We start from the raw sequence: 118,789 nt of genomic DNA, 5'->3' as shown, positions 1-118,789 counted from the left end.
GTCCCTATTGGATAGTGGTGTCAGCGAAGTACAGACACCATTAATGTGCAGATAACACATTGGCCTATATATTTATGTTTTTATGTTAATATACTTTAGTTATTACACAACCTTGTTAAATACATGATTCTGGTTGGTCAATCATGGCATTTTACAGTCCGCTATTTGTGTATATGACGGTAACAAGCCGTTTTGGGATTAAAAATCATAGGTGCTTATGTGGTAATATACAGCATTATATGATATAAATATAAACATAATGCTATAAATAAAACTGTGCAAAGAAAGAAGCTTTCAATATATCTTTTAAAGTGCGTGAATAATCTCCAATAATCTCCAAAACGGCTCCATGACAGATTTAAGTTTCACTTTCCATGATCTGTGACCGGCAGGGAAATTTTTTACATATATATATTCTGTGTGTGTGTGTGTATATACATTTTTATATATTAATATAGATATATATTATATGCACACTGCAGAGGGAAGACATGCAGGAAATTGTCTCAGGTCGGACTTGAATCCTGGATCTCTGTGTCGAGGCATAAGCCTCTCAGTATATGTGTGCCTGCTCTACCCACGTGCAGCAAAGGGCTGCGACCATATTTGAAAACAGGTCGCTGCCAAGCTGCTGGGTGAGCTAGAAGTTGCCCCAATAAAATGATTTTTAAATCAACATTTGTGCTCAGTAGATCACAAATGGAGAGAGAGGGTCGAGAATTGGGATCGCTAACATCACTAATGGCAACAGTGCAAGCAAAGCATTAGTTAGCTCCATCATGGTAAGTTTTCTCAGAGGGGTGAGCTGATTTTCGCCCAAGAGCATTGTTCATAAGTGCTAACGGTCACCAGGCTGATCCAAGACCTTTCTCTTTGTGTTGGGGTCTTGCATTGCCCTGATGGGGTTCTGATTCAAAGTAATGACTGCTCTACATTATCCCTTATATTTTGCTGCCAGAATGTTATTAATGTCATTCAAATGCCCCTACCTGCTAAAAGTCTGCTACCTATATTGCTCTTTGCAAAAAGAATAGTGAGAGGTAAAAGATTCTGTAAGAGAATTGTAAGCCTCAGAGCATAGAAAATCTAGGTTATGGACCCAAATCCGGAATTTAGGACTCTGGCCATATTTTCTTTACAAATTAACTTGCTATTGGAACCCCCCTCAGCCTTTAGTCTGTTATTAAATCACTTACAGAATGGATGTTAATTAGCTCTAGCTGATATAATCTGCTGCTGGAGCATAGAGCCTGGGAGCATTGCGAATCCAGATATTCTGCCAATGGAACCCAACCCTCAACCAGACACAAACACATTAAAAGACCAGAGGAGGTAGTTCTGTGCCATTTTGCCTCTGATAAACAAACACAGAAACATAAGCAGACAATGTTTGGAATAATAGTTGAAGTGGTTCCAGATGCCTCTCCATGCTGATGTTGGAGTATAATCCATTTAACAGCTGTTTGTTGAATAGACTGGTAATGCTTGGCCTTAAACTCCCCCTGCTGAGTGGACTTGGACTCATTCTTGATTTAACCTTTTCCATTGTGGCTCTTGTGCTCATTGACCAGAGTAAAGCCCTTTGCTGATGCCTTCACTTGTGGTAATGGGATTTCAGCACTATGAAGACAATAGCTTGTGACATTACACTGAAACTCTTTCAAGGCTAATGCTTTAAAACACTCTTTCTACTCTCCTCCTCCATTCTCTGTCTCTCCATCTTTGATTCTCTATTTCTGTCTCTCTGTCAGAATAATGAACCAGCTGTTTCTCTTCTCCTACCCATCTCTAAGCATTCACTCCTTGTTCTCCTAGCACGGCATAGGCAGAGACATACAGCAGTCTTTGCTTTACCATCAAATCGTACACAGTGACAATAGCCCACACACCTATTAACAATTCAAACACCAGTGTAAACAAGCCTCACTGCTGCACTTGACATTGTTTTCAAGATTCATATTTTGCTATATTTTGCTGTTTGAGCATGTCTGACCTAAAAATGAGCAGCCAGGACTTGTTGGATTCCAGTCTCTTCAAAGAGGAAATGTCTTGGGAACCAATTTGCCAGCTCTACGGGACAGCATTGTTTAAACTTTTTTTCTGTAATAAAACAAAATATTTTTAGACAGATTTTTATAGCTTGTCCTATCGTGTATTTTTGGGGTGTTAGAAATATAGTGCACACTGCAATGAACTATCTCAGAACATGTACTCTAGTCTGAAGTGACTGAAGGGCTCTCATCAGTGTCAAGATTGGTCTTGATCCCGACTTTTTGAAGGTCTTGGTCTTGTCTTGGAATTGACTGCATTTTTACTGTCTCAGTCTCACAAAAGAGGACTCAGGATCTTATTTCAAGACTAGGGATATCACTAAGTTGCCTCTGTCTGATTATGCGTTATTGACATTAAATGCTGTAAATGTACAACATACAGTCCCTGACAAAAGTCTTGTCGCTTATCTATTTTGTAGAAACACCTGCTATTAACCTGACTTTTAATTAATCAATTGGTGTAAGAAATAGCTCAAATGAAAAGCTAAAACCCTCCCAAACGATGTTCAATGCACTGAAATAAATTAATTTCACTAAAAAAAGATTTATTATTTAAACAAGACAGAAAAGTCAAATTTTGGCAAGACAAAAGTTTTGTCGCCTATACAGAAATTGAACAAATTTACTACAAATACTAAAATATGTCAACAAATTAAACAGTGGTGCTGTGAGATTCAAATTTAATATCTTGTATGACTTCCATGAGCTTAAAGGACTGCATCCATGCGGTTTGGCAAGGATTCATACAATGTATTGATGAAGTCATCAGGAATAGCTAGGAAAGCAGTCTTGCATACCTCCCAGAGTTCATCAATATTCTTGTTTGGTCTTCCATGCTTCCTCTTTCATCCTACCCCACATATGCTCAATGATGTTCATGTCTGGTGACTGGGCAGGCCAATCCTGGAGCATCTTGATCTTCTTCGCCTTGAGGAACTTTGAAGTGGAGATGGAAGTATGCGATGGAGCACCATCCTGATGGAGAATTTGGCCTCTTTTATGGTTGGGAATATAAGAGGTAGCTAAGATTTCTTGGTATTTGAGACTATTGATGTTGCCTTCCACCCTGCAGATCTCTCGCACACCCCCATACTGGATGTAACCCCAGACCATGATTTTTCCGCCACCAAACTTCCATGTTTTCTGGGTGAATTCTGGATCCATGCTGTTTCCATTAGGTCTCCTGCAATATTTGCGGCGACTGTGGTGTAATTCAACAGAAGATTCATCTGAAAAATCCACTTTCTTCCACTTCTCCAGCATCCATCCTTTTAGCAGGCTGTGGGCCTTGGCAAATGCCACACGGTTTTTCAATTGTCTTTTGTTTAGTGCTGGCTTCTGGGCACTGATTCGACCATGGAGGCCCTTTTGAGACAGAATCCGACAAACCGTTCTGGTTGACACAGGGACTTCAGGGGACCAGGTCTGGTGGAGCTCTGCTGCAGTGGAAAATGGGCTGGCCTTAGATTTTCGAGCCAACAAACGGTCCTCTCGAGCAGTTGTCTTGCGGGGTCTGCCTGACCTGGGCTTGTCAAAAACATCTCCAGTGTCTTCAAATGTTTTTTTAATCCTCTGTACTTGACGCTGAGACACATTGAAGGTGTCTGCCACATCAGCAGTGGATCTGGTCTTCAGCCTCTTGATAATCAAAACTTTAGTCTCAGGTGGTGAATCTTAGGCATGTTTGCAGAGGTCTAGTTGCAGTTGATGTGAAGGTCTAGTGTACTGGGGTTGTTTTTATACACACCTGAGACCTAATTGATCCATTATTAGTCATAGGTGAAGCTCATATGACAAGGCGACAACACTTATGTCTTTGCAAAAATTGACTCAATGGGCTTTACCAAGCTGTGAATATTAGAATACTTTTTGACAGTTTCTTTTTGCACTGAAACATTATTACAAAAGCTGTTGGGATTAAAATGAGCCATTTCTTGTAAATAAATCTTGATTAGAAATATATTTTAGCGGCACTTCAGGTCAATTTGTACACAAGCAACAAGACTTTTGTCAGGGACTGTATAATGATCTAAAATGCTGGGAGTCCATGCTTAAAGTTTTAATCTTACTGTATCTCAGGTTCTGTTTCTTAGCCCATGTGCTCTGGCAGATGGATGTTCGGATTTTCTCTTCATCACCACTCTCTGAAGATAGCTCTGTAGGGGCGGCTGTGGCTCAGTGGTAGACTGGTTGCCTGCCAATCGGAAGGTTGGTGGTTTGATCCCTGGCCTTGCAGTCCCACGTCGAAGTGTCCTTGGGCAAGACACTGAACCCCGAGTTGCCCCCGGTGCTGTGTGTGAATGGTGAATGTATCCTGTATGATGTAAAAGTGCTGTGAGTAGTTGTTAAGACTAGAAAAGTGCTATATAAATACAGCACATTTACATTTAAAGGATACGTCATGGCTACTGGGTACTTGAGATTAACACAGTAAATTATACCCATAAGAATGGCATCGCTTCATGCCACATCGTTAATGTTGTGAAGTACAATTGTCTCCTGTGGAAAGACATCCCGTGCTTCATCTTCATAGCCTATTAGCAGACCAAGCTTCACCCCTTTCATGGCTTCATCCAGAATCTCTCCATGAGCCTGCATTTTTTTCAAATGCAGTGCCGCCTTCCCGGAATGCTTTGCATGCATGTTGGAGTTGCTTGACGTCACCCATAGGAATAGAGTGGAGCAAGCCTTGCATGGATTTATGGATTACCACAGTCAGTCCCGTCTTGTCGGCTTCACAGCATGCTAGCTATCAACAGTCCTCCAGATGTGGCTGACAAAAACATAGTCATCCGCTGCTTCTCTATTGACCACTGTCATTAATTCTGCTCAGTTGGTTAGTTTTCTCGTTTGGAAATTACAATAATAATAATTGTTAAATAAAACAATTATAGTTATTAGTCATATTAGATCAAGACACCATTTCTGGGACTATTTGCACCGTGCATTAATATTGCCGCCACACCAGGGGCCATGGTCACTTTCTGAGATATCTGGTTTTCATACAACAAATCACACTCTTAAGCTAAGTTGACACATTGAAATTTACATTTCACTGAACTGGCTTACAAACTTGAGTTGGAATAGTAATAACTCATGAAATTAAGTGGAGGTCAATTATAGAAAAGAGTTACTATAACTTATCCATCCAATCCTTTTTTTAAAGTGTTAAGCCAATGATTTATTACATTACCAGTATTGTCTAACAAGTCGATGGATTTTACGCTGTCATTTCCTGTCTCCCATGGAAACAGCATAGAGATGAGATATGGTCTCTGTGTGACTAACAGATCTTACCATGGTGGTCCTTAAGTACATGTGATGTGAATGATATTTCAATTACAGTGTAAGCTTATCTTCCCTTTTGCAATTGCATCTCATAATAGTCTATTATCCACTGCTTTTCATGCTTGATTATTAAATAGGATTTCAAGGCTCTGCCGGAGTTTGCCAGCAGCAACAAATGAGGCAGAGAATTGAGAATTGATTTCTTATTGAGCAGAGAAAACACCCTCCCTCCTCACGCCCACTGAGCTAGACTACTCTCTCGGATAAACATGACAACTTCATCCAAGGCTGTCATACTTCATTGGGGTTGTTTTCTCATTAGAAACAGTGAAATGGTGATGCAGACTTCCCTTCTGTGGGTTCTGTGACGCAGCAGTGAATGCTGGTCTCTGTGGGGAAAAGAGCAAACCGCAGAGGTGAAAGCAGAGAGCTTTACTGCTGAATTATGAGTCCCTTAGCCCCAGAGCTTTTATTGTTACCTACGACACGCGGTATATATTGGCACTTTCACAAGCATATGCACATTTGTACACACACACACCCACATACACAATCCGTTGGAGGTGTAGACGTATACTCTACACACTGACACATATCCAGGGTGGGAAATTAACTTTTTTGCACACCAGCCACAGTGGCTGGTAGATGCCCAATTTTACCAGCCGCTGTACCAGTGCTTTACCTGTTCAGAGGTAGAGGCTGCATTTACAGTGTATTGAAATGTTAAGAATTTATTATGGGCTATGTATACTGTGATATTTTGCTATTTTTCCAAGACATAGGTTTTAGGCCATGGTGCCTAATGTTTCACATTTCATAGTAAGTTACGTCAGAGACTATTGGCCACATCACGGAACAACATGTTTTGTGTGTTTGTCTGTATTTTCACTCACAGAAAATGCATGGGGTTGCCAATTGGAAGGTTGGTGGTTCGATCCCTGCCCCTGCAGTCATTGTCGAAGTGTCCTTGGGCAAGACACTGAACCCCGAGTTGCCCCCGGTGCTGCGCATCGGAGTGTGAATGTGTATGAATGTGTATCTGATGAGCAGGTGGCACCTTGTCCAGCAGCCCCGGCCACAGTGTATGAATGTGTGTGAATGGTGAATGTTTCCTGTAGATGTAAATGCGCTTTGAGCAGTTGTTAAGACTGGAAAAGCGCTATATAAATACAGCACATTTACATTTACATTTGCATGGCATTCATATGGAGAGATACAGAAAGCTCACTGCAGCTGTTCAGAAAAGAAAGTCAACCCGGGATGCAGGCCCATCACTAAAAAAAACAAAGTTATGGGAAGCCAGGTCAGTGTATATAAAGGAGTCATTGAGTTTGTCATTCAAGGGCTACACCCACTCAGTGTAGTTTAGCAGCAGGGATTCAGAGACCTTCTGCTTCTCCTCCAGCCCAATCTAGCAGTGATGTCTTGTGACACTCTTAACTACAAAATGGAGAAAGCAACACAATAAATAAAAAATAACCTGAAATTGGCATTGAAGAAAGTTGAGGTTATTGCAACACCACAGATTGCTGGACCGCACACCGACGGGGTTTTATAGGTGTCACTGCGCATCTGATACAGCAACTATGCAGAGGTGCTGTGCTGCCCTAGCGTGCAAACAGCTAAAAGGATCAAACACTTTTTCTGCCCTTGCTAGTGCTCTCAACGATATACATGTGGAGTACAACATCTGCAAAAAATTGTTTGCACAACAATTGACTATGTTCAAATTTCATAAAGGCCTTTAGAGTCTATGGTGAGCTGGATGAAAATAACAATCCAGATACTGTACTTCAGAGTGCGAGGGAAAGTATGGGAGGAGAGATTGATGAAGAAGAGGGGGAAAATAACACAAGTGTTGAGTTTGTTGAAGCCGGGACAATATCTGATGAAGATAATGGAATACCAGCTGCCAAAGCACTAACGTTGTGCATGCCACCTTCTCAACCTGATCTCCACCGCTGATGCATTGAAAGCAAATGGAAATCCAGTGTACAAGCGGCTGTTTCGTTCAGCATTCTCCAAGTGTTCAAGTCTGTGGAGCAAAAGCTCAAGATCTACCACAGCTGCTGAAATCATAGAGGATAACTGCAAACATTTTGCTCCTCAGGCCAAATGAGACACGGTGGAACTCCCTCTCCTTTGGAGATGATTTTGAGAATCCTAAAGGAACAAGGAGAAGGAGCAATTACAGCTGTGTGCAGCTCGCTACATATACTTATGTATGTACTTGCCTTTTTATTTTGTAGATTTATTGACTGCAGTATGAGGTAGCTTCATATAATTTAGTTAATGTCTTGCGGGTAAGTATGAGTTTAAATTGGCTTAATGAATACTTTGATTCCCACTATGAATGAAATATTACATTCATTAATCACTTTTTGTTTTTGTTGTCAGGTTCACTCCTGTTGAGCTTGGTTTTCTGGCACAGTATACAAAGACTATGAGCCCATTTGCAAAGGCACTTGATGTTCTCCAGGGAGAGGCCAATGGAAACTGGATGATGGTTGGTACCTACAATAACACTACTCCAGGCAAAGCTCCAGCACCTCTGCATTTCCTCCAAGTCCTGTAGGCCTTTGATTGAAGCACTTCTAGCAGGCCTTGAAAAACGTTTGACTGATGCTCACAGATCCAGAGCTAACTGCCATGCTCGTTCCCAAATTCAAGACCTGATGAATTGAAGTGAGGAATGTATCCTAAAACTGGGTATGTCTTGCACTGTTTGCTTTACTACTACTACTACTACAACTAATTCTACTACTACTACTACTACTACATAAAATAATAATAATAATATAATAATAATAATAACAATAATAATAACAATAATAATATATCCTTTATTAATCCCACAAGGGGAAATTACAATTTACACTCTGTTGTTATTACACACATTACACACACAGGCCTGAATTACACACACATGCTCAGTACCTATACATGCAGTAAATAGAGAGATGCCAGAGTGAGGGGGCTGCCCATGGAAAGGCGCCCCGACCAGTGTATATATATATATATATATATATATATATATATAGTGGTCAAGTCTACTGAAGATGAAAGCATGGACAAGATTTCCAAATCCTGCTGAGACATAAGTCTTATATATATATTCTTTAAGTGATAATAGACAGACTTTCAAATTGTCTGAATGTGGCTGTTAAAATTCAGGTCAGAGTCCATGACTACACCAAGAGTTCTGGCTTTGTCTGTTGTTTTTAACATTGTTGTTTGATACTGAGCTCAGACTTTTTATCGTTCCTTTTTTGCTCCAAAAACAACCACCTCAGTTTTTCCTTCATTTAATTTTCAGAAAGTTCTGGCACATCCAGCCGTTAATTTGTTCGATGCACTTATTCAGTTTTTGTGTTGGACTATAGTCTCCTGGCGATAAGGTTATGTAAATTTGTGTGTTGTCCGCATAACTATGGTAACTTATTTTGTTGTTTTCCAAAATCTGAGCCAGTGGAAGCATGTAGATGTTAAACAGAAGAGGCCTCAGAATGTAGCCTTGGGGAACTCCGCATGTCATATTTGTATACCCAGATGCATAATTACCTATTGACACAAAGTAGTCCCTATTCTTTAAGCAGGATTCAAACCAGTTTAGTACTGAGGCAGAAAGGCCAACCCATTTTTCCAATCGGTCTAGTAATATGTCATGGTTGACCGTGTCAAATGCAGCACTGAGATCAAGTATTACTAAGACAGAAATGTTGCCATTATCTGTGTTAAGGTGGATGTCATTGAAGACTTTGACGAGAGCCATCTCAGTACTGTGGTGTGGTTGGAAATCCGACTGAAAGGTATCAAAACTGTTGTTTAATGACAAGAAATGGTTGAGTTGTTGAAAAAACGCTTTTCTAATGATTTCACTTAAAAACGGAAGGTTTGACATCGGCCTATAATTGCTCATTAGAGACGTGTCTAGATTGTTCTTTTTAAGAGCGGTTTGATTATTGCAGTTTTTAGGGCCTGTGGAAAGATACCTGAAAGAGGAGACATGTTCACAATCTGTAGATGATCAGAAGCCAAACAATTCAAAACATTTTTTAAAACACCCATTGTAAACTGTCCTCCAGGTTTTTAAGGTTGATAGTGTGAAATTCTGTCATGTTGGAATTAGTTTTGCGTAACACTGTGACAACACATATCCTGTACTTGATAAGGAGGCACTGACTGTTTGACTAATCTTCAGAATTTTGTATTTGAAGAAGAAGGCAATTGCAGGCTTTGGTAGATAAAAGTTCAGATGCTACTGGTACTGGAGGGTTTGTTAACTTATCGACAGTGGCGAACAAAGCACGTGAATCATTATTGTTTCTAGCGATAATGTCAGAGAAGAAGGACCTCCTTGCATTCCTTCGTTCCAAACTATAAATGCGAAGTCTCTCTTTATAGGTGTTATAATGGGCCAAGAGATCCGTTTTTCACCACCTTTGTTCAGCTTTCTGACACTCTCTTTTTTCTGTTCTTACCAGTAGGACCTTTCACCATGGAGATCTTTTCTTACCAGAGACAACTTTGACCTTAGTGGGAGCAATGGCTTCAATAACATTTGTAATTTTACAGTTGAAATTATCTACAAGCTCAGTTACTGAGAGCCCAGAGAGGGTGGGTGTGGAGGAGAAAAGCTGAATAAATGTTACTGTTCTTTGTTTGGACACTTCTGGGCACAGAGATAGTGCCATCAAAGAAAACACAGGAATGATCAGAGAGAGCAACTTCAGTCACCACAACCTTGGAAATATTCAGACCCTTGTTCCATAGGCCTCGACTACATCAAAAGTCACCAGAAGGAACAAGTTGTGGTCAATGAAGGTGATACCTCCCATTCTTCTTCTTCTTCTTTTTCGGAAGAGGACTTATTTTCAGCAAGCAAGCACTCCAGTTACCAAGAAAATACCAAACAGCTGGAGACCTTCCTGGGGTGCCCAGGTGATACAATGGATGTACTGAAGTCTTTCCCAGCAGCCACCTGTCAGTGAGGCTTAGCACTACCTGCCACCGCTACCTGCGAGAGACTGTTCAGCACTGCAGGCCTGATTTTTACACCAAAAAGAGCCTGTGTTGAAAACCAGCTTCATTTGAAGCTAAACAAAGGTTTCTGGTAGTTTTGGATTCTCTCTATCAATAAAAAAGTAATGTAATGCACAGTGAATTTGTAATTTCTTCAACTTTTATAGCACTTCAATCATAAAAATGGACATTACACTTTATTATTAGCACTCTATGTTCAAAGCTTTACTAATTGTCACTTCATTTCTAATACGCTGCTGCCATCCATAAGTTGTAATTAAAGGTATGGGGAACTTAGTTAATGTCTGTTTATATTTTGTAGTCATAGGACAAACCCATCTGTAAAACTCTGTTTATAATAGTATTCTTTTCTATATTTATTCATTACATATCCATGTCTTGCACTTATAGGACCATTGTATATATCCTGCACTTACTGCCATTGCACTTCTGGTTAGACCAAAACTGCATTTCGTTGCCTTGTACCTGTACATGTGTAATGACAATAAAGTTGAATCTAATCTAATCTAATCTTTAGTAATTTGTATTTTATCCTTTATTTTCTTTTTCCAGAAACCATATTTGATCACACACACATACATGTAGATTCCTTTAAATGTTAAGGGGAAGATTAAAAAACTTGCACTCTAGTAACATCTTTGGGGTCAAGGTAGCTTTGCTTAAAAAATGGTTCGCAAGGCTACTTTTACTTTATTTCCAAGTTACTTCCAATTTCCAAGTCTGTACTTTGTTACTTTTACTTGAGTAAATAAGTTAAATCAGTAATTCTACTTTTACCAGAATATTTTTAACACAAGTATCTGTACTTCTACTTAAGTACGAGAAGTGAGTACTTTTCCCATCTCTGTGGACGGGAAATTGAAAACTGCGTCGGTCTTAAAACTAGCAAAGACTCTTTGCGCTGTGCTGCCCCTTATGTGCAACCTATTTGTAGTGATAGTCTCTCTCTCTCTCCCTGTCAATACAGTAGTTCACTCTACCTGGACTAGTAACATATCAGCACGTGGCGAGGTCATGCTCTGCGCCTCGGCTTGGACACAGTGGTCTCCAGCGAGAGAGAAAAGGCGTTAACGTGGAACGCTATCACACTTTCCTTTATCTCCTCATTAGACTAACTTTGTGGCTAGACTTAGGCTGAATCCCATTTCTCCATCTTACCCCTACCCCTTGGCCCTTGAAACCAAGGGGTAAGTGGTAGGGGTGAAAACATACCCCTATGAAATGGGACACCACTTGGTGACATCACCATGCAGTATTGATCACAAACCTCAGATGCCGTCTCTGTCTGTTGATTGTGTGGGTTTGGACAACAGTGTCATATGGTTTTAATAATATTATACAGTAATTTTAGGTTTACTTTGGTGGTGCAGAGGCAGATGTTCTTATCGTGTTGTACTTAGTCTGTTTGCAATACAATTGTGTACACATGTATCATGTATACTACATATACACCTGTAACAGGTGAATCATACATATACCCATGTATACATGGTGTGTGTCAAAAATTGAAAAATAAACCATTAAATTGCACTTTCTGGAGAGTTTTTTTGCAAAAAAATGGAGAAATGTAGTCTTACATGATATGTGCAAAACTGTAGGGTTAAGAGCCTTTGTGTTGTTGTAGTATCAACAGGTTTTACGGCATTCAGCATTTACATTATATACATTATTAACTTCTTATGATATAAGAACTGACCCAGACAACGTGCCAAACATAATGAACCACATGAAGAGACAGTAGCAAATCTCATCAACAGCTGAGAAGATTTGGGTCTGTGGTGAACAGGTCCAGGGGTCCCTGGTGTAGGGACAAGGGACCCAAAGTTAAATTAATGTTGAGGGATCAACTAAGACCACTGAAATTCAAAGAATGAGAACCACTGTTTTGCATAAGTTCTAATCCTTTAACCTTTGTGCCTAGGTTCAGTAATGTTTGGCCCTCATCCTCTGGGCCCCACTTACTGGATTTACTTTTTGGGAAAAAAAAGACTATTTGTTCATTTCATAAAACATCAAATTAATTATTTACAGTTACATTTAGAGATGCACCGAGGTTAAAGAAGCACAATAGTGGCCCAACATTGCAGTATAGTATATATAGTATAGTGTATATATGTAGTATATAAAGTATAGTATATATAGTATAGCTCAGATGTGTTTCATCAGATTTCTGCTCATGTTTACAACTTTGTGCACATTTAAAATATAACTCCTCCCATCTCTGTTGTCTGAGATTTGGAGAGTTGTAATATAGTATATATAGTATAATATAGTATATGGTGTAATATAGTCTGCTGTGCAAGTCATTGCTCCGCTGATATGGTGGATCTCATTCAGACCGTCTGACAGACACCGAGGCCCATTCGGGTCTCTGGTCTCTGACAAAGTTTAGAAGCGGCTGTACGCTGCTCATTATCGGAGGACTACACGGATGCAACGCGTCACTGTCCACAGCAGAGCAGGTCCACTAACATGAACTGAAGTTGCTACGCTACCAGCCGCGCTGCTCACCTTGGTTACAGAGAGAGTGGACACGAAGCGACGGACGGGTCTGTGATACTCAGAGCTCATACCTAAAGCCGGGGAAATGGGATGGATCGTAAAAAAAATTCTCATTTTGCGACAATTCGAAACTTCACAGACAGGAGCGCTCTTGAACCCCTCACAGTTCTGAAAGACAACTAGTCGATCATAAGTGCTCAACAGCTAAATCCATAGATAAACTCATCTTCAGAAAATTGAAACCGACCGGGTTGACACTTCAGCGTGAGAAATCGGGGTGTGGCGTGTGAGCCAAATGGGTCTCACGGCCAATGCGTGAGGAGTTGGCAGCCCTGTATATAGCGTATACAATATATGCGATGTATACAGTCCATTCAAGGCAGAAATATGTGGGACTGTTCAACGTTGTAGCGTTAGCGTACGTTAGCGTTGGGCCATTGCAAGCTAGCGATTTTTAAAAAGTTTCAGTTAGGAACATGGTTGCAAGATACATGTACAGGACTGCATAGACCCAAAACAGACTGTCGTAACTTTTTAATCAATTATTTAGCCGAAAGTACTTACATTATGTGTCTCCTCTGGTCGACGGGTAGCCATTGATGCCTGTGTTTTCAAGTGAGGTCGCATCCACACTAGGTTTCAAGGGCTATACAGCCCTTGGTCTATCCTTCCCCTCGTCCTCCGTGTGAACGCGCAAAAGCTAGGGGAAGGGGTAAGGGGTAGGGGTAAGGGAATAAGGGGATCAGCCTTAGACTTCTCTTTATTAATCCTTTTGGGATGACTCCCGCGAGGAAATTGAAAATTCCAGCAGCAGTTTTAGCAAGAAAAAAGAAATAAAAAATAGATTAAAAAGACATAGTATAAAAACAACAAAATAACAATAATAATAATAACAACAATAAGAACATTCGTTAAATAAACAAAGAAAAGACCATAAATTATTATTAAAGTGTCAGTGTTGAGACCAGTGTTAAAGTGATAGGGTGACCAGTGTGAATTTAAGTCCAGGTGTGTATGTATTACACACCTGGATGTCTGTATGCGTACTGTATGTATGAATGAATGAATGTATGTATTTATGTATGTATGTATTGTCCTCTCTGCCCTATTTCCTCCTCTTCCCCACTAGTAAGGAGTTGTTTAGTCTGATTGCATGCATGAGGGACAAATGAGTCCTCGAGTCTGTTGGTCCGACACTTGGGAAGGAGCAGCCTTCCACTGAACCGGCTCCTCTGGGTGCTGATGACGTTGTGCAGGGGGTGGCTGGCATTTTCAGTAATGTCCAGCAGTGTGTCCAATGTCCTCCTCTCTGCCAACGTCACCAGTGAGTCCAGCTTCATGCCGACCACAGAGCCGGCCCGCCTGATCAGTTTATCCAGCCTATGGGTGTCCTTCTTCGATATGCTGCCCCCCCCCAGCACACCACAGTGTAGAAGAGGACACTGGTTACCACAGACTGGTAAAACATCCACAGCAGTTTGCTGCAGATGTTAAAGGACCGCAGTCTCCTCAGGAAGTACAGCTGGCTCTGTGCTTCCTGTACAGGTGGCTGGTGTGTGTTGTCCAGTCAGTTTGCTGTCCAGCCACAGCCCAAGGTATTTGTATGATTCAACGGCCTCCACCTCAACTCCCTCTAACAGGACCGGTCGTGGTCTTGGTCTGGACCTCCCAAAGTCAACAACCAGCTCCTTTGTCTTAGAGGTGTTGAGCTGTAGAAAGTTAGTGCGACACCAGAGAGCAAAGTCCCCCACCAGACTCCGATACTCCTCCTCCCTGTCACCCCTGATACACCCAACGATGGCTGTGCCATCTGCATACTTCTGTATGTGACACAGCTCTGAGTTGTAACAGAAGTCCAAGGTGTACAGGGTGAAGAGAAGAGGGGCCAGCACTGTGCCCTGGGGGGCTCCAGTGCTGCTGACCACAGCGTCAGACATGATGTCCTTCAGCCTGACGTACTGTGGCCTGTCGGTGAGGTAGTCTCTGATCCAGTCTACCCGATAGGGGTCCACTTCCATCCTGATCAATTTGTCCTGGAGTATAGGGGGCCGGATGATATTGAAAGCACTGGAGAAGTCCAAGAAGAGGACCCTCACTGCGCCGTTTCCCTTATCCAGATGGGAGTGGACCCGGTGTAGCAGGTAGAGGATGGCGTCCTCCACACCAACATCTGGCTGGTACGCAAACTGCAGGCAGTCCTGGGCGTGCTGTACCTGGGGTCTGAGGAGGCTGAGGAAGAGCCGCTCCAACGTCTTCATCAGGTGTGAAGTGAGTGCCACCGGTCGGAAGTCATCCAGCTCGCTGGGCCTGTTCTTCTTGGGAACTGGAACGATGCAGGACGTCTTCCAAAGGGTGGGCACTCTCCCTAGCTGCAGGCTAAGGTTGAAGATCCGTTGGAGCGGCTCCCCCAGTTCTGCAGCGCAGGTCTTCAGTAGTCTTGGACACACTTTATCCGGGCCTGCTGCTTTCCTGGGCCGGAGCCTCCTCAGCTGTTCTCTGACCTGGTCTGTGGTGATGTGGGGTGGGGATTGTATTGAGGAGGAGAAGGGGGGTATTGTGGTGTTGGGGGGGGGGGGTGTAGAGGGGGGTATGTGGTGTCGAGGGGGAGGTGTAGACTGGGGTATGGTGGTGTCAGGGGAGAGGTGTGTGGAGGGAAGGAAGCATTGCTGCGGTGTGGTGGGGGTTGGGGGGCAAGGGCTGGTTAAACCACTACTGTGTCGTGCATCAATAAGTAAGTCTGATGTCGCTGTTATGTAGGATTTATGAATTAGCAACAGTAAGCTAATTCACGAGGGTGCTATTTTATGAGCTGATATTGCGCATCTGTTCATGTGCGCTGCAAGAGTTATGTTTCTGTTTATTGAATGCGTTATTCAGTGCAAATATACACAGTATCGTCGTCCTGAAAGCAGCAGTACAAATGAGGAGGAAAGAGGGTGCTTCTGATTGCGCACAATGCTGTTTACCTTTCTTAGTGTTCTGTTTATGTGTATACTATCTATACTTGGGAATGGAATACCTGATAATTTACTGGAAGTTGTTATTATTTTTCTAATGTACTTTTTCTGTGCTTCAGTGGCATTGCCAAACCAACAGATGATGCCAAAGGAGAGAACACTTTCAACAAAGCACAATAAAACGTTTGAAGTTTACTGCTGCTGACATTAAAGGACAACAGTTTCCTTAGAAAGAACATTCTTTGTTGGGACTTATTTAATTTAATCTGTCAGTCCAAATGTTCCATTTACGTTTGTGGTTGAGCACCATGCCGAGGTACTTATACTTTGTGACAGTATCTAAAGGATCCCCATGTATAAAAGTGGGTTTAGGGGACTGTGCTTTCCTAAAATCAATTGACATCTCCTTTGTTTTAGAGGTATTTAAATAAGGTTTGACTTGTCACACCAGTCAATCAAAAAGTCAAGAACTGACCCATGCTCCTCTTCCTGGTCATATACTGTAGGAGACTAACCAGGGCAGTGCCATCCGCATATGACTCGCCATTGGCTGGTGGCGGGTGCCAATTTCCCACCTTGCACATATCTATTTGTATATAGGCCAGGTCTCTATATTCACGCACACACATGCACACGCACACCACACACACACACACACACACACACACACATTTACCAGCAGACACAGGCCTTGCTGTGTCTATGCAGTACAATTCAGCTCACTGACCTTCTGTGTACTGTATATGGCCTTGTCAGGAATCATGAGCATTGCAGAGAAAACACCAATTCCCAAAGTTTCAAACTATTCATTTAAGCAATGATTAGTACTTGTATTAGCAGCTTGGTTACATTATATATTTAAAAAGTCAACAAGACAATAATCTCAAATCATCTTTCCCTAACCTAAACCAAAGTGTTTAGTAGCCTAGCATTCTAGCAATTACTTGACAGGGGCGATTCTAGGATCAGACCTTTAGGGGGTCTCTGCCCCTAAAGAGATTGTGAAACGGATACAGTGCCTTGCTTTTTTGTTGATTTAAAAATGATATATATAACTTTTGAGGGGGGTTTGAGACCGCTAAAAAGGGTCTAAAATCACCAAAGGTCCTAAGTAACCCTTTTCATCCTTCCCAACATTTAGTGCAGTAGCACTTTATTGACTAGAAGCATTTTTTTCCAGTCAGCTAAATCCGTGCAGCAATTACATTTCCTCCAAACCTTATCAAGGATGGAACATGTTTCTCCACATGACATGAAGGAAAATGTGTTTCCTTTATACTTGCATGTTGTATAACTTGTATAACATTCATGTTTTTTCTTCTCCTCCATTTCTCACCTCCCCACAGGAGTTGGATCAACCAATCAGCATGCTTAATGCACAGGGTCACACGTAAAAATTTGGCAGGTTTTGCAACGGCCATAACACCCGTCTTTACCCTACGCCCGACAGTTCTATCTTTGCAGTAGCACATTTCCAGCATAATTATAGATCATAGGTAGATAGACGGATGGACGGATAGTCATTTCATCCTTTTTCTTATCCCAACTCAGCCCACAAATTGCGGTCACGTTCCTATTGATCGGAAGACAACCAGTAATTGGATGGATGTCCAGTCTAATTACAACAATTAGCACACATTGGAAAGCTTTCTGTTCACATTGTTTACGGAGACAAAATGGTACTGAAACACCTCAGTAATATGTGTTGTCCTTCTTCTGCACAAAACTGCACAAAACCTTTGTAACCAGGTGGAGATTGAATGTTTATCTTTAAAGGCACGATGGGAAAGAAACATATCCAGAGCTTTCATCATAGAAAACTAATGCTGACAGGTGTTATGATTTGCAGCCTGCAGAATTTATATAATCAATATTGAGGTAAAATATTTAAGTTAACAAATATTACATCCTTCTCTTTGACAGGAAACCCCAGGCAGACTGGCATCAGCGTTGGGTAGCATTGTGTATGGAAACAGGACTAAAGGTCTAAAACCTGAGCTGAGGACTCAAAACTGTAAACTGTCAGTGACAGAAAGTGCTTTCTAAGCCATGTTTTTGAGTTTGGTTAGTTAAGATTCTTTTCAGCCAGTCCTCCTCTTGACCTTTACATATTACATGTGCTGCTAACAAATCTCACACCGTTTATCGCAAGCATGGATGTTGGCTCAGGTTTGCAACTGGTATTTGGTAAAGTGTTGGTATTGTTTTTTATGTACCAGGTAGTAATACTAATCCTCTATTTAAATAGAAGTTTTGTGAAACAAAGAAATCGCACTCAAACATAACAACTCTACATTTCCACCAGCATTTAAAGTGCCCATATTATGAAAAAAACACTTTTTCTGGGATTTGGGGTGTTATTTTGTGTCTCTGGTGCTTTCAGACGCATAAAAACTTGGAAAAAAAACTATCCATGCGGTTTTCAGTGAGATACAGTTTCTGAATGTCCTCTGCCTTCAATCTCCGGATGAGCTGTTCAAAATCCGCACGGCTTACTACGTCACTAACCGAGACAAGGTGGCTAACCGTAGCACATGCTGGCGCTAGCATGTTAGCTTTTGTCAATGGCAAAACATTGCTATAACAGACACTAGTTGACTATAATCTAAAAAATAACTATTTCCATCTCCCTGTTGTGCAGGTATTCCACAAGTGGCCCTCGTCTAGAAAAAGTCTCCCAGCTAATCCTGCCTTGGACTGACCAAAGTTGGAGAAAGAGTTATCTAGCTGATGTGATCTTCCCTAGCTACTGAGCATGTGCGACCCCCAACAAAGATAGTATAGAAGTGAGATGTCTCACTCTGCAGCTAAAACAGAGACCTAAACACAAGGGTGAAAAGAGGATCTGCAGAAATGTGCGGTAGAACAAAAATATGGTGATTTTTGAAAACGAAACCATGTAAACCTATTCTGGTACAACCTCAAAATACAATTAGCACCTGAAAATGAGCAGAATATTCAATTCAATTCAATTTTTGGCCGATTTAAGGTTCAGTAATATTTTACAGCAGAGTTATGTGAAACTAAAACATTTTAAGACATTACACAGGCATGAAATGTCTTTAATCACTTCACAAAAGGTTGTCTTTTTAGATTTAAATTGGAGAGAACAAATATCCTCTCAGAGGTATAAAACAGATTAGTAATGAAATCCCCTCACAACAAACGGACAATGAGCTGAAGGATGCTGCAAAATGATTGATCATGCAACACTTCATGTTGATATCTTGATATCTCCACTAATTGTTCTTTCTTTGCTCACCTAACAATGGTACAAAACGTTTGAAAAACAGCTTGAAGCAATAATGCTTTGTACCATTGTGTGTGCATATGTTTGTGTGTGTGTGTGTGTGTGTGTGTGTGTGTGTGTGTGTGTGTATGTGGAGCAGGTGCCAGCTGCATGTGTTGCAGCACCATTGTTGTTCCATATCTTATTCCCCTCTCAACAATGGAATCTTCCCTACACATTTTTCCACAGCGGTTGGAGAAGCAACTTATCGCTCTTCATCCACCTGACCAACCACAAATGCAAAAACCCTTTTAGCTTTATTCTGTTTTGCTCCTTTGTGAAAATTAATAACAGAAAGCATAATGTTCTCTCAGCAATGCTTCACCTCGGAACAACTTGGCATGCATATGTCTCCCTTTCCCTCCTCGTTTCTGTGCTCTCCCCTTCCTCCCTCCTTACCTCCCTCATGGGGCCTGGACTTAGTGTTTGTACAATGCAAAGGGCTTGAACTTAGAGCCTTGGTAAATGCTCCATGTGAAAACATCAATTTTTCATGAATGAGTCTCTGGTGTTTTAGGAGGCAGACAGGAGCCGACGGGGGAGTCTGCTTTCACCAGACGATTACCAAAAGAAACACTAAAGTCCCACAAGACAGCACAATGCAAATCCATGCGGATTTTGTTTCTGGTGAATCTGAAATAAAATTTCTTTTTAAAGTTTCAGAAAGTGTTTTTTAGGATAAACAGGTTGGTAAATAATTTTAGCTCTGCATCTTTGCTGGATGTTACGTTCTGTACCAAGGCTTTGAAGTGTGTGTGTCAGGGAAGCGTAAATAAAAGCTTGTATTGTTTTAGATAAATGACGTCATTGATGACATCCGAACCCTTGCTGCCCGTCCATACCACGTTAAGTATTTAGGAGGTGGTGAGAAGGTTTTATTATACATCCATGATCTACACAAGCACATTCACTGCCCTCTTCCCGGTTAAACCATTGCCACTTTACAGTTTTAGAATGCTAATATTGCCGTAATCTGCTATTATTATATTATATTATGACCAATATGTTTGATAGCCGCATTCCTCACAAGGAAATTGTTTTTTTTATACAGTTGTGCTGGTTATATTATACCACCAGAAAATAAACACCATATTGATATAAACGGATTACGTGGAAACTGATTCTTTTCTTCATCTTTATTTCTAAGTCTTAACTGGCGCAAAATTCAAAAACCATCTCTGATACAGTGTATCACAGATCACGAGAACAGAGATCTTCAGGGGTTCTTTGAGTCACTTCAACAAGGGCACCAAGTTGTTATTTTGTTCATTTTTCCCTCCAAAATTAAAATATGTAGGAAATGTATATTAAATCTATAAATTGGCCTTTTTGTAGACAACAACGACCTCAACAACCCGATGAGGATTATACTCGAGAGTATAAGCCTATCGAGAATGTTTTTAAGATTGTTTTTAAGAGCATTTCCACATTTATTGAAAGGACAGCTCAAACATGGAAGGGGCAGACTTTCAGGTCAGATTCAAACCCTGAACCTTCTTAAATGTAATGAGGTTTCATTTAATGTAATTAAATGAAACCTCTATAAATGTGTCTGTGCCTGCTCTACCAACTGAGCTAACCAGCCACACTGGAAAGAAGCAAGAGTGACCGCTCGCCTCCATCCATGTATTATCAAAACTCTCAGGCTCTGCACTCTCCTTGCACACATTTTACCTTGCAGACCGCATCTACCAGTTAACTTGAAGAGGATCTATCTCAGAAACTTGCTTACTCACAACAGGGGTCCCTCAGGGATCAGTCCTCTTTTCTCTGTACACCAATTCACTTGGGTCTCTCATTCATTTGCATGGCTTCTCCTACCACAGCTACCCAGATGACACTACCAACTAATTCTCTACTTTTCCCGTCTGGAACGGAAGTAGCAGCATGTATCTTGGCCTGTCTTACTGACATTTATTCTTGGATGTCCACACACCATCAGCAACTCAACCTTGACAAGACTGAGTTCCTTTTCTTTGACCTGACTATAACAATTGACCACTCTGTGGTAGTCCCCACCCAGACTGCTAGAAACCTGAGTGTGACACTTGAGGACCAACTCTCCTTTACTGTCAACATTGCTGCAACCACCCGATCATGTAGATACATGCTGCATAACATCAGAAGGACACAGCCTCTTCTAATGGTTCAGGCTCTATTCATCTCACGTCTAGACTACTGCAACGCCCTCCTGGCTGGCCAGTGTTAGATCACGGTTCACCCCTGGTCAGGACGTACTGGACCAGCTCTTTGTCTTAAATGGTCCAATCCTCTAGGCCTATGGGTCTCACCCTATTAGGTACTACAGAGGACTGTTTAAGCTGGTGTCGAAAATGTTCGCCTAGCTTCTAACTGTCGTCTTCTAAACGCCTACCCTGCTTACTCTGAAACGGCACCTGACTGAAGAGCCCGTTAACGACAGCTCTCTTCTTCGGGGCACTTGGTATGGTTGCTAGGATATTATTTAGTGGGAAAATAGGCCCCAAGGATAAGTTAACTTCAGTGGCCAGAGCAACCTATAAGAGTCTTTAAAGATGTTAAACACACTCTACCTAATTGATTACCACCTTAGTAAAGAAATACATTCAATGTCTACTACTTATAGTTTAAATGCAGTGATTACATATTGTATTGCAAATTTAAGCAAGGGCAAGCATAAAACTTAAAATGAATACACTTAAAATCATCAATTAAATGAGTCCTTAGGATCCCTTGGAAACTTTAAGGCTTTTTTCAAAGCCCTCGCCAGTGCCGTTAGGAATCCTCAGAGATGAATGCAGTTAAAGAAGAGAATACATTCAAAGTCCAATGAATTTGGGTGAATGGTTATCCTCCATGGCTTTTCGGCCAATGAGCCACGGTGTGCACAGTTGATAAGCACCCTTCAGCCCTGATGAGCTCTGTGTTTACAATTGTCCCTTGAGACCTTGTAGTCAGAGCACAGCGATCTCAACTCACTTAACACTCCTTCTTGAGATCACTCGCTGCCCCGGTTAATTATCCGTGAGCATGAGGTCATCGTTGTTGGATTCAGCTTTTAGGGTGAGCATGTTGCGATGTGAAGAGTCGGAGGGTCTTCTGACGAGGTATCCACATTGGAAACATTCTCCGGGTGCGTTGTCAGTAATTCCACTGCTATTGTTGATGGGACGACCTGCTCCTCAGTAGTCCCACTGGGTCAGGACGATCAGTCACAGCAACCATGACACTTAACATACTCCATAAACAAATGCATCCATTACTTTAGCTGGTTTGTAATACATGCCTTTAAACTCATTCTTCGCCCCATCAGGCTGATGGGCCTAATGCTCCCGGGTCCTTCCCACTGGATCGTTATTGTTGTTGGTTTCCTTGTTGATTTTATTCCACTCCAATATTTCCTTTTTTTCAGACAGGAATCCTTGCTTACCGCAAATCAGCTTCTTCAGTCCTCTGCCTGCCCAAGTCGTTCTTCTTAAGGTGACCACCCCATAGACAGTGGCCAATCTGATGTAGGGTGGTAGGTTCTTTGTTGTTGGTCATTCTTGGTTCCTGGTTCGCCTTTAGTTTGGAGTTGGCTTAAGCTGCTCCACTCTTTGGACTCCTGCCTTCCACCTTCTGCCTTTGTGACCTGCGTTGTACTAACCACATACGTCACAGTCTTTGAGGACTTGGCGAATCTGGCTCCCTGGATCCCAAAGTTGCAGCTTCTCCAATTCCGCCTGCATGGCCCAGCGCTTCATGTATGGCCTGCACCTCTTCCACCACAGATTCTTTTTGGACTTCCCTTCCTTTGGGTGTCTCGTCCCATTTCTCGATCCAAACAAAGACTATTTTCCTTTGCTGCACATTGCAACACACTTCGTTGTTTCCCTGCCAGTGAGCCCCTTCCTTTCCATGGGCCTTCTGATGTACCACATCTAGTTCCATGTTCATCCATAGTTTGGCTATTTTCTTCGTCTTTGCTGTCTCAAGTCATCTGTTCATCAAACTCCCTATGCCTAGCGCCGCTCCAGGATGCAGCTTGACTTCTCTTTTCGGTCGCTCTCTCCCTTACTTCTCCCTCTGGATATCGGTGGGTCGGTGACGTTGGCTCTCTCTGTAGCAAGTCCCCAGGCGCTCCGCTTCTCCGTCAGGGCTGCCCTCACGAGGGTTCAGTCTGATGTCTTCCATACACCTCTCTCCAGCGCTGGGCAGAGGTCCTTTCTGCTCCACGCCTCTTTTCCTCAGGTTAAACCACACAAACGGCGGTTGGACTCTCCGCCGGGGTTCTATTTGGACTCAACGATTAATTTGTCTCCCCTGCATCTCATTCAGACCACGGCAGCTCGATTGGTCTTCAACCGTCCCAAGTTCTCTCACACTTCACCGCTCCTCCGCTCTCTTCACTGGTTACTGGTTGAAGCCCACATCCAGTTCAAGACACTAGCACTAGCATACAGGGCCACGGACAGATCAGCCCTGGCTTACATCCAGGACATGGTCTAACCTCTCTTTACCTTGTCTCTCTTGGTTTTGCTGTAATAATAGTTTTAGACAGCTGGGGACTTATTTTGATACACTGAGCTCCTCTCTCCTCTATCTTTCCATCTTTTCATGTGCATCCATGTCCCAGAAATGCTTGTTACTAACCTAGCTCTGGGGAGTCATTCCCCAGAGTCCTTATGTTCTTTTTTCCCCAGCATGTTCCCTCGGATCAGAAAGGCTACAAAATCAGGGTAGCAGCTGTCGCCTTGGTCCCGCTCCATGTTCTGTGATGCCATGTTCAACTGCTACACTGCAGTGCCCTGCTACGTCCTGCTACGTCCTGCTGTGCCTTGTAATGCCGCACAGCGTCCTGCTATGCCATGAAAAACCACAAAGAACTGCTACAAACTACTAATTTTTTCTATTTTTGTTATTGCCACTCTTCATTCTAACCCCAACTGGCCCGTCAGACACCGCCTACCAAGAGCCTGGGTCTGACCGAGGTTTCTGCCTTAAAGGAAGTTTTTCCTCGCCACTGTCGCACTGTTGCTTGCTCTGGAGGAGACTACTAGAACTGTTGGGTCCTTGTAAATTCTGGAGTGTGGTCTATCTGTATAGTGTCTTGAGATAACTCTTGGTATGAATTGATACTATAAATAAAATTGAATTGAATTGAATTAACCCTACACCCCAACCCGCCCACTCTGCTCTGCATCAGCCAACCTGCTTTCTGCCCCCTCACATCAAAGGACAACCAATCACTCAATGAAATCCTGACTGTTTGCCTTCCTGCCTTCCTAAATGGTGGAATGAGCTCCCCATTGACATCAGGACAGCTGAAATTCTCCGCATCTTCCACCGAAGGCTAAAAACACATATCTTTCGTCTGCACCTTGGTTAAAAATACAGCAGCACTTTCATATAGCTCTTTGTAGTTTGGCTTATTTGAAGCTAATGTACTTGCACTTACTGCTTGTCTGAAGTTTGTACCTTCAAGGCTTGAAACACTTAAATGGAATGAAAGCGTCAGCTAAATGACATGTAATGTAAGAGAGAATATTAAAATGCTTATAATGTAAAGACTAATTCCAACTAGATCCAAAATTTACAGCAAAAGTGTGATTTTCTCCTTTTTGGTCACACTCATTTTCCCTTTTAAACAGAAGGATAAACAATTCACAGATACCTGTATGACCGAACATTTCATGCAATTCCAGTTTCAATTTACTAACTGTACTTTTTCGATTCAGCTTTCTTTGTGAGTGGCAAACAAAGGCAAGTGACACATTCACATGCACTGATGTTTTGACCTTAATAACAGCAAGTATATATTGAATTCTTAAGTATTTACCTACAGTGGTAGCACTGGTAGCAAAACAAAAGTCTCAACATCACTTTTTTCAGTGAGTGAACTCTGTAAAGTATTGCCATGGACACTTTAATAGACTTTTCAAGAGGGTCTTATTAGTATGAATTTCACAGTTGCATAGCTACAAGAGGATTTAATTTGCTCGGGCCAAACATGGTCTGTGTGACTCTTTGACTCGCATTGTGAGAATGGAGAAAGTCCAGTTAGGTGGCTACACAGCTAATTGTCTGTGAAATACAGCATGCCTATTTCAAGCCAAATGATATTTCTCCCTTTTCATCAGCTGCAATTCCAAAGCAATGAGGTCGCTGAGTAGCACTGAAACTAATGAGGCATTAAAAACCAATACATTTTTGTATTGTTAAACACATGCCCTTATACTTGATGTTCAAAGTGTCCTGCAACAATACATAAGCCTACTTAGCATGTAATATGCAAGGTTATGGGTGGCACATCCGCAGCAAAGCTTCTTTGAAAACCCAAAGCACGCTTTGTCTTGGGGGGGTTGGCTGCTACTGCTTAGTCTTTTTCTAAATATCACTCAGTGGGAACAGGGAGAAAGAGCAATTGCCCAGTTGATTAGATTAGCGGACATGGGACAGATAAAGTGTCGGTCGGCTGATTGAGAGATAACGGAATGCGGGCCAGGACCTGCTACTGCCGATCACATTAATTGTGCTTTAAGTCTACGGGCCTGCGGCTTAGCTAACACTTCTTCCCAGGAACGCAATTAATATGGAATGTCTACTTGTTGCCCACCACATACCCCCCCCCCACACACACACACACACACACACACGTACACACATGCCTCAGCTCTGTGGGTAATTAGTGACTACGTTAGCTGCCTCTCAATGAGTTTTACCACAGTCAACATCTACTGCAGCATTGAGTCCTGAGGGCATAGCATTAATCAAATGCTCATTGCTGCTAGCCATCTTGTTAAAGTCTCTTATATTGTTACAGCATCATGGTAAGGCTTGTTGTGGCGTTGCAGGTTAGCTCACCATCCCTCATCAGTGAAGCTGTTTGCATTGGAGTGACTTGCATTGACCTTCACCCAGTCCAGATGCAAATGGCTGCCAGATAATATAAGATATGATTCCACTATTTTCATTACATGTACATAGACTATGATTCAGGTGCACTACCTGAAAAGGTGAAAGGGCTCAAAAATATACTTTAAAACATACATTGGATTTGCATTAAGTAAACCAAATATCAACATCTCACATACACACTTGTCAACGTAAGCAGTTAAAAATTTCAAAGTAAAAGAGTAAAGAGTAAAAAGGTTTTATTTATTGCCCCATTTGTAACAATTAATAATAGATAATTGTAAGAAAAATTCATTTTGCGCAGTCACTGGACAGAGAGATGTTCCAAACCAAATGAAAATGGAGGCTTTAAGTTGGATGATTTGTTTTTCTTTGTGATTACAGTAGGAGTGTGTTGCAATGGTAATACACCTCTGTGTATGTGACAGACTCAGAGCAGAGTGCCGAAGAGGGATCAGTATCTCCCCGACAAGACTCCCACCTGAGCTGCACAGCGGTGGTGGACAGCACAGAGAGCATGAGTAGCTCAAATTGGGCACTAGGGACTTCTCAACCAATTAAGGGTGTGGTTGGTCAAGAAACATTCTTTAAATAGCTATAGTTGTCCAAGGGATTGATTAAAAAGATGAGATGACTATTTCAGTCTTTTCTCCCTCACACTCTGGATTTCCAACATTTCAGATTTTCACCAAACTGTAAAATAATTTCCATTTTACCTTAAACATAAAGTTTGTTCATAACTCTATAGTAGATGGTATATCTCCTTTAAGCAGGGAAGGCTGGATCCCTGGATTTTGGGGCTTTTTTTTTTAGTTGTGCTTGGGTTTGTTTTTCATGTTGCTAATCAAGGGTCTAACTGTGTTTTCAAATTGGCACAAAGATGTGTCTGCAAAAGTTTTACGATGTATTACCTTGAATGAAAAATTTGCTTTATGAATCTGCTTCATAAACGTGGATAGACCAGAGGACAAAGTTTGGGAAATAACAGAAAAAAGTGTCTGATGATTTCTGAGGTTAGTCAGTGGCTAATGACGTGAAAGGCACACAAACCCTCACTGCAGCCATTTCTAACTAGCTCACAGCTAATGTATGTATACAGTTAGTAAATTGGTTCCTGCTTTAAGTATTTATGCTAAGCTTAACTAGCCATCTATTGGCTGTATTATAGTTAAAGAACAATGAGAGTTGAATCCCTCTTCTTGCTAACTGAAAGCAATAAAGCAAGAAAGCTCTGGTGATGAATCACGGCCGTTTCTGTTGCATTTTCAGGCATGAGAATGAGAATGAAAAAAAAACAAAGACATTGGTGGGTTTTCAAAAAATTGTGGTTTATTTGAACCAGCGGCCACGGGTTTGTTTCCAACCTGTGGCCCTTTGCTCTCTCCTTTCATGTCCAAGCTCCAAATGATACCCAAATAATAATCTTGAAATCTTCAAAATCTTCAAAAATAATTATAAAAGGAGAAACTCACTAGAGAGAATTATTAATAGTAAATTATAGAAAACTAAAGTGTGTGTAGGAGGGTTACAGATATTTAGCTCAGCTGTGTGGCGGCCATCCCGATAGCTTTACATATCTATCATGTTCCCCTTTCCCCCATCTACTTCACCTTATCTCTCCCTCGCCTCATTCTGGCTTATTAAAACCTTGCCCATCACACCGGTTCCTCCCTATTAGTTCTCATGCTGGCCTGGAACCTTGTCAACTCAAACTCCAGTTCTTCTTCCCTATCATCTTGTCACTACATATATTTTTTTATCACATTTTCTCCCTAACTTTCTTCTGTGTAACCCTCTCACAGAAGAATTACACATCCTCCTGTACCCGTCTTAATTCACAGACGTTGACTCACACTGAAGCTGAATTCTGTCAACTTTTTGGATCTTGTCATATAATATTTGTGTTGCAATGCTTCCTTGTTCTCTCCAGCAGCCTCTGTGCAACTAACAATAAGTCTATTACTAAATAAAAATGGGAAGTGTCCCAAAATATTGGGGTGTTTTCGTTATATTGTGTCATAGAACAGTGCTGTTATTTAAAGCGGCTATTGTAACTTCAGTCCATGTTGATCTAGCGGCCCCTTTGGACAACAGTGGTAGTGTTTCTACCACACCTGCTGGCGTAAAGGTCTGGGAGATAGCGTTTCAGGGAGGTCATATTGTCGAGATAAATGGTTTGCTCAAACAGAAAATAATTCATTTACTATAAGAGAAAAACTTACAGATGCATCGTTGCATTTCAAGTGTTGCATCGGTGACTTAGTCTATTTTGGATGGATCGTGAGATAAAGCAGGTATCACTGTCGCTGTGTCACGAGGCAAAGCATTAAGAGAATGTAGTAGCAACCAATGCAATAATAAATCAGATTAATATAACGCATTTTATGAAACCCAAGGATGCTTTCCGCAAGTACAGGGGTACAAGGGAAAAGACAATAGGCCAACACAAACACGGACTAAATGGAACACAAAATTTGCGCAAAATGGAAGGGGGACGTAATTTAATCTAGGCTACAGACACACAACCACATCACACATTGTAAATTTATTTTATGAATGAAATCTGCATATTATATACATCAGGGCCAATTCAGGGACATGTAGGAATCATTTACAATCCCGTAATTGCCTCCATCTGTTGAAAGACTGACCGAGTGTGACTCGGTTTTGCCCGTTGTCTTTCACTTTCCCTTTTAGCTTTTAGTTCTTCATTTAATTTCCTTTGTTCCTGTGATGGTCCTGCCCCAGTATCATCCACAATTACAGCAGATAACTTTGAAAATTACATTAAAATATTATTAGGCCTATATAAAGAAATCTCCTGCTACCTTTTACATGGCGGGATACAATAACACAGGCTTTTCCGGTGTTACAGTGAAATCTGTTGACCCTAGAATGTATTACCGTGGCGCCGTCTACCTGCACTAAATCATTCTGTGACTTCACAGGAAAAATCAGACCTGGCCATAAAATCTATAATAAAATTACATTCTTTTCCCCGTTGGTCTCTTTTGCTGTTACAGGCCATCAGACAGAATATTACACAGATTGAGAAACATTCAAAATTTACATATAGTCACTTTAAATGAAAGAACACAGCAATATAAAGCCATATAGAACCATTCACAATGTTTGTTGACAGTAACTTCCGGGTAAAAAAACTCCTGCATCCCGTACAAACAATGTAACAGTACAGAGCAATATACTCTTTACTTACTCATCTAAAACACATGTTTGATGCTTTCAATTCAATTTTATTAATAGTATCAATTCATAACAAGAGTTATCTCAAGACACTTTACAGATAGAGTAGGTCTAGACCACACTCCAGAATTTACAAGGACCCAACAGTTCTAGTAGTTCCTCCAGAGCAAGCAACAGTGTGACAGTGGCGAGGAAAAACTTCCTTTTAGGCAGAAACCTCGGTCAGACCCAGGCTCTTGGTAGGCGGTGTCTGACGGGCCGGTTGGGGTTAGAATGAAGAGTGGCAATAACAGTCATACAAAAATAGTAGTTTGTAGTAGTTCTTTGTAGTAGTTCATGGCATAGCAGGGCACTGTGCGGCATTACAAGGCACAGCAGGACGTAGCAGGGCACAGCAGAGTGTAGCAAGATGAACATGGCATCGCAGAACGTGTAGCGGGATCATGGCGACAGCTGCTACCATGATTTTGGAGCCTCCCTGATCCGAGAGAACATGCTGGGGAAAAAAGAACGTAAGGACTCCGGGGAATGACTCCCCAGAGCTAGGTTAGTAACAAGCATTTGTGGGACATGGATGCATATAAATGGAAAGATAGAAAGATAGAGGAGAGAGGAGCTTAGTGTGTCGAAGGAAGTCCCCCAGCTGTCTAAAACTATTACAGCATAACTAGGAGAGACAGGGTAAAGAGAGGAGCCTGGTCAGGCTAGAACTCTCCCCAACCGGATCGGGCTGTATCGCCCTGCCTCCCTCTAGTTTTATTATATTATTGATTATATGATAGATAGATCTGACAACTATGACGAGAAGCAGGTGGGCCGGGTTAGGCGGACGCTGTGACTCCTCACTCCCTAACAATATTCAATTCTATGCCCTAACTTTAAGCTTTATCAAAAAGGAAAGTCTTAAGCCTACTCTTAAATGTGGGGACGGTGTCTCATGAACCCAAACTGGAACCTGGTTCCGCAGGAGAAGAGCCTGATAGCTGAACGCTCTGGCTCCCGTTCTACTTTTAGAGACTCTAGGAACCACAAGTAACCCTGCATTCTGGGAGCGTGGTGCTCTTGTAGGGTTGTAAGGTACTATGAGCTCTTTAAGATAAGATGGTGCCTGACAATGAAGAGCTTTGTAGGTGAGAAGAAGGATTTCCAATTATGTTCTAGATTTTACAGGAAGCCAATGCATAGAAGCTAAAACAGGAGAGATGTGATCTCTTTTCCTGGTTCCTGTCAGACCACGTGCTGCAGCATTCCGGATCAGCTGAAGAGTCTTTATGGACTTTTTCGAGCAGCCTGATAATAGAGAATTGCAGTAATCCAGCCTAGAAGTAACAAATGCATGGACTAGTTTTTCTGCATCATTTATAGACAGGATATTCCTGATTTTTGCAATATTAAGTAGGTGAAAAAAGGCGGTCCGTGAAATTTGCTTTATGTGAGAATTAAAGGACATGTCCTGATCAAAGACAACTCCAAGATTCTTCACAGTGGTGCTGGAGGCCAGGGGGATGCCATCCAGAGTGACTCTTTGGATAATGCGTCACGGAGATGCTTGGGCCCCAGAACAATAACTTCAGTTTTTTCTGAGTTCAACATTAGAAAAGTACAGGTCATCCAGGTTTTAATATCCTGAAGACACATTTGAAGTTTAGCTAACTGATTAGTTTCATCCGGCTTGATTGATAGATACAATTGAGTATCATCTGCATAACAATGAAAGTTTATGAAGTGTTTCCTGATAATATTGCCTAAAGGAAGCATATATAAAGTGAACAAGATTGGACCGAGCACAGATCCTTGTGGGACTCCATAACTAACTTTGGCGTGCATGGAGGATTCATCGTTAACATGAACAAACTGAGATCGATCTGATAAATAAGACTTAAACCAGCTTAGAGCAGTCCCTTTGATGCCAATTAAATGTTCCAATCTCTGTAATAAGATATGATGGTCAATGGTATCAAATGCAGCACTAAGATCTAATAACACAAGTACAGAGATAAGTCCTTTGTCTGATGCAATTAGGAGGTCATTAGTACTTTTCACAAGTGCTGTCTCTGTACTATGATGAACTCTAAATCCTAACTGAAAATCCTCAAACAAGCTGTTGCTATGCAGAAAGTCACACAGCTGTTTGGCGACTGCTTTCTCAAGAATCTTAGAGAGAAATGGAAGGTTGGATATAGGTCTATAGTTGGCTAAAACCTCTGGATCAAGGTTGGGCTTTTTCAGAAGAGGTTTAATTACAGCTACTTTAAAGTGCTGTGGTACATAGCCTGTTAATAAAGATAGATTGGTCATATCTAGTAGAGAAGTGTTGACTAAGGGAAAAACTTCTTTGAGTAGCCTAGTTGGGATGGGGTTTAAGAGGCAGGTTGATGGTTTAGATGAAGAAATAATTTGATTAAATTGCTAAAGATCAAGTGAAGCAAAGCAGTCTAAACATATATCTGGTTTTACAGCTGTTTCTAAGGTTCCTGAGTTTAGAGATAAGTCAGTGCCAGTTAAAGGCAGGTCTTGGTGAATTTTGCTTCAAATAGTTATAATTTTATCATTGAAGAATCTCAAAAAGTTGTTACTACTAAGAGCTATGAGAATACTTGGCTCAGTAGAGCTGTAACCTTCCCGTTAGCCTGGCTACAGTGCTGAAAAGAAACCTGGGGTTGTTCCTATTTTCCTCTATTAATGACGAGTAGTACGCTGCTCTGGCATTACGGAGGGCCTTCCTATACGTTTTAAGACTGTCTTGGCAAATTAAACGAGAATTTTCTAGTTTGGTGGAACGCCAAATCTTCTCAAGTTTCCACGGTATTTGCTTTAATTTGCGAGTTTCAGTGTTATACCATGGAGCTAACCATCTTTGTTTTATTATCTTCTTTTTTAGAGGGGCAACAGCGTAGAGTGTAATTTGCAGCCAGCCTGCTGCACTATCAACAAAATGATCGATTTGGGAGGGACTGAAATTAGCACAGGAGTCCTCCGTTACTTTGGGACTTGGTAATGAATTAAATGCTAACGGAATCACATCCTTAAATTTAGCTACAGCACTATCAGATAGACATCTTGTATCAAAGGTTTTGCCTAATGGCGTGTAGTTCCGCAGTATAAACTCAAAAGTTATCAAACAGTGGTCAGATAAAAAGGGATTCTGTGGGAACACTATTAAATGTTCAATTTCAACACCATATACCAGAACAAGATCGAGGGTGTGGTTAAAACGGTGAGTCGGTTTATGAACACTATGAGAGAAGATAATAGAATCTAAAAGAGAGATGAATGCAGTACTAAGGCTATCATTCTCATCGTCCACGTGAATATTAAAATCCCCTACAATAATAACTTTGTCAGTTTTTAGCACTACATTTGACAAAAGCTCTGCAAATTCAGATAAGAATTCAGAATATGGACCAGGTGCTCGGTACACTATGACAAATAGACTACTAGCAGTCAGTCCGACGTTGCTGTTCCTAACCCTAGATTTGGTTTATCAAAGACGCTAGCAAAGCAACACAGGACAGAAAATGGTCCGATGGATTTCAAACTTGATAGGGATCTTGCTACGGGCACGTGTAAGTGTGGGGGTTTGGATTAATAATGCTTAAGATGTCAGCATGTCTGAAAAGTTAAATATATAGGTAAAAGAAGCACACATTGGCTTTAGCTACTCTAGCTGCTGGGCACACCCCCTCTCACCCTAAAGACCAGACACAGAGAGCAGCCAAGAGGGTAAGCCTCTCCTCTCTTACTGTCGCTCCTATGGCGCTATTTTGATGCTAATAAGCCATCACCCGCCATTAGCATTCCATTGACTGACATTCATTTTGACATTACTTTGATAGCGTATAACTTTACATCTGAAGTGTTGAAAGACTCTACTTGTCCATTATTTATTTCTAAAGAAACACAACAACGTAGAAAAGGCACCAATACCTTGTACCTCACATCATCTTTTTTTTATTGCTAGCAACGGGAACGCTGGCGAGATTGACGCCGCTCCGTCTGGCTTGTTTGTTTTCGGTAATTTTGCTTTTTATTTTGCTTTTCCCTCACGTAAACGACGATGGTTTGGTTTGATGTTCATCCTTAGCTGAAGTTACATGTGGCGACGCATTTTTGTCTTTTCTCCACCATGATTGTTCTCATATGGGCCTGAGTCTGACATGACGGACCGTTGATGGAACGCTGGCACAACTTGCTGCTGCTGTTGCTCGCCGCTCTCCTGGCCGTTGACGCTGCCCAAAGTTTTGATCCCAAATTTGGGCGGTAGACATCGTGTTTGTCTGTACCTGGATTTTTTTTTCTTCTTTTTTTTTTTCTGCTGCCTGTTCGCCTGCTGTTGATGGGTCTGCGGGCAATACTCGGCTATTGACCTGCTCCGGTTGCGCTATCACCTGCCTGGACCTACGCGGCGGCTCAAACACCTTCCCCGGACATCGCCTTTCAGCCCCGCGGAGATACATCCACCGAGGGTCCCGCAGGAATTTCCACTACAAACAGCTCAAACCGGAATAAAGTCCATCTGGTCCAGCTCTCGTCGCCTCCACGCTCTACCAACCGGGCGGTTGACCACAGCGTGTTAGCCTGCCTAGCCCGGTCGGCTAGCACCGCCACCAGCTGTGACACCTCACTCAACTTCGCTCTGCTCAACATCCGCTCACTGACAGGCAAAGGGACAACTCATCCAGGACTTCATCTCCGATCGTTAAGCTAGATTTTTCTGTTTAACTGAGACATGGCAGCAGCCCAGCATCTTTCTGAACTTAATGAATCCACTCCTAGTGGATTTGTTTACATCTGTCAACCCCGTGGCTCTGGCAGGGGAGGAGGTCTCGCGATAATCTACCGCGAGAAGTGGAAGGTCTCGCCGGTGCTGAGTCTGTCTTCAGCTCCTTTGAATCTGCTGTCTGCAAATTGTCTGGTCCCACTCCAACCATCATTGCTACTGTCTACCGCCCCCCTAAACCAAATAGTGATTTTTAAATGACTTTGCTGCTTCCTTACCCACTTATCCTCTCTCTCACCAATATAATACTGCTGGGCGATTTCAATATCCACATGGACAATATAAACCTCCCTCTCACCAAAGACTTCACCTCCTGCTTAGACAGTTTGGATGTCAGCAACATACCACTTTTCCGACACACCCCAAAGGACATATTCTGGACTTAATCTGCTGCTCGGGTCCCCCCATCTGACCTTACAGCAGATGAACTCTCCATAACTGACCATTTTCTCCTCACATTTACAGTGAAACTCAGTCTCTCCATCTCAAAAATACCACGCCTTATTCATTTCGGAACATAAAGAATATCACCCCGCCACCCTCACTTCAACTATCCACTCCTCCCGCCTTCCTGACACTCACAATCTCTCCACCCCCGATGATCTGGTCTTCATTACAACACTGGACTCCATAATATTCTCAATTCTCTTGCACCGTTGAAAAGCAGATCTGTTTCTTTCTCCGTCTCCGCCCTTGGTTCACCCCGATCTGCGTTCATGAAAGCCAAAGGTCGGCAACTTGAACGTCTCCATAGAAAAACTGGTCTCACTATTCACAAAGAAATGTACAACAGCCACATCCTACGTTACAAGGACTCTATTGCCAGCACCAAATCCCACAAACTCCACAATATCACGGCCAACAAAGGAAACTCCAAGTCACTGTTCTCCTTACTTAAAAATGCCCCCAACCCCTGGACTCTCTCCCTCCCCATTTGTACACTACCTCCTTCTGCAACTCGGTAATGTCCTTTTTCACAGAAAAATCAAGAACATCCACCAGCATCTTGGATCAATCCCTCACCTCAGCATCTCAGATAACCTTCATTCATCCACACACTGATTCTCCTCCTTCCGTCTCCCCACTATTTCAGAAATCACAGAGCTCACCCGGAATTTTCCCAAACCATCTACTTGTAAACTTGATCCCCTCCCACCCAACTTGTTAAAGCCCGTCTTCCCCCTTGTCCCCTCATCTCTGCTATCATCCACTCTCCCTTCCACTGGAACCCTCCCCACATCCTTCAAAACTGCTGCCATCACCCTATTTTGAAAAAACCTGGTGCCGACCCATCCAACTTCAACAACTTCCGTCCTATTCCAATCTTCCCTTCCTCTCCAAAATTCTTGAAAAAACAGTTGCCTCTCAACTCCATTATCACCTATCCCACATTTCCTGTATGAACAGTTCCAGTCCGGTTTCCGCCCCTCCATAGCACTGAAACAGCAATCATCAAAATCACCAACGACCCCCTCATGGCAGCTGATTCTGGACTCCTCACCATCCTCATCCTCCTCGACCTGAGTGCAGCATTTGACACCATCTGTCACACCACCCCCCTCAATAGGCTATCTTCCATTGGCACACCACAAATCCGTTAGACTGGTTCACCTCTTACCTCTCTGGTCGCACCACAGTTCATTCAACTCAAGTCCTGTGAATCCATTCCCTCCTCCGTCACTTCAGGGTGCCCCAGGGCTCTGTTTTGGGGCCCCTACTCTTCATCATTTACCTGCTTCCCCTCGGCAATATCTCCGCAAATTTAACATTCACTTTCCCCTGTTACGCGATGACACCCAGCTCTACCTCTCCACCAAACCCTCGTCCACTCTCCCGCCCACCTCCCTTACGGATTGCATCTCTGAAATAAAAATCTGGCTCCCCAAAACTTCCTCAAATTAAACAGTAATAAAACCGAGGTTCTCCTCATTGGCACAAAGCCACTCTTTCCAAAACAGACGTTTTTTCTCTCACAATTGAAAAACTGCCGTCTCACCCTCCCCCAAGGTTAAGAGTCCGGGTGTCATCCTTGACAGCACATTATCCTTTCAACCCCATATCATAACATTACCCGGTCTGCTACTTCCACCTACGTAACATCAAGTCGCCTCGCCCCTCCCTTACCCCCCACACTGCTGCAATTCTTGTCAACAGTCTGTCACTTCCCGTCTCGATTTTTGCAACTCTCTCCTTCGGTCTCGCTCACAAATCCCTCCACAAACTTCAATTGGTCCAGAATTCAGCTGCCCGCATCATAACTCGAACCCCCTCCATCCACCAATCACTCCTGTCCTCCAACAGCTCCACTGGCTCCCGGTCCAGTCCGTATCAAATTCAAAATCCTCTACTAGCATTCAAGGCCATACACAACCTCGCCCCCCATATTTGTCTGATCTCCTCCAGCGTCCCACTCCCTCCCGCTCCCTCAGATCTCTTCCTCCATAAACCTGTCTGTCCCCCCGCCCGTCTCACCACCATGGGGGGCAGAGCATTTAGCCGCTCTGCTCCCCGTCTCTGGAACTCACTACCCCCCAACTCAGAAACATTGATTCATTCCCCCATTTCAAATCACAATTAAAAACACATCTGTTTATAACTGCCTATTCCATGTAAAGTCTGTGCTCCGCCTTTTCTGTTGTATAGTATTTGTTTTTCTTTTGTATAGTTTGTTTGCTTTTGTATAGTATTGTTTTGCTGTATAGTATTTGTTGCTGTTGTATAGTATTTGTTGCTGTTGTATAGTATTTGTTTAGCTGTTGTATAGTATTTGTTTTGCTGTTCTTAATTTATGAATTCCCTGTGCGGCGTCCTTGAGTGCCTAGAAAGGCGTCTTTAAATAAAATGTATTATTATTATTATTATTATCATGGCTTTGTAGCAGACGTTTTTTTTAAAACAGGCTAACGATTGTGTCATAACCATGCAACTTACTGTCGCACAGTAGAGGAATCACCGTATAGCACAAGATAAGCTCGCAGACAGTTTGGACTAACTGTTTAGGTTTAATTACTAATGTTATGTAAGGTGCGGCCGATGCAGGTGTGGTTACGCGCATGGTAGCTGCTGATGACGGCATAAAGAAGCGCCAAGCTCAGCGGGAGGGAAATTGTTTGTTTCATCATATTGGTTGTATCCTTAAATGTGCCACTGTTTTGAGGTATTTAACATTGGAATAAAACCCTTGCCTACTGTTGAAATGGTATTGGACATTCTTCTTTACATCATAGCCTGCATTCCCATTACAGTTAACTAGCATTTTAGTTAGCAATAATTAGCCTGTGCCTACGTTATCTCCTAACATGTACCTATGCTCTCCATCTCTGCTGATTGGGAATGATTGAGATTTCTCTTGGCACAGTTACCAGAAGACTTACAACTTTCAGACAGGTTGCACACGTCACATCTACGTCTTCAAGCTCAGTTGGAGGCTGCGCAGTAACGCTCAGCCACCACCGGAAAAGTGCTTCTAAAAGGATCTGTTGGTCCATTTCTATTGGTGGTTTTCCACTGCGTGGTATCTACTCGACTCGCCTCGGCTCTACTCGCTTTTTTGGGTTTTCCATTACGAAAAAAAGTCCCTGGGACCTGCTACCAGGTACTTTTTTTAGTACTACCTCAGTCGAGGTTCCAAGCGAGCCGAGGCGATACCAAAAGGTGACGTGCAAACCTGCAGACTGCTGGTTGGTCGGAGAGAATCGTCACTTATGACTGCGTTGTTAGCAAACAAGAGTGCGGAGTGTGTGTCCAGAACAAACGGGACATTTAAAACAAATCTAGCCGGACACACACAGATCATCCACTCTCTGCACTATTCTCACTACTAGCTACTAGCGGCTTCATGTCGTTTCCAATATTGCACACTGTTACTTTAAAAAAACAAGACAATATATATAACAAAAGATTTTATTTAGCTTTTCAAGTAGCGCATCAAACCCTCCCAAACTTCCCGGTCTTCTTCCTCTGCACCCTGTGACAGTGTCCCCCCCGGCTCTGCCGTCCCAGATACATCCCAGTCGTTGTCATAAGACTGTCCGTGACTCTCATAAATACGAAGTCCAGTAGGTCAGAACCAGAGATTTCACCGGTCGGACATCGCCCACCAGACGGTCTGCGGCGGCGATTTTGCAAAGCGTGAATGCTCTGAAACACAAACAGTACACAGCACACATGTTGGTGTGTAATCATGGTTGCTAAAGTTCATGTACTTTATATAGCGTATAGCAAATACTGACTGCGACGCTGAACACATGCAGATGTTAGCTAACGTTGCCAGAAAACTTAACTTACCCTTTTGTGTCGGCGAACAACCGTCATGTCGACGTCTGAACTCCGTCAGAATTCCCAAACTCCCGTTTTTTTAGCGGTGATTTTTGTTGCTTCCTTCAGCTTCTTTTGAAACAAAACATTTCTTCTGGCTGCGGCGAGTATGCGACGTGCTGTTGTGAGTCGCTCTGAAAATTACATCATCACGCGTTGCTATAGTGACCAGCCACGCTGAGGCTTTACTCAATCTGCAATGGAAAACGGACGCAGAATGGGCCGAGGCGAGCCGAGCCGAGCTGTTACCAGCAGTGGAAAAACGCCATATGAGAGAGTTTTGGCAGCTAAAATGGGACATACACCTCAGATCCACAAAGATGTGCAAAGTAGAACTACTTTTGACTGTCTTTGACTTTGAATAAATTAGAATTTCAAAATTAATTCCCAAATTACAGGACGTTTCAGAATCCCACACATCCAAAGCACAACCAGACAACCAGCACAGACAGAGCGTGATGCCACTTACAGGTAGGCTAATTATCTTATAAAGCGAGATTGTTATGTTAAAATGTTAAATTGTTTAACGATCATACGACACAAGACAACACCGTCTTCTCTCTCTCTCTCTCTCTCTCTCTCTCTCACTCACAAACACACACAGTCCAGTTCTGGTGGTTGATTAACGCAGATATATACCGATTAGCTTTCATACCGGGCCAGATGGGTAGTCCACTGCCATGAGTCCATGAGGCAAATGTCTGATTACTTAACATTTTCAATGTGACATTTTATGATTACATTTTGAATCTGCAACGTTCTCTGCCAGGTAAATACAGTAGTACAATAATGTAGAAGTAAAAGGCTATACAGTGGAGTGGAATATGAAGTGGTTTGGGGTCCTTCTGTAAGTCATTTTTGGGTACAATTTGGTTTTGATAAATTCTACAAGCAGCAATACCACAGGCCAAGTAAGTGCCTGTTCAAAACAGGCACATAACTAGTCTCAATTCAAATGAATGGCCATTATTCTACCCGGAAATAATTTTTGTCTTTGATCTATTTGCTCAATTTACAATGTTTTTTAAACTTTTAAAATAGAAGTCAAGCAAAATTGAGATTCTTTCTTGTGTCATGATGACGTCAAGAAGGAGATCTGCCTATCTTCCTTAGGTAGACATCAAGTTTAAAGCAAAGGTTTTTAAAGTGAGGATGGAGAATAGGTTGGTGGTTTTCCACCATTTTAAACCAAGTAAAAAGATCCAGATCTGTTATAGTGAGAGAAATGTTACATATTCTGTTTCATAGCTATGTTTAATAACGAAGTGAAGACTGCTGTTTTTTTTTCGTTAAAGTGCAGCAGGAGAAAAGGATTTAAGGAGAAAAATCTGTGTTTCGTTATAACAAAGGGTTGTTTTTAGCTTTACCAGGGGGACAGTCCCGCTCTGTCACTCTTCTAGTGGTTGAATCTTGCTTCTGCTGCCCTAACACACTGGTCATCCTGACACAAACAGCTACTGAAAGCTCCCTCACAAGTGCAGAAAGCCCATCAGACAGTCTCAAGTGAGACAATTATAAGTTCCTTCTAAAATTTGCTGCCTGTCCGATAGCATACCACGTCAACCCTCGGAAAGCCTATGATTGTGCATCACACCCATAAACACAACCTGACACAAGAAAAAATCTCAATTTTGCTTGACTTCTATATCAAAAGTTTAAAAACACACCGTGCGTTGCAGAATAACTAACCATCTGATGAAAGATGACACTTTTTTAGATAAGAACAAATGGGGTCCTGCCCCCTTTTCTTCCATTTGCAGCCCTCTCACTACACAGTTTAAAAGTGCTAAAGGGTTATTTCCAATTGCTGCTTTGTGCCTTCAGTGGGAGTGGCGAAAAGGTTAATGAATTCAACACTGTAAGCCATGACTCCCCTTACAGTGGGCACAGGGATAGGTGGCGGGTGCACAGGGCTTCAGCAGCATGCTGATGAAGCACAGCAGTAAAGGAGAGTGTTGCTGCCCCCTAAAGGCAGAGATCAGCTGGTGCAAGGCTTGTGCAAGGCAGGGAAACAACATTCATTTAACACAAATGTCTGTAATTACGTTGTCTGTCGAAATTAAATGTACAATTTTCCTTTACTTCCTTGGATAGGTATCACAATTTTAACATTTTACAATTCTGGACACCAGGTCCAGGTTTTTTTTATAAAGTTCCTTTACTTGTCTCCAGCTAGTGCAAAAAAAAAACAATTAGTCAATGATTTGAATAGACCCCTCTATATATATATCTGAATAGAAAGAGATATGTGCCAATTTTATAGTTTATTTTGCCTGACTTTTGCACTATTTAGAATGTATTACTGTTTTGCACATATTACTTATCTTTTTTTAATTGTACTAAATGATCTTATGTTATTTGTATATATATTTCTTATAATTTTTTTATACCTGTTTTAAGTGGCCTTATTGCATCGGAGAGAATTTTTCATTTGCTCTGTATGTCTGGCAACTGCAGAATTGACAATAAAGTTGCTTTGACGTGACTTGACTTGACTATTCATATATTTTTGTACAAAAGCAGATTTATTGCTTTTCTTCACTTCCATCAGGTCAGAATAAATCCAATACCTGAGAATCTTGAGTCTATAGGTGAAACAAAATAGGCCATTTGAAAACTTTACTTTTGGCTCCAGAAACTTGATAAGTGATGTGATGAGTGATTGGCATTGGTCATTGGTTTTGCGTTATTTTGAAATCTAAAAAAACAATCATTAATCACAGCTGTCTTTGTTACATTGCAGTGTGGTAGCAGTCGGGTAGGATTAGAAAACAGGCAAAGTGCGCGTTGCACTTACCCTCTGTCTAGTAATCTTGCCAGTAAGCAGCAGCACATGCAAATGCAAAAACAAGCCAAGGCCGATAAAGGGAAAAGGAGAGGCTGAGAGAGAGAGAGAGAGAGAGAGAGAGAAATGCAGGAACAATTTGTGTATATCCTCTGCATCTGAGCTGCATCTCACACTGCATTTCAACAACTTGACAGAGGACGTCAGCAGCAAGGGACCTGAACCAGTGACCAGAAACAATCCCCAGGCAGGCTGTGTATTTCTGCTTTCCTTCCACACATCCCTCCATCCATGTCCCAGCCCTCCCTCCCTTGTAAATCAAAGCCACATGCAGCACAGCTCCAGAGGTAGCCAGTGGTACATCAGGTGGAAGAAAATCCAATCTATTTGATTGAGATATTATTTGCATAGTGTACACTGTGGCTATTATGACTATGATTAAAACAATCATTCCCAAATCCGCTCTTATGGAAAGCCGGCAGAGCAGAAAGCACATTTTTGCTGTGATTGGCTGCAGATAACTTTAGCCATGCGTAACACTGCGGGAATAAATCCTTTGGAGACGTTTGCTCCGCGTCCTAGGAGGCCACATCATTCATTTTGCAGTGTGGCGTAAGGTTCAGCATACAGAGTTATGGGCCAGCAGCTTTTGTGTTTACTCAGTAGTTATGAAGTCCATGGAATAGGCGCAGGGCCAGCTCTGTGTTTTTCTACTCCCCGTGCAGTTACTCCCTTCTGCTCTTAAAATGACAAGCGGCGCCGTGGCCGTGCAACTCTGAGCAGGAGAGAGAGAGAGAAAAAGAGAGAGAGAGCAGTTGGGGTGGATGCACCATCCTTTATTTATGGAGCTGGAAGCAGCCATGACTGACAACCTGGGATGGCAGAGAGGTCTATCTTCCTCAACCCCCCCAAGACCCTCAGGCTGTTTCACACCCAGGACGCTGTCACAAACACAATCATCAGCGCTGTCGGGTGAAAACCTCCTATCTTCAAAATGTCACCTTGTCAGGCTTGCTTTTTGCTTGACAACCTTTCGGAGTTTATCTGCAGAAGGGTAACATTTTGCCAACCTGTAGATGACCAGGTAAACTGGATGTATGATAATAACTGGATACAGCGTTTGAGGCGGAGACCCATTCATTTCTATGAAAGTAGCTCAGTGGTTCATGAAGCCGTCATGAAGCCAAAACGTACCTGGAAGATTGGCCTAGAGACCTGCGCTGGCCAAGCTGGCTACTTCCAGTTTTGCGCTCCACTAACTTGAAAAGGGATTGAATGATTTAATTGTGAAGCTCTTCTAGACTTTCCAAATGTCATCGGGCCGAATGGATGAATTTCTGAGTGAATTGAGTCATTTAGTGGGAGTTGTGCTCAAAAAAATGTCAGCAGGTGATTTACAGACATCAATTTTGCCATGTGCAGTAATGGCTCCTGCACATTGCCTGCATGGTGTGAGCGTGCCAGTTGTGTGGCGTTTTTATTTTGGCTCCCATGTTAACAGGTTGCGCTTGCACACCGCCTGCATGACATGCACGTCCGAAGCTCGAGGCAAAATAGAATAGGAAAATATGTTTATTTGTCATTTTGACTCAAATACATTTATAAATGAAATTTTCTGTTGAACTCCTTTTTAAATTGCATTTCAATTGGATTCTGATAAAGCAATAACATTTAGTATCTCAGGAAAGGGAATTGAAATATAAAAATTTATACATCAAAATATGTGCAAACAAATGTGCAAACACAAAATATTGACAAAATATAGAAGAACACGCTATTGTTTTATTTTATCAATGGGAAACATACATATGTACCTATAAGGCTAGCAGCAGCAGCGCCACATCAGACACGTTTCTGGTGTGCAAAGACATATGGAAAACACGCAACAGACACACAACAGAAATGCCACGCTCACGCCACGCAGGCAGTGTGCAGGAGGCCTACGTCTATGGTAACGACTTCTTAGCAACCTCCATAAGCCGCGAGAGGCTGACGTGCCGTTGGAATAAGTCAGATACACTCCTTGATATGCTTTCGAAGATTTATTTAAAGAAAAAATCATTAAGAAACATAATCCAGTTGCCTGAAAAATACTACGTAAAGGTGAACGTGGATGTGGTGAAACCTTTCCGTAGCTGCTCCTTTTGCTCTTCTAAATCATGTTTATCCTTTAATAAATGTAGCAATGAGTGCAGCCATCTCTGCCTCAGCTTTTGATGCACCTTGAAGAGGTGTTTGAATGCCTGGACTTTGACAGCAGTGATGCGAGTTTCATCCTTGACCAGATATACTGTGTAGTGCTGTATTCACAATCATGTTGTCAGGAAAAGGTCTCCTCAGTTCAGATAGCCATCTCTTCGCATCCTGAATAAATCCAGTGGTGCGTTCACTGATGCGTGTAAACCTTTTCCTCTGTTTTTCCTTTCCTTCTTCAGGAAGTAAGAGAATCACTGCTTCATGTTGTAGAAATACGTCTTCAAACAATTTTGTTTTATTTCCCAGCTGTAATTGTACAATAGCAGCATTTTCATCCGTTTGCATCAAATCCTCTGCAGAGTGAATGACAGCTTTGATTTTGTTAACACTTGCTTGCTGTTCTTTATGAAGTTTTGTAGTTTTTCTGCCATAGCCTTGACAGTGGGTTTTATATATACAATATGTGTGGTGTGTACAATTAATGCATCCAAGCATCCAGCCAAGAAACAACATTTGATTCCACTTCGACCACGACATCATAAAGCACATCCATCCATCGCCCCGGCGGACCACAGCGCCAAAACAATTAAACGGAGATCCGAGCCACTGACAATGCACGTGCACGTACCAACAAACCAATTTTCTGTTGACTAATTGTAGCAACTTGTCTACATCCTCCATAAGCCGCCTAGAGGCTGAGTGAGGCAAAAAATCACCGCTCCATGACGCTCCATGATATGCTTTCAAAGACGTATTGTTCATTTGAAAGTCAGAAAACACATTAAATAACAAAATCCAGAAAAACACTGAAAATGGATGTGTTAAAACTATGATAAAACTTGCGGTCAACAGAAAGTGTAAAAACCCAAACTCCCCCCTCTTTAGCCTTAGCCATGCAGATGCACAGATGTATAAATTTACTATATATAATGATTATTGTCAGACCAACCCCCATGACGACCTACATTGTGTAATAGGTGAAAACTATAAACCATAAACAAAGATAATATACATGGCTCCTATACCTATGGGGAGAGTCTTTTTGGGTCTGAGGTCTTCAGTCACTTTGTTGAATTTGCCTCAAAGTCTGGTCATTATAGCCAAAAATCAACATATGTGGAGATATTTTGTGGAGATGTTTTCCTCGCCACTGTCGCACTGTTGCTTGCTCTGGAGGAGACTACTAGAACTGTTGGGTCCTTGTAAATTCTGGAGTGTGGTCTATCTGTATAGTGTCTTGAGATAACTCTTGTTATGAATTGATACTATAAATAAAATTGAATTGAATTGAATTGAATAGATACAAGGTTTTGATATGACTATGGCTTGTTGACCTGAGTGTGGAGAAGCACCAGCGGGTTCACTGACATGCACACACACTGAATAAGAGAGAATTGGATATGGAAGTGACAGATACAGGAACAGATTTGATCCTGACGCACTTTCATCCTGAAAGCCTTTTTTCACACATTCCTTTCATATAAGTCCTGCTTTTCATTTTTTGTACTGACTACTGTCCATGCTCGTGGCCTGTGCTCAAGCAATGAAAGAGCACATGAAAGCTTTAGCTCCAATAGCGCTGCATAAATATTGCACCACACAAACATGTTTGGCCATTTTACACTTTTTTGCATTTGTCTGACAGCTCCATCAACAAGCATTTGGAAGGTTTCCATTCACATGAATAAAATATCAGGAGAAACAATGTCTGTGTTTGAAAAAAAAGTTTCTCTCCATCTGATGCACGGCGTGGACTACAGAGAAGCAAGTGACAGCTCTCACATAACTTTGATTTTTATCTGTTGCAGCATACACAAGTGCATTTTAGTCCATGGGACACAGTGGGACTGGTCTTCTCCCCCTCACAAAGCTATATATAAACTTCAAAGAAATAGAAAACGACACATAATATCATGGAAATAAAATGCAGTCTCCTTTCAGGACTCACGCTTGCCGCAGAATGTTTAAAATTTAAACATGCTTGTCGAAGAATTTACAAAGTGCCTGACAAATTAATAGCGGCAACTGGGAGAGCATGAAATGCCTCCCCAGATCGGATGCTTCTAATACCATGGCGATGCTACATCAGTGAAGTGTTTGCTTTGTTGGCGAGGGATCACATCACACAGCTGCCATTGGCCTGACAGCCAGGGAGAGCCCTGTAATAAGTGCCTTAACAGCTGAAACACCTAGCCACGGGATGACAGGGCTTTCATACATCATGTTCACCGATCGATAAAGGAAGAAAGCCGACTCCTTCTCAAGAGCATCTCTTTGAAAGTAGTCTGAGACACATTAAGGGTTTGAGCCTGTGGCTGGAGGTCCAACAATATGATTAAAAGCACTGTTCTTTGAGGTCAAAGACGAACTTACAAACACTCAGGACACGCTGCAACATGCTAGGGATCAGTAGCTTTGGGAGCAATTTGATTCAGAGACGCACGAGTGCCGTCTTTGCCTGGAGCAAAGATGTGTCTTTTTTAGCATGCAGTAACCCTCCTTTCATCTGCTGGCTTGCAGCTTGCAGTGCGATGTGGGTTTTACACTGAGCACAGGCTCGGAGCTGGTGAGAGAGAGACAGAGAGCGGGCCAAGGCTCGCATGGCAATTACACCGATACATGCAGGAGCTGTAGGCCCTATTTCAACATGGCTCAGTAGTCAAGTTGATGGGAAAGTGTTAACGCTGGTATATGAACGCTTGATATACAATATGTGTGTTTGCCTTAGGGAGAGAGCCACGGCACAGAAACTCAGCTCTTTGTAGATCTTTTTTTCCAAGCCAGTTTTATTTCTGTAACCCAAAATCGCTAATTTGTGCCAGAGGTATTTACATTCTATGCAACATATGACACCCTCTATCCCTGGACCCTTGAATTAGTCTCAGGAAATATTTTCAGTAAGAGCAACAAAGGAGGGATAATTCTTACAGAACAGACATACATACTGTATATATATATATATAGTAGGGGTAGAACGGTACTAGAGAATTCTGCCTTTTCTAGCTGTCTTATTTTGATTACAAGTTCCAGATGAAGTCTGGAGATGATGTGGGATACTTTACACTCTTCAGGCTGTTGCAGCTAGCCCAGGGGAGAGATTGTATAACACTAGGTGGTACAGCCTGAGACAAAAATTGCCTTTTCCCTTTTGCATTTTTGTTTTTCTTTTCCCTCCATTGTACCGAACCGTGATGTCTGAACCAACGCATGAACCGAACCGTGACTTGTGTACCACCAGTAATATACAGCATATTTTTACAGAGCAGACAGGAGCAGTAGAATAACAATATGAAGAAACAGCGTTACAATGTTAAGTAACTACATTACAAAAATATGCAAAGGAGAAATAAAGTGCAAAAAAGTAAAGATTTCATGCAAAGTTAACCTGTCAGTGGCTGTTTCAATACCAGTTTAACAGCTGAAGGGTTTCCATGTGTGTAACTCTCAAGACTGATTTTTATACTTCTGTATTTGGGCTGAAAATGTTGCATAGATGTATTGTAATATTCATTTCCTACACTCAGTTGTGCACTGGTGTTATTATGACTCTTGTTAATAAGCAAGAGCACAGTGTGTTGATTGTTAAAGAAAACATACTGAAGACAAAAAATTATGAAAATAATTGTTGCAACCCCAAACCAAACCATTAGATATTTAGATTGTGTGAAATGTAATTACCTGATTCCAATTTCCAAGTAAACAAGAAGAAACTAGTACAACAATGTTGATGCTCACTGGGCTCATTCAGAAAGCTGTATTATCTATTATATCCTATTATGTAAATATGGTTATTCATTTATTTTTGCTTAGTTTCATTCATTATATTTCATAATCATATACAGTATGTGTTAAAATAGCATGCCAATAAAGCCTATGGGATTGAATTTGAATTACAAAATACTGTATGACAATAAAGTGGTGTGCCTTCTGGCATCTTGGATTACTGTAATAAATAAATGAATCTGACTGGCAGTTTAATACAGCAGTGTTTCATTCTGCAGCGGTGCACCGCTGTGAGGGTGAGAACGAGGTGACTGTGGTTAGTTCACATATCTACAATAACAGCAGGACAGTTGAGTATCTCAACCTGTGGCGTCGTTAGGCCTTGGTGTCTGTTGCTACCGAATAGCCCCAAATATATGTGTGAATATACAGTGTATACTGTATATGCATGGTGTGTGAGCGTGGGAGAGTGATGAAAAAAAAACGTAATGTGTGTGAATGTGTCTCTAAATTGTGTGTGTGTGTGTGTGTGGTGTGTGTGTGTGTGTGTGTGTGTGTGTGTGTGTGTGTGTGTGTGGTGTGTGTGTGTGTTGTGTGTGTGGTCTGAGTTACACTTGGTCCACCAGGAGGAGGAAAAAAAATCAAACATTTAAAAAGTGCATTTTCTTTCATTTTTTAACGTTTTATTTCATTTTAAAAACTTCAGGTTGCAAAATGTTAAAAAATAACTTTTTAAATAATAATAATTTATTAATCCTGAAATGGAATTCACAAAGTTTTCAGAAAACACATTACACACAGGCCTGAAATACACACTCATGCTCAGTACCTATACATGCACTAATGGAGAGATGTCAGAGTGAGCTACCCATGGAAAGGCGCCCTGAGCAGTTGGGGGTCCGGTGCCTTGCTTAAGAGCACCTTGGCACTGCCTAAGAGGTGAACTGACAGCCCTCCAGCTACTAGTCCACCACCATACTTTGGTCCGTATGAGGACTTGAACCCCTCAGTTCCCAACCCAACTCCCTACAGACTGAGTTACAAATGCTACATTGTTTGTCAACAGCTGGTCATACGGCACGGTTCACCTCATGTGCTCCGAATAATTTGGCATGCAGTGAACACACTAGTCATTTATTTAAAAATGTGCTCCTGCTATTCTTCACCACTGTTTTGGAAGAAGGAAATAACAGGAGTAAAAGCAGACCAGCTTCAAAAGAGACATATTTTCTTTTTAAATTAGTGAACGTGCTGGAGGATGTGAGGGGGTTTATGTGATTTCCAAAAGTTACCGAGAAATACAGTAAAGAAACTTAGAATTAAGAATGAAATGTGTGGTAGAATGACACATCTGCCAAATCCCACTTTACAGCATAGTATCATATTATACAGTATAAAGCAGCACAAAAGTGTAGGGTAGTCACAAAATGGAAAGCCCTGTTACACAACCGTGTATTTCACAATAACCATGTGCCTGAGTAGTGTAGGCTTGAAGCATTTGTGCTAACCTTGGCACTGTGTGTGTGTGTGTGTGTGTGTGTGTGTGTGTGTGTGTGTGTTGTGGTGTTGTGTGTTTTAAGAAGGGAGCTTTCCGTTTTCAGAGTTGAGCAACAATACAACATTGTAAGCTCAGCTCAACACTTTGGCGCCTCCAAATGGCACCAAATGGCAACTACTTGACTTAGAACCCAGAGATCATATACTGTAAACACACACACACACCACACACACACACACACACCACAATCCTCTGCTCAAAATTTCTTTACAAGAATTTCATGAAAGTAAACAGAACAAATCCACTGTATCTCAGGTAGTGAGGAAGTTATTATACAGTGCTGCTCAGTATTGGAACCCATGCAAGTTGATTAAAAAGAGGAAGAAAAAATCATCATTTGGAAATGAATCTTTATGCCTTAATTAAAAAAATTAGGAAGAATCCAATTTTAAGGACACCAAATTGGAAAGTACCCCATGCCAATCTCTATGTATGGTGCAGGGTATTTGATGATATGGGGTTATTTTAATTCCAAAAGCCAAGGGAACGTTATCAGGATACATAGTATCCTGATCCATGAAATAACTGGCTTTTAATAATAAAAATGTACCTGCTTCTATGGGAATTTAACATAGGGGTGTGTATACTCATGCCCCTTGTATTTTAAGGAAGAACATTTATTTATTCACGATACATTATTTATTCACAAAGAAAACAAGTTTCCTTAAAGGTGGATCCTCCTTTTTTAATTAAGACATTAAGCTCAATTTCCAAAAGATGATTTTTTATTTATTTCCTCTTTTTAGTCAACTTAAGCAGGGGTTTCTATACTCATGAGCAGCACTGGAAGTCCCTCATGATGTATAACAGCCCTGTTATCACATGATCTAAAAATAGAACTTTGGTCACATGGTAACTGGTGTGTGTATGGGGAAGGGACGGTGACCTCTGGCTCGGTTTAAGAATGAACGGTTCTGGTTCCAATTCAGATTCTGAAACCTTAACTCACCAGTACTAGCGTCAAGTTCACATGTCTGTGGGCTATGTTATCACAAAACCATATTTGGTCATCTTGAGGATATCTGAACCATCCCCATGACAACTGAGCAGAGCAAACTCCATCGGCTGACTTGGACTTGGATGATGTTGCCAGTCACAGTTATTGTCACTGTAATTTTCTCATCTAGGTTTCTCAGGTTTTAATCACATCTCACTGCAGGGGCCAGGCGCTGTAAACATTCGAAGGGGGGGCACCAGGGGACATGCTCCATTTATGGCAGCTATGTTTTTCAAGCCATTGGAGATAATAGGATACTGTCATCTGTACATAATTTGGGGAAAATGTGATAGTTGCAGTGGAAAGGAAGCATCCTGTCGTGCCTACATCCTATTTTGTATCTATTGTTTTATCGTCTTCATCATTCTGAAACCAAAACACAACACATGTTGAGGATGACTCATTTTCACTCTTGCTACCTAAAAAGGGGCACAAATTGCTTGATGTTACTTTTTTTAAGTAGAGCAGAGTTAACAGAATAAAAGGCAATATTTCTCCCCAGTAATACAACTTTTGCTCCATTGATTTGCAGCTCCAGCCAGATAGACTGAGGGGACAAAGTTGTTTTTTTAAAGTTATTTAAAAAACCCTTAGGTCTTTACTCAGCAAATGGAGCTAGCTCAGATGTCATCACCTTTTGTTGTTATCAAACTCTCAAGAGCTAATGGATAGGCCTTTGACTATAAATATGCTTGATTTTACTAGACCTTGGTAAAGGATTTTCTCATGAGGTTGGAGAAGTGTCCGCAGTTGGCTCAGGCTCATGTGTTGTTTAGCCTTGATCTGGTGCTGAGGCAGAGCCATGAACAAGTACTGCTCAATGTCTGTGAACACACATGCAGTGCCTTAGTGTTGGAGGAGGCCCTGCTGTTGGCACCAAAGAGACTTTGGTACCATGTAGCTTATATTTTAGCACTTGTTTGTTATGTTTACACGTGTGTGTGTTTGTGAGTGCGAACGGCCAGACAGGGTGAGCACAGCCACAGGACCCAGAGAAGGAGTGGGCTTATCGAGGATCTATCCTTTCCCACACTCTTGTGCTCTGACCCAGACTAGGCCTGCTCTGATTTCCCTGGAGTGAAACTGCCGCGGCTTTGATATTCTCCAGCAAACTTTATCTCTCCAGCAAAGTTAATGGTCAAAAATCAAGACGTGTTGGCTCAGCTGATCATTCAGAGGAAGCTGGCGTGGTTGAGAGGCAGATTGGGCCCCAGGAAATCAATAACCCACTCTGCTCTAACACGTTAGCATTCACAGACAGACAGGCTGGAGATAAATGTTCTGCCTTTATTTGGGATGAGCAAAGAATGTTGTAGTCATCACTGCTTCATTCTTTTTCAGCCTGAAACATGATGTATGCCAGATATCTGATATCTTTGTGTACAGTTGGTTAGAGTTTAAAGCTAAACTGAAGTTGAAATATCTTTTGCAGTGACATCAGTATATACATTTTTGGTGTTTTTTGTTTGGTCAAAATTGTGATTACAAAAAAGAAAAGAAGTTTCTATTTATTTCTTCAGGGCAGTGCCAATATATTAGTTTTCTCTGCCACAATACATAACCCAAGAAAGAACTCAGGAACCTAAAGAACTAGCTAATTTAGGCTTTTGATCTGGTGTGACTACAAAGCCACCAATGGATGTAATAATATGTGCACACACTCCCATGTCAGAATAACAAACGTTTTTTCTGTTCTATGTTGTTCTGCCTATTCCGAGAATTCATTATTGGCGTCGCACAAAATAGTAAAATTTCAATTCATCAAATCTTTAGGGCCCCCCTGGTCCATGCCGTAATATGCTGCCAACATTCGTGATTGTAGTAGGGGATAGTTAGCCTCTTCCCAAGTGGAATACAATGGTTCCTCTTAAATCGTAAATGTTGTAAAGTGACAGTCTGCAGTAACAACAAAATGATGTGAGCACCTTGAAACTAACTCTGCCTCTAAAAACAGTTTCATACTCTTCTGAAAAATGTTATATAATACTACAAAATGCATTTCCTACAGAAAATGCATATGAATGCTGAATAGCTAAATTGCTGTCGCACTGTTGCTTGCTCTGGAGGAAACTACTAGAACTGTTGGGTCCTTGTAAATTCTGTAGTGTGGTCTATCTGTAAAGTGTCTTGAGATAACTCTTGTTATGAATTGATACTATAAATAAAATTGAATTGAATTGAAATTAAACTGGATTAATACCTTAAATCTGTGAGAAGAATTTGAAGTAGTGAGAAAAGTGGGAATGAGTATGAATTTCATTGGCAAGTTGAATAACACCACTAATGTATGAAAGATGTGGAATAATTAAATGTTTTTTGAAAAGCAAATGCCAAAGCTAAACTGGACTGCTGTTTAAAATGTGTAAGAAAAAGGTGAAGTTGTAAGAAATGTGGAAAAGTGATCATTGTTTAAATTAATATTTATTAAGTTGAATAATAGCCATATTGTATGAAAGTTGTAGGTGCAATTACAGTGGCACAGCAGTGGCAAGCAAACGACGTATGTCAAAAATACACCATGAGCATAATGTATAAGTCCTATTGCTTATTGAGCACATTGGCTGAAAATAGACAAGCATACCTACGTTTTGATGTATAAATGTTGTACGACAAGGACAAATTGTGGGCATGAGAGCAAGTTATAGAGATGATGATTTTCATCCAAAGTGCTTTACATCAGGAAAGTACAAAACAACACATGACACACCAAAAAGAATGAAGCATATAACACAGTAAAATCAGAAAAGGTTACAAAGAAACAGGAGAGTGAAATTGTCACACCACTACTAGGTATTAAAAGCCAGCCTAAGATTCAGAGATGGAGGTCTTAAACTAATGAAGGCATGAATAGCCTTTTCTAAGTCGTGCCTGTTCAGAAAGGCTTAACATTAGCCAGGAGACAAAGCTGGAAAAACTCGTTCTAAAAACGTTGCTGATCTGTTTTGAAGCCATAATTTTGGCAAATTGGCTGTTGTTGCTTTGGTTGATTTTTGGATGAGTGTGGGGGGGGGATCAAGCAGCCAAGCAAGCGTTGTTTATTGTTGCTTTGGACCTGACCCAGACCTCCGGGTACTGGCGCCATCTCTGTCTCTCTCTCTCTGGGAAGCATGCAAAAGTGTGGCAGGCCTGCCCAAACATCCCCTTATCCTGCAGCTGTCTAGACTCCCTGAAGTACTCCTCTGCCTGGAAAGGTTATGTTGGACACTGACCTGAACAAGATTATTAAGATTATCACTATGCATATCTTTTTGGTTTTGTCTTAATATGATATTATGAGTAAGGGGCAGGATTTGTATGAGCATTATGCTTCCGCCTGCTCCTTCTCAAACTTCAACCTTTTTTCTTCTCTGTTAAATTCTGATTGATTTGTAAAATAAACTTACATAGCGTGTGTTCGTAAGCAGAAAATTCCACCACATAATTCAAATTATTTTCTCGTTGCACTATTGACCAAAGTATTAAGGACTTTAGCAGTCATAACTCTTCACTTTTCACCTCAGTCAACAGGCATGAGATGCTTCAGAAATCCATCTCTCCTCTGTCATCCAGCCTGCAGCTGCTGCAAACAGCTGTGGTCACAGTTTCTTATGGGCATCATTTAATTGTTATCATGCAAAGCCCCTTTCTCCCCGAGGAGAGAGCGGTTTTCTATGATAACAATTAATTTGTCACTCCCTGCAACAAAGTCACTTCGGTGTACTCAAGTGCCAGCTGCGTCTTTGCTGTATAATAATGGCTGTTTTTGTTTTGATGCTGTGTGACTGCTCAGCTGCAGAAATGCTGGTGGTAAGCCACAGGTTTTATTATGAGCCATAAGAAGTAGCACTTGGAGACAGATGGTTCGCAGGATTCCTATGGGTTATTTTCTTACAAATGATTTTAAATTTGTTTGTTTTTTTTGGCAGAAAAATGGAATAAAAACAAAAAGAAATCACAGAGTTATATCAAAATCTGCTTTATTTGCTTGGACTCCGACATTTGTAAAAAAAAAAAGAATTAAACATAGATACAGAAATAAAAAAACTTTTAAATAAATAATCTACTTAAATAAAACACACGTCAAGCAAAAAAATAAAGGTGAGTGCATTTCAACAGTGGCCTTCTTACACAGACTTGCTGCAAAAGTACTGTACATGTATTTACATTATCTATCCCTTAACATCCATACCTTATCTTGCTCTCCATTCTCTCCCCTTCCTGCCTCCCAGCTGTTAATCCCCCCCCCCCCCCCCACACACACACACTGTAATTTCCCAATCCTCTCCAGTGCAGGAGTTCAGTGAAAGCTCTGCATTCACCATTCTCAGTCTTCATGTGAGCTCTGGGACTCTGGTCCAGATAACTTTCCTCCCCCAGGCCGGCCTCCCCCTCTTGCACTTTTACTCTGACTTTCTTTTTCTGTCAATGCACTCCATCTTACGGCTCTCATCTTTGTTTATCCTGAAAAGAGGGAGGGCGAAAACTGGGATTAGGACAAAGGACTAATAGAAAACATCTGGAGGTTTGTGCAACGAGTCACATGTTGAGCAACGTTTTGTAATAAAACCCTTCTTATTTGCAGAAAGTTTTCTGTCTCATTGACTTTGTTTTTTTCAGAGTAAACTGGGAGATTTTCTCTGGGGGAGCTTTTGGCTCTGCTAAATATGTTCTTTTGCTACATATTGGGGCCAAATTAAGCATTCTTGTGGTGTCATTTTCTGCCCCGACTTTAATGAAAGCAGTGTGAAATCCAACTGTTGCTGGAGGATTCAGCCAGTAAGTGTAGCTCAGATGCCGTTCTTTGAAAAAGACTTGAATTTGAGTGCAGATGTAAGCTCAGATGGTATAAAGTAAATAACATTCAATGCCAACAACTTCATTCAAAAGTCAGATTTAAAACTAAAATCTAGTTCCAAGGTCAGTCGAGTTGAAGTGATGTTATCATTGTGACAGCTAAGCAGTGATTGTGTGGATTATTTGCGTGGTGCAACTTACCTTTCCCAGCATTTCAAAAAGGCCTTGGCCATCTTTCCCTGAGTGTTAATACAGAATTTCTCGGTGGAGTTTTCATTGGTCATAGTTACACTAAAAAACACAAAACAAGAAATACAATTTTGGATCAAAATCAACACAACGCTGATGGGATTCTACATGAAATGAAGGTGCAGGTTTTCACATTTGTATTTAAACTTACATCAATTCAGTGTTATCACATCCAGGATGCCTTTCAAGGACTTGGAAATCTGACATGTTGCCTTTGATGAACTTGATTGTGTTGAGACATGAGCAGCGTCCAATAGAGACTTGAGCTGCAGGGAAAAGTTTTTTAGAAAGCAGTTAGGTGTGCACCCACATGAACTAGACACACAGTTTAAACACATACACAACATCTGTAAGAATGAGAGTAGTACAGTCTCTTATTACAGCATTTTGAATTGTTTCTGTATCACCATCCTGTATTATTCCACTTTAATCATTACAAAATTTGCTTTAACTTACCTTGATAGAGCTGAATCCAAACTGCAGCTACAACAACCAGCAGGAGAGTGCATCGTTTCTGTGACAAAGCCATTTTTCTTTGGAGAGACAAGCAAGTCCAGAGAGCCTTCGAAAAAGAGCAGGTTGAAGTGCTTCTGCGAGACTCTTCCCTTCCTTTTATAGAGCAACGCAGAGTGGGTTTTCCCAGAGTCCATGATTTTTCCCGTCAGGCCAAACCTGAAGCATGCACTGGAATTTTCACACTCACTCTAGGGACACACTGGAATGTGCTCAGCACTCCTTTCACAGACAACGTAGGAAAAGGGAAAGGGAAAGGGAAAACAATCAAGAACAAAGAATCTCCACTACTTATTTATACATTCAAAGTTCCCTTAATACTTTATGGCATAGTTTTACATGGCATGTCCAGGCAAACCAAACTCTAAATTATGTTGTCTGTCAGGTATGAGTATGGTTGAACCATGCTGACTTTGGTTAGTGGGAGGTTGACTTTAACAGCTAAACTTTACTTTTGTTTTATTTATTCTGATTAACAGCAAAAAGCTCTTGCTTATGTGCTTATGTAGATACAAATCACATCTGTTATTAGAATCAGGCTTTGTTAGTTTGTCATTGTTCTGAATAAAGAAAACTGCATATGAACTTATGAGCTGTAAACTGATTGAAATCAAAGGGTGACACATTTTTGTGAAATCTAAACTTTCGAAGAACTTCAACATTCTTTGTGCATGTCAGCAGTTACTGGCAACCACAGAAACATGATGACACAATCAGCTATCATGGTGGGGAATTGGTGGGGGGGGCTGCTGGATGGGAGAAGGCCAGCACGCAGAAGACCTGCACCTGTTCTATGGAACACACTGAAACACACTCACATGAAGCAGCTCTTCTTTCCAGGATTTACAATGTGTGTTTGCGTATAGTGTATACATGTTGGGGCAAGTACAACTGAACAATTCACAGCGTGTGAAGAGTTCACTTTCCCACACACCACTCTCTAGATACATTTTCTAATAGATAAACATCTGTCACTCAGGGATTGCTTTGCCCGCATCTGCATTTCAGCATTTTGCAACCTAAGCACATCCCAAGAGAAGAAGGTGCTACATGCAAATACTGTACAATAAATAAAAAAAAATCTATGCTTCCACACAATTGTTTAAATTGCAAACACAGTTTATTCATCACTCAGCACACCTGAGGCAATAAAAGATCATTTTTAAGTGGTGCAACACACTTCAGAACATTACAAGGCATTATGTGAGACTGTGCTTGCTTTCTGTGCATGTTTGTTCATGTTTGAAAGGAAACCAAAAGCTACCAAAATGCAATGAAATTAATAAGGACTTAACATAGAGGTATAATAGGATCCTCCATTGTTAACCCAGCAGATCCATTTAACATCAGAGACAACAAAATCTGTACAATACAGCATAACATATTACACAGTTTTGAATTCATCATTACAGAACCATTATTGTTAAAGACCAACTTAACACCCCCTGATAGTAAATCAAACCAATTCTACCTGCTCCTCGCCAAGAAATACAGTAGCTGCAACACATGACTCTCTGTAAAACATATTGACACACGTAAAAACACACACACACACACACACACACACACACACACACACACACACACACACACACACACACACAAATGAGATACAAGATGACACTGTTAGCCTTTACAAGTACTGGTATACACACGGGTATAACTTTGGGTAGAGGAGTGTGTGGGACACACACACATAAACACACACACACACACACACACACACACACACACACACACACACACACACACATACACTAAACAGGGTGTCTGGGGGTCCTCCACCATTTGAATCCCATTTCTGCATTGTACATGTATACATACACACATACACATATCCCCCCTGTCCTCAGTGGAAATTACGCCCTAGTGTATGCTTATGCATTTGTCATTTTCAATAGATTACTGACACTAGCTTTGTTTATTTGTTCAGCCAACACATAGGCAAGCCTGGCAAATAGGGAAAAATCTGCACTGCATGCTTCAATTCAATTCAATTGTATTTATAGTATCAATTCATAACAAGAGTTATCTCAAGACACTTTACAGATAGAGTAGGTCTAGAACGCACTCCATAATTTACAAGGACCCAAAAATTTAAGTAATTCTCCCAATTCCCTTCCTGTTTGACCTTAAACATTTTCCAATCCATTACACACAAAAATGTCCACAACTAGGCCTTGAGGCCACTGTTGCTGTAAGAAAATATCATGCCAAATGCAGTCAAGTGATCCACACAGTAATCTGCTACACACTCAGTCCAGCAGATTTCTCACTCCAATAAAACACACCAACAATAAACAACATGGACATAACTGAACACACACCAGCCCACAAAGACATGTTTCTCATTACTCAATAATGTGCACCAGATTTTATTATCTATATTTCATCAGTGTTTTGCTGCAGTTGTACTTTTAGAGAAAGAAAACTAAATCAAATACATTGTTAATTCAAGTCAAGACAATTTTATTGACATAGCAAAAATCATAACTTTATTTTACACTTTAAAAGCAGTTTTTCCAACCCAGTTTACATGAAAAAAAGCCTTGACGCAGTTCCAACTGAGCTGTGATTGGCTAGTACTCGATGTCTCAGTTATGCCACATTTAGAAACTTGAATTCAGCCAGGGCTGGAAGTAGAAGAGAGAGGCGGAGGGACAGCAAAGAGCCACCAACGAGTTCACTCTTCAGCACAATTTCTGTAACCAGTGTAACATGAAAACATGGTTGAATTAGCATAAGCTAACTAGCCAGGGGTTTATCCAAAAATAAATTTTAAACCCATTTTTTATTTGGAACTCAGATTTCCCAGGGTCAAATTTGGGAAAAAGGGGCGTCCTGCCCTGGGGATTGCCCAATCACGCAATTTCACGAAACCCCCAAGCCCCCAAGCAAAAAAACCCAAAAGGGGGCCCCCCAGCATCAGCAGTTTTTTAAAGCTATGGTCGCAACATTTCAATTAAATTCAATTAAAATTTTTTTATAGTATCAATTCATAAAAAGAATTATTCAAGAACTTTACGATAGCCCCAAAACTCCGGAATTTAAAAGGAAACCCAAAATTTTCCTATTTTCCCTTTCCCGAGAAAGAAAACAGGGGGCAGTGGCGGGGAAAAAAAATTTCCTTTTAGGCAAAAAACCTCGGTCAGCCCCGGGGCCCCTTGGTAGGCGGGTCTGACGGGCCGGTTGGGGTTAAAATAAAAGAGTGGCAAAACAAAAAAAAAAAAATTTGATTTGGGTTAGCGTTTTTTTGGGGGTATTTCTGGCATGCAGGACGCTGTGCAGAATTAAAGGGCCCACAGCAGGACGTAGCCAGGACGTAGGGGGACGTAGCAGGGCACCCCCATTTGGAGCGTTGAAACATGGAAAACCGGGAAATGTAGCGGAACCATGGAATAGCTGCTCCCCTTTGTTTTCGGAGCCTCTCGGACCCAAAGGGAAAACATGCTGGGGAAAAAAAAAGAACTAAGGACTCCGGGGAATGCTCCCCAAGAAATGGGGTTAGTAAAAAGCTTTTTGGGGGACATGGAGCACAAAAATGAAAGATGGAAAGATAGAGGAGAGAGGAGCCAGTGTATCAAAAAAGCCCCCAGCTGTCTAAAATATTACCAAAAAAACCAAGAGGACGGGGGGAAAGAGGCTCCAGCCCGGCCGGGCCAGAAACCCCTCCCCAACCGGACGGGCTGTAGGGCCAAGTCCCCCTTGGTTCTATTAATTTGATTATAGGTTAATAAATCTAAAAAATTGGGGAAAACTACTACTCCCTAACAATATTGGGTTTCTATGCCCAAATTAGTGTATCAAAAAAGTCCCCAGCGGGTCTAAAATTTTACAACAAAACCAAGAGAGACGGGGGTAAAGAGAGCCCCAACCCCGGGCCCGGGGCCCCAAAACCCTTCCCCCCAAAAACCGGATGGGCTGTATCCCAATTTCCCCCTTTAGAAAAATTTATGTTTAGTTTAAAATTCTGAAAAAATGTGAAAATTTTACAAATCCCTAACAATTCGATTTTATGCCCTAACAAATAAGTTTTTATCAAAAAGGAAAGCTTAAGCCTACTCTTAAATGTGGGGGGCCCGGTGTCTGCCCCCGGACCCAACGGGAAAACCGGGTTCCCAAAAGGAGAGGAGTTTGGATAGTAAAACGCTTGGCTCCTTTTTTATTTTAGAGATCTGGGAAAACCCCCAAAACCCCCGCTTCGGGGGAGGAAAGTTCTCCCTGGGGTTTGGTAAGGACTAAGCTCTTTAAGATAAGATGGACCCGCCCAGGAAGGTAGGTGGGAAGAAGGTTTTAAAATTCTATTTTTAAATTTTACAGGAACCAAGGAAAGGAAGCTAAAACGGAGAAAGGGGATCTTTTTTTCCTGGTTCCTGTAAAAAAAAACGTGCGCAGCTTTGGGTCACCCTGTAGGGGTCTTTATGGTTTTTTTGGGGGAGCGGGCCTGTAAAAAGAAAAATTGCGTAATCCAACCTAGAAGTAAACAAATGCATGGACTATTTTTTCTGCATCTTTTTTTAGACAGGATTTTCCCTGATTTTTTGAAAATTTTAAATTTTTTAGGTAAAAAAAGGGGGATCCGGGAAAATTTGTTTAAAAGGGGAAATTAAAAGGACTTTTCCTGATCAAAGAGGCCCTCCAAGTTTCTTCACGGTGGGGTGGAGGCCGGGGTGATGCCATCCAGAGTAACTATATTTTTGGTTTAGGGGCGTCACGAAGGTGTTGGGCCCGAGACCCAATAACTTCAGTTTTTTTCGGGGTTTAAACATTAGAAAATTACGGGGCCCTCCGGGTTTTAAAATTTTCTTAAAGGCACTTTTGGAAGTTTAGCAAAAGGGGTTAGTTTCATCCGGCTTGAGAAAGATAAATTTGAGTATCATTGCATAACATGAAATTTTAAATGGAGTTTTTCCTAAAAATACTCCCTTAAAGGGAAAGCATATATAAAGTGAACGGGGATTGGACCGGCCCGTCCTTTTTGGGACTCCAGGGATAACTTTGGGGGGTGCACAGAGGATTCATCGTTAACTTTAAAAAACGGGGACGATTGATAAAAGCCCTTAAAACCCAGCTTGAGCAGCCCTTTAATGCAATAAAAATGTTCCAATCCTTTAATAAGATTTAAAAATGGTCAAGGGTTTTTCAAATCCCAGCGCTAAGATCTAATAACACAAGTACAGAGATAAGGCCTTTTTCTGAAGCCAATTTGGGGTTTATTAGATTTTCCCCAAGTTCGGGCTCTGTCTATGATGAACTCTAAACCTGACGAAAATCCCAAAAAAGCTGTTGCTATGCCCGAAAGGAAAAAGCGGGTTTGGGGACCCGCTTTTTCAAGAAACGTAGGAAAAGGGAAGGTTTGGAATAGGGCTATTTGGGGGCTTTTTAAAATCTGGTCAAAGGGTTTTGGGTTTTTTTTTCAGAAAAGGGGTAATTTCAGCTACTTTAAAAATGCTGTGGTACATAGCCTGTTAATAAAGACAAAATTTATTTAATTTTTGTAGGGAAGTGTTTATAAAGGGGAAAAAATTCTTAAGTAAACCCAGTGGGGAAAGGGGTCAAGAGGCAGGGGGTGGCTTAGAGAAGGGAAAAAATGGAAAAAATTTAAAATTTATAAAGATCAATGAAGAAAAACAGTTAAAAATGGGTTGGTGTTTTCAGCTGTTTTTAAGGTTCCTGAGTTTAGAGAAAGTAAATGGCCAGGGGTTTAAAAGGGGGTCTTGGTGAATTTTTCTTCTATAGTTATAATTTTATCATTTAAGAATCATAAAATCGTACTACTAAGAGCTATGGGGAAATTGGCCCCAGTAAGCTGTGACCCTTTTGTTAGCCTGGACAGTAAATGAAAGAAACCTGGGGGGTTTTTCCTATTTTCCCCATCAATGACGGTAGTTTCGCGGTCTGGCATTACGGAGGGCCTTTCCATACTTTTAAGACTATTTTTCCCGGTTAAAAAGGAATTTTTCCAAATTTGGTGGAGCGCCGATCTTCTAAGGTTTCCCCGGAATTTTCTTTAAAATTTGGGGGTTTCAGGTTATACCATGAGCTAACCTTTTTTTTTTTATTTCTTTTTTAGAGGGGCAAAAAGAGTCTAGAGTCATTTTGTAGCGAGCCCGCGCACTATCAAAAAAAATGACGATTTGGGGGGGGACTTAGAAAAGGAGTCCTCCCTTAATTTGGGGGTTTTGGGAATGAAATTAAAAGGGTCCCAAACGTATCCTTTTAAAATTTTGCTTTCAGCACTTCAGTAGACATTTGTATAGGATGTTTTGCCTAACGGCGTGTAGTTTGCAGTATAAACTCCAAAAATTATCAAAAAAGTGGTTCCCGATTTAAAAAAAGGGTTTTTGTGGGAACCTATTAAATGTTTAATTTCCCAAAACCATATAAACCCGAAAAAGTCGAGGGTGGGGGGTTTAAAAAGGGAGTCGGTTTTTTTACACTTTGAGAGAAGCCAATAGAATCCCAAAAGAGAGATAAAGCCCGTGTTAAGGCCATCATTTTCATGCCCCTGAAATTTTTTAAAATCCCCAAATAATAACTTTTTCCCTTTTTTTGCCCCTGTTTGATAGGAAAACTCGGGAAATTTGGGGTTTAAAAAAAAGAGTAGGGCCAGGGCCGGTAAAACTTAAAAAAATAGAAAGGGGGCATTTTATTCCCAAAGGGGTGAAAGACTAAGGAAAAAGACTTTCAAATGGGTTTTAATTTTTATAGGGGGAGAGCTAATTAGGGAAGGGAATCAAAAATAGCGCAAAATCCACCTCCTGGCCTGTGCCCCGAGGAAAAGTTTAGTATTTAAAAGGGCTGGGGGGGGGGACTCATTTAAAACTAAAAAATTTCCCCTTAAAAGCCCGGGTTTTTGTAAAAACCAAAAAAAAAACAAATTAGAAACTGATATTAATTCATTTACTGTAAACCCCCTTTGAAGAGGAGGATTGGGTGTTTTAAAAGTCCAAATTTAATTCTCCTATTCTTTTTAAATTTTTTGCATTGTTTGGTTTTAAAGGTTTTGAGGTTTTTTATGCACATCCTCTTCGTTTACCTTTGGGTTTTTAAAAAATTTTAAAGGTGGGGGGCAGGCAAAACCGTCACTAGGGGGGTTTTTATTTGGTAAACACCTGGAATAAAGGAAAAGAAAAGGGGGGGTTTTGACTGGGACTTGCCTCCCCGGTCCCCCAAAAAAAGGATTTTTCAAGGATTTGGTCCCCCAATACAATTGTCAATGTTTCTAGAAAAGAGAGCGGGTTTCCCGTCCAAGTGGGATGAATTCCGTCTCGGCCCAATTTAGCCAGGTCTTCCCCCGAAAGAATGCCAGTGATCCACCCAAAGCCCACATCAATCTGGACAACCCCCTTGATAGCCAGCGGCGAAAATGGGGCGACTGCGGTATAGTTTCATCGTGGTTAGATTTTGGGGGGGGGGTTCCCGAGGGGAAAAAATTTCGGTGTCCCACAATTTACTTCGGTTTGTAAACACCATTAAAAATTTAAACTTAGTAACCTCCGATTGCGGGAAAAGGGAGTCATAACGCCAAAGTGAAAACAAAACTTTCCCGTTTACGTTTTTCCTTGCCAGCAGTTTCGATAAGAATCAAGTCGCCTGCTCTAAACCCCCCCGGGGCATTAAAATACGGCCGGGGCTTTGCAACTTCAAGTTTTCGGGAAAGGAGCTGCGGGAACCGAGTTGGTTTTTTTGGGGGGGGGGGTTTTGGTGGGGAAAATTTTTTAGAAACGCAAGGTGGTGGCGGTCCGAGCCTTTGGGAAAACTTACGACTGTTTCTTTCCCCGTCCCCGCCAGTTAAAACCCCCCCACTATGTTGACTGCTCCCGGAAATTCGGGAAAGGGAAATACCAGAGGCCCAAATAGGCTCAGGCCCCCCCGTGCTGACTACCGGGGGGAGGTTTTCACAGGAAAAATGCGGGGCTGATTTTCATGGGCGGTCCGGGGCTTCAAATTTCTAAGCCCCGCCTCCCCCGTCCAAAAAAATAAACTTTCACTTTTTAACACGCCATCACCGCTTTAAAAGGGTTTAGGGGAGTAATAAACATCTCAACCGAGACGGGGGAAGAAAAATCGGAGAGGGGGCCCCACATAAATAAAATGCTAAGTAAAGTCGTTAGCAGCTAAGCTAAAGTAAGGTAGCGTTAGCTACCAAGCGTTAAAACAGCTGTTATTTAACAAAAGTCGCTAAAAAAAGAGAAGATATGTGAGTGCTTAGGCAGAACTGCTATAAGAATAAGTGTTTAGCGACAGTTAGCCGCTGTAATAGCAAATCTAACAAACTGAACTGGTATGTCGTGAGCAGCAGAGCAACCAACACGCAACCAACACACAGGCACAGGAAACGGAAATGAGTCAGGTACGCTTACCGTAATATGCTCTTCTGTGTTATTTGTGACTCACTAAATCGTTCACAGCGCTGTCCATATTCTATCTGTAAATAATATTACGCTTTTTGTAAGCACCAAAACTATGGAATGTATATAAAGAAATACCTTTTTTTTAATGCCAAATGTCGTTTTTTCCTGTGTGTGAATGAACCCAAGGCAACAGTCTGTGGTCAGTTCCCATGTCTCGTCCTCTTTGCTTGACGTTTGCTGGAAGTAATGTAGCGTTTTATGTAGAGTGAGCATAACAGGAAAGGCCTTTACAAAAAGAGGGACACGTGCTTGTTTGTGAAACACATAAAGTAAAAGATATACTGTATATATACAGTGTATAAACAAAATATTATAAAATAAAATAACATAACACTAATATATCATGAAATGTGTGATTACATGGAAACACAGTGGAACACAGTGGAAATGTCACTAGACACTACTGGTCCGTTGAGTCTATTGAACATTGTGTGCTGTTGTCGTGTTATCCTGTACCCCTCTTTTTAAAATATTTACAATTAAATATAAGTACATATGTGCATATATATCTTTAGGTATTGTGTATGCTTTATTGTTGTGATTTTTGTAAACATTTTGCAACTATTGTGATTTTTGATCATATATTACGAGGGTCGTATTGTTAGTGTCATCACATGACTGTGACATCAGCAAGATTAAGTCAATGTCATGCCTCTATCTTACAGGTTTGAAATGTTACTTTTCTTTCTACTAACGTTTCCAGTGTGCATATATTCTCTTTTTCTCTATTTTCCCTTTAAACAGATGAAAGTCAGTGTCCCTGCATGTGCGGTCCTGGGTCAGTTGTGCCTTACAGGCACAGCAGACTTTTTGACTTGCTCTGAGAAAAAGCACAGGTGTAATTAATGTTGTTCATGACGGCCGCTTTTTTACATGCTGGCTTGAGCCATCATTAGCTTTAGTGCTTCCACCTTTGCTTTCTCTTGCCATGACAAGTCCAAATGACAGCTGTCTCTTAACTTGGCTAATAATAACCTTACTGTTGTCTGTGGGTCAAATTGAACCCATTTACAAAGTTTCTATCTTAGAAATATGGGTTTCATTCAACCAAATTGCCCAAAAATGACATGAATGGTTCTATATAACGCTCTTTGCAAGTAAAAGGTAGGATCCATTAACAAACTGAAATGATTTGTAAACAGTAATACTTTGAACTTTGATATCAGTCTGTGATAAACCATCAACATACGTTCTGTGAATTTAATCTAGTCAGTTAATTCAAAATTTGCTACTCTGCTTTTTTTAAAACTCAAATTAGGTATAATTTCACATAAATTAGGTGACCGTGAATTTAAGAAAAAAGAGTTTAAAATTAGGGGTAATGAGTTGGAATGAAGTTGGCTAAGGCGATGTCACAAAAGAATTGGGTGATAATTTGTATGCTTTATAAACTGGCAAAACAGCCGGGTCAATTTTAACCTGAGAAGACAACACGGGGTAAAATAGTCTTTCTATGCACACAGAACAATTTATACATTGGCTTCTTTTTACATTTCAGCTCCAAGGTTGGCCCATAAACATTACAGAGGGCAAATATGCATGGATTAAGCTGGTGGAGACGCTCACACAATTCTCTCCAAAATCACAAAACACCTTACATGTATACTGAGTTTGCCTCATTCACACTTCATATTCTAAAAATACAACTTATGTGATTAAGACAGAGTCTGGGAAGGAAACAGGTAAGGAATAATGTGGAGTGAGGCGGTTGTTGTAGCAAATACAACCCGTTTAGGCAGATCAGGACCCCGACACGAAGCCTCGCTCTACATTATCCTGCTTATTACATGGCTACTTACCAAATAAATTAATAATTTGACACAAGATATTGACTTAAATAGGAGTTTATTGATATAAATATAGCTTCCGCTAAAGAAAATAGTCCGTTCCATATCTATGGTTGGAATTCTGCATTCGTGGCAACGTAAGCTCTGTAGCTAGCTGTTTAATGCAACCCTTCCCGTCTATTACTCAACACCAGCTTACGGGCTGTGGTAGTAGCTGTATATTTTATGGGATGCTGCCATGGTGGACAAATTACCCAGCTGCTGTTTTAGTCACTGCAATAGAAACTCCTTTTATTGTACTATACCATGTGTTATGGTAGTTAGATAAACCACCATTAACTGGAAAGGATGTTGTACTGTAAAAATGAATAAATAAATGATAAATTCAACTAACAAAAATAGTCAACAACACTGACAGCATATTTGGGGTATTGTATTGTGGGACTCTATGCTTCCTGGAGGTAAGCTTTTCCCCACTCAAAAACACAGCTGCCTCTCTTCCCAGGCTACTTAAAGGGTCAGTTTATTTAAAGTACTAATAAAATTACTGTTTCATTACCTTCTGGTATCTACAGACCCAATGGGCCCATTCTAGACATAATAGGCAGTGCCAGCATATTGATCAGGCTGATTGTACAATTAGAAGCACATCCTCTTTTTCTTTACTATATGTAGAATATGCATGTCAAAGTCATATGCTGGACTGAATTTCCACTTATCTGAAGTTAGTGTCAGTTAATATATTTAGCAGGTCACTGGGGGCTACCAAGATGTGGCAAGAGTATATGGCTGCAGCCTGCAGCATCCCATCTCGTCCGTCCCGTCTCATCCGGTCCCGTCTCATACGGAGGTGTGTCCAACGGTAAATCCAGAGGGTCAAAAATGCGAAATCGCGAATAATTTTCCAGATGGATGGTTCTGTTGACAAGATAAATGCAGACTATCGTCTGGAATAAAATAAACCTGCGTCAACTATAATGCTAATGAATAAAATACTTTTAATATTTGGTTTTAACGTTTAGTTTAAAAAAAAAACACCAAGAGAGAGAGACATGCAGTACAGGGTCGCAGGCCGGACTCGAACTAGAGACCGCTGCATCGAGGAGCAAACATCTAATTATGGGCACCCGCTCTACACACTGAGCTATCTGGGTACTTGGAAAAGAAAAGAAAACACTAAATATTTAAATTATTTTATTAATTTGTGTGATTGCTGTTACTGTTAAATTAAAAAACAAAAAAATATTGAAAGTATTTTATTCATATGCATGATTGCCGTTACTGTTTATGTAACGGCAATTTAAAACTAAACATGTACATAAGATAAATGCAGACTATCATACTGATGAATAAAAACACTTAAATACGTGTTCGTCTATAAAAAAATGCAGATGATAGGCAACTAAAAAATCCTTCTATAGCTGCAACTTTGATTTAAGTTAGGTTTGGTTTTAATTTCTTTCCCCCTTTCATACAATACAACACAAAATACGATAGAACCGCTGTGGAAGAAAAATACAATCGCATCCTGGCCCAAGACCGGGGCAGCAGAGATACGCAGTCGAATACAGGACGGGTCCCAGAGACCCGAAGGCCGATGCCGCGGTAGTAGAAAACTACAACCGCATTCTGCCCCGGGTCCCAGAGACCCGACCGCATTCTGCCCCGGGTCCCAGAGACCCGACAGCATTCTGCCCCGGGTCCCAGAGAGCCGACAGCCGAGGCAGCGACTGTAGCCTAGAGCTACAGTCGAATGCTCTCGCCATGCTGATAAGCAGTTATTTGCAGCAATGTCCCAGTGAAGTGTGAAAACAATATAGAATATACAATTAAAAAGTCTTGGAAAGAGTGTAACATGTTTATTTTCGTAGTCTTGTTGTTGTGTGTGCAGATCGTAGATTGTTATTCCTCCTCAGGAGGTCCTGCGTTAGTCGCAGAATCGGCTGCGTCGCTGATGCAGGTTTCATCAGATGTAGCCACGTTAATATGGAACAACACAAGCATAACATTCAGAAATGAGCAAACTATGTATGGCAAAATGGTTACTATAACAGTTTTTTAACGTTTTTCAAATTGATTGCAACAACTGTGGTCACGAATTTACCCGTGACTCCATCTGGAAAATTATTCGCGATATCGTAATTTTGACCCTCTGGTTTTACCGTTGGACACACCTCGCATGAGACGAGACCGGATGAGACGGGACGGACGAGATGGGATGCTCCAGGCTGCAGCCATACCCGTCTCAGATGTGGACGCGATATTAAACCAGCAGAAAGATTCAGGTAAACACGTCATAAACAGGTCAACCTCTGTAGGGGGGTCGGGGAAAGAAGGAGCAGCATGCGAAGCAACATAGCCGGCACCTCTGTAGCAGCTAAACACATCTTCTAACTGCCACTGGTACAGCCAAGCTGTAACCAAGGTCTGTGCTGAAGCTCTGTAGCTCAGTGGCGGTTCTACACGGAGGCCTAGCGAGGCTCGTGCCTCTGTAGACATGTCCCTAGCTACCCCTGTGCTGTCCAAACAAAAAATATGAATTTGTTATGATTTTACACACAAGCGCCTAAAGCAGAACTCATGTGCAACGCAACATTCTGCACGGGTAAATTAGACCGCACCCATAGCCTGCTGTCTCTCCCCGATGGGAGTTGAGTGCAGATTTGAGTCGCGCATGCATCACTTTGCGAAAAGTAGCCTACAAGATGCTAACAATGCTAATGCTGTTTCAAGTATTTTATTCATTAGCATGATAGTTGTTGCAAGCGTTTACATCAAAAAGTAAAAGTAAGAGAGATATTTTTTTAAGTATTTTATTCCAGACACAAGCTTTTGTTTTGAAAAGTAGAAGCTCAGGGCCATAGAGGCACCAGGTGGGATGGCAGAAGAATTTTTTTAGTTTGCTTATAATCTGCATTATTTTATAGACGGACATTTTCATTCATAAGTATGATAGTCTGCATTTATCTTGTAGACATATTTTTTGAAGTATTTTATTTATTTGTATGACAGCCATTACTGTTTAGTTAAAAAAAAACACCAAACATTTCAAGTATTTTATTCATTAGCATGATAGTTGACGCAAACAGACGCAAGCTTTTATTTTGAAAAGCAGAAGCTCGGGGATGGTACCAGGCGGGATGGCATGACACAGAATGCTCCAGGCTGCAGCCATATGTCTTGAGTAAGGAGGGATGGTTAGGAAACAAATTGTAATGCATGCCCCTACGTTTTTATTTCTAATATTTATCATCAAACAAGTAAGGGACATAGTGTCCTTTTTTTGACCCAGTAAACAAAAAAGAGAGAAAAACTGCAGATCAGGGAGTTGTGGAGCAGGAAGAGTGAGAGCCAGAGGAGTCGGTGGAGGTTGGAGAGAGGGCATGTGATGAAAGTGAGGGCTCAGACACAGAGTGATATTCCAGAGGGTGACGAGGATGAAGAAGAGGGGGACGAGGAAGAAAACATTCAAGGACAGAGAGAGGGACAGCAAGTGGATCCGTGGGCATCTAGTACTGCCCCGTCAGGTTTGTGATGAAGGTTCTTACTATTTACAAAGCAGTGCAATTATAATTTCATTGGAGGTCTACTGTGTGTCCCTAAAATGTTTGTATGTCAATATTGCTCTGTTTTTTTTTTTAAGTAAATACTTTTTAAATACATTTTGAAATACATTCTTATATACATGCATAAGTAAATACATGTTGTGCATACATGAATACATGTTTGCTGCACATCTTTCTACAGATATCAGCAAGTCCAAGAATGATGTACCAGTACAGCCCAACTGGAATGTATTCCCAACAGTTTTGATGGGGGACAGAAGACGGAGCTTCAGGCCAAGCTGCTATAATCTTCATGGCTTGAGTATTCTGGCATGATGGACTCTACATATTGATATACATGTGGACATTTTTCATTTTTTATGGCCTACCTTTCTTGCACCTGCACTCACTTGTACAATATAAATGTGTACTGTATACAATTGTAAAGTCAAATAAAGTTTATAATTGCTAAAAATCATTTTTTGACATTTTTTTAATGTGCCCCTCATTGCTCAAACAGCCAAAAACTGGTTTTGTAGATTAGTAGATTATTGGAATTTAATTTGTGATGCCAACAGTATTTTTTTAAGCACAAATTAGCAAAAGCTGTGACTTAGTACCCCCATGCGTCCTTGCGTTTATGCATTCACACACGCACACCAAACACTTGACCTCCATGCCAAACTTTAGCTTCCTAGGGCGTAAACTGTGGCCACAAAAAGCTGGAGAAACTTTTTACAGCTACCAGAGCAAGCTATAGAGCTGCTGATCAAAATTTGACATCTCCTTTCAGAATCAGTGGCCAAAACATAAGAGCTAAATGAGAAGAACTCCGAAGTCTTTTACACACTGCAACCTAGAGATGATTTATGCTTCGATTAAACTGAGCAGTGCAGCACTCTGTCTTGTGAAATAATAAGATTGTTCAAAATAAGCGGTCTGTGACTGTTTTTGTTAGATTGTCAGGAAACATGTAAGTCAGCCACACAAAAACCTGTTTCTCTTCCATGACTGCAGTTCATGTCTAGACTGGATGAATCAAATGTTGTCTTCAGGCTCAAATTTGTCTGAATGTTTAATTGTTGATTTTCATGCAGATAATTTGTAGTTTGTGAGATGGATTCTTTTGATAAATGCTGAGATGTTGCAATATTATCTGACACAGAGCTTGTTTTGTCTTTCTGCTTTCTTCAGCTATATTTTACAGTGGCCAACAGGCAAATTAACAAAAGACCTTCATTAATCCGACAACACATTTGCAGCATTTAGCAAACACACAACACAAGCATATACACACAACACAATCAATTACACAAACGCACTGTGAATATAGAAACAAAGCAAAAAGAAAAGCCCAAAAACAAACCCCCCAAAAAAAGAAGTTTGATTGTGTAATCTGGATGCAGCGTTTGTTTTGTCGATGCATTTGTTTTGGGGGATTGTGTGTTTTGTCTATTTGCATGTGTTTCATAAAGTTGCTGTTTGTTTGCCCACCGTAGTATTTCATATTCAAAGCCACACTGTGAGTGTTTTCACATCACAGGTCTTTGGGATATTGCAACCAAACTTTGAATCAACAACTGCAAATCTGTTTTCTATCCCTCATCTGGCACGCTGCTGTGTATCTTATTGCAGAGCGTCGTTCACAGTAACAAATTCTGTTTCTAATTTGATGAGTTTTGGAGAATCAATGAAATCTTCACCTCAACATCACTGTGGATTCAATTAAAAGCAGATGTATTGCTGAAGTTACACTTTTCTGTAAATGTTGTGCCATATTGAGTGTAGATGATAATTCACAGCACATAAGTCTTTTTCTTATCAAACTATTCACTTGCTACATGAGTCAGGGTATTGATGTCATTGCACGACAATCATCTTTCTGAGTTATACATCCGTTTTTCCATTCTCTGGGCATGACGCATGCAGTGTGTCACAATGTGTACGAGCAATGTAGGGTAAGTTAGGATAAGACTTGCAGGCTTGTTCTGCGGAAGCGTCTCCAGGGGGGCCGCTCTGCTCCCTCCCTCACCACATGCTTGTTGGACGGAACAGCAGCTATTCCTGCCAAGACCCAGCTGGAGACCGTTTCCACATGGTCACAAAACTTCAGGGGAAAAGAAACTAAAAGTAGATGTTTGAACATGGAGCACAGCCTCAAAAGATAATAAAGGACAGCAGGGTTTAGAGTCCGCTGGGATGAAGACAAGGAACAAAGTCACTGTTGAAGCGGGAGTCATGTTTTTCTCACCATTGTTTTATTTAATATTGAACAAAATGTTTTTTAAAGACACAACTATAACTGAAACTTTTGTACAGCACAGTACTGCACATTTGCATAGTGCAGGGATCATAAAGGTGCATTGTTGCTTAATTCATCTCATCTCCAGGGCTAACCCAAGATGAAAAATGCCTTAATTAACACAAATTAACAAAAGAGAGAAATTGAAATACAATACACATTGTTTTAGGTATTACAGCATGGAAAAGTCATGTCATAATAAAAAAAGTATTTAAAAAAATAAATTTCCTTTTGACACTGCAGACATAAAAATGATTTACATTTCCGATGTGATTTCACCTTTTTAAATTAATTAAATATAGTCATTTCTAGATCTGCCTTCGGTGTTGGTTTCTCAGCAGCATTGGAAAGCAAAGTATTTGTGAATATTTAAAGAAAGATCCAGATCCATTTTCAGTTCATTTTGGGGTCTCCTCACAACTTTTCTTTATTTCAATTTTTTTTTTTTAAGATAATTTTTGGGGTATTTCTAGGCCTTCATTTTCACATGACAGATGAGAGGGGAGAAATAGGGGAATGACATGCAGCCAAGGGTCGCTGTTGAGGAGTTAACCTCTATATATGCGTACTTGCTCTACCAACTGAGTTAACCTGGGCTCCTCCACCCAATTTTTATTATGTCAATTTACATCTTCCACATTTGGGCCCTCAGATGAGTCTCGTATCAAAAATCAGGGAGTGTATCCTTCAATATATTGAAATGGTCGGGACCCAAAACCTAAAGAGAGTTGACAATTTCCATTTGTTTGGGGCCCCCCTGGTGGCTGAGCGCCCCTACGCAACCATTTAGTTTGCTCACACCTCCAGCTGCTCATTTGTCTTGTCTGCCCTTGATATTTTTCCCTTTTCATCTTTTGTTTCATTCATTTAGTACTTCAAAGGAAATATATGTGACTTTTGGAAAGTGGCTTTACTCAATTACTTCTTACACATAAATTAATCACGTAACATGGGGCTGATGTCAAAGTATGCATGCTGCAGGGGTAACTGAGTACATCCAGTGGTGGAGGTAATCTGTTCCCCCCATTAATCCTTCCTTTGGCTCATACCAGACCTGCAAACAGGGATTGTGCAACCAACAAGTCCAGCAGGTTGTGGTTAAAACGCAGTGATGAGTCACAGTTTCTTTGGTCAGTTAAAGTAAGTGATATATCTGAGAGTTCAACTGGAACCCAGGGTGCGTAGGTAGATGGAGCCACAGGCGTTACCCCGGGGCTTGTGTGCACCATCCAACGGCGGTGGCCCCTGAGGGGCCCGTGGAGAGGGTAGGGAGCCGGCTGGGAGAGCTCTCTGATGAAGTCCACATACTTCTCCATGGTGTGTGTGGAATAATCCTGGTCTTCGTCCTCTGCGTTGCTCTCCTGCATCTCATTGATGGTGGGAAGTCTGTCCACCGTGGAGAGGAGGCACCTGGGCTTCATCCTGCAGAGAAATGCATGTCCTTTAATGCTGCTATTGTTATACTGTGATGTTAAAGGTGATTCTATCTTTTTTTATCAAAAAGGATATCCTGCGCTCCCGTGAGCCATTACCTCCTTGAGACTATAGAACCAATTGCAATACTTGTTGACAATAACTTCTGGGTAAAAAAAAACCTGCGTCACGTACAAACAAATTAACGGATGAACACTCTGGCCATGTTTAATGCTTTCATACGTCAACACTTTCACTAACAGTACGTTGGAGCCTTTATTTACCTGTTGGGCCCGGACTAAAGAAAATGACACCACCCAAACTAGCAGTCAGTCCAACCGGTGGTGAGACGTTGCTGTTCCTAACCCTAGATGTGGTTTATCAAAGGCGCTAGCAAAGCAACACAGGACAGAGGGGAAAAAACAGCAGAGATGACAGATAGGTCGGCTAAACGACTAAAAATGACAAAAGAAATAAACCAGTTTGCCATTTTCCAAATCTCTGCTATAGCAGTAATGGCAGAGTCAAATGGATTTAATCAGTGGGAAGAACCTGAAAGGGCAATTGTCAAAATTTGAGACAGAGTAGTTTGTGACGTAAAGATCCTCCCAAATAGTGACAAGTAGTTGGAATGTTTTTTTTATGGCGGCAGCATTCATTCCCAACCCCACACCCTGCCGCCAGCCTCCCATCAAAAGAATGTCTCTTTTAAAAGTGTTATTATTATTTGGAGTTTTTTAGTTTGCTTTTTGATTATTTACTGTAATGTATATACATCTAAATGGACCAGTTCTTACAAGTAAATTGCATCTAAAAAAATCAACAGCTGCTAAACTAAAGTAACTTCCTCAAAACATTAGACATTTTAAAATAGACATTTTTGACATTTCAGTCTGCATCTTTGAGACCTTTTAAACCAATGGATTCAAAATGGGATACAAACTAGTTCCATGTGTCGGCTATTAAATGGTGTAGCTGTTATCTCTGCAGCCCAAAGAGAAAATGTGTCAGTCACGGTACTGCTTCTTCACATGTGTAATGAGGACTAACAAAGCATGTTTAGGGTGAATCAGGTGATTCCAAACTTGTTTCTGATTGGAGAAATTGGACGTGTTACAACCTGACCCGTGTTACAAGTATCCCCGGTCTACCCTATCTATGTTTTTTCTATTTGTAACGTTTTACTTCCCAGAAACCTTCTTAATAGAATATTACCACAGACCTGACAAATAAAGCATTGCAATTTGTTTCTCCCAAAATGAGGATTTAAATGTCTTTTCAAAGCCCTCTTCATGTTGTCAGGAACATTTTTGTGCACAAACAGAATCCTGGTTGAGAATAATTGAATCTAAAAGCAATATAATTATCCTCAGAGTTCTGCAATGTAAAGTAGTGCTGCAACTTATTATCATTTTTCATCTGTTGGTTATTTTCTTGATTAATGGATTAGTTGTTTGGTCTATATGTCAGAAAATGGGGAAAAATATCGTTCAGTGTTTCCCAAAGCCCAAGACAGCGTCCTCAAATGTCTTGTTTTTTCCACAAGTCAAAGATATTCAATCTACTGTCAAAGAGGAGTGAAGAAATCAGAATATACTCACATTTAAGAAGCTGGAATCAGAGATTTTTTTATAAAAATATATATGCAATATATATAAAATTACTCAAACCAATTTATCAGTTATCAAAATATCAGTCCTCTAATTTAATAGTTGATTAATTGTTGTAGCTCTGACTTAAACTGCCCTTGGGTTGTTAAAACTCCAAAATACCCAAAAATAAAGAGGGAAATAAATACAAAGAACCTGACCTCTTTAGGAGTATTAAAAAATAAAATATATAATTTGTTTTTACAGATGTCCATCCAAACACAGTCTTACCTAGAAGTGTCTCTGTGATTCTTCCCGATGACAGTTAGTCTTGTGACAGCAATTCTTTCTCTGTGTCTTTCTACCTCTCTTTCTGCCACAGCTCCCTTGCTCCCTTGTTCTCCTCCCTATCACCCAGCAGTCTGTGGATGTCAACTGGGCTCACAGCATGTACAGAACGCGTTACGAAGGTGTAAAGCAGCGAGCGCTGTCGGATGATAAGCCAAGCCAGGGAAGCTTTCATAATGCATTAGCCAGACTTGGCCAACACAACAGAGCCAATTATAGCCATCAGAGCCCAGTCAGGCTGTAATGGTGGATGTGGGTTGGGATGTGTTATACAACACGAGGGGAACAGAGTGGTCAAGGGGTGCCGAGGTGATCAATAGGTGAGTTATCAATAGGGAAATGTCATTATCTCCTATCCAGACAGCTCGTGGCTGCAAAAGCAACAGCTGGAAGTAGAATTGGAACTGGAATTAGTTTAATTTAGAAAAAGATTGTAGGTTTGGTTTCAAATCAGATGCTACTTCACTTCTGGTTACTCACGTGATGCAGAACCTGACATGGCTCTGCTTGTTCTTGAAAGTTTTTTTTATTTTCAAACAGGACTTGATCCTCAGTCTGTGTTTATTTGACCCATCCCCCACCCCAACCTGCCTGCTCTTGTACTTTGTTACCTTACTTCTAGTCTATGTCCTTGAATGTCTACTTCTGGGATTGCTCGAAGGCAGAAGAAAATTCTGCCGGATGCGTCACAGATGTCCGTTTACTTCCACATTCTTTGTGTTGGCGTTCTAACCTCCGGTGGATTTCTGAAGACTCTGGCTACCTGGTCCTCAGATCTCTGCTGGGTAAATCCAGACAGCTAGCTAGACTATCTGTCCAATCTGAGTTTTCTCTGACACAGCAAGTTCCTTCCCGAGGCTATTTTACAGGGGCACCGTAGTGGAGTGTAGCACCGCCCATGACGATTGTGATTGGTTTAAAGAAATGCCAATAAACCAGAGCACCATATCTTCCCATCCTGGAAAGAATAATATACGTTCTAAATAGATGTTCCTTACAGACAGGTAAGGAAACAAGTGCACAAACATAATAAATGCAATTGTGTCCACCTACACAGTCTCTACATGGAAATCTCAACACCATCATCAAAACACCAAATGAGGAGACAGCTTTTAAAAGGCTGCTGTCTCTACGACAATCTATGACAAGGTGCAGTGAAGCTGTTTTGGGGGATATCACCCATGTGTATTTCACCACCAGACCTTTGGGAATGCTTTGTCTCACTGAACTAATCTACATCCAGTAGATCTACTGACTGACTAAGACCACTGTCAAGCCTGCCAACATACTCGTAGTCTCACACTGTTGTGGCTGAGTACATCAACTGTTACAGTAAATTCATTTTAGTCACTGTCTAGAAACTGAACCAGCTGACATTCTCTCAGTGAAAGTCACTCTTGTTTTTAAATCATTAATGTATTTTACTGTCCACTAGAAAAGCCAAGACCAAAATGAATCAACTGCACACCACTCTTTCTCAGGGTGAGACAGATGGTGAGTATTAGAAAGAAAGACAGAAAGAAAGAAAGAAAGAAAGACACCCCCCCCCCCCCACACACACACACACACACACACACACACACACACAAATATGAGACTGCCCTCCCTCAGTGGCGGATGCAGAACAAAGATCATCAAGGTTACCTATTTCCAACAAGGCCCCATGGGTGGGCCTGGATTGTATTAGCATTAGCTACTGTCAACCAGCACCTTTACTGTAGGCACCAAGGCACTTTTCCTCTTTGTTCCCCCTACAGGTTTGGAGTGGAGTTTTCCATTACTGTTACCATTACCATTATTCTTGTGTCTCATTCAAATGAGTTAATGAACCACTGAAATTATTTTGGAAACATTATTTAAAGGTACAAAAGATTCTTTGGTGTTGGATCGATCGCTATTGAAGTCCATCACTTTCAATAAATAAGGTATCTGTTGTATAACTGTGTTGCAAAGTGGGATGTATTCAATGACAAAACATTGGCGTGTAGCAAAAAAAAAGTTGTATTACGTTTACTGAGAACCACATTAGTTTTTTGATCAAGCAGCAATTACGATCTATATTTAAGACGGGAGCAGAGAAGGAAGTACGGTGATGACGTATCGTGACGGCTGCGGATCAGCTCCACAGCACGTTGCGCGCCGCGCTTCGCCGTCCTTCAATACCCACCAGGTCTGGATTTGTTGCGGAAAGGCTGCGCCCGTGACTGACAGCTGAAGTCTCGAGGACCCACGAGATCTGGCGAATTCACGTAGAATAGAACAACAAAAACAACAACAGTTTGTGTCCATCCAGAGAGAAGGGTGGAAACATCTCTGTGCTGTTTTCAAGGTGAAGTGCAATGCATGATATTGCTTTCTTTGTCGCACATCACAGAGGCTTACATCTAAATTAGGCTGCCATTTAAGAAACAAATTCAATTAAAAGAGGATTGTATTAGATTACGATATACAAACACATATTTCTTCATTTGTTTTTCATAGACTAAATACACCTAATGGAAGCGAAAGTATTTCTGCCAACTTGCGGAAGCCCAAAGCAGACTGCTTAGCAACACAATTTATTTGCTTAAGAAGAAACAAAGAAAACCTAATTAATCTTGAATTGCACAGCATCATATTATTTTGCATCGCGGTGAATCGCATGGTGCTGAATCGAATTGTGTTAAACTGCACTGCATCGCAATGCAGGAGTGAATCGTATCATTTTGTATCGGTAGTTGCAGCATATGTATCTTTAACGTATCAGACCAGAAAATGTAATGAGAAAACAGCTGGAAATGTTCAAGGAATGAACATTCTGCACTAAGTGCAACTTGCACAATAGGTTTACCTATAATTAAAACCATACAAGTAGTTCCTAACTTTCTATATTTACTAATATTTCTGTTTTCTATATTCGTATTCTATCCTATTTATTTATTTATTTATCCTATTGAAATATTTATTACTTCATGAACATTGTATCCTATTTTATGTGAGCTGTGTGTATGATATTTTGCTGCCGTGACACTGTAATTTCCCATTTTTGGGATCAAGAAAAATCCATCCATCCATCCATCCATGTATCTAAAAAGTGGATTTTAAGGTGTGAAATGTCCAGCAAACTGTATTAAATGACAAAATCTAAGCCAACCAAGAGAAAACAATCCAAAACTAGAAGAATACTGTTGCATAAAATATATTTAGCAGTGTTAGTGTGGTTGGTCTTACACAGTGTTCGCAGACAAAGTAGCCTTATTTTCTGAAATATTTATAATTACAAAGGCTCCTTACAAAAATTCTGTGAGCAGCCTTTTATATACCCTCTGAATAAAGAAACCCAGCTGAATGTGTTAAGCAGTGTCTGCTTTATTAAAATTCTTCCATAATTTGCCTAAAACTGTCACCAATTTTAACCACCAGTGATATGAATTTGTTTTAAAACAATGACATTCATGAACAAAATACTATGATAAGAGATCTTCCTTGAGAAAGTACCTCCATCTCTGACCAGCATAGTCAACGCTTCACAAGAAGACTTGAAAAACAACAATTGTTACAGTAATAAATGTCAGCCAAAGTTGAGTCAGACATCAAGGAAATTATTAATAAATTAGTATTCTGCACCATCTAAGTGATCTGCTAGCACTCAGTGAAAGTCACTCTCCATAGGAACCACCCAAGTTATTGTGTACAAACATCCTTCACAAGTCCTCTGTGGTTTAGACGTTTCATCCATGTCTCACTTTGCCGGTCTGTTACAGTTCCAGGAAGAATGTACATCAGTAACTGAGGAACTTCATTGGAATTGTTAGTGGTAACTGGATGGGAAGCGCAGTTCCAGCACTGTGATCATACATTTCCATCACCCTTGCTGTGGCTTTCATTTCACGGTGTTACTATGAAATGAGTGGTGGAAGTTCTTAGATCTTTCACTTAAGTAAAAGTATTAAATACAATACCACAGTGTAGAAATACTTATGTACTACAGTCAAAACCAGAATAATGATGAGTTTGCAGAGTCGTAAGTAACTTAAGTTATCAAAAAATGTGAAGTAGAACTATAAAAAAAGATTAAATGGAAATGCACTTTGTTACATTCCATCTATCTATCTATCTATCTATCTATCTATCTATCTATCTATCTATCTATCTATCTATCTATCTATCTATCTATTTATTCAATTTCAATTCAATTCAATTCAATTTTATTTATAGTATCAATTCATAACAAGAGTTATCTCAAGACACTTTACAGATAGACCACACTCCAGAATTTACAAGGACCCAACAGTTCTAGTTTCCTCCAGAGCAAGCAACAGTGCGACAGTGGCGAGGAAAAACTTCCTTTTAGGCAGAAACCTCGGTCAGACCCAGGCTCTTGGTAGGCGGTGTCTGACGGGCCGGTTGGGGTTAGAATGAAGAGTGGCAATAACAAAAATAGAAAAAATTAGTAGTTGTAGCAGTTCTTTGTAGTAGTTCATGGCATAGCAGGACGCTGTGCGGCATTACAAGGCACAGCAGGACGTAGCAGGACGTAGCAGGACGTTGCAGGACGTAGCAGGCGTAGCAGGACGTAGCAGGACGTAGCAGGACGTAGCAGAGCACCGCAGTGTTTATCTATCTATCTATCTATCTATCTATCTATCTATCTATCTATCTATCTATTATCTATTTATCTATCTATCCATCTATCCATCTATCTATCTATCTATCTATCTATCCATCTATCTATCTATTTATCTATCTATCTATCTATCTATCTATCTATCCATCTATCTATCTATCTATCTATCTATCTATTTATCTATCTGTCTATCTTTAAATAAGATTGTTGCTGATATAGACACCAGCTGAGAGATGGACTGCAGATTTTTTGACCGCCTGCTTCCACGCAGCGAAGTTAAACCCGTAGAGCCCCCCCCCCCCCCCCCCCAACACACACACACAGATGCCTTGCTTTATGGTACAGTTTTTCTCAATCACTTTGGCACAATCATAAAATGACTATTAAACTTTGTCACACTATGACTATTTTTATGAACATTAGGTCAGTTGTTCACATGACTGTAGTCATTTACATTTGCTTTGGCACTAATTGCACTGAGTTAGCCTTACAGATCAAAATAGTTTCCATTCATTTTCTGTTAAATCGTGTTACTCTCAAATGAAACAAATAACATGTTCATTGTGTAAATCCCTACATGCTCAATATAAACCTACAATCACAATAACCTGACACACATGTACACGATAATTGATAGTTGAGATAAGACATTTCCACACAAAGCAGGTCACAAAGAGCGGTGTGCAAATGTACCACGTGGTGTAAGGATTGTGCAACTGAGTTTTGATAATTGTTTATTCCAGTTAACAATTGTCAAAAGACAAGTTTGTTTTAGTAAATGTGCCAAATTGATTGTAAAAACATGTAAATGTGGCAGCAAGTCCTCATTAAAATCTGGTTAAAATCATTAAAATCACAGTTAAGTTTCCGTGAAAATAACTGTGAGAAATTTGCATTAACACTGGTCTTTACGTCTGCAGCACTCTTTCCTCACTAAGACTGTTACCGCCGACAAATCCACTAAGAGTTGACCTCAGGGACACACAGCTAACTATATAACAGTGTACACTAAGCTGGCATGCTAATGTGCTATTTGAGGCACATTTCTTAGTCAACACAGCCCAACATAACCCTGAGATTGAGGCCAGAGCTGGAAATAGATGCTGCCATGATTAAGAATAGACTGCGTGGCTCAGGTGCTGCAGCATTAAGGAGGACTGAGACGGGCCTGTCACCTGATCTAACGGTTGACCACCTGATGACCTGGCTAATCAGGTTAGTTTTTTTTCCAGTAAGTTAGTTAAGTAAGTAGGTAAACTTTGACATTGATGAAAGAATTTAATGCTCCTTTGCCACAAAACCGATGAATCAGATGGAATTACCAGCTGTTTTCTTACATTAGATGGAATTGTTGATTGTCTTACCAAAAAGTTATAAAAGCATCACATCTCTCATATTGCATGCTAACTAGAGGCTAAATCTGGCCTTTGTACCCCTTAAAATTACAAGTAATTGTTATTCTCCTATAGCAAAGTAAACAAACAAGATATAATGTGTTAATAAACTAATAAGTAAATAAAGCTTTAGAGGTGCTGATAGGTGGATTTCTTTTTACTTTGGACTGAGCCAGGCTACCTGTTTCTTTGTGTTTCCAGTCTAACTGCAAAGCTAAGCTAACCAGCTGCTGGCTGTATATCTGGGGACAGATGAGAGCAGAATAAACTTCTCATCTAATGCTTAGCAAGAATAGATAATAAGCCCTTTTTCAAAAAATATCAAACTGCTTTTTTTTAATTACAATGTTGGTTAAATTTTAAAACAACAAAAACTTTAGAGAAGTCACTTCATTTTTATTTATTTATTTTTGGGGGGGGGGGGATTTCATTATAAAGCCGTTTTAAAGCCTGATGACAGAAGACATCAAACATGTCGTTTGGCATATAATACCATAATACTCTAAAGGGCTCCCAGGTTAAGTGGGCTCGGCTCGATGCATCTCAATACTGTACAACATGATTATAAACATAACTAATGACCTCTACTGTAGGTGAAATATAGACATGACTTAAAAACTTGAATAATAATTTAAAATAATATAAATTCACTAGTACTGCAGTAAAACACTTCTTTTTTTTTTATTGAAACTGTCATGATGGACTTCTGAGGATTTGTGCTGAGGATGAAGTGGTGGTGGGACGTCGGTAACACCACCTGTCCTTAAGTTAGGAAGATACCCCTGAGAGGAATGCAGAGGTAGGCCTACTTAAAGCTATTGTGCGTAGTTTCTGTCTCCCTCAAGAGGAATTATTTTTTGGGGCATTTTAGGCCTTTATTCCCACAGGACAGATGAAGACATGAAAGGGGAGAGAGAGGGGGAATTACATGCAGCAAAGAGCCGCAGGTCAGAGTCGAACCCGCGTCTGCTGCATCAAAGAGTAAACCTCTGTAAATGTGCTACTCTACCAGCTGAGCTAACCCCTGCCACGGCTCAAGAGATATTCTAAGCGATGACACATTGGGGTGGTAGTAGCTCAGTACATAGGGAGTTGGGTTGGGAACCGGAGGGTTACTGGTTCAAGTCCCCGTACGGACCAAAGTATGGTGGTGAACTGGTAGCTGGAGAAGTGCCAGTTCACCTCCTGGGCACTGCAAAGGTGCTCTTGAGCAAGGCACCGAACCCCCAACCGCTCGGGGCACCTTTCCATGGGCAGCCCCCCCACTCTGACATCTCTCCATTAGTGCATGTGTGTGTAATTCAGGCCTGTGTGTAATGTGTGTAATAACAACAGAGTGAAAAGTGTAGTTTCCCCTTGTGGGATTAATAAAATTAAAAAAAATTTAAAAAAATAACTCTCCACGCTACTGCATGACTGGATGGCTGCATAGTGCCCCCAACTGGTCAGAAGGGACTACTACACACTGTTTGACCTCATCTGAGATGGGCGTCCTTGTTAAATCATGCAAGGGCAAACAAACAATCAACAGTTAGTTTATTTTGGAATGTTTGTTTGTGTAGAAGCAGAAGAAAGTAAAACTCACAGAAACATTACTGAACCCCAGAATATAAACAGTAGGGGTGTGCAACATGGACCAGCTAAACGTCCATACACAAAATATTTTAGCAAAACTCAGTTGCACATCCTTACACACGTGGTACATTTGCACACGCTCTTTGGACTGCTTGTGTGGAAATGTTTATTCAACTATCAATTATGTGTACAGTGTGACAGGTTATTGTGATTGTTGGTCTATATTGAGCATGTAGGGATTTACACAATGAAAATGTGAACAGTTTCATTTGAGAGTAATACGATTTAACAGAAAATGAATGGAAACTTTTATGATCTGTAAGGCTAACTCAGTGCAATTAGTGCCAAAGCAAATGTAAATGACTACAGTCATGTGACCAACTGAACTAATATTCATAAAAATAGTCAAAGTGTGAGAGAGTTTAACAGTCATTTGACGATTGTGCCAACTATAAAGCAAGGCATGTGTGTGTGTGTGTGTGTGTGTGTGTGTGTGTGTCTTTCTACAAAGTGGACTAAAAGTTGTAAATGTAATGTAAAATGTAAAATGAAGACAGGAAAAATGTAGAGCTGCAAACATGAAAATGACAACATTATTTAATAAATAGACTAAATTAAATAAAAGAAGGCTCATCTCTGAGAATGTTCCTCCAGCTGTTTTCAGCAACAATTACAGAGAGAGAGAGAGAGAGAGAGAGAGAGAGAGAGAGAGAGAGAGAGAGAGAGAGCTCACAGACGAAAGAGAGAGGGAGTGTGCAATCAGAATCAGAATCACTTTATTTGCCAAATGCATCAACAGACACACAGGAACATGACATGGCAATCAGTTCCACAGAAGCTTGACAAACAAACAGTATAGTATATGCGCATAGCTGCATAAAGCATGCTTAACACAATTAAATAGTCAAATAGTCCAAAAATAAAAATAGTGATAGTGGGGGAGGGGCTATATCATCTATTCAGGAGGGAAATGGCTCTGGAAACAAACTATTTAGGTGACGTGAGGTCCTTGTCCTCATCACACTGTACCTTCGTCCGGAGGGAAGCAGTCTAAAAATGTCACTTGCTGGATGGGACTGATCAGCAATTTTAGCTAGTTTGGTTTACTGCCTTGGGAAAAACATTTCTCTTAATAATAATGGAGGGACTGTTTTTTCCCATCTCAGGTTGTTTGTAATGACAGGGCCTATGAATTTGAATGACTTCACTTCCTTAACAACAGAGCTCTTGATGGTTAGGTGTGGGAGAGAGGAGGGGGCTCTGCAAAAGTCCATCACCAATGGGCTGAAGTGTGAAAAGGATTAGAGAGGATTAGGGCCAATGTGTTATTTAAGTTTAAAGTTAGATTTTCTCTCAGAACTTTGACTTCATTCTTAGGCCACAACAGAATGTCACCAACACACACACTGGTACATTACACTGTTAATCTTCTTTTCAATGGTTGCTTCAAAGTGATTCTGAATGATCAGCTGCTCCACAGTGGAGAGCACAGGTATTGTAGCTGTGGCAATGCTAATGCTAAAGCTAGGGTTGCAGAAATTGACTACATCCATATGTAATGTATAAAGTCCATGATTTAAATAGACAGCTTGCAAATGATAACTGGCTTTGCTGGGGAGAGTTTGCCTGTTACTACTGCAGAGCAGAGATGGTGACGGAGAAGAACCTTTTTGTTATTGTGTAAAGAAACTGATACATACTACTATATGCTATAATGAAAAATATCCACCTGTAACTGTGACACTTTAATTCAGGGGTCTTCAACAGGGGGTCCGCGGAGGTACTGCATGGGGGTCGCGAAAGTTTTGGTTGATTAGACTTTTTTTTTAATATTCCCCCCACCCCCCCCCCCCCCCCCCCCCGCAATTTTTCCACTAATTGAAATGTCTTTAAATACACATTAACATGAATTCAACACACTGTAGTAAACAGATAAATGGAGGCAGAAGATGTCTTTCAGTCATCAATGCACACATGGCGCTATAGGACCAGTTTGATATAACACAATTTTATACAATATATATAATTAGGGGGTCCCCGCTCCATCTCGCCAGCAGTTTGGGGGTCCTTGGCCTGGAAAACGTTGAAGACCCCTGCTTTAATTTGTTTGGAAACGTTCCTAAGAAAAGATACTTTTCATACACATTAAGGTTGAAGGTGTACTTGACTGAAACAGACAGTCCTGTGTTATTTGAAGATTTTGCATCCTTCACACAACCGCATTCTTCACACAAAACGAAGGAAAGCTTTGATCACTGTTGCAGCTGTTCCAACCATCTGCAACGACAGAAGGAGCTAGAGTAGTTGCAAAAACCGAACATGACCAATACAGAAACGTATCAGGGTTTGTGCAAAAATGGCAAAAACCATACTGTGTGGGTTGGAAATATAAAATATATAATACATAGATCTATGTTTTACAAGCTGGTAGTGGATCATATAAAACAAGTCTTTATTTTCTCTCTCAACACCATAAACCAACCACCACATTTGTAGCATTTAAGCTGAAGTTAGATTTTTGGTTGGATGAAACAGAGATTATTTGAAGTATCTGTTGTTTTGAGTGTGTAAGTGTATTTCTTACCTGTGTTGAATGTGGAAAGGCATGGATTGGTACTGTCCCGAGACAACTCCGTGAAAAGTCCCTGATAAAACCAGGAAGCGTCAATCCACGTCCACTGGTCCTGGAGTAAGACAGTGACATATTATTCTTTAATGAAAGGTTTAGTTAGGATTTATCTGATTTCTCATTTAATACTCAAAAGAATTAGTTGACATTTTTGGACTTGTGCCTATTTGTGCTGAGAGTTTGAGAAGAAGATTAGTACCACTCTCATGTCTGGGCCTTCATTGCAGGGTTTAAACCAGGAGGCAATTAGCTATAGCATAAAGACAAAAACACGGAGAAGATGCAGTGGCTACCAGCCTCATGCTAAGCTAAGCTTCTCACTTAAATGCACTGACATGCATGGTTTCGATCTTCTGATTCCATTTTCAGCAAGAAAGGGAAAATGTACATTGCACGACATGTCAGACTATTCCTTAAAATACTTTGAGAGCAACGGGACACCCAGTTTTATCTTGCAGAGCCCCCTTACAATAAAAAAATCATTAAAACTCAGACGCTCTCCGTGCTGCTGTGTTAATAATAATAATAATAATAATAATAATAATAACAATAATAATAATAATACGTTTTATTTAAAGACGCCTTTCTTGGCACTCAAGGACGCCGCACAGGGAATTTATAGATTAAGAACAGCAAAACAAATACTATAAACAGCAAAACAAATACTATACAACAGCAATACAAATACTATACAACAGCAAAACAAATACTATACAACAGCAATACAAATACTATACAACAGCAAAACAAATACTATACAACAGCAATACAAATACTATACAACAGCAAAACAAATACTATACAACAGCAAAACAAATACTATACAACAGCAAACAAATACTATACAACAGCAAAACAAATACTATACAACAGCAAAACAAATACTATACAACAGCAAAACAAATACTATACAACAGCAAACAAATACTATACAACAGCAAAACAAATACTATACAACAGCAAAACAAATACTATACAGCAAAACAAATACTATACAACAGCAAAACAAATACTATACACAGCAAAACAAATACTATACAACAGCAAAACAAATACTATACAACAGCAAAACAAATACTATACAACAGCAAAACAAATACTATACAACAGCAAAACAAATACTATACAGCAGCAAAACAAATACTATACAACAGCAAAACAAATACTATAACAGCAAAACAAATACTATACAACAGCAAAACAAATACTATACAGCAAAACAAATACTGTACAGCAAAACAAATACTATACGAAACAACGCACAAAACAAATACTATACAACAGCAAAACAAAACACTATACAACAGCAAAACAAATACTATACAACAGCAAAACAAATACTATACAACAGCAAAACAAATACTAAACACAGCAAAACAAAATACTATACAACAGCAAAACAAATACTATACAGCAAACAATATCAACAGAAAACAAATACTATACAGCAAAACAAATAACTATACAACAGAAAAACAAATACTATCAACAGCAAAACAAAACAAAACTATACAAAAGCAAAACAAATACTATACAACAGCAAAACAAATACTATACAACAGCAAAACAAAACTAATACTGTACAGCAAAACAAATACTATACAGCAAAACAAATACTATACAACAGCAAAACAAATACTATACAACAGCAAAACAAAACAAATACTGTACAGCAAAGCAACAGAAAAGTCAGAGCAACAGACATTTAGGTGGACTAGGCAGTTTTAAACAGATGGGTTTTTAGTTGAGATTTGAAATGGGGGAATGAATCGATGTTTCTGAGTTCCAGAGACGGGGAGCAGAGCGGCTGAATGCTCTGCCCCCCATGGTGGTGAGACGGGCGGGGGGGACAGAGAGGTTTATGGAGGAAGAGGATCTGAGGGAGTGGAAGGGAGTGGGACGCTGGAGGAGATCAGACAAATATGGGGGGGCGAGGTTGTGGATGGCCTTGAATGCTAATAGAAGGATTTTGAATTTGATACGGAAGTGGACCGGGAGCCAGTGGAGCTGTTGGAGGACAGGAGTGATGTGGTGAATGGAGGGGGTTCGAGTTAGAAGACAGCTGCCTACTCCTCATTGAACTCCTCTCTTGTCCGTTGGCTGGTTGATTTTGTTCTATTCTGGCTGCACTCCTACAGATGTTAATCTGTCTCCTAGAAACGTCCCCTCTGATTTGGTGAACTTGAGTCAAAATCGACTTTCAAACTCGAGATCTCAACTTTCATGGAGGAAAAAAAAACATATATATAATTTTTCCTCCATGTCAAAGTCAAATCTCATGTCTCGCAAATAAAACTCAAGATATTCAAAAATCTTGGATATTCTCTGAGATGAAAGTGGAAAATATATGAGAAAAACTCAGAAAATTGTGTTTTCTTTTTTCAAGGAAGCACATTGCTTTAGGATTACCATAGAAGCCGCCACTTTCTGTGTATTATGCCTTAAGTGGATGACCTAATGAAATTATACAATGCAATCAAATTTAGCAATAAGGAACTACTCGTGATTTTAGCTTACATTATCAAAAGCATCCAGACGTTTTAGAGACATTGCTGTGAATTGTGCTCCAACTGAGTTTGGGCTGTTGTTGTTGGTAGTTTTTGCTGTAGCTGCTGCTGAGGCCTCACTAGGACCAAGAGAGTGGATCACATCCATCAAGTTCTGAAATCTTTACACTGGCTTTCTGTCTCTCAAAGTATTGATTTGAAAATACTTATGTTGGTTTTTAAATCCGGGTAAAGTTTAGGGACAAAATACATTTTTGATCTGCTGCTATATTATGAACCATCCAGACCGTTCAGGTGGTCTGGGACAGGTCTGTTTCTGTCCCCAGAGTCTTAACTAAACAGGGGGAAAGAGCGTTCTGTTTCTATGTTCCACATATCTGGAACACACTCCCAGAAAACTACAGGTCTACTCCAAACTAGTTTAAATAGGAGTTACATCACTTTCAAATCAATCAATTTATCCTTGTTGAAGCACATTGCTTTAGGATTACCATAGAAGCCCTTAAGTGGATGACCTAATGAAACCTAATGAGTCCTCACTGAGACCAAGAGATCCAAACTCTTGGATCATCTTAAAAACGAGCAGTCAAGTCTTAAGTTTCTGTCATGTATTGATCGTAGTTATTGTGATCATAGTCTGGATCAACAGAAGTACATTTCCAGGATAAAGCCTGACATACGGCGCGTGGCTCACATGCAGGATGTCCGCTACATGTGTGTTGCCATCCTCAAAATCCCTTGGCTACGGAAAACAAACACCTTTAAGCTAGCAAGCTGAAAATGGCAACTTTTAAAGAAAACTTGTGATTGTGCAAAAGAAAGGCCTGCTTGGTTCTTCTGGGGAATGATTGGAAAGATTTACAAAGAATGTATTTACAATATATCCTCTCTAACTGGGACTGATTGGTGGGATTGTACAGAGATACACTGTTACGAGCAAATTGTGTTGAACAATGTTTCAGCTAATTTAGGTAGCTTATATTGTGTAACCAGTAACCTATATATAATATTGTGTGTGGCGTTTTCTTGCTTGGTACAAGTTTTTTCCTGAGACTATTTTGAAATGGGTTGTGTGAAATGCCAACAATCCAGAGTGTTTTTTTCCTCCTATCCCAGAATGTACTTTATGTGTGGTGTAGCCAGACATTGTGACAGGTTAAAAGGAAAAACTCATAGCCTTTGTACTACACTACAAAGTATTAGTGAGTAAGTTCATAGTATGTGAGGATCTTAAAATATCTAAGGGTAAAAAGATCATGCATTTAGTTCAGTTTAGTTCAAAGAGATTGATAAAATTCATATAATTGTGTTAAAAAAGTCAAATCCGTCAAGCTCATTACACTAATATTCTCAGTGAAGAAACATAACCGTATCACTCTCGTGATTATTTCTTACCCCACAGCGCTGGAGAGATAGGTCTGGCAATGCAAGACTAGTGGGATCATAAAAGTGTCCACACAAAGACAGAAACATAGATTCCTGTACAAGAGACCGTACAAAAAAACCTCATCAAATTCCACTACCTCAGAACCCAAAACCCATCTCAAAACATGACAATGTTCCAGATTCCAAATTCCATAACCCTCGTGTCGTCCTTGGGTCAAATTGACCTGTTTTCCTATATCAATGTTCTTTTTAACTACCCAAAATAACATGATTGATTCCACACAACGCTCTTTGGCAAGTAAAAATCTCTACTTTCATTAATTTTCGGGTGTTTTATTCAATTTTATAGCATTTGGAGAAAAGAAATTGAACAAAGTAAAAAAAAGAAGATTAACACTTTTTTTTACCCTCATTTGACACATTTTCTGATGTTTATGTCCCTTTTTCGACATTTTTGATGCTGTTTTCCACTGACACCAACTTATTGCCAAACGTTTTACACTTATTTTTGGAATTCATGGTCAGTACATCTCATTTAGAGGAAATTATACCTAATTTTGAAATGATCAATTATTTTGACTAATATTAGATAAAACCATTTCCATTATTTCAAATGCTATAAAATTGTATACCACAAATCCAATGAAAGTAGAAGTCAATTACTTTCAATTGTACTTACTTTTTGGGTAATTTGTTTAAAAAAAAAACATAATACCAATTTAGAAGTTTTGGAAACGGGTCAACGTGGACTCTCACATGGCACAGTTTGACCGGTGGAAGACACAGGGAGAAAGAGACACGTTAAAGTCTGACTTCCTGAAGGACACACTGTAAAGGGCCCGCGTAGAAATTAGATGGTGGTCAGATGTGAGTTTAAAACAAGCAATGAGGATATTTTCCTAACTGAAACTGAAATTTGCACAAAATCAAAATGAATTCGCACTATGTAAGAAATAAAAGTGATGTCATTTTGGAAATCAAAGCAAAATGCTTCAAAACCACTATTAAAATATGCACAAGCTTTACTGTTTGGTACACTGTATTGAATTGTCCGCAACTCATAAATAAAATGTATCTTTCCATTTCAAACTTTTATCGAATATCACTGCTGTTGGCGGAAATGAAAAAAGGACCCACCATGTATTTTTCCATGAGTCGACTATGTTAGCAGTTATAAAGTTACTTGTTTTGTAGCTTGATGGATAGTTCATCAGCTAGTGTCAGCTTGCTAATTCCACCCAACGTGCTCTCACTAGTTCCAAAAAAATGATCCTAATGTAACGCTAGTGGTCAATGGTATCAAATGCAGCACTAAGATCTAATAACACCAGTACAGAGATAAGTCCTTTGTCTGAAGCAATTAGGAGGTCATTAGTAATTTTCACAAGTGCTGTCTCTGTGCTATGATGAACTCTAAATCCTGACTGAAAATCCTCAAATAAGCTGTTGCTATGCAGACAGTCACACAGCTGTTTGGCGACTGCTTTCTCAAGAATCTTAGAGAGAAATGGAAGGTTGGATATAGGTCTATAGTTGGCTAAAACATCTGGATCAAGGTTGGGCTTTTTTAGAAGAGGTTTAATTACAGCTACTTTAAAGTGCTGTGGTACATAGCCTGTTAATAAAGATAGATAGGTTATATCTAGTAGAAGTGTTGACTAATGGTAAAACTTCTTTAAGTAGCCTAGTCGGGATGGGGTCCAAGAGGCAGGTTGATGGTTTAGATGAAGAAATAATTGAATTAAATTGATACAGATCAAGGGAACCAAAGCAGTCTGAACATATATTTGGTTTTACAGCCGTTTCTGAAGTTCCTGAGTTTAGAGATAAGTCAGTGCCAGTTAAAGGCAGGTCTTGGTGAATTTTGCTTCTAATAGTTATAATTTTATCATTGAAGAATCTCAAAAAGTCGTTACGACTAAGAGCTATGGGAATACTTGGCTCAGTAGAACTGTGAGCTTCCGTTAGCCTGGCTACAGTGCTGAAAAGAAACCTGGGGTTGTTCCTATTTTCCTCTATTAATGACGAGTAGTACGCTGCTCTGGCATTACGGAGGGCCTTCCTATACGTTTTAAGACTATCTTGCCAGATTAAACAAGAATTTTCCAGTTTGTTGGAACGCCAATTCTTAAGTTTTTGCGATACAACGACACATGTACAATGCAAGTACAATAGTGGCTGTATTTGTGTCCTGCCCAATTTGTGTGTGTGTGTGTGTGTGTGTGTATGTGAGTGTGTGTGTGTGTGCTTAAACGCAGGAGTGGAGCCATGTGTGCAGAGTCAGGTGTCCAGTTCGTAGACTTTATTCTGCTGTCAGTCACGTTCTAGCCGTTTGGTAGTTCTGTTTGCTTTGTGGAGAATTGCTCTCTAAACACTGTCACTCTTGTGCTTGCAGTCTGCTCTAACCGTTCTACTCCTGTCTCACACGGACCAAGGCTATAGGAATTTATTGCTCAGAATCCAATAAACAGATCCTTAACCTTGGGTTTTCCATAGAGAGTGTTGTTGAGTGTTTACCAGAGCCTGAGCCCAGGGCCCTGTTGCACTAAAGTAGAATGAAGATATCCAGGATAAGTGAAAAAGCGCAGCTTGTCTTAGTGTGATCCGCTCATCGCGGCTCATCGGTTGCACGTTTGCCGAGCCAGGATAAGAAGGTGAAGCTATGTCAAGCCAGGTGTAGATAGCTGGGATAAGTGCACGTTCACAGTTTTCTTAAATAGACCACTGTATCGATCACAGATTTACTGATGCAGAAATGGAGAAGACGCATGCAGCATATGTTTCACCCAATGAGCAGCAGCTTCTAATGGAAAGTGACAAGGAGGTGAAGCATATAATATGCAGAAAGGGAATTATGACTGTTGTTGTCAAACGGAGAGGAAAAGCCCAACAGACTATAGCGGACCGACTGGATGTAAAAGGATTTAAAAATATCTACTTAGCATACTAGTCACTCCACATTTAAACAAAGTTGTAGGCTACACTGTGTTTTAGTTGTTTTAATATGCTTGTTTCATGTGTTGGTTTTATTGCTTTATCGGTTTTTATGTGATAAATGTGCTGGTTTTACCTTTAAGTGTCTTTGAGTAGCCAACCATGTAAAGCATTACAATTATTTAGCCTACTTTGCCTTAAAAGTGAACAGAGGGAATTAATGTTCCTCGAGAAATGTACCCTAAGGACTCTAGGCTTAATTTCAAACCCTTATTCACAACGTGAGAACATGGTATACAACCATATGCACAAATCTCTTAAGCTATGTCTAATTCTAAACATGTGTATTTGTACAATTAATGTTCATTAAGAACAGTCAGAAAGGCAAAAACTAGAAAAAAAGTAAGTGACTTCAATACATGCTGTGAGCATATATATGTAAACAATATTCATGTTTTTTTTAAATTCTTCTGACAAGTGACAGCACCACACAAAAAAGATTAAGAAGCATTGTGGTGTTCCCGGTGTGATGAATGTAAACTACACTAGTTTTTATGAAACCAATGTAAGCTATGATAAAAAAAACACTAGTCCTGCATATTAAGGAGTAACACAAACTGTCCTTTCTTAGAGAAGGACAAGCAACAAGAAAATGAAATCATGAATGTATTGGTCTCTGACCAGTCTGCCATTAATATCATCTGGTAAAGTCGCTGCATTGTCCCACTTAATCTCCGGAGCGTCCTGTATAAACCTGAAGCTGCACAGACCACAGACGCCATGCTGCTCATCTCTACTTTTACAGAGAGAGTGGACACTGACGCGATGCACAGTTCTGCCGGCGGGAAGCACCCCCACACCAGGCAGCCGGATGGTGTCGCTAAGAACTTGAAATATACAACTATATACCTATTATCAGCTCGGCCCTCGCAGCCTCACAACACTACCGGCCCACCGGGAAAAGTCCTGACTCTCCCGATTGCCACTCTGCATCTGGGTGCCAGTGCAACCATTTCTAACCATCTAAACAACTGCTATAGTAGGGTTTAAATCACACTCGTGACAAGTAATGCAAGTAAATAAAAATAAAGCAGAACACATTCAAAAGACAATGGAATAACTGTTAAACACGTTTATTTGTGATAAGAGTGGCAGCTGATTTAACACATGAGACACCACGATTTATTTTAGCCTGGCTGTTAGCCTGCTCTGGACCAGGTTAGCAGCAAAGAATGCATCTCCATGGTTACTTGGCTGGGTTTAATTCATCCTGGTTTTGTGCAACCAAGTCAAAGCTAAATTCATCCAGGATAACTTGAATATCCCGGCTTAATCTCATATCCTGGTTTAGTGCAACAGGCCCGTCTTGCCCTCTTTCAGAAAGTAGTAACAACGTCCCAGGAACACCTCCCATCCATCGGGACACCTCATCTGGCTCAGTGTGTCAGGCTTTGGTGTTGGTGAAGTTGTAGTTGTTGTTGTTGTTGTTGTTGTTGTTTTTGGTGTTGGTGGTGTTGGTGGTAATGGAGAGGTAAGTGTAGGGGGACAACAAAAAGTTGATGTTTCTGTCTGGTATGGCGTTGTTGTCATTGGTGTTGTTGACGGTGTTGTTGGTGTTGTTGTTGGTGTTGTTGTTATTGGTGTTGTTGGCGTTGTTGTTGTTATTGGTGTTGTTGGCGTTGTTGTTGGTGTTGTTGTTGGGGGACAACAAAAAGTTGATGTTTCTGTACGATATGGAGTGGTTGTTATTGGTGTTGTTGGCGTTGTTGTTGGCGTTGTTGTTGGTGTTGTTGTTGGCGTCGTTGTTGGTGGTGGTGTTGTTGGCGTTGTTGTTGGTGGTGTTGTTGTGTGTGTTGGTGTTGTTGGTGTTGTTGTTGGGGGACAACAAAAAGTTACTGTTTCTGTATGGTATGGAGTTGTTGTTATTGGTGTTGTTGGTGTTGTTGTTGGAGTTGTTGTTGGTGTTGTTGGTGATGGAGATGTAAGTGTAGTAGTGTCATTGTAAAGCCCTGTCAGTGTAGCCGTGGCTGGAGTAGTAACAGTGACATCCTCTACAGAAGGAGGCACTGTGAAGAAAAGAAGTAAAGCCTGTTTTAACTTCAAAAGATCAAGTTGAACCTTCGTACAAGATGTTTACAGTCATATCAACATGTCTTGCCAGTTTTTAAAATATAAATGCAATTAATATTAGTATGAAGCTCATATTAGGCTAACTTGAGGGAATAAGAACTTTAGCTTTCAAAATTTCCCAGGTCAAGGTGTTTTTACTGTTAATTTGTTTCACTGTTTAAAGTTAATGAATGCAACATCTTTCTAAAAGTCAAAGAGTAGTAGTGTTAAATAATCTTCCCTAGTTGGAGGGCTTTTTTAGGGTTTGTCACCAAGCTAAATGGCTGTTCGACTGTCTGCCCTAATCAAGGTAACCAAGAAGCAAGCAAACTCCTCACACCTCTGACCAGTAAGCTGTTCAGAGCGAAAGGGAACCTGATTTAACAACCTATCTTTCCACTTTTCTCCGTTATGACCTTAGAAAAATAGATCTCTCTCTGAGTGCAAACACTTTTATTATTTACAACAATTTTTACCTCTAGCTCAGTTTTCCTCCATGTTCTTTTAACTTTCTTAAAAGACCAATTTAATACACTAATATCTCTGTTCATTAAGGGCCTTGCTTTAACCTGAACTTTTCTTTCTTTTTTTCATGGGAGCAATTTTAGCATCATATGTTAAAGGCATCTACTATTTCATCTACAGGATAATTAGAAAGGTTTATTATAACTAGTGATCTAGTTGACATACCTGATGCAGCCTTGACAGAGAAAACAACACCAAGGAGAACTGATATGACAAGAGAGGACTTCATGGTGATGAATGAAGTGCTCCTGCCATTAAAGAAAAAATGATTCTCTCAGCTCTTAAAATTCACTTTATACCTTTTCAAGAGGCGAAGACAACAGCAAAAAGGCTTACCTGGTTCTTGAGAATGAGAGGTGGTTTTCCACAGGGTGATCCAGGGCTTTATAGTCCCACATCACATTAGCACATTTAAGTCAGATGTTTATTCAACATGCATGTGATAAACTAATCAGCATGTTTGCATTCAGATCTCAATCTATCAGTGTTTGTTCAAGTAGTTTCCAGTGCATCAGTTTAAATTCTTTTAGAATTTCCTCCGGGAATATAGACAGCCCCAAAAGAAACCCAAGCCTTGGATTTGAGTTTGGTGTGCACTGTATTTTGTGAATATGAGCAGTAATAAATATGTATTGTATGCTGCTATGGAAATTCAAAAATCACCCATAGGAATAAATTGTGGAAGGTTGTTCAAACCTGTGGAAAATCTGTTGGTAAGCAACAAGTAGACTTGTACCAACTATATCTGACCAGATTGGCACAGAAGGAAGACAAGGTTTGCATGGATACCATCCATCCACAGTCAGTGGAGTTCAAGCCACTCCCTTCTGGTCGTAGATTACTACAGAACCAACCGAGCAAAAAAACCCATTCATTCCCATCGCAATAACCCAGTTAAATAAAAGTGGGTAGGGGTATGACTGGAGGAGGAATATATGTTAAGTACTGTGCAGTAGTTTCATTTATTTACGTCATTAGGCCTTTTAGAGAAGTGCAACATACTTGTTTTACTTTATTCTATTGATTGATGTGTGTATAAGGTGTGTGTTGGATACATAGTGCTGTTGATGTCTGGTTCAATATTTGTGTTCTGTCACTATGTCTGTACTGTACAACAAATTGCCTTTCTGGGACATTGAATGTCTATGTTTTCTAAGTCTAAGTGAGCACCAAAGACTGAAAATGCAAGTCATTGACCTAAAGTAGCAGTGGCTGACTTGTTTTGCTGGGGAATGAAATAAATGAGCTGTTTTTCAGTTAGTGAAGGTCAATCGTAAAGTCAGGTCACTTATCCTTGAAGGTGCACCTGGTAGTATTTACCGCATTTGCTGTGTTTGATGTAGATAAAATGAAATAAATGGGCTGCTAATCAGTTAGTGAAGGTCACAAGTGATGTCAGGCCACTTGTATATGTACAGTATGCATATATATATATATATATATATATATATGTATATAATTTCTGCAATACTTATACTCAATGGTACATTTCATGCATTATATATACAGTATATATATAGTACATAGTTAAATTTTGAAATAGCAAATTTCAAAAAAGAAAAACAGCAGTTAAAAGCTGCACTAATCAACATGATTTATATAACCAATAGATCAAGTAGATAAGTGTAAATTGAAAGCTGTTGTTCTTTGATAAGAACCCACGGACAAGTACATGACTCTGCCATCCCCCTCAACACGGGAGCATTTAAAGTCTTTCGGTTCATTGTTTTAGTTTTACCGCCTGTAACTTCACGGTTAAGGTTCGGTCTCACCACGCTCATCAGTGTGTAAACCTGCATTAGCCTACTTTACTTTTGGGGATATTTTTGGGGCAGTGGAAACAAGCTGTAAACAGAGTACTGACAAGTTATTGCCTATTAAATGAATATGTCCAACAACTTGTCAAGCTCTGTTCTGGACTCCACCAACTCCTCAAGCAAAAGCTGGCCTTTCTACAAGATAATAACTTTTCTATTTTTTAATCTTTAATGGTATCAAAGAACAGACATTTTTTCAATCATTTAAGAAAAACAAAAAAGGGGGGATATCAAAATGTGGGGGAATGTTTTAAAGAACTGTTTTTTTTACTGATGCTTTCATGCAAGGTTTCTCTTCACAGCTTTAAAGTCTTAATTTCAATTTTGAAATCAAATAATTAAGAATTAAGAATGCATGCTTTAACCTCAAGGTTTAATAAACCTCTAATAAAAAAATAAAACACATTTGAGTATGCATCCAGTCCATACTTAATATACACTTAAGCAGTCCATTTAGGGGAAATAAAAATTTTTTTTAGAGACATCATCATGTGCTTTATTTTCTTTGAAATTGGGAAAATATTCATCCATTGGTCAGTTAACTGAAACCTGCATGAATAAAATTCTCAAAGCAACAATTCAAATAAGGTTAATTCTTCTTAACACATTCATTAGTTAGCAGAAGGAAAACATGGGCACAAAGAATAAAATCTGCAAAAAAGTCCATTAACGCCTGAGGTTTAGAATCCTTTTCACGGCCCTGCATAAACCACTCTATAATGATTCTTATTTATGTAAATAAATAAAAATAAAAAAGAACACAATGTAACAGTTGTTCCAGCTGTCCAACTGCAAATTTCATGACAAGAGGGAGGCAAATGACAAAAAAAGAAGAAAAATAAACAGAGCCCTGTGTCCTTTCACCCTGCATTACAAATCATGTATTAGTAGTTACAATGTCTTTCCAGAAACAGTGTGAAGTGTTGCCCATGTATCAGAGTATTCACCCAGGGGTGACAGACGGTTGTTTACAGTTCAGCCTCAAACATGTACCATACAGACTCCACATCCAGTGGTAAAGTGCTCATATTATGCTCATTTTCAGGTTAATAGTTGTATTTAGAGGTTTTATCAGAATAGGTTTATGTGGTTTAATTTTCAAAAAACACCGTATTATTTTTTTAATCACATTGCTGCAGCTCCTCTTTTCACCCTGTGTGTTGAGCTCTGTTGTTGTAGCTACAGAGTGAGGCACCACACACTCTTTGTTGGGAGTATATATGCACAGTACCCATAGGACTACTAGCCAATCAGAAGCAGAGTATGAGGGCGTTCCTTGACAGTACCTAGGTAAGGTCTATTAGCCAATCAGAAGCCGAGTATAAGGGCGTGCCATGCTAGCAGCTAGGCGAGCATTATAACGTGTGTTACAAAGTGAAGCACATTTGTCTCTGAAGTAAAGACTGGACTACAACAGAGCTGTTTGGACCAGTTGGTGAACAGTGTTTTCTGATGGAGATGGTATGTCCCTTTAGGGTGTACTTTGTAAATCTATAACATGCACAAAAAAGATGTAGAACACGATAAAGGAAAGGGAAAAAGCCAAAAAGCATGATATGAGCACTTTAATGAAGGAAGGTAGGAACACATTATGTGTCATACCGGTTTCACACAGTTGTGAGCAGGAGAACATTGAATACAGGAGCAAGAAAGCAGGAATCTTGTGATTTTAAAAGGCAGCTTCACTTTATGAAGACCCAAAGTGTTCAATATTAATAATCATATGAGGAAATACAGACAAAATATAGAACCATGAAATAGTGAAATCATTATGGTTTATCCTCCGGGACCATTGCTTTCTTCAGACATGTTAATGCAGGGTACTCCCTAGAGTACTGCACGTCCGGTTGATGCCTAAGCATTGGAACATTTTTTTTTTTTTTAATTTAGTTTTAAAGCTTTACTGTGTAACTTTTTGATATTAACAAACATATGTTACATGGAAGCCATTAATACATGAGTTGCTACAAAGCCAATTAAGAATATCAGCTCCACACAACTCTCTCTGGATTTCTCAGTGTGGCTGTGTTCAGAAGGTTGTGTCGTCCGGTGACTTTCCCACACAGAAACTCGAGTGAAGATATTTCTATAACTCTTCTGAAGAGTCCATGATTTTTCAATCCTCCACATCCTCCTTGGCTAATAGCAACTGCAAAGGCTTGTATCATGTGGAAACAGCAACAGTGTTGTTACCATTACTTAGAATTCCTAATGGGGAGAAAGAAACTACGCACTATAGCTTAAGGTTTTTTTTCCCCCCAACGGTTGAAAACATAGCGGTCAGCTTTTAGCACCGACTTAATGTACTGTAGGCCCCTATGGAATCTCTTATAGCTTCATTATATTCTCAATTTTGCGATTCAGTCCATGCTTCTATTGTCACGGAAACTATAGGACCCTACCTTAATGGGGCCATCAGTCTGTCGCTGGCCAGGCCTCAGTCAAAACAGTTGCTTGCCACAATTTTTCTAGGGGAAATCCTGTAATGACATCCATTTGTTTGATTGTTTCCAGTGCAAACTCTTCACCAAAGAATACTTGCTATCTCCACTATCTCCATTATCTCTAATTGCATATACATCACTGGATTGAGGGCAATGATTGTAGACTGTATACAGTAGTTCATTGATTGTTTAACCAAGACTGTATTACATTTTCTTAAAACTAAAATAAATTATAATATTTGGACTTACAATGCCTGCTCCAAATAAGTTTGTCTCTGTTGCCTTGATAGGCTGCCTGTGTTTAAGACTTGTGTACGCTCCACTGTTTTTTATATTGTCCTGTTACAAGACATGGTGACATGGGCGAGGACTTGGTTAAATTTTCTATAATCTAGAAGTCATTTATTAAAGGGAACCTCATAAAGTTTCTGTGATACATATAAGTGCTTAATTTGTGTTTGACTAAGCATGCTTGCAGTGACCTTACCCTGCATCACCCCTTACAGGTATGTCAGGGCAATAACAATCAAACACGTTAATTCATTTATTTATCTGAGCTATATTCCATGTGTAAAAAGGGTTTTGTTCAGTGACCCAAAAATACTTTTTTTTTAGATATAACATTATAATTTGTCACTCTATTATAGATAGTGTGATTGGTCCATTTGTACAATATGAGGATAGGATGTGTTAAAAGCTTTGGCAAAAGTCATGAAGATTCTCTGTTAAGAGGCTCAGAGAAATGAAAAACACTGATGAATGCACCACATTTCCACACAGAAATGTTCACTTAAGATGTGACATTTGTGAATTATCGGTGTGCGATGTAGCATTTAACTCTGTGGTTTCTATTCTAGTCTGTGCAGTCAAGACTTACCTAATAACCTGAAGGCTGAAAGTTTCACAGTTCAACCGTAATGGAAAAGAATCAGGACTTCAATCAAGTGACCCTTCATCAGTTCTCCAATTAAACTTTTTGGAGAACCCAGCGTTATTTACACATACTCTGTCATTGTACTAGCATGCTGGTACAAAATGAAACGCTGCTACCAAACAATCCATCATATATACGACCTCAACTCCCAGCGATAAATTCACTGAAGTTGGTGAAGAAGAATCATTGATTCTGTTGCCCTGTCCGGTGCTTTTTGTAGAAATAGTTATATGAAGTCATTGTTTCCTGTATATTAGTGCAGACATCTGGAAGCTGTAAATTTAAGCTTTACGCAATGAAGTGACAATCTGAGACAAGTAAAAGCATGAAAACTGAATCTGTGTAGAGTGATCTACCTGTAAAAAGATAGTCCTATGACAAACAGTAAGTCCTGAACAATAAGCCTACAACTGTATCGGTTTTTAAAGATAACTGTGAGAAAGAAGAAGCGCAAATGGAGAGCTTTCCACTTTTGATTTATGGCTTTTCAAGGAAGTTGAAGTTAAATCACTTCAAAAAAAAAGCATTAAAACCATCAAAAACACTTCGGCTCTGTGCCTCACACTTACTATAAGCTATGAAAAATGTTATGACCAAGGTCTTGCAGCGTAGGTTGTCTCTTAAGATTTCCTTCTCATCTCTGATGTCCCTTCTGCTTCTTGTTCCTTGCAGGCGTCCTTATTGGCTGACTGGTACCACCGTTTTCCAGTGTCACAGGTACTGTAGCTGCTGGTGGAGAGATGGGAGAGAAAAGCTCTGGTTCTCCCTCAATACTGGACTTGAATGGTCCGGCTTGGGAGAATTTCATAGGACTGACAGAAATAGATGAAGAAAAAAGAAATTATGGGAAATAAAAGATGGTTGAAAAGAAAGAAGCTACATTAAAAAATACTGTTACTTCTCTATGGAAAACAAAGGTAAATAAAATGTATCTTGATGTGTGTGTTACCTAATGGGTGTGCGTGGGCTGCTGTTGTGTCGACGTACAGGTCGAGTTCTGGGTTCGAATGAGAAGCCTTCTTTTAGACTCTCAAGGACTGATGGAGCCACGTAGGTGAAACCCTGATGGCAAAAGAAAATTCCTTCACAGTCAATCATACAAGGAAAGTGTTACCATGTTACTAGCTATCTCATCAACTTAGGTGTTTGTTTTTTTAAATACAATATTAAAAAAGAGCACTGCAATGCACCAAAATAGACATTGAAAAATTATTGATTAACAACAGGTGTGATCGGCAAAGGACAAAAAAACCCCACAAAAAATGGAAAAAAAAGTCCCACCAGGATTTTGTGAAATTCTTTTGAGATTGTACGGGAGCTTTTTTTTTTTTATTTTTTTATTTTTTATTGCGATAAAAGATCCAATGTATGTGTATGTTTGTTGCAATGAAGTTGCAGGAGACAACTTGTTTTTTTTGTATAGTTGTTAAAAAACAAAAAGGACATTTTTTGTTTTGGGGAGAATAAAACTACTCTGGGCTGACCTTACCAAAAAGGCTCAGGAGAATGCAAATATGATATAGTATGATAATGGATAGTGGATTTAAGGCAAAAAATAATAATTTATTATTAATAATCAGCAGCCGCTGCAGAGAGCCGACAGGATTGAAACAGCGGCCGCTTCAGTGAGATCACAGTGAAAAAACTTAACAACTGATGTTAAAATGTATACAGGTTAGCAGGACGGTCTGGAATGTTCTGCTTGGTCTTTCGCTATACGTTTTGTTGGTAAATGTGAGATGTTCGAGTTGCACACATCTTGTTAAACAAGGAAATGAATATGGCCACATTCGTGTGACGTCAACCCGTTCTCATTCCCGCTTGGCCAGTGGCTCTCAGAGTGCACGTAGGACGGCTGGGATTGGCTGAAATTGCTGGAAACTCCGGTTATTGGTCAAATTTGTGAAAAGGTTGCTGTAACTGGTTAAAATTGCAAGTCGCAACAAAGTCACGATGATTGGTTGAATTCGCAAAATCCTGGAAGGACTGACTTACAGCTAAAGTTAGTGCTGGCCACTACCTCTCTGCACTGCCGAAAATGGTGCTCTTAAATATTCTGTCATCTGCTACGTCGCTTCAGCTTGCATTGCCAACATATAGATAAAAGTATTGTCGGTTTCAGCTAGGAAAGAAATAGTTTGACCCCACACGTCCAAATTTCTTAGAAAGCCTCAGATAACCTTCCCATCGTGACAAATGACTACTTGCGGAGTGACATGAAGACATAAATCAGAGGCACAAAAAACGTTGACAGCGGTGAGCGGTTATTATGTTTATGACCCGTGCGTTGCGCACAGATTTGCATGATGAAATATGTATCTGACCCCTCTGCAAAACATGACTTAGTACTTGGTGGCAAAACCCTTTTTGGCAATCCCAGAGGGTAGACGTTTCTTGTAGTTGGCCACCAGGTTTGCACACATCTCAGGAAGGATTTTGTCCCAGTACTCTTTGTAGATCTTCAAGTGATTAAGTTTTTGAGGCTGCCGTTTTTGCTAGATTACATTAGATTACATTAGATAATTCTTTATTCAACCCACATAGGGGAAATTCCATTATTACAGCAGCAGCAGTTTCCTACAGTAAAAAACTCAAACCTTTAGCTCCCTCTACAGATTTTCTATGGGATTAAGGTCTGGAGACTGGCTAGGCCACTCCAGGACCTTAATGTGCTTCTTCTTGAGCCACTCCTTTGTTGCCTTGGCTGTGTGTTTTGGGTCATTGTCTTGCTGGAATACCCATCCACAACCTATTTTCAATGCCCTGTGTGCTCCTAATCTCAGCTCGTTATGTGTATAAAAGACACCTGGGAGCCAGATATATTTCTGATTGAGAGGGGGTCAAATACTTATTTCCCTTATTAAAATGCAAATCAAGCTATAACATATAGCATTTTTCTGGATTTTCTTGTTGTTATTCTGTCTCTCACTGTTTAAATAAATGTACCATTAAAATTATAGACTGATCCTTTCTTTGTCAGTGGGCAAGCGTACAAAATCAGCAGGAGTTCAAATACTTTTTTCCCCCACTGTAGCTAAAAACGCCATTCAAGTAACAACCTTTGTTGTGTTTGATTGCTATCTTGTAGCCAACAGTGAACCAACTTCATTAAGTAGGTCCATTTTTACTGTATTGAAATTACAGAAGTCTCTCGTTAGCATCTTGTAGGCTACTTGTCGCTAAGTGACGCATGCGCAACTGGCATCTGCACTCGACCTTCATTGGGAAGTGACAGAGCCTCCTTTTAAGGTGGGAAAAGCCAGATTTCCAAAATTCTCCAGAAGAATCACACCCCTAAATAACTATTTGTTTCCAGTAGACTGTGGCTTTTCAGTATAAAGAAGAAGAGAATCTCACAGCAAAGGCAAGCTCTGCACTGTGGCTGAGTGTGGTATCGTCTGGACTGTCCACTGGTGTCTGTCTGGTAAATCTGGTGTCAAACTGGCTTACATCCTCGTCCGAATGCTAGAGACAGATGGGAAAACAGAGGTAGCCAAAAGGTTAAGTGTGTAAGTATGTATTGTGAACATGAAAGAGGTGCACAATAGGTGGTAGTTGAGAAGAAATAACTTAAAAATAAGAACCCACCAGACACCATTTAAATAAACAACATTTTTAGCCTGTATAGAGCCATCCTATTTTCACATGTAAATGAGTGAATTAAGGGTTTATTCAACCAAACCAGGGTGGTGATTGTTGGAACAGTGGAAGGATGAACCAAGACGGCTTTTGGTAGATTTATTTTGTTTCCCCCAGCTTTAAATGATGTGTTTTTACGATGTAAAAGATTATGGTTTATTTAAATGGAGTCTGACGGGTTTTGCAATGGCATTATTTCAGTTTCACGATAAACAAAAAGTATCTTGTCAACCTCTGTAGGGAGTCAGTGGTAAATGGCACCTTTTGTGGACATAAATTGACGCATATTTAGCCAGTACTTAATACTGGATCAATTTCTTTTTTGTGATTAACAATTTTATTTTGATTTCTTTTTTAAAGATTATTTTTTGATGGCACCCTTTCATTTTTCCATCCTCTTAAAAATAATCTGTCTCGCTATAATTACATTAGTCGGGACCTAGCTTATACAAGACCAATTTTAAAGACTGCTACTATCAGTCACTTAACACACAGAGATGTGGGTTACAGGATCCTGGTTGATAAAATAATGGGCTCAAAATGACAAGTGATATTGACCTACCAGTCGTGGCTTGTATGGCGGCTCCACTGCCTTGTTGAGCAGGTCAGTCCAATTGATATGCCTGAAGAACGGATGTTTCTGCAGTGGAATAAAAAGCCGGATTTATATTTGTATTGTTTATAAGCTCTGGTTTTGCTTATAATTGGGCAGCATTTCAATCATGTCACTGTCATTTCAATACTATATATTGTACATTATTTAACTGGCACTCAACACCTTGTCTGTCATTCTCCACAGCCATTTATATCAGGCCAGTGCATCTATGTGAATTCTACGTTGCTTTTATACCTCCGCTGGTGAAGGTTGTTTTTAAATACCTAGAGGAGCAAAGGATGATTGATTAGTAGTCAACTTGATTGACAACTAATTAATTAGCTATGTTATGATATAATGATATAATATATTTATACCATACACTAATAATCATATATACACTAATATAATAATCATATATATTTTAATCGCCAACAATTATGGCAATCGTTTAATCGGTTTGAGTCCTTTTTTATAATGAAAAAGTTAAAATTCTCAGATTCCAGCTTCTCAAATGTTTATATGTTCTAGTGTCTTCTCTCCTCTGTAACTATCGTTGAGCTGTGGACAAAACAAGACGAGTGAGGACATCATCTCGGGCTTTGGGACACACTAATCCACATTTTTCCGCATTTTCTCACATTTTGTAGACCAAACAACTAATCCACTGAGAAAACTGAATTGAAAATGAAAATAATTGTTATTTGCAGCATGTTATTTATAACATCTTCGTTATATCTTAGGTGCTTTTACACATGGATTTGGTGAATTTTAGCTTGTCCCGTCATAGGGAACCCATGTTAACGGCAGGTAGACAGCTAACATGGTCTATTGGAGAGTGAGTGTGATTGAAAAGGTTACTACCGTTCGATACCTGGATTTCAGCACAATCCGCCTTACTGGAGCCAAGTCTTTGGGCTGGATTCTTCTTCAACAGCTGAAAAATAAGAGCTGTGCATGTCAATATAAAGACTGATGATTGGGTGCACCCGAGTTTTGAAAATAATCAATCTCTCTCTGAATTTACAGAATAAATCTATTTTCATAACATTGTTTTTAATGACCAATCATACCAAGAAAATATCAAAACTAAAAAAAGAAAGCGACAGATTAATGAATCCATCACCACTTACTGTAATGCCATGAAAGTATCGAACTGTAGTTGATTTTAATTCATATGGATCAACTTTATTTTTCATGTTAATGAATCCAACACTTGCTAGAATACTGGTGATACTCAAAACTAATTTCATTAATATTCATATTTTACATGTCAAATTAAAGATAAATAAATTGTTAACTGTGTTTAACGTGTTATTTGTGTTTCCTAGTGTCCCTAGCATCCCTCGGCAAAAGAAGCATTGCTTCTGTTGCAGAAGCAGAAGCACTGCTTCAGTTGCAGCAGACGTGTGAGGACGTTTCTGTTGCAACAGAAGCATCGCTTGAAATGAGGCACCGAAATCTGCGTTGCTATTGCTTCCAGTAGATACCAGGCACCGGTTCCCTATTAGCACCGGATTTTAATATGCGCCACTAACGCAAACAAAAAATTGCGTGGCCTGCATCTTTTCACGGGAAAACATGCATGTGTGGAAAGTAGAGCCCGACCGATAAAGGATTTTTAAGGTCAATACCGAATATTTGGTTATTTAAAAATCCGATATGCCGATATATTTTCTTTTTTTAAATCCAGAAACGCGTAACAAAACATAAACAGATTTTCATAACATTAGTTATTTGTAGTTATTTATGAGTTCTCACTAAAATAATGATGATTTGTTTTATTGTCACAACAGAACAGAGAAACATAAAAAAATACAAACATAAGATATGAAACTTAAAGTCCTTTGAACAAAAACACATTAACAAAAAAAATAAGAGTGTTGCCAACAGGGAAGTTGTAGAGTGTCCTCTGGTGGACAAACTATGCAACGCCAACACTCATACATGGTTGACAGTCCGTTTTTATTTTTTAAATATTCATTTATCAGAATAATGTATTTGTCATTATTAAATATTTTGATGAATAAATATTTAAAAATATATATACTTTTTTTTTTTAAATCAGCCATTATAAATGGTGGAAAGCGGTTGCACAATAGCTGAAATGTTGCGTTGCGCACAAACAGTGTTTAAACTTAAACCAAATAAAATATTGACTTCTTTGAAATAAGATTTTCCAGTTTTATAAGTTCTGATTTGTTTTTACAGTTGTGTTACTATAATAGCAGTCCAACATTCCTAACCTCATAAATCATATTTCTTGGTAAAAGTGATCTTTCTCCATGGCAAATAATTGTTGTAGAGTCATAGAAACAGTCATGACATGCATGCTGCTTATTCTGTGTAATTGAATCTAATTGAAAGGGGCATGTTCAAAATAATAGCAGTGTTGTGTAGTGTTGTGTTCAATTAGTGAGGTGACTGATTCTGTGGAAGGAAGGAAAATGATGTTGTGCATGCTGGTTATGGTGTTTTTCACAAGGAAATACTCTGCGGACTTTGATTAAAAAGTTGATTGGAGAGGGGAAAACAATTAAAGAAGTGCAGAAGTAAAGCAAACCCTTGAGACATTTTTCAGTTTATACAGTTTATGTTTGAGTTTGTAAAGAAAAATGCAAATACTGCTATTTTTTTGAACAGTCTAATATTCCTTTTTCTTCACTTTCAATTTTGGTCATGTTTTGATTTGGAATTGAATGTGCAATGTTCACAATGAATTGATATTACGGAATTAAAATCAATTCTAAGGACTTTGAGCATTATTCACTTTTTTATTTTATTTTTTAAACACACTGCTATTATTCTGAACACAACTGTTATATATATATATATATTTTTAAAAAACACAACCAGGTGTTTGCCAAGGGCAGCAACCAAAGACCATGAAAACGGTTGCCAATTAACTCAATCTTTTGCCAAGAGCAACCGGGAAACCATTACTGTTGAGAACAGAACAAAACAATGATGCAACTCTAAATTAGTTCTAGTTGTGTGTGTGTGTGGTGTGTGTGTGTGTGTGTGTGTGTGTGTGTGTGTGGTGTGTGGTGTGTGTGTGTGTGTGTGTGGGTGTGTGTGTGTTGTGGGTGTGTGTGTGTGCTTGGTGTGTGTGTGTGTGTGTGTGTGGTGTTTACATACTCTTGATAGGTCCCTGGCACAATGGTCAGGTATGGGGGCAGATTGAGTTTACACTTCAAGATCTTGTCGATGGTCTTCTTCCTGTTTCCAGCTGTGAATGGAGGCTGAAGGAGAATCACAGGAGGGAGTCAGTACTTAGTAAAGCAGATCACAACTACTGGTTTCCCTTATCTGTAATCAGTCACAGCAGCAATAACCAGCATCACTAATAAAGCATTCTTTAACATTTGACAGTAACATTAGGCTTGGGGGACAGCAAAATGTACCCACTGACAGTATAATGCAAGAAACACTTGTATTAGCATTCCATATTTGATAGACGGATCTGACAGTCTGAATCCACCACTTGCAGACATTTACTGACCCTTCTAAAGTTTCTGTACTTGAGTTGTGTTAGTTTAATTTTAGAGCTGGGCAGCGATTAAAATTTTTAATTGCGATTAATCGCATAATTTCCCTGATTCATCGCGATTAATCGCAAAATAACATAATGAATTCAAAAGTAGTGTACATAGTGCAATTTTATTTTAAATGTTCTGCCATATGAACAAAAGTGCCGTAACATTTGTTCTGCAAAAACTTACCGGCATTTTGTTTATAAAATGGCAGTTAAATCAAATATTTATTGTACATCTCAACTTAAACAATGTATTTATCATGTCCAGAGTTGAATTCCATCTGGTTGGAACGTTGCATAAGCGACTTCTTCTGTCCATTGTCTTCTGTTGTTGCTCCAACTCTGCAGCACACTCAACTTTTCTGCACTTCGCAAGGACACTGTCCAACGCGCTGTTAAGCAGAGACACTGTGGGACACTGTCCAACGCGCTGTTAAGCAGAGACACTGTGGGACACTGTCCAACGCGCTGTTAAGCAGAAACACTGTTGGACACTGTCCAACGCGCTGTTAAGCAGAGACACTGTGACAGAACGCTGGAGACACAAAGCAGGGGACATGATCAGAAGGCAGAAGGCTCGCAGCAGCGATCAGATTTCCTATCTATTCGTACTATCTGTGCTAACTGCGGTGACTTTATTTGACACATTCCACTGCTGTGCAACTTCAATAAGTGTCCCGCGCATGTTTCAGCATAATGTCTCTCCTCTGTTTTCATTACAGTCGGAGCAGAGTGAATGCAGCGCCCACTTTTCATCAGTATAATGCACTGTTACTCCGAGATAATTCTGGTTACCCAGTGAGTCCAGTATAGTCCCTAGTAAGAGAAACAGCGGGTGCATGTTTTGCAGTCCTCTCCTTTTTATACAACTCGTGTATTCTTCTTGTGATGGTGCGTCTTGAGGGAATCTCATACCTGCCGTCGTCGTTGCGATTCTCAGACCGATGTCCTCCACAACCCTAATGGGCCTGCAGTCTGTAGCTATCCACGTCGCTATGGCATTTGTTAGCTTCTCTTGCCTTTGTTTATCTAAACTTACCCACACGCTGCATCTAACGTAGTCTGCCGAAGCCTCGCGCAGCTGTCTGTTTCATTGAATGATTTGCTGGTATCAACTGTCAAGGTGATATCTCAGACTGGAAGTACTCCGGTGATAAGACAATTCAACTTTGCTGTATTTACAAAGCCTGTGAGCAACAAAATTTTACAATAATAAAGAAATAATAAAAACTGCGTTAACGCGCGATAAAAAAATTGTCGGCGTTAATGAATTAATTAGTTAACGCGTTAACTTGCCCAGCCCTATTTAATTTAATAATGTTGAAGTTCTTTCTTTCTCCTTTCCTACAGCTAGCCACTCTGTGTAATAGAGTGAGGGGTGAAGACCTCAAACTCAACCAGCTACTCCTTCACAATAAAGAGAAGCAGATCGGGGTGATGCGGGCATCTAGTGCGTCTGCCTCCCTTTAGAGGTACTTCGTGCATGGGTCTCTATGATTCATCATAACTAATTACTATTCTTTCTCACAGTTCTAACTTACTGATCCGGTCATCATATCGTACATCAGGGCTCCAAGGCTCCACCAGTCTACTGCTCTGTTGTGACCCGACCTGGTCAGGATTTCTGGAGCCCTGGTAAAGAAAAAGATGCATAGAGAAAGGAGACACAAACACACACAGTACAGAAAGTAAGTTAGTTATCAGGGTAAAAAATGTTTAAGGATGTGTATGTGACAGGGTATTCAAAACGCATTGATTAAAACTGCAATTTTTAAACTTCTGTCTTGGAAATGGAATTTTAAAACTTTGCATTATTGTTACAGAGTGTATAAATGACATGTGTGTGTGTGGTATTACCCACATGTACTCTATGGTGCCACAGAAGGTGTGTGTAACAGATCCATCGTGAATCGATTCCTTACATAGGCCAAAGTCAGTTAGCTTGATGTGTCCTTCATAAAGAAAAAAAACATAACACAATCACAGAATTATGTCTCAACAATGACGCAACGGGAAACAGGATACACGGTTCTCACAATCATTAGCCGATTTTAGGGTCATAGTTGATCAAATTAAAATATTCAAAAGTATTTTATAGAGTGATGAGATAAAATTCAAACGTCACACTTTAAATTAAAAGAAAATCCTGGAAAAAAAAAAACCTTCAATTTCAAAGCTGCAAAGTTGATTTAAAGATTTTAAGAGCTATATTTTAATTTCAATAAATCTAGATATCTTCCTATGGAAACACTTTGGAGCATTGTTTACTTATTTTTTAAATACACAAACTTCAAATCAATTATCATTCCAAAATAAATTCAGCTACAAGGTCACATTTTATTTACTGGATGTTTTACAAGTTATTCAGTTGATCCATTTTTACCACATATTCTATATAAAGCGTCTCCACTTCCTCCCACAGTACTAAAGTGATGTCTCACCCATACACCCGCACAACCAATCACAAGTCAATCCCAGTTGTCAATCTTGATGTTTCACCCCATTTTTATAGCATCAAATAACTCATAAAAAACAAACTTATCAGAAAAATGAACATGTGAACAAACATCAGCATAAGAACTACCTGAAATGACGGAAACCATCTTTGGGAAAAACTTATTTGAGGTGTACTTTGACTTTTTTGTTTGGGCAATGTCTACCATGGATGGGGTGGGATTTATGACCGATACTGCAGCCAGCCAACAGAGGGTGATTGAGACGTTACGGCTTTACTTACACGGGTAGATGCTGTTTGTCCTCAAAAACAATAACACACTACACATGAATGTCAAAAATGTCAGCACCCCCAACCAGTGCATGTGAGCCGAGTGGAGCAGTGAGAATTGCTCAGTGAGAATTGCTCACGGAGCTGTTTGGACCCTCAAGAGATAAAAGCTGTTTCCAGAGAAGTTAAAAATTAAATGAGGAAAGCCAAGTCTACGTACAAAAATAAAACTGAAAACCAGTTTGGCAGCGTTGACCTCAGAGGAGCCTGGAGAGGTATAAAATCTATGGTATCCATTAATCAGTCTTCCTGTGAGCCCAAGCAGGTAATCAATAGAAGTGGTGCGGACAGTGCTGACTTGGCTAATGTCTTTAGTTCTCTTTTTTTTCATTTTGAAAAGGAAAGCTTTAGAAGATATTTGCAAACAGTGAGAGTCTTTGGAACCTCTCAATGACTTTGTGATATCCCAGGAAAGTGTCAACATTATTCAAGAAGGTGAATACTGGCCCTGACTATCCGTGGACGCACCCTGAAGTACTGTGCTGACCAGCTCAGTGGGGTGTTCACAACACTTTTTCAGATGTGTAAGGGCTGGAGTCAGATACCAATGATATGAAAAACATCTACTATAATACTTGTTCCAAAATCTAGCAAACCCAAAGAACTGGATGATAACTAACCAGTTGCATAAACTTAACATCATTTGTGATGAAAAATGTTGTGAAAACATTTTGTTGTCTGCCTCACTGATGGTAAACTTGATCCATTACAGTTTGCTTATCAAGCAGATAAAAGAATGGACAAAGTTAGTTATTTTAGACATAGAGTATATAAAACCTAGAAAAACCCAAATCCCAGCCAGAATTGTATTACTTTATTTAATTTTTCTTCAGCTTTTAATAAGATGCAACCTCATATTTTAATTGAGTAGTTTGCCTCTTTTTTTAACTTACCTGATCAGCTCTTACAGAGAACAGAGAGTTCAGTAAGTTCTTGTGAATGGTCACAGGTCAAATATTATCACCTCAGGGCTGTGTACTCCCCCCCCCCCCCCTGCTTTTCACAGACAGCTGTAAGACTTCTAAAGAGGGCAGCTACCATGGAGAAATTTCTGATGACACTGCCTACTGTCTCTTCTTCATCGGGCAGAATCAGGGCAAACCTGCAGCTTATCAGCATTTTTTCAAATGGTGTGATGACAACCTTCTGGACCTCAATGTTACAAAAAACTAAATAGTTAATTATTGATTTTAGGAGGAATAGTCTCAAGCTTCATTTCAGCATCATCCATGGTTGAAAACATTGACTCATAAATACCTGGGAAACATATTCGACTCACTGGACTTCAGTTACCAGACCTGGGCTCCCTCTGGAAGAAACAGGTAGTCCAGAAAGCTAAGAAAATCATGGGTAATTATGGCCATGTTCTTTTCTTGTAGATTCTCTTTGATGCCATTGATGCTATCTTGTGCCCCACCCCCCCCATGTAAAACCATCAGATACTTGAATTCCTTCATTCCTGCTGGCATTGAGCTCTTAAATGCTGATGCTGATGGCAGCAACCTGGAACATCCAGAGCTTGTAATTTTGGGGAAGCATAATTTATGCATTTATTACTTCACTTAAGGTGGTTTATGGTTGTATATTTATTAAATGAGCAATATGTGTGTGCTTTGCTGCTCTTGGCTGGTTTACCTATTTGTTGACCTGCTGCTACTGACATGTTGGTTGACTGAATGATAGCGAGGGTATTTATTCTGCTCTGTTTGTATTTTATGTGACTGGTTGACTGCAAAATTGAATTCCCCTTTAGGGATAAATAAAGTTGTTTGAACTGGATTGAACATTACCTTGGTGATTAAGCATGATGTTTTCAGGTTTGAGGTCCCGGTAAATAATCCCGTTGGAGTGGAGGTGACCTAGAGCCAAAGTGATTTCTCCTAGATAGAAACTACACACAGACATAAATGATGCAAGTTCATTATATGAGAGAGGTGGCCTAACGTGCAAAAGTAGGACTAAGTAGGCATGAAACAATGCATCATGATCATGCTTCAAGGGATACTTTGCAGATTTCAATCCATATTGGGCCACACTATACCAGACCATTCCAACAATAAATCCATAATAGCGCAAATATTCAAACCGTAATTCCAATGAAGTTGGGACGTTATTTAAAACGTAAATAAAAACAGAATACAATCATTTGAAATTCCTTTTCAACCTACACTCACCGGCCACTTTATTAGGTACCCCATGCTAGTAACGGGTTGGACCCCCTTTTGCCTTCAGAACTGCCTCAATTCTTCGTGGCATAGATTCAACAAGGTGCTGGAAGCATTCCTCAGGGAGTTTGGTCCATATTGACATGATGGCATCACACAGTTGCCGCAGATTTGTCGGCTGCACATCCATGATGCGAATCTCCCGTTCCACCACATCCCAAAGATGCTCTATTGGATTGAGATCTGGTGACTGTGGAGGCCATTTGAGTACAGCCAACTCATTGTCATGTTCAAGAAACCAGTCTGTGATGATTCCAGCTTTATGACATGGCGCATTATCCTGCTGAAAGTAGCCATCAGAAGTTGGGTACATTATGGTCATAAAGGGATGGACATGGTCAGCAACAATACTCAGGTAGGCTGTGGCGTTGCAAACGATGCTCAATGGTACCAAGGGGCCTAAAGAGTGCCAAGAAAATATTCCCCACACCATGACACCACCACCACCAGCCTGAACCGTTGATACAGGCAGGATGGATCCATGCTTCATGTTGTAGACGCCAAATTCTGACCCTACCATCCGACTGTTGCAGCAGAAATCGAGACTCATCAGACCAGGCAACGTTTTTCCAATCTTCTATTGTCCAATTTCGATGAGCTTGTGCAAATTGTAGTCTCAGTTTCCTGTTCTTAGCTGAAAGGAGTGGCACCCGATGTGGTCTTCTGCTGCTGTAGCCCATCTGCCTCAAAGTTCGACGTACTGTGCGTTCAGAGATGCTCTTCTGCCCACCTTGGTTGTAACGGGTGGTTATTTGAGTCACTGTTGCCCTTCTATCAGCTCGAAACCAGTCTGGCCATTCTCCTCTGACCTCTGGCATCAACAAGGCATTTCCGCCCACAGAACTGCCGCTCACTGGATGTTTTTCTTTTTCGGACCATTCTCTGTAAACCCTAGAGATGGTTGTGCATGAAAATCCAGTAGATTAGCAGTTTCTGAAATACTCAGACCAGCCCTTCTGGCACCAACAATCATGCCAGTTCAAAGTCACTCAAATCACCTTTCTTCCCATACTGATGCTCGGTTTGAACTGCAGGAGATTCTCTTGACCATGTCTACATGCCTAAATGCACTGAGTTGCCGCCATGTGATTGGCTGCTTAGAAATTAAGTGTTAACGAGCAGTTGGACAGGTGTACCTAATAAAGTGGCCGGTGAGTGTATATTCCATTGAATACACTACAAATACAAGATATTTAATGTTTAACCTGATCAACTTTTTTTCAAGTTTTTTGCAAATATTCACTCATTTTGAAATGGATGCTTTCAACAAGTTCCAAAAATGCTGGGACAGGGGCATGTTAACCACTGTGTTACATCTCCTATTCTTTTAACAAAAATCAATAAGCATTTGGGAACTGAGGATATTTATTATTGCTTTGTAGGTGGAAGTATGTGGCTTAGCATTGTCTTGCTGAAATAAGCAGGGACGTCCCTAAAAAAAAGATGTTTGGATAGCAGCATAAGGTGCTCCAAAACCTGTATGTGCCTTTCAGCATTTATGGTGCCTTCACAGATGTGCAGGTTACCCATGCCATGGGCACTAACTCCCCCCATACCATCACAGTAGTTGGCTTTCCAACTTTGCGCTGATAACAACCTGAATGGTCTTTTTCCTTTTTGGCCCAGAGGACATGACGTCCATGATTTCCAAAAACAATTTAAAATGTGGACTTGTTAGACCATCTCAGATGAGCTCGGGCCCAGAGAAGCAGGCTGGTGTTCACAAAGTGGTGAAACTCGCCCCATTCTCGCCTGTGAAAAACAGCTTTTAGGGGACAATAAAGTGTATCAGTTTGAACAATAAATATATTGTCTTTGTAGTGCATTTAATTAAATATAGGTTAAAAATTATTTCCAAATCATGGTATTCTGTTTTTATTTACGTTATACAGAACTTTCTAACTTCACTGGAATGTATGTCAACAAGACAAACAAGCCTGCTGTACCTTCCTCCTTCTCGTACCACCAGAGGGCAGCATTACATAAAATACAGAGGTGTTTTACAATGGAACAAATACAAACACCTGATATGCAGCTCATCCTCCCTATCTGTATGCAAAAAAAAAACTAAAAGAAAAATTATGTTTAGTGGATATGTAGTGTTCTGTCTGGCAGCAATTGAAATGATTTACCAGCTTCAGCTTTTCTATCTAATTCTCCTGCCTTTTTCTGTAATCATATTTTCAGTTTATTATTATTTATAGTCCTATTTTTATTGTAAATTATGTTCTAATGAACATGTGAGGTTTCACTACAAATCTGTATATCTCTAAGAATAAAAATACTAATTTGCAGCATTTGCTGGTTTTCCAGATTATGTGCGAGCATTTACCCGGGGATATGTGTCCTTACCAAGCAGTGTCCTCCATGAAGATACCTTCCTTCTCCAGCTGCATAAACAGCTCCCCTCCTGGTGATAAACAGTACAGATGTGTCAGTAGCATTAGATAATCTTCCTCATATCCATCCCTCTTTTTCTCACTCCACCTATTCCCTTTCTATACCTTCAAACAACCGTATGACTATAAATGCTAAAAATTAAGGTACTGTATCTCTTAAATAGGTGTATGTGCACAAACACTGGTCCGTGGTATCTGTCTCTCCTATGTTTTTACCCTCCATATCCATCAGTTCCTCCCTCCATGCCTCTGTCTTACCACTCAGACACTCCAGTATGAGGTAGAGTTTTCCCCCAGTCTGGAAGGCGTAGAGCAGATCCACGATGAATGGGTGCCTCACCGTCTCCAGGATCTCCCGCTCTGCTCGTGTATGGGCCGTGTCTTTAGCATTACACACTATCTTCGCCTAAAGACAAATGAAAGACAAGTGGGCACAGTACAGCATTGAAAAAAGGCAAAAGGAGGGGGGACAAAAAAGGAGGACAAATAGAAAGAAGGGAAGAGAATGAGAGGCAGATGAAGCGTGGTGTGGAGAGAAAAGCATAAAGAAAAAATGGAAAGAGAGCAACTTCATGTTCCGTTTATCCTTCATTGTGTGTATGGAGGGAACGGTGGACTGAGACAAATTACCTTTTTCAGGACCTTCATGGCAAATATTTTGCCCATCTGAGCACCCTGAACCTTCCTCACTTGGAAAACCTGAAAAAAGACATTTTGTTACCTGTGGTGACAACAGCGAGCGCTCAAACGTGTGAGCGTGCGATCCTGGCAGACATCTAGTGTAGTTGGAACTACCGCAGAAGTGCATTTCAATATTTTGAGACTGTCTGTCTGTTTGTTGCCGCAATAGCGTCACAACTGTGCAAGATGCAGTAACAAGACTTTACAGGTGCATAGTTGAGGTGAGTAATTAGGATGAGTTTGAAAATAGGTGTGATCTGAGCAAGGGAGTCAGAAGTAGGGGGTAGAAAGTGAAGAAGGGGAAATTGGCCTCCCCACACTTTACAACACTGGCACAACTTGGCGTCCCATCCCATCACAAGATGGTTTCTAGTTTTAATATGAAAAACATATCAATCAATTAATAACATGTAATCACGCAGTGCAGTAATGGTAAAAATGTAAAGAGTACCTAAATTGGAAGATCTGCGGTTTTATGTGGGCGGCTGTGGCTTAGTGGTATGTCGAAATGCCCTTAGGCAAGACGCTGAACCCTGAGTTGTAAATTGTGTGAGTATTGTGTGTATCTGATGAGCAGGGAGCCCCTTCTATGTGAATCTATGTAAAAGCGCCTTGAGTGGTCGTTGAGACTAGAAAAGCGCTATATAAGAACAGTACATTACATTACATGCCAGCTCATCTAGTCTGCATGTTGAAGTATCCATAGGCATGATGTTAAGCCCCAAGTTGCTGACTAAGGATGTTCAAATGTGCAAATCATGATTGGCACCTTGCATGGCAGCCTTGAGCATCAGTGGTTGTATGTAGCATGTCGCTATTTACCATAAAACGTAACTAAGATTAAGACTGTGCTGAAAGAGATATGTTATGTGGTGTTGAAACAGATGTGAATGAAACAATGAATATTATAGAATGCTGCGTTTCGGAATTACTTTTAGTAGTACTGTAGTTATGAATAAAGATGTCACCTTAAGAAAAGGTGTCAAATGTGTACACCAGCTTGCACACCACGGTGCTCAATCACACACCTTGCCATAGGCTCCTTTTCCCAGCACAGTAAGCAGCTCAAAACAGTCAGGTCCAACTCTCTCACTGTCTCTGTTGACACTTTCACTGGTCAACTCCACCTCCTCTGTTTGCACACTGGGATAGCATGACACAGAAAAATTAGCAGTATTGGTATAACAACCTTTGTACTATATCAGTATCCATTTTTTAATATATATATATATATATATATATAAATATAAACTTACTTCTCTGGTTCTGTCACAGTGAAGTCACAGACATCATCCTACAGATGGGAAACAGTAAGATAATGAGTTTGAACTTGAGTTTGTTAGAAAAGTAAGTCCATTTTCATAAAGGGATACTTGTTAAAGGTTATAATGCAGCTCTGTGTCAACTTTGTGTGGGCAGTGTGTTTAGATTAACAGTGTTTGACTTCCCTCCCTCGCCACAGTGCACCGTTCATCTACACAAATTGCCCACACTGCTATGACACAGAGCTGGATTTAACTCAGCAAAATATCTTAATTCTTGTGCACAACACAGCCAAATGTGCCTTAAAACACAGAGATGTGTTCCACGTAGAACTAATGTTTTGTGTTTATGTACCCAAGCTTGACATTTATCAACATGTGTACATTGTGCACAGAGACAAGTATTATACAGTCAAAACATTTCTAAAGCAGAAACAACCTGTGATGAGGCAAATGATTTGTTTTCTCATTCCTGAGTATTTCAGGTAACTGATCAGCAGTAGTCTTATCAATGTCTGGGGGATACAGACCTCTGTATCACTGATGTCCTCAGTCTCCAAGTCTATGTCAAACACTCCTGCCATCCTGAAACAGAGACTGCAAAGTCAAAAAAGTCTGTGTTTCATTCAACCACAGGCTCATTAACACGTAACCAATGAGGAATGTAACATTTCTTTTATCTTACTATTGTATCATGCTGATCAAGGACAATTTAGTCTTTTCTATTTTACCACCTACGATTTCTTTTCTAAGGATCTACTGAAGTTATGACCACAAACAAACAACTGACCCGGTGTTCCAAGAAACGTTGAAACATAACCTGCTGGTTGAGTTTTAGGTTAAACATGTGGGTTAGCCTGAATTCAAAATACCTAACCCACCCAAAACATAACGACAGCCTAGCCGGTTAACTTGCGGTTTGGGTCCCAACTTCCCCGTAACGTCACCCTAACCCTACCACTCGAGGTCAAATTCCTAACCCCAACCAATCGTGCTGATTCGTGGAACGGGTCTTGGCGTGGCCATAGTGGAATTTGGGACACTAAACTGCACGTATTCCAGCCTATAGCCTCTCCACCAAACAGTTAACATTACAGCTAACGTTACACCTTTCAGGTTAAACTGACATTGACAACAGTGTATCTGTCTGTGTGTTATTTAGCTTATTAGGTTACACAAGTAGGGTACGTCTCATAATCAAATCCTAAAATAGCTAGCTTAACTTTTCACAATCGCATGCTAGCTCTTCAGATTGATACCAAAACAACATGTTAGTGTAACCAATGTTTCAATAGACTGCTTAAAGTTTTCGTCCACAATTAGACTGAGCATTTGTAAGGTCAATTCTTTTTTGTGTAAAATCCCCCACTGGTTAAAACTGGCTGAAAACAGTAAATGTGAGCCAACATTACGTTGACAGCTGTTCTGACAGGTAGCGCGCTAACAAACATGCTAACGTTCATGCTAGCTGGAGTTTCACCTGTGAACGCTTCTTCATTCGGGGGTTCCTTATCCAGTACGCAGTAAAATAGTTTAAAGACCAAAGCACTTTCTATACACTAACAGCTACGACCGCCATTTCTTTTGTTATACTTTTGTCAACTAACCAGCAACAATACACGAAACTATTTAGGTTCCCTTCATTCTTCTAGCTATCCCTTCTACTATACAGTCCGTAGTCTTCAGTCCAGATTTGTTCCGAGTTGTCGCTTGTTGTCGCTGAGCGCACCGAGCGGACCTGTAACCTTCTACGTCATCTTCTTCTTCTTCTGTGTATTTCAACGGCGGTTTACATCCATTACGCTGCACTACCGCCAACTACTGGTGTCCCATTTCACCTACAGTTGCCAGCTAGTTACTCAGATTATGTCCAACAACTAAACAGATACCCCTTGCCTTGTTCACCTTCTCCACATTCCAGTATGTTTCCCAATCCAGTTCCCCTCAATCCTGATCTTCCCATTCCCTCCATCATGATCGTTCTCTCTGACATACAGTATGTTTTCCACATTAATTTAAAACATGTTGCACAGTTTCTGGTTTTTGACATGTATTACACAACCCTGTTGGATGTTTCCCCATGATGAAAAGCGTACTATTTGGGCGGTGGTAGAGCGGTTGCCTGCCAATCGGAAGGTTGGTGGTTCGATCCCCGCCCCTGCAGTCATTGTCAAAGTGTCCTTGGGTAAGACACTGAACCCCGAGTTGCCCCTGGTGCTGTGCATCGGAGTGTAAATGTGTGTGAATGTTTATCTGATGAGCAGGTGGCACCTTGTACGGCAGCCCCGGCCACAGTGTATGAATGTGTG

The 118,789-nt window shown here is 40.3% G+C and overlaps 1 protein-coding gene and 3 long non-coding RNA genes across 4 annotated transcripts; 1 reads left to right on the top strand and 3 right to left on the bottom strand.

Annotated features, from left to right (window-relative positions):
* Positions 1-1,774: 1,774 nt before the first annotated feature.
* LOC116694845 (uncharacterized) lies at positions 1,775-21,269 on the bottom strand. Its single transcript, XR_004333296.1, has 3 exons — positions 21,112-21,269; positions 18,759-18,761; positions 1,775-1,786 (listed from the first exon to the last, which is right to left on the bottom strand). It is a non-coding gene; the product is annotated as an uncharacterized LOC116694845 (long non-coding RNA).
* Positions 21,270-68,554: 47,285 nt separating this feature from the next.
* LOC116694822 (uncharacterized) lies at positions 68,555-69,141 on the top strand. Its single transcript, XR_004333277.1, has 2 exons — positions 68,555-68,829; positions 69,050-69,141. It is a non-coding gene; the product is annotated as an uncharacterized LOC116694822 (long non-coding RNA).
* Positions 69,142-71,071: 1,930 nt separating this feature from the next.
* Positions 71,072-74,714, bottom strand: LOC116694806 (uncharacterized). The gene is made up of 2 exons (XR_004333271.1): positions 74,443-74,714; positions 71,072-72,571 (listed from the first exon to the last, which is right to left on the bottom strand). It is a non-coding gene; the product is annotated as an uncharacterized LOC116694806 (long non-coding RNA).
* Positions 74,715-96,561: 21,847 nt separating this feature from the next.
* Positions 96,562-118,317, bottom strand: LOC116694798 (ribosomal protein S6 kinase beta-2). Its single transcript, XM_032524691.1, has 16 exons — positions 117,961-118,317; positions 117,011-117,065; positions 116,475-116,512; positions 116,247-116,361; positions 115,168-115,236; positions 114,796-114,943; positions 114,491-114,548; positions 111,704-111,804; positions 108,990-109,080; positions 108,670-108,760; positions 106,728-106,835; positions 104,468-104,530; positions 103,561-103,638; positions 102,717-102,824; positions 100,309-100,421; positions 96,562-100,171 (listed from the first exon to the last, which is right to left on the bottom strand). Exons 2-16 carry the CDS (start codon positions 117,062-117,064, stop codon positions 99,994-99,996), a joined length of 1,413 nt encoding a protein of 470 aa, XP_032380582.1. The 5' UTR covers position 117,065; positions 117,961-118,317; the 3' UTR covers positions 96,562-99,993.
* Between the last annotated feature and the right edge of the window lie 472 nt (positions 118,318-118,789).

This window comes from Etheostoma spectabile, chromosome 2 (assembly GCF_008692095.1).
Source record: "Etheostoma spectabile isolate EspeVRDwgs_2016 chromosome 2, UIUC_Espe_1.0, whole genome shotgun sequence".
Classification (NCBI taxonomy): Eukaryota; Metazoa; Chordata; class Actinopteri; order Perciformes; family Percidae; genus Etheostoma; species Etheostoma spectabile.
This window is presented reverse-complemented; position numbering and strand designations above follow the sequence as displayed.

What these genes read in the sequence shown, in the direction of transcription:
- LOC116694798 (XM_032524691.1), bottom strand. Translation starts at nt 117,064, where the DNA reads ATGGCAGGAGTGTTTGACATAGACTTGGAGACTGAGGACATCAGTGAT. An exon ending in TTCATGGAGGACACTGCTTG is followed by an intron (nt 111,805 to 114,490) that starts GTAAGGACACAT and finishes GTCTGTGTGTAG; the next exon opens with TTTCTATCTAGGAGAAATCA. An exon ending in TGTGGCACCATAGAGTACAT is followed by an intron (nt 108,761 to 108,989) that starts GTGGGTAATACC and finishes TTTCTTTACCAG; the next exon opens with GGCTCCAGAAATCCTGACCA.